Raw genomic sequence first — 144,179 nt, 5'->3', positions numbered from 1 at the left:
TTAGATATTGCCCTCTTTGACTTTTTTCCTGTAGCTCACCAGAGTATGAAAGGCATTCAAATGGATCATTGCAAAGATATTGCACCACACATAAACCTTGGAAAGCATTATTTTATTTCTGTTGAAAAATGAAGCTCTCGTAGCAGGCTCAGGCAGTGGTGGTGATTGCAAAGCAGGCAACAATGGAAGCTGAAAGGCAGGTAGGCATCGTCATTCCATAATGCAGGCAAAAAAATTGTCCAATTTTCACAGAACAGAACTTCTCAGAAGAAGATACAAGTGAAATCATCTGAGTGTCGGCCCTTTAAACCTTAAATTATTTATGGGTTATGTACCTGTATCCTGGGTAGGTTGGTGTCAAGAGGGATCTGTTTACAAAAGAATAAAGATTTTCTAATTTCAATGAGGGCAAGATGAACGAAGGGAGCAAGACAATTACAGAGAGAATTGCATACCCAAAAGCTGAGAGAAATGCAGGGCTGTTGGCTTTTCTCTATGTCAGGAATAACTGCATTGAGGTATTGGGAATGCATCCATGCAAAATTGCTTGAGTAAAAAATTACTTTTTCTTGCAAACTCACAAACAGGGGATCAATAAACTGCCAGGAGACAGAAAACACTGAGTAATCACTTGTATCAAACTGAAGCTGTGCATGCCTCACATTTCTGGGACCTGGCTTTATATCTAATTAAGCAACTGAAATGATTTATGGACTTTAACATTTACTTTAAAAGTGGAATTTGAAGGGCAAATTTGTCTTTCTAAACTCTACCTGTTCAAATACGAATCTTATCTCACGAGTGGTGTGACTCAAGCCGTCTCTAGTTAGTGACCTGCCTGGGTTCGGATCAGGTTAAATTGATCATAGAGTAGTTTCCTAAACCTGGCAGGCTTTTAAAGCTCTCTTAACCCTGCAGGGGTTTAGGAAGTCTCTTGCTTGTTCTATTTTTTTTTTTTTTTTGGTTTGGCATGCACTCAGAAAAGTTGACAGCAGCTAGGCACTGTTCTGCATGCCCATGATGTGGCAGTGAGTGAACCCAGCAAACAGTCCTGCCCTCAGGGAGTTTAGCTTCTAGTCGGGGGAGAGAAAGGTAAGCAAGACATAAAGAGAATAGTCGGATAAGTTGGTACATCAGAGGATGATAAATTCCATGGAAAAGAACAAAGTAGAAAAGATGATACAGGGAAAAGATGGTGAGAAGAAAGGCAATTTTAAATTGGTAATACAGGGAAGGCCTTCCTGAGAAGGCGACACTGGAGCCGAGACTTGAAAAGAGGCTTGGGATGAGAGAGGTGCACACTGGGAAAGAGCACTGCAGGTGGAGAACCTGGGAAGTGCAAACTCCCTGCGGCAGTCAGAGCGGAAGACCAAGGACATAAACAAATTGGACAGGTTGAGGAGAGCTGAAACAAGTGATCATTCACAAAGATGTGGGCAGGTTGCAGGGAAATGACAAGAGACAGTCTAGAGTTCAGGAGCTAGAGACAGTGGGGCACTACCGTCATCACTAGGCTTGAGTGGCTGATGGGTACGTGGTAGCTGGGACTTGGAGTAGGAGACACCCGTGTTGTGAGTGTGCCTGGCTGGAGCTGTGACCTTGGGATGGACCATGTGGCACCTGCACCCACACTGCAGGAAGGAAGCACCAGAAGGAGAGAAAAGGAAAGACTCTAACCTCACTTTCATTCCACCCTTTTTGGAGAGGCTCACTCCTTATTCCCAATACATAAAACATAAACAACAAAATAAAAAATGTAAAGAAATTCCCACTAGGTGGCCATCTGCCATCTCTCAGTTGGTTAATTGGATTTTATTTTTCTAGCTTTTATCATTTTCTTAGACATGTTCTTATCTACATTCCCCAAGTATTTGCTTCAGCTTTGAACTGTACTTTGTGAAAACTGGTCTTTAGGCAAACTCAGATATGTTGTTTTGGTGTTCTTTTAAACCACAATTTCTCTAAATTTGGTAGGGTAAGATCCAATCTGACTAGTATTTATTAAGTGTTTTTGGTGTGCACAGTACCTGCTTATGTCCTCTGGGAGCAAAAGAACTCTAAGATGCTTACTAGCTTAAATGAAGCTAGATGTTGCTTTGCTTTTCTCAGCACTTTTTTTTTCCTGCTGAACATTTCCAGATAATATCAAAAGTGCATCCTGGGCTCACACTTGTTTTATTATGGCTATTATTAAAATTAAAGTTTGTGATTTAAGAAAAGGCCTGTACATTTTGAACCTTCCACCTATGAACATTAAATTGGTCATAGGGCAGAAGCTCTTTCGGTAGTCTAGCTTCTGCCTTATAGTCTACCACTGTAGACTAGCTTCTGCCTTATAATCAATTTAAAGTCCAATTTAGATATGGATAACCAAGTGACTTTCAGAAATGCTAATGAGATCTTGTCCTTTCTTATCTCAGGACCCTCCAAAAGACGGAGCATCAGTGACTACCAAGTACAAACACCACTCCTTACATGTCCCTCATGCTTTCCATTTTCCTTGCAGTCGGTCCCACTTGTCTCCTAGCTGCTTTTTGAATATATGAGTTACGTTTGTACCTGATTTTTGCTCTTGCTGTTTCCTTTGGCTACAATGTTTTTCCCCAGGATACACACAGGCTTGCTCTATTATTTCATTCAGGTCTCTCTGCAAATATCATCTACTCAAAAAGGACTTCCTGATGACCTTATTTGAGTAGTAACTCCCCGCCCTGCCTACTACTGGATACCTTTCTACTAAATTTTCTCATTCTGTGAACTCTACTGCTTTACATTATATTATGTAGGTATTTGTTTATTTTTGGGGTTTTTTTTTTTGCAGTGAAATCTAAGGTTCCTGGGGTCAGGGATTTCATTTCTCTGCTGTGTCTGGGGCACCTATACACTTAGAACTGAGGAAAACATAAATCGCTACAGTGCAGTGAGCCACAGTTGTGCCTCTATCTGGGGGGGGGGGGGTGGGTTTGATAGCAGTAAACATTTGACAGATGGCCTGGAGTTATGTTCTTCTAACAGTGGTTATGGTCTAACTGAATATTTCTGATAAGAAAAGAGAAAGTAGATTTCATATTTTTATTTTTTAAACCCTATGGTGAAGAGCCAAGCCAAAAAGTGCTCAACAAATTTTTGTTTAGTAAATGAATTAATGAAAGCAATAATATATTGGATACAAGTGTATGTGCATTTATAAGAATGTTGCAAATTATTTGGTCTCAGATAATTTCTTATTTTGCAACAATTATGCCTCTGATATAAAAATATTATAAAAGGCAATTCGAATGCATTTCACTTGGCTTTATGTATTAGGGTAATTGTGATATTCTCTATGTTTTAAAGGCAAAAAAACTTTCTTTAATTGAAAGAAAAATGTAAGTGTATTTGAATTAACAGAAGACATGAACTCTTATTTATATATTTAAATTGTAGCTTGAGAACTATTTAAGACAAAAATTAACTAAGTTTTTCAAGTTTTATATAGTAACTTCATAACTTAAAAAACTACATATCTACAACAAAGACATGTCCCAAAGGAAGCTAAAAATTTATTCAATTTTTGAGCATTGTATCCTTCTATTCCTGCACTTTTATTACACACAAAAAATTAGAGTTTGACATTTTGGGGTATGAAATTATGTCTTCCCCTCTTTACGGTGATTGTGTTAACTCTTCTTTCTCTCCTTTGCATTTCATGACCAATTTAACACGAGTTGTGTGTGGATAAAGCAGGAGCTTGGAAAGGCATGGATGGTCAGAAAATGTGGGCTCCAGGCCCCATTTTACTTCCCATTAGCCATGGGACATTAGGCAGAGCCCCTGACCTCTCCATGTCTCTAAAGCGGGGTGTTCTTTTTGGCTCCTGAGATGGCATTTTGTTCTGCAAGTCTCCGGACTCAGAGAATTCTCAACAATTCATTTCAGGGTGAGAGTTCTCTCACCAAAGGGCACCTCTCTTCCACATTGTGCTCCACCGATGAAATAAAAGTCAAGTGTTTTATTATCATTTGGAATCCTAAAATTTGGCTACTCTTTTCATTGAGCCGACATTCGCTATATTCATACACTTGCATGTTAAAAAAATCAGTTCTTATTAGGAAATCACTGGCTTATGTAAGAGATAAGTAGCATTCAACAAGAGTTGAATAATTTCATGCATGAGGATGAATGAGACAAATGGCATCTTTTCGCTGAGTTTAAAAATGTTGGCTTTAATATAGTTGGGAAGAATGCAGGGTAAAGTCAAGGTTTGTCCTCAGAGCACACTTTGGATTCAGAGAAGAGCTTAGGTTCTATAGTATGTGTTTTACATGTCAAAACTTTCAGAGATGCCAAACTCTTCTAAAGTCAATTTGAAGTACAATTTATAAACAATAGAATGCACACACTTCAAGGGTACAGTCTTTGAGGATGCAGGATGTGGAAGTGTTAAGACACGGTCTCCTCCTGGGTGTGTGATCTGGAGTCTGCCCCTGGAGGTTTGAGGTCAGTCTATAAGTGAAAGGGAACCATGAGAGGTCTGTAAATAAAGAAGCCGGATGGCAGTTGGAGGCTGGACTGGAAGGCTAAAGGGTTGAAAGAAGGAACCAGTTTAAAGAGTTTTGTAAGAGATCTTATTATGAGGATGTGTAATAGGGAAATGGCAATAAAAGAGGGAGTCATCCTGCAAATCAAAAGGACCTAGTTCAGTTCCAGTCAGGACACATGCCTGGCTTGCAGGCCTGGTCCCATTGGGGTGCATGGGAAAGGCATCCAATCGCTATTTCTCTTTCACATGGATGCTTCTCTCCATCTCTTTCTGTCTCCATTCCCCTCCTCTAAAAATACATAAATAAAATATTTTATAAAAGAGGGAGGGGCCAGAATGGAAATATATTTAAAAGATAGGTTTAGTGACCAGCTGGATATGAAGGGTATAGGAGAAGGGACATTCCAGCACATCTATTTCTTTCAGGATGCAGCAACGAAACACCAGAGACTGGAGGGCGTAAATTTTATTTCTCGCAGTTCCAGAAGCCAAGAAATCAAGATCAAAGTTCAGCATGTTTAGGGTCTGGTGAGTGTTCGATTCCAGACTCACAGATAGCACCTTCTTGGGCTGTGCCTTCATCAGACGCAAGAGCATCTCTCCATGCCCTCTTTTAGCAGGGCACTAGTAGCACTCACTGCGTTTCTACCCTCATGACCAAATCACCTCCTGCAGGCTCCATCTCCAGATACAACAGCCCAGGGGTTAGGTTTTAACACATGAATTTGGGGTGGGGCACCAACGTTCAGTCTACAGCCCAGGACAGCATAGAATTTTAAATGACAATATGGCTAATTTTCCCAACTCTCTGATTCCTTTTTATTTCACTTTCCCCTGACCCCTTTCCTTCTACAGAGTGTAAAGAAAGCCATAAGGCCAGAACAGGGGCTTCAGAATTTGTCTCTGTTGGATGGAGGCTTTGACAAATACTAGACATTTTCATTGTCTCATATGGACATTTAAAAATAAAGCCTACTTTAATAAGATTTCTATGTACATTCGAGTGGCTTTAAATTCTGTACATAACTACAAGAAGACTGACTTAGCTGAAAATCAGGAAAATGTCACTGTTTGGATGGGAGAACAAGTGCAATGCACACTGTGGGAGGGATGGGAAGGAAAATGGGAAAAACCATTGGTGACGTCATAGTGCTACTGAGCTGATTCTGCCAATGATTAGTATGCAGACGTTACCTAATAAATTACTCCTAATAAATAGCATTTCTGGTGCATTTGATGTCCTAAATTCCTTTTGGCTCCTCTTACTTGATTATATTTTGTTAGGTTTGGAAAGCTTTTCAATCTGCAAGTAGCACATTCCCTATACGTTTAGGCAAAGAAATAAAAGGAGGAACAAGGAAGACATGAAATAGAAATAAAAGATGTCTCATGCTATCCTTATATAGTTATAATGGTAGTGTACATTTGTGGCACCTTCAGTCTTTGCATTTTTCTTTCTTGTCTTTTATTTATGACAAGGAGTAAGCAACAGCATCACCTTCATTCAACAGATAAAGGAATCAAGTCCCTGAACACGTAAGTAGTGTCTAAGATTTTACAGTTTGTAAGTGGCCTGTCCTCATCTTGACTTTTGCTTTCTTAACTCTTTATTCAGGGTTCTTTATTCCAATGCATGTATTTTTGGGGGGCTATATGTGGCAGATGTCATTAGAGGATTAGTAGAGAAAGACACTGTTCTTTTCCAAATCAATTGCCTTTCCTGTACTCCACCTTGCACTCCTGAAGGGCAATGGCAGTGGAGAATGCCAAGTGAATTTGACCAAACTCCATCACCCTCAAACTTTGTGTAAGTTTTCAGTAAGGACAGTCACTGTGACCACCACTTTCCTCCACTTAGGAGGAAGTTTGTGGATATATATTCGTTTACTACTTAAGTATCTGGTTGGTCACTAGATTGGTTTCGCACATCTGATTCTTCTGATACTGGGAGAGTGATGATGGCAGTGAAGAAAGGCTGAAACAAGAACTTAACAACGTGTGCCTTATGTCAACCGTTTTAAGAATGAAGTCATAATGGAAAAGCAGACTCACGAATTCCCCATCTCCATGGTTTCCCAACTATCAAATTACGGAGTCACCTCTGTGACACCTTTTTGTGTCCCGGCCTGGCTTTGTCAAGTGCAGACAGAACTCAGCTGTGCCTTGACTCAGATGCCTGCTGCTCTGGCTTGGTTGGTTCCCTTTGTCTCTCCCTTTTGCTCTGCTGCCCCTTCCCAGAGTCGCCGCCGACAAGGCCTCTTTAGCGGTTTCTGGCTCCAGCAGCTCCTGGCTTCCCACCGCCTGACCATTCATGTCTCCATTCCTGTCTTCTGTTCTCTCCCAGGTTTCCCAATCCATATGATATTCCCAATCTAGCAGATAGCACACCCAAGTCTTTCGCTCCATCCGAGTTAAGATCTGCCTCCTTTTTTTCAGGCACTTGAATCCCATGCTTTGAAATTGCTGTTGGGGAAAGGGTCACTGGACAATCTGGTGCTTTTTTGTCTCTTGCACGCATCTGCCTGTGGGAGGTCTGTATCTTAGCTTTGAACGAGGATATCACTTTTCTAAAGGTTGCAGCATGGGTACCATCTTAACCTTGTGGGTACAGGTGGTCTTAGCTCCTCTCAGGGCTTGTGCTTGTAATTCCTGGGTCTTGCCACTAAGGACTGAAGAGCTCCACCAGGAAGGGGGAATTAGATTCAAGTAATACTACTGGGTGGACTGCTGATGGACAAGTCACAGCAGATCGGATCCCAACCCACTATTTTCTGAAGTCATCACTTGAAGGAGAAGGTCCTGATGCCTCATCTAGAATACCTTTTCTACGTGAAAATAATGTTATCTGTATAATCCATTAAAACAGGGCATGAAATTCTAGGTGACCATCAAGTACTAGGAGAGACTCAGCTGGGTGAGCAGTCTCCTTCCCATTGACTTACTCCTTTTTGCAGCCATGCTCCAGCCACCTTGGGACAAAGCTGGTACCAACGTGGGAGGGGCAGAGCCTCCAGCAGCAGTACCACCTGTTCCACAACAGCTTTTATCAGTCCAGTAAACTAAAGCTGAAGGAGTCGAATATGAGAAATGCCGTGTTTATGATGACAGGGCCATATCCCAGTGTGGGTAAGCTTGGGCTGGAACCCCATACTTCATACTGCAACCTCCAGCAATGCGAGCTGGTGGGTGGATGGGCAAGCCAGGATTGAGAGGGACCAGGCGTGGTCACAAAGTGGCTGTTGGCACAAATTACACTGCTCCAAGGGCTCTGGCCTCAGCTTGATCTGCATCGGCCTAGATTCTGTTCCAGGGCTGGGTGGCAGGCTAGGAACAGTGAGAGGAGAGCCTGACCAGGGGGCAGCTGCACAGAAGCGGAAAGAGTAGTGACACTCACCCTCAGGAGGGGTGGTGAATACGAGTGGCAGGTGCAGCACCTGTGAGAGAAAGGGGGAAAGGTGTGGCCATTGTCAAGGCCATAAATAAGAGGTCAGGGCGTTATTTGTAACAGGATTTGAGACCCACCTCAGGAACACATTTTCAGCGCACAAACAGCGGGCCAAGGTTCTTCTCAGGCGCATTAGATGGACTCGGTGAAATAGAACCGAGACAATTCTAGATTATAATTTCTTATATAAGGTCTTTCTCAGTGTAGCTGGAGTCAGTCCCTGGGTGGAACTGATCATCTGATTGAAGAAGCTGATTTCTGTGGGGGAAGGAGCCGTGGAAGCCGTGGAAGGGCTCACAGGTGCAGTGTGGTGGTGAGACAAGGTGACTGGTCTTCCCGGTTTGCCCAGGACCTAGGGGACTCCTGGGACACAGACTCTGGGTTATAAACATGGGACCATGCTGTTTTAATTGCTGGTCGCCCTATGAGGAAATGTATTTGATAGTCTTGATCAAATACCTTCTCAAGTGTTGCTCCTGGTTAAATAAGGCAGTAAAAGCTTTTATACAAACTTTCAAATGAGGGATTGGTAGTATTTTGGTGACAGACTAATATTAACTTAATTTTTATTGACAGTTCATTAGGGAAATTTAGGATTTTGGAATTGAGAAGGAGATTAGATGTCATTTAATCTCTCATTGTCTGAGTGATAAAATTGAGACCCTGGGGGATTAGATAAATAACTGAAGTTTGGGCAGCTGCTTAAGGGCCTAATATTTTCAGTACAAATTCTTTGCATGACCTCATCAATTTCTTTGTTTTTGTATCACCAACTGATTCTTCCTTTTTCATGTGGCAAGAGGCTTTAAGAGAATAGTACCTGTGAGAACTCATTATAAGGGGAAAAACATGATTTTTTTGTATCTCTACAAGATGATGAATGTTAAATAAACTTATTGTGGTAATCATTTCACAATACGGTCAAGTCATTATTATGTACGCCTTAACCTCACACAATGCTGTGTGTCAATTATATCCCAATAAAACGGGGTGGGGGGGGAGTCTTTACCACACATAGGCTGGCTGCTCTTTTTTTCAGTTATATTCCATCAGCCTTCTTCAGAAGCTCATAGTAAAATCTACTATAGAACTCTAAGAATATCAGATTGTAACATTTCTATGCCAAGTGTTACTATTCCTAGTGATAGTATAACTCCCATTACCACCATTACTGTAGTATAAGGGGAATATAAGACCATGTTTGTTTCAACCCTGATTTTTAAGGTGGACTGTAATGAAAAACACCACAAGTTGGAGGAGTCTAGCAGTAATTTTTGGCTGCTAGAGAGCTCTGGCGGTCCCCACTGTAAATCTCTGCGATGGATACTCAGCTCTGGGGTCAGTCGATTTAGTCTAGCCTACATGTCGTCATCTTGGTTACTGCCTGGGCTGTAAGTCACACTCAAGTCTTGCAGAAGGAAAAGAAAGAAAGTACTGCACGGTGACCAGGGCTTTGACCCCGTAAACCGTTACCATACCAGGGAATTTCCATATCTGAGAGTGACTGAAAATGATGAGCAGATCAGTTTCAAGTGGAGGGTCAGCCTGTCCTCTTTCATTCCAAACAGTGTCGGGTTCATCATGTCTAACACGCCCAGAGGAGCTCCGGGGGACTGTCTGGCACCGTGGGTCACCAACAGAAGGAGGTTCTGAACAAGCACGTGGAGAAGGTGTGTTCGTACTTTGAAGGGGCTGCAGCTGGTTTCTAGAGGAAAAAAACAGAGCAGATGCTTCCCTCTTTAAAGTTTGCTTCAGAAGACTCTTTTTGGAAAAGCTCCTTGGTATTTCACTTGGTCCCCTTCACGATTGGATTGAGAGTAAATTTGATCTGGGTTAAGAGTGGAAAGCATGAATTCATATTCTGGCTTTTGACCCTATGAAATTACCAAATTACAGGTTTAAAAATTAAATATCAGCACTGATGATTTTGTTTTATTAACACGGTACCACACATTCAATTTGCTTGAGTTGGCTGACTCATTCACTCAAACGACCTTTTGGAATTGAGTAGACACTTTTTTTGTGAGAAAAACTCTCATTACTCTCAGAAAAACTGCGAATTTTTGGAATGGTAAAACAAGGATATCGTTACACCGGGGTGTCCACAAGCAACATATCTGGTACTAAAAGTGTATTTCCCATAACAGCATTGAATGACAAAATGAAATTGATGTTTTAAAACTGAATGGGCCATTCCTATAATTTCAGGGAACATTATTCTAAACCACCTCAGAAGCTCACCTCAGTGTAGTGAATTTTCAGGTAGGTCTAAACTGTCCCTTGATGCCCGGCAGATAATCTCTCATGGGGAATTTTCTCTTTTTAATTTGGTTAATGTCACCTCTATCATGCTCTTATGTAAGCACCAAGTTCAATGTTATATAAGTGGCAATAACCAAGAGTTTCAGGCTTCAGTAAACATACAGCCTACTAAATACAAACTAAGTGAAGTTCATTGCTTTTGCGACTTAATAAGTGTTTAGCTTAAAATAGTTACCTTTTTTTTTTTGGTATAAAAGACCTTGCATGTATTTTCTGAAAACAAAAATTAGCTTCATGAGAAGATCAAATTTAGATGGTTAATAAACCCATACTGGGAACTGGGAGATTGCTTTCTCAGACAGAGTAAGAATTTTTCTTTATAATATATTGTTTTTAATAAAGGAGCAGTCCCTCCATTAACTATTCCAATATTCATTATGAAAAAACATAATAAAACACATCCTATCAGATTAGGAAGTTCCTGGATCAACCTTTGCAAGACAAAGTAGAGCTTCTGAATAAACAAATTATATTATGTAGGGAAATGCCAGCAGGCAATTTTAATTATAGTTTCCGTCGGCCTGTGGTGGTATTTCCCATGAGTTATGGTGGGTAAACACTCGGGACAGAAAACAACAGTGCGATTTTTAGGGTGGTCGCATTGTGCGACGGTGCTTTCGCTGTTCTGCTGTACTTGGGAGTGCCTGGTTTGATCATTTTTCTTAATTTGATTCAGCTTACATTTGGCTTGGTAATTTTATCAAGAATAAATCTATATCTAATCAGGAAAACAGAGAGAAAGTGGAACAGATTGCGTGGTTTGGCCCTGAGTACGTGTGCAGCACTTCCCTTGCGCGGACACAGTGGAGGCTGGAAGCATCCCGTCGTGGGAGCTGGACACTCCAAACCCATCTGCTAGCCTTAGTTTACCCACGTGAAAAAATGGAAAAGTTGTAGCTAGTGATACATTTTGCAATATGCTACAAATAATGGCAAGAAAATTGCCTAACGTAGTATAAGATATTGTAGCCAAGTTTTATGCACCAAAAAGATTTGTAAGGCTTTCATTGTAAATTTAATTATAGAAATAGAAAATTAAATTCACTCGGCGAACTCGTTATTTAAAACAAAATTGATTAATGTTACTGTAAAACTGATTTTTTAAAAAGATTTTATTTATTTATTTTTAGAGATGGAAGGGAGGGAGATAGAGAGAGAGAGAGAGAAACATCAATGTGTGGTTGCTGGGGGTCATGGCCTGCAACCCAGGCATGTACCCTGACTGGGAATCGAACCTGCGACACTTTGGTTCGCAGCCCATGCTCAATCCACTGAGCTACGCCAGCCAGGGCCAGTAAAACTGATTTTTCATACCTCGTGTTTGCTTAAACCATACAGAGACCGCCAGTAAAAGAAGTCACTGTGTTTATAATGAAGTTGATGAGGGTGTACAAAGCTTCCATAATTTGTGATACGAAGGTCTGTTTTGTAGGTGAAGTTGGACGGGACAGTGGAAGCACTTGGGGCTATTGGGAGGAGTCCACCAAAATCCAGGAATTCTTCCTCTGAAATGATCCCTCAAAATTTGTCTGGATTCATCTAAATGTGCTTCTAGAGCAAAACTTCTGCATTAAATGTAACAGAAAAGTGAAATGCCTCCGTCAGTTAGTTTAGCAGTCCGACAGCATGATAACTTGCTCTGTAAAATCAACTGGAGGTCACCTGAAATAGCTTCTAGCCAACAGTGTCATCTGGACATTTCCAACATGTGCTGTCTGAAATGTAACCAAGTTGATGTGACGATTGCTTTCTGAATCACTAACACCGTTTCCTCTATAAAAAGTATCCTTTATGGGAAGATAATCTGTGACAAGCTTGACATTTTTAGGTAATTTCTCCAAGGGACAATCCTGCCACGTCTGTACTATTTCCTCCCCAAAGATTCAGGAATAGGCCTGCATGTGTAGGATATTTAGGTTTTCTCGCACTAGATAAGATGTTGCGACCTTAACGAAGGGTATTTTATTTACTTATATTTTAATTTTATTTAATTTTTAGGCACTACATTTACATGGTTCAAAATTCAAAAGGCGTAACAGAATATTCATTGAAGGTCCTCTCTCCACCCGTGTCTTTCAGCCCCTCCCCCCTCCCCACCCATTTCACTTCCTGGAAACGAGTAGCACTGACTCCTCGGGTCTTCCCCCAGAGAAATTCTACGCTGCATATACAACGTGTGCATCTGCAGATACAGATGCACGATGCTCTGGGGAGCCTACATAATGAACTACATATGTGGGATGTATTCCTTGTGCAGTGCTGGCCGCCTTGTACTTCCAGGCTGTGCACACATCAGAATGGCTGAGTGGTTTCTACAGGGGTGCCAGGCATGGCAGCAGAGTGGCCCTGGGACAGAGAGTGGTAGGTGGGTGGTGTGCTGAGAAGAGGAGCCGTGCAGCCACACACGTGCTGTGGTGGCTCCCGAGGGGCCACTTTGCAGTAAAAATGTTGAGCCACGAGGACATGAGACAAGGCACAAGAGATGCCCAGCACGTGGCATGACTGTGCACGATACCATCCAAGTTAAAGAGGGGGCAGCTGGCAGTTGCTGATGCAGAAATTCTAGCATGGACTCAGAGTTCAGTAACTTTTTATAATTTTAGAAAAGGGTTCATCTGAAGACTTTTCACACCATGGATTCGCTTTTTTTGAATAGGCTTTCCTAATAGGCTTTGTTTTTCTTTGTAAAATACACATAACCAAAGCTACTGTTTTAAGTGTGCAGTTCAGCGGTACTAAGTGTAGTTACATAGACATGTAGCCTAGCAGGCTTTTGTAGAAGAAGTACACGGTAGAAGTTTTCCACTTTTTGCTGATTGTTGAAAGATACTCTTTCATGCCTTATTTTTCACTTAGATCTCCAATATATTAAAAAATATATGACTTTAAAGTCTTTCTGTTCATTTGAATTCTGCAGATCCCATGCCATGAAAATTACTAAAAGACAGGGTTTTGTCTGGAAGTCTAGAACTCCAGAAATGGCCCAAAAATTCCAGGAATGAAAATATTTTTAAATAGCCATTATTTTACTCATTGTTTTGAAAAGTATCACTTTTAGAAGTATTTGGATGTGCGTTATTGGTATCATTGATAAGCCTGGGCAACATCAAATAATGCAAAGATCTTTCTCCTAAGCAAAAGGGATGATTCGCTCACCTGTGACAGGAGCTGGCCTTGGATAAACTCTTTATGCCATGGTATATCTACTTCCGATTGTGTCCATCACGTTTGGTAGAATTGGGATGTGTCTTCTGATTTTATAATCCTTAGACAAAATGTATTTCTACATTTTAGTGATTTTGTGCACTGGCTGGTACAGATATTATATTTCTCCTTTTAATATTCACAATTCTTAAAACATCCCCTGGGAAAATACCTAGTTTCCAAGCATTGGCTATTTCTAACGGCGGGAATGCTAAATACTAGAATACTACATTCCAAGAATGCGAAGCACTTTCCTCTCAAGAAGCGTTTGGCCTTCCTTTGTCCACGGCACATGAAGCTTCTCTGACGGTGCCGCACTGCACACTTGTAAACGCTTCTTTCAGCAGCACCACGTCTGCGGTTGTCGGAGACATCCGCCCATGACCACGCATTCACACATACAAACCTCTGGCCAAGAATCGTACAGAAAGGACTTGTCCAATGTCTATTCTAATTAGAAAAGACTCAAATGAAATTCACCTTCCAATTTGTACGCACAACAATTTATAAGATGTAGGGCAAACCCTGCAGGTTCCTGTCTTTGTTTAGGCTGCTGTAACATTATACCATAGACTGTGTGATGTATAAACAATAAAAATTTATATCTCACCCTTCTGGAGGCTGGAAGTCCAAGTTCAAGGCACTGGCAAATTCAGTGTCCGGTGAGAGCTGGCTTCCTGGTTTTTGGCTGGAGGATGGCTGTCGTTCCGCTGTGCCCTCACTGAGTGGAAGGAAAGGGAGCTTTCAGGGACCTCTATTATAAGGACACTAATCCCATTTATGAAGGATCCTCACTCATGACTTAACCTCCTCCCCAAATTCCCACCTTTTAATACCATCACACTGGGGAGTAGGTTTTAACACATGCATTTTGAGGGGACACATTTAGTCTTAAAGCCATTCCTAAAGCATGTGATCTTGGAAATGTTACATGTGACAACATTTTGCTCCTCTCACATGCTCATGTTGAGTCCATTTTATGAGGTGTTTGGGGAAATAACTTGTTACTATGTTTTCTGAATGTGTAGACCTTTTTTTAAAAAAAAAAAGAATCTGTGCTTAACATTTTTGACTTTGCCGTTGGAACATAATTGTTCAATGCCTTTGGCATGTCTGAACTAGTCTGAAGATATTACTGTGTCTGAGGTATCCTATGTTTTATCAAAGAGCAAGAGAAATACACTTTACATTGTGAGAGCCACGGATCAGTAGCTTCCAAGTTATTTCTGTGTTGTGTCCTATGCATCAGTCTTTAGTTTGGACACTGAAATATTGATTAATGCAGTCAAAGAATATTATTAGAGGGCTTTATTATAACATTCATATATAATGGTTAAGGTAGTGTTTCTCAACTTCAGCACTTACAGATATTTTGGGCCAGATAATTTTTTTTAAGATTTTATTTATTTATTTTTAGAGAGGGAAGGGAGGGAGAAAGAGAGAGAGAGAGAGAGAGAGAGAGAGAGAGAGAGAGAGAGAGAGAAACATCAATGTGTGTTTGCTGGGGGCCGTGGCCAGCAACCCAGGTATGTGGCCTGACTGGGAATCGAACCTGCGACACTTTGGTTCGCAGCCCGTGCTCAATCCACTGTGGGCCAGATAATTCTTTACTGTGAGAACTATAGGACGTTTAGCAGCATCCCTGGCCTCTACTTGCTGGATGCTGATAGCTCCTTACTGCAGTTGTAACAACCCCAAATGTCTCCAGATGTTGTTCAATGGCCTCCGGTGGACAAAAATCCCCACATTTTAGAACTGCATACATATAGGGAAACCCTGACTGAGGCATGGTTTCTAGAGCTGGTCTCAACGCCAGTTGCATAAATCAATGACACCAGGAGTTGTAGCATTGTCGAAATATAAGCATACTTTAATATCAGTTGCTAATAGGTACTGTTCTAAGTCCTCCAAATTCTTCTCCCATCCTGGCCTGTCTTCTCCGTATGACCCATTTCTCACCTCCCTTCTTTGCGATTAAAATGGGCATAGCCAGGGGACTCCAAGATCTGCCTTACTGATTGTTAAATTTTATTATCTATTATTTTATTAATTTTATTATTTATATTTATTTTGTTGTCACCCCTTCCTACAACTTAGAAACAACTAGATTCATCATGCCTCTCAATTCACAGGTCAGTCCCAGAACAGAGAGTCAGATTACTGCCTTTCATTTGTTGTCTTGATAGAAGAATACTGTCTACTTTTCTGTCCTATGTATGCATCATTCCTTTTCCAAAATGTCTTAGCTCTGTCTACTACTGATCTCATGTTAAACCACATTCTTGTTGGAGTTTAGTTTTAAGGCAGGCTTGTTTTCAGAGTCAGTGGAAAATTATCCAGAGAGAAATTGCTACTCGAACTTACAAGGTAAATATAGCTCCAGCTGCAACGACAACAAAAGCTTTGTCAACTTGCACATAATGGAGTCAATGATAGACAGTGCTTGGAACCCGTCACGTGACACTCAAGTCGTTCATTGATGAGCGGCTCATGCTCCTCCCCAGATCTACAGACACTGACAAACATGTTTATTCAGTAGTTACCACAGATCTCAGCCTACGGTCTTATTTGCAGGGTTATCAAGCATTTGAATATTTTCTTATAGTTTCCTTGGGTTTCAGAGAAATTTGTTTTGTTTGAATCTAAAAAAGATTCACTTCTGCTTATGCCTTATGTTGAGAATTATGACCAATTGAAACTTCAAAAATTAAAAATTTTCCTTAAGACATGTGAAAAATATTTTATGTTAATTCATGTATAGTTAGAATTTTTAATTACTATTGTTTCCTGGTTATAAAAATTGATGAACTATTTACCCTGAAAGAAATAAAATTTAAAAAGGAAATAAGAGTATTCTTTCATCAAACAACACAGAGACGACAATTTTTAATCTTTTATAATATATCTTCTAGATTTTATATACAAATAGTATTTTGATTAAGAAAATGAAATTCACTGTAAATCCTCCTTTTTCTGCTTAATATAACATGGACATAAAGCAGTTTGCATGGTTTACTTACGGTAGCTGTAGAATATTGCATTGTATGGATGATCATTATGCTTTTGGCCTTGCTGATGTGTAGTTATATTGATTTTATTTTATGTTATAGTCAACATTGTAGTTACGATTCTCATGCACACATCATTGCCTATTTGTCCTATTATTTCTCCTGGATCAATTCCTCAGAACAAAATCACAGAGTCAAAGATATACACATTTTGCATTTTGGTGTACGTGGCCCAGCTGCTCTCCAGGTGTACGTCCTGATAGGGCCCAAGTGCACCTGCGCCCTGCAGCTCTTGTAGACCTATACTCCTCCTTAGAAATAGGTTTTCAATACGTTAAGAAATCCACTCAAATTCTGAAATCTTGAATTATTTTGACTGTGGAATTTTGTGATCATGTTTTCTGAAGCGATGATCATAAACTTCAACATCTTCCCAGGTGAAATCAGTTTAGCCCATAATGGAAGGTTGTCATGGAGTCCAAAGTAACATGAGAGAGTGAATGATATGTCTGGTTATTGAGAAATATGACTATCAATTTACCTTATGAGAATAGCACCAACTATGTAGTGAAACCGACTTTGGGTTAAGATTCTCACTTAGAAATTTTGATGAAGAGTGGTGATGGTATTTAAAGTATTGCATTATTTTTCATCATATTCAGGACAAAGAATAACCTTAGCCCACTTTATAGTGCTTCTTCTGATAGAATTATTTTTGAATCATTTTTTTCTCCACTTGGTTTTTAGAGACCAGAGCCCAAGTGAAACACAGTTGGCTGTTGGGTGTGATGTGAGATGGTTTCCAGAAGCTGGGCGAGAGCTTTTATTTATAGGGTAGTGACTCCAGCCGGGCATAGAGCCCTCTGCTCTGGCAGAGTGAGGCCCAGCCTAGGGCTGGATGTGGGTGGAATGACTGCTAACAACACACTGGACTTTAATTCTTTTCGTTCTAGGCAGCTCCCGTGGAAGACTCCGTCCCTTGTGACTTCCTCTCACTTTATCTCCCTACCCTGAATCTCCTACAAAGTAGCACAGAAGATGATGCCAGTTTGCTTTCAGAACTAGCCTTATTCGTGGACTCCCTATAACTTTCATTTGGCGGGTAAGAGGGTAAGGAACCACAGGATATCAGACGCATGGTATTCTAATAACATGTGGAACTGATTTCATTCTCGTAACAACAACATGAGATAGTATGTTAGCCAGTGTCCTCTAAAGAACAGAACCATGGCGGGGTGGGGGGTGTACATATACACTAAAGTGCAAAATGTGCATAGCTTTCGACTCCATGATTTCACTCTGAGAAACTGATCTAAAAGAAATAATAGGACAAATATGCAGTGATGTATGCATGAGAATCACAACTGCAATGGTGAAAATATATATATGTTGTGAATATATATGTGAATATACGTGAACATATACATGATACAGACACACACACTCAGAGAAAGAGAGAGAGAGAGAAAGGGAGAGAGAGAGAGAGAGAGAGAGACTGAGACAGATTTCATTTTAGAGAGTTGGTTCATGCCATGTGGAGGCCGGCCAGTTCAAAATCTGCAATGCAGATCAGTAGGCTGAAAACTCAGGCGCAGTTTCTATATTGCAGCCTTGAGGCAAAATTGCCTCTTCCTCGGGAAGCCTCAGTCTTTGCCCTCAAGACCACCCTTACCATCGTGGGTAATCTGCCTAAATGAACCGATTGCAGCTGTTGATAACATCCACAAATACCTCCCCAGCAACATCTAAACTAGTGTCTGACCAAACAATTAGACACCACAGCCCAGCCAGGTTGACTCACAGAATCAACCACCATGAATGGTTCTGGGAACTTAGACAAAGCAATAGGCCATGCTAAATGGTTTACAGTTTACCGATGAGGAAGCTGAGGCTCAGAGAAACTGCATGACTTCAATAAGATCCTGAAACTTGGAAGCAGTGGTATCAAAGTTGAAATACTGCTCTGACTGACTCTGAAGTACTCAGTGTGTTCACTGCAGACACAGACACACCCACATGCCCACCATTCTTACCTTTTTAGCTCAATCCCTAGAAAATCCATGTTACAGAGGAGGAAAAGTCACCCAGGTCACCTTCCATAATCACTCACACCTGATGGAGGAGAATGCACCATAGGATGAGGATAAACTGAGTCAGAAGGTAAGGCAGCTGTCACAATAACACACCAAAACCCCATGATTTTGTTTTGTTAGGCTATATTTTTAAAAACATTACACCACTTTTAGACAAATAAAAATTGTTCAGGGATCTGTAGTTAAGCCTCAGTCTTCTGTGCACAGAACTTAAGAAGGAAGTTGCTTTCAACTATATTAAGTAGTTGGAATATTCAAAATATATATTTGGAAGCAGCAGTTTACATTTTTTGGAGCAAATCAAGCACTTTAGACTCCTTTCTCAGTTCTTTCCCTCTTTTCAGGGAAATTAGAATGTCTTATTTTTTATCTTCTACATCCTAGGAAATTGAATGGTTTGGTAATCTCAGTATTGGGCTCAGTTAATTTTCATTCTGTGTGTATTAAAAGCTTGGGTGACTCTTCACGACACTCAGAAATATAAAATGGGAGACTTCTGGACAAGATGGAGGCATAGGTAGATACAATGTGCCTCCTCGCACAACCAAAAGAAGGACAACGACAATTTAAAGACAAGAAACAACAAGAACTAACAGAAAACCAAACTGTATGGGAGTCCAACAACCAAGGAGTTAAAGAAGACATATCCATCCAGATGGGTAGGAGGGGCAGAGACAGGCAGCCCAGCAGAGAGGACTCATGGCAAGGCAGCAGTGGGTGGCCAGGCAAGGCAGCGGATTGTGGACTGGGGGGTCCCACACTCATGTGCAAATAAACCAGGAGAAACAACTGGGGAATGGAATGGGCCGCACCACCCAGGGCCCCAGAATGGGAAAATAAAGCCTCAAAACACTGAATGAAAACACCTGTGGGAGTTGAGGTGTTGGGAGAGACTCCCAGCCTCACAGAAGAGCTCATTGGAGAGACCCACAGGGTCCTAGAATGTACACAAGCCCACCCACATGGGAATCAGCACAAGAAGGGCCCAGTTTGCTTGGGGGAAGTGGGGAAAGTGACTGAGATCCAGCAGAGAGCTGAGCAAGTGCCATTCTTCCCACTTGGACCCCTCCCCCCACACAATGTCACAAAGCAGTGACGTGAGTTACCCTACCCTGGTGAACAACTAAGGCTCCACCCCTCACAATGTAACAGGCACATTAAGACAAAAAAAATGGCCCAAGTGAAAGAACAGATCAAAGCTCCAGAAAAAATACAACTAAGCAATGAAAAGATAGCCAACCTATCAGATACACAGTTCAAAACACTGGGAATCAGGGTGCTCACAGAATTGGTTGAATTTGGTTGCAAATTAGATGAAGAAAATGAAGGCTACACTAAGTGAAATAAAGGAAAATGTACAGGGAACCAATAGTGATGGGGAGGAAACTGGGACTCAAATCAATGGTGTGGACCAGAAGGAAGAAAGAAACATCCAACAAGAAAAGAATGAAGAAACAAGAATTCACAAAAATGAGGAGAGGCTTAAGAACCTCCAGGACGTCTTTAATAGATCTGAATCTATGATTCAGATCCAACATCTGAATCATAGGGGTACCAAAAGGAGAAGAGGAAGAACAACAAGTGGAAACGTTATTTGAACAAATAATGAAGGAGAACTTCCCTAATCTGGAAAAGGAAATAGACTTCCAGGAAGTCCAGGAAGCTCAGAGAATCCCAAATAAGTTGGAGCCAAGGAGGAACACACCAAGGCACATCATAATTACATTACCCAAGATTAAAAATAAGGAGAGAATCCTAGAAGCAGCAAGAGATAAGGGGACAGTTGCCTACACAGGAGTTCCCATCAGACTGTCAGCTGATTTCTCAAAAGAGGCCTTGCAGGCAAGAAGGGGCTGGAAAGAAATATTCCAAGTCATGAAATCAAGTCATGGAACTACATTCAAGATTGCTCTATTCAGCAAAGCATTCATTTAGAATGGTAGGACAGATAAAGTGCTTCTCAGATAAGGTCAAGTTAAAGGAGTTCATCATCATCAAGCCCTTATTATATGAACTGTTAAAGGGAGTTATCTAAGAAAAAGAAGATAAAAAATATGAACGGTAAAATGACAGCAAACTCACAATCATTAACAACCACACCTAAAACAAAAACAAAAGCAAACTAAGCAAACAACTAGGACAAGAACAGAAACACAGAAATGGAAATCACATGGAGGGTTATCAATAGGGGAGGGAGAGGGGGAGAGGGTGGAAAGGTCTGGAGAATAAGTAGCATAAATGATAAGTAGAAAATAGAAAGGGGGAAGGTAAGAATAGTATAGGAAATGGAGAAGCCAAAGAACTTATAAGTATGACCCATGGACATGAACTAAAGGGGGGGGGGAATGGGCAGGTGGGAGGGTAGTGAAGGGGGGAAAATGGAACAACTGTAAAAGCATAATCAATAAAATATATTAAAATAAAAAAGAAATATAAAATGGGAAATTTTAAAAGTTGAAAAATCAAATGGTCTTACTTCGTTAGAGTACAATCAATCATTCAACCCCTAAATCATCATGTCTTTGCTCTGAGTTAGGAGGCAGCATTGCTGTTGCAGGAAAAAAGAAGTTTGAGTGCAGATAGAGCAGTTTTCTTGAAAATGCCCACATTTATCTTCTTTCCTTGGATTCATAAGAACAGTGTTGAGAGAAAGCTGGAAAATGCCATGAACTATTGACTCAAGGAAAATGCTAAACTTATGATGAAAAATTCTTGCTATTTTCAAATTTGAGGCCCTCCTTTGAATGTTTTCTGTAGGTATGGAATTAAAATGTAATTGACATAGGAGACATTGGATTGTTTTGTAGACCTTATTTAGTAATTAACTAATATGGGGATGAACGGTGATTTATATTCATATATGCAAGATGGGTCCTCCAGATTGTGACATTACCTCCACATCCAACTGCTATTAGGAATGCTTAAATGGGCATCAGACCAAATTATCACTGGAAATGTAGATACTATTGAAAATTCATAGCAATGAAGTAGAGGTTTTTACTTTTGGAAGTGAACACACTCCTGAAATTAATTTTAAAGGGGAAGGATAGGAAAATGAAACTTCGCATTATTACTTGATGGCTGCCCAAAGGTGTGCACAAAGAATAGCAACTACATTGTTGCGTGGGTCCCTGGCCAGCAGTGACCACGGAACGCTGTGGATGGCTCGATGAAAAACACGCGAGAAAAAACACACATGCACAGAGACAAACTAGTTTCTGTGGGGAAGTAGGGACGAAATGGCCACCCCCCCACCCCAGTGGGGAGCGCGCTGATTTACCGTCCATACCTGCTTTTATTGGGCTCATTTTGCACAATAATTCACGTAAAGTACAGTACTCATTAGGGGGAAGTAAGGAACCATAGAAAACAAAGAACTCTGCCGGTCTATTGAGTCGGGGTCAAAGAGCTGTAAGACTGAGGAACAAACTAACTTCCTCCTAAGACCCTTCTCATTCAACTGAGAGCATTCTAAACAAAGAAGGTTTCACAGTAATTTACATGTTCTTTCTTAGGCCTGATCACCCCGGGGAATCCGCACTTCTCAGTACAGAGCTGCACCACCCTGTCATTGTTTCAGGCTTAGGTGGAGCAAGGGAACTAGGGCAACCGAGAGACAAGGAGGTTTTTCCCAGACGCTGAGAACTCAGGCTATGTCAGAGCCGAGGAGCGAGGGTCCATCACCCCCTTTTGCTGCAGCCCCCCAAGTCCTTCTTTTGGGGGGGCCTCCCAAAGTGATCGTGCCTGTCTTGGGTCATTCCCCCGTGGGGAATCTTACCCGTCTTTGGCTAACCGACCAAGCTTTTTGGGGTTCAGTCATGAATAAAGCAGCAGAAGCAGCATTCCTGCCAGGAAGATAAGCTTTTGCCTCCTTGCTGGCTTACAGTTCCAAGGGCATTCCCTTAGCCTTAGCCTAGGCGGGGGTTTCAGCTTCTGATACCAGTCAGGGCGGTTCCCAACACTACATCTCACAAATTGCAATACCTTTAGGAAGTGCATGAGCCCAGGTTGTATGCCAGTTCTGGCAGAAACAGCACGTTCCATTAGAACATTCACAGGAACCAAAGCCAGTCGTCATACATTGCAAGTTACCTGACATGACCTTGCTTGTCCCTACCGACCAGATACACACTGAATAAAATCAGCTGTGTATGCTTGTGTGACAGCATAGAGATCAAAAGCATTCAGAATCCTAGACAGAACCACACTCAGAACCTGATTCTCCAGTCTAGGAAACAATAAATTAAGTTGTGGAACATTTCAGAGAGCAGACCTAAGGTTTTTTTTTTTTTAATGAATATTTGAGACCTAGTCTTGTGCTGGGAAGTTTTATTCCTGGTTGTGCCTCTGGAGGACAGCCTAAGAAGGGCTGGATAGAGCTTGACCAGCATTCTCCAGGCACTGGGGGGCCATTTTGAAGTAAAAGAAAATCTTTAGGGAACCATAACTGTCCCCTTTGAAATATTCCTAATTTTATTCCTGTGTTCTCTCTCTGCAAACCAGCTCCAAGTGCTGCCCAACAACCCAACCTTGCCCCCAGCCTCCTCAAGATCTATAGCAGTGACCCACTTTCCAAACTTTTCTTTTTCTTCTACCGTCTTCGAATGTCCACTAGGGATGTGCTACATGAAGCACTGTGCCGGTGAGCTAATGCACGCTGCCTTGGGACAGATAACCATGGCCTAATTGAAACGGTCTCAGGCTACACATTTGCATGTTTGCCTTAACCTCTATATCTCTGTTGCACAGCTCTTGCTCACGCTCCACCACTACGGACACTTATAAGCATAAAAATGCAGTGGCATAGATGAAAGCCCTTTGAAATCTGAAGAACCATGTACAAGTGCTCAATATTACAGCAAAAGGATGTATGTTACACAAATTTGCCATTTGAATCAAACACTTACATTATAGTAAATATATAAATACATCTATATATGATATATATGATATATGTCGTATGTATGATATATATATATCATATATAAAAGACTCAAAATCTTCCAGTGACTTCCCATTTCACTCAGAATAAAATACAAGATTCTTACCACAACTTCCACGCTTGACCCCATCCATTCTGAGACTCACGTGACATAATCTCCCTTTTGCTCCCTCCGCTCCAGCCACAGTGACCTCCATGCTGTTGTTCAAATATGCTGAGTGCTTGCCCCTCTCAGGCTCTTAGCTTATGCTTGCCCCTCTTCCTGCTACGTCTTTGCCTTGGATTTTTGCAGGCCTCACTCCCTTGCCCCTTTACGTTTTCTGCTTAAACAGTTAGAGTCAAAAGTCCCCTGATCTTCTTACTAAAAACACAGCCTTTTACCCCTTAACTCTTTCATTCTCTCTCCTGTTATTGTGCTCGTTTTCTTCTGATCTTTCTCACAATCGACAGTCTACCCATTTATTTACTCTTATTTGAAGTTCCAGGTGTTTTTGTTCCCTGGGGAGTCCCCAGCACCTAGAATCAAGACTGACACAGGGGTGTGCAATCACTGTCTGTTGAACAAATGAAGGGATAGTAGTGACAGCTGATCCGGGTAGCGCCGCTCCTCTCCTCCTTGTTTACTGTACTAATGATTTCAGTCTTTATAATAATCTTTGGGGGAAAAAAACTTTATTTTTAGAGCAGTTTTAGATTTACAGCAAAATTGAGTACAGTAGAAGGTACAGATTTCCCACATTCCACTTGCCCCACAGATGCACAACTTCTCCTGCTATCAACATCCTCCATGATAGTGGTACATTCGTTGCAATTGATGAGCCTACATGGACACAGGCACCCCCCATTATAATGTCATGCAGAGTAATTTCACTGCCTTAAAAATCCTCTGTGCTCTGCCTGTTCATTTCTCCATCCTTCTCAACCCCTGGGCACCAATGATCCTTTTGCTATCTCCCTAGTTTTGCCTTTTTCAGAAGGTCATATAGTTGGAATCATGAAGTGTGTGTAGCCTTTTCAGTTTGGCTTCTATAAAGGGCTTTCTACAACTGTGAAGTAGTTGAGATCTGCTAAAACCAACCAATCAACTGAAGAGCAAGGAAATCACAGATATATAGCCAGTAGGCTTAATAATAAATAAAACCAAATGAAAACAGTCAGTGTTGGTAACATTAGAACAATAAAAAAGACAATTTCTTAGGTTTACAAGACAGTTGTTCTTCAGTAAGAATCTTTAGATGCTATAAGCCTGACGTTAGCCAAAGCACACACACAGACATATATTTTTTTTCTGTAGTGGGCCTGGCAGCCTTATGTGTGGATGAAAAACCCATCAACTTCATCTGTGATAACTGGTCTGAGCCCCAGACCTGCAGCTTCCTTCATCTACACTCAGCTGAGACCCTTCACCTCCCAGGATGCGGGCATTCCCACATTGGAGACAATGGGTTCAAGCTAATAATGTCTGAGGCTGCACCTCGGACTGATGTGTCTTCACGGCACTTCCCATAACTGAATCTGATGCATTTATTTTGTAGTGACTTTCTTTTTTTTTATGTACAGTATGTAGAGACAACCGCAATCTCTATGAGTCAAGGGACCATGACCATTTTCTTCATTGCTATCAATGCCAGCATTTAGTGTCTAATACAAAATAAGTTGTCAATAAAAGTCTGTTGATGGAATAAACGCCCTAATGCGTGAATGAATAAGTGAACGAAAGTGATTCTAAAGAGGGTGCCCACAAAGGCTCTGGGCTTACTTTCTGGTCACTTGCCAGGAAGAGGTTATCATCTTTTTACTGTGAAATCTATTAACCTCGTTTTATTTTTAAACTGAGGCCTGGTGATGCCATCATATCTATTGATTCATTTGAGCAATTTTCTTTTTTGTTTTTCTTACTATAAGTAGAAATGTAGCTCCTACTATTTTAATTTTAATGCTATCTCACAGTTATGGGGCCTGAATTACATACATTCTCAGGACGTGTAAAACGCCAATGTTTGTATTTCCAAAGACATATACTTCAAACCCGGTGACACAAAACCCGCGCTGCCTGATTGGATTTTCCCCTAACAAATGGAGACCATAAAAAGGACTCATGTCCAATATCAATTATTCATACTCCAGCAACGCATGCCTCCACGAGTGTGCCTCTTCGCCAACAATAAAACACAGCTTTGCTCTGAATAGAATGCAGGTTGCTGTGAGGTAAAAATATATCCTCATATTTGCATTAATCCCTGGAAGGCAGGCACCCGAGGCCATTACTTGGGTGACACATAGCTGTCAAAGCAAAACTGCAGTGAGAGGGGCCAGAACACCACTTGAGATGCTCTTGCTATTTAACCACCGGTGACTGAAGTTCGAAGAAGAGAAGGAAGGTAGAACATTTGCTAGTACTCCCTTATTCCTTAGACCAGCGCAGTAAGCGAAGCAATTCATGAGTTAGGGTCGTTAACTATCTAAAACATTTCAAAATTAATCACACTTCCTGTAATTACGAATTTTTATCTTTTGGGTGGAATCTGAGGTACCGCAGGAGGGAACATCTGAGGGAAAATTCTGGCCCCTGCGGCACTTGGGGCAGGACGAGTCTCTGTTAAACGGGATTGTCTCCGGTGGTGGTGGTGATACCAGCCCTCACTGGGAATCATGCCCACTAGGGGAAGTAGTATAGACATGAAATAGAAGAGAAAGGGGGTAGATTTTTGAGATGGTCACTTCCCATTTAAGAACTCTGGGTTTCAATCTAACCTTTTTCTTATTAAAGCATTTGGGCAACTACATTCTAAACCTTGGCTTGTGCTTCTGGAAAACATACTGAACAATGAACTCTACATATGCATTTACTGAGTGCCTGTGCTGCCCCAGGTGTTCCACTGGGTGCTGGGTGTGGAGTTATATGTTAAACAGGCAGGTCCCTGGTCTCAGGGAGCTTGCAGGCCAGTGGAGAAGGGGGACAGAATGGAAGCAAGGAAACAAACAATATTTAATTACATCATGGAATAGGGCAACACGGGAAATATTGATGCAGAGTACAGGTCATGGGTAGTTGGTGACTTACTCAAATCAGGTTGTGAGAAAAGCCTTATCTGATGATCTGGTGTTTAAACTAAAACTTGAACAGTGAAAAAGACAGGGATCAGCGCATGCAAAGGTCCTGAGGTTGAAAAGAGCATGACAGTAACAACCCTCACCGACAATTGTGCAGAGAAGAGGCACAATGTGGTGGATAAGAGTACGGGCATCAGGGTCTTGCTGCTGGCCCCCAAGGTGGCTCACCCCCAGTGACTGTGAACAAACCTCTTTTCAGTGTCTATTTTCTCACTTAAAAAATTAACAGTGTTACATAAGAATATTCTTACGGTGCCTTATAGCTCTGAGTCTATGTGAATCTTTTCATTGGCATGTTCATTTCGGAGAGCTGCCATGTGGTCATTTATTAGTCCCTCATAGTATCACAGAACTAAAAAATGCTCTCAGATCATTCAGTCTCACACCTTCATTTTGTTTTTAAGAGCATAGTGGCTCTGGAGAATCCTTCATTGTCCTGGAGCTGGTTAGTGATAGAGCCGAGATTAGAATTCAGGTTTCCAACTTACTCTGTCAAACAAATTTGTAATGAAATCCAGGGAAGTTGAGAAAAGACTCTGGTTTATTCTATTAAATGCCTCACATGAAGACTTTTTTTTAAGAATGAGTATTTTAATCAGGCCAAGAGAAGAACGGCACACACGAACCGAGTCATTTGAAGAAAGCGAACTGAGCAGTGTGGGCCGAGTTGAGGGAAACTACAAGGGGTATGGCAGATCCCCAGGCTAGTGTCAGTGGGGAAGCTTTACTGGCCTTTGGCCTGAGTGAGCCAGAGGAGAGAGTTAACAGAAATAGCTGTTTGGAGAAGGCATCCCATGGGCATTGAGATTTTTGTTTGAGAGGCGGAGCCCCCCCAATTTTCCCAGTGATAATTCTATCCTTAGTTTCCATCTTCCTTCTGATCTCCTGGGTTGGCTCCCTATTGACCAAACTCCACCAGAAGCCCAGTAAGCAAGGGAGTTCATCCATGCAGGTTACGTAGCGTGACTCCTGGGGCAGAGATGGGGAAGGGGAAGGGGTGGAAATTGGACCTGAAAGGGCAAGGGGGAAGGTATGCAAAAGAGAAAGATTTAATACACTTTGCTCACACCACACTTTTGTGTCTTATGTTACCATATATTCGCTTGAAATTGTTATTTACTGGAGAGACAAACGGCCCTTATTTTGGTTTCTACCGAAATATTTTTAAGAACTTGTCTATAGATAGTCAAAATGACCGTCAATTCACATAAAAAAAACTTGAAATAACATCCATCTAAGTAGTTTGCTAAAATTATTTGCTTAGTTCATTTGGATTTGGCTAAAAACACTGTAGCGCTACTTTATGGCTACTCACAATTTCCTGGGAGGAACGGGTTTGTGACTGAAGTCATTGTATCGCGTGTGGTGCAGAAAGCAGCTGCCCGTGGTAAGCGCGTCCTGCCCACTCCGGTGCGTCTGGAAGACTGAATGGTGGAGCAGGTCCCCCGAGGGTTTACTTGCATGAGATTCTAAGCCTCCTGGGCAGGGTTCACGTACAGGAGGAAAGAGCCAGAATTATGTTCCCATAACATGTTCCAATGTATAGAGATGAGTTAATTTTCTTATGAAAAGAGTACAATTTGTCTTCAAGCTCTTTCCTTACAGACCCATGTCTAAGTCTGAGGAACAGGACAGGATATTATGTCAAAGCTGAAAGCACTGTTTTCGGAAAATAGCCCCTGAGATATTAGAACATGAAGTATTGCTGCTAAGAGCCTAATGTCTTCAGTAACAGGAAAAGAGGTATTTTCCCATTTAGCTCGGAGTGCAACATTTTCTTGGGTTGCTGAGGAATGGAGAGAGCACTGGAAGCTCTGCCATATAGGAGACTCTACCTTTGCAGTGGCCCAGGCCTAGGGGCGTGTGTGTCCCAGTTCTACTGGCATCTGTGGCCGAAGGCTTTCGACCACAGCTGGAGGCAGACACAGCATCCTAGGCCTGCTCCACGATGGCTCTGCCCTGCGGTAGTGACACTGTAACATGAAAGCTCCTGCAGTGACAGGGATACTGGTGGCTGGGCACAGCAAACCAATTCACACATTTTAACGGTGGTTTGCAGCAGCACAGCTGTGGCAAGTGACCTTCATGCAGTCTAGTGGGAGGTGCATGCTTAGCCAATGACATCAGTAAAGGAGAGCTTGGAAAAAAACCCTGGAAGATGGAACCTGGTAACTGAAAGGCCTTAAAAAACACCTTCTGGAGACTCCCATCAGTTGCGCATTGTAGGAGCTTAGAAGTCCTGCTTCCAGAAGCAAACAAGACCCAAGATGGAGAAATATTATTATTTATTAGATTCCTGTGGCTGGAGAAATGCTGACTTCATAAATATTTTAATTTTGACATTCATGTATACATGGCTTTGTGCTGGACAAAAACTATTTTATTCTTCATTACTATAGAACTCTACTGTTTATGCAGAATTATCCAGAAGACTACTATTAACTTTTTTCTCATTTACAAATTTTTTCTTAAGTATCCTAACATATTATTATTGTCTAGTCTAACATTTTATTGCTTACAAACTTTTTCTTTAAAAATTCCACAGAAATCTTCAGTTTCTAAAACAATGTATAACAGAAAACCAACAACCAATTCTACAGAGATATGTACAAAGCAGACACCAATTTTTGAAATTTTCATTCATGTTTACCAACATTCAAGACTGTCCCTTTGAAATTAATTAAAACTTCACATCCTTTTGCAGGGCGCCCTTTCCTGATCCCTTTCCCATAACTACGGACTCACTCCTTTGCTCTGATCAAGCGGAAATCTAGAGCATCCACGGAAGTTTGCAGTGGTTTCTATGCTGGAAAAGGTCATGAGCTGGAAGGTAACTGGGTGCAGTTGTTTGCTGGGGCCGGGCGCTGTAGCAGAATGGAAAGCATCCCTCTACTCTCTGTTTCATCCGTGCTGTCCGCAGACACTGGCACTAATGGGGACTCGATGAATTGCAACAGTAGGACAAGGTGAAGAACTAGAATGTGAGTCATGAACCTGGTCCAAACGTGCAATCGTCCGCCTGGACATGAAGCCACGGAAAAGTGGTGTCACGATCAGCTCCAGGAGTACCACGGGGAGCTCTTCCAGGCCACGAGGAGATATGGAGATATTTCTTTGCAGCATTAAAAGTTTATTCTCACTGAAAGGTTTTTTTAGGATCAAGAAATGATGCATGTACAATTTCTAAACCAACAGAATGGGGAGATAATAATACATCATGAAACTGGAAGATGGAATGTAATTAAATGGGCAGTGTTTAGAACCGCTCAGGGCACCAACCTTTTCCTCCCTCTGCCACCCCCTCCCAAAACACAGTTGTGATTATTATGATTTAAGGAAACATATTTGTAGGGATGATTTCATTAAGAACCAGTCTTTTTGCAATGATATTACTGCTTTTCATAACTTCAATAAATGCACTTTTGCCCTTTGTACATATTAAACAATAATAGCACAAAAGCTGGTAGCCATTTCCAACAGTGTTAGTCTTTTTTGTTTCATTTCAGAGTGTTCACTGGTGTGTTCTGGACATTCCCCGAAGAAACTGCAATGTGAAAACTGTGGCACCTTATTTAAACGTCTTCAGTGAATTCTTTGGACACTGCTTCCTAAATCTAAATTACATTAGAATCCTCGTTATGGAAATGTGATTTAGGAGGCAATTCTTCTCTGATATTTGGTTGGTAATCTTTTTATGTAAAAAATAAACTGATTTTTGATCTGAAGAATTATAAAAGGGCCTCTCCCAAACTGGCACTTTGTCTTGTTGTCAGTCTGCGAATCCGTCAAGATGAGCACACTCACTTACTTGAGTGGATGTGTGTTAACACTGTGTTTAGTGACACAGCCCAACTGTGTCTGGATGGATGCGTATCATCCGTTATAAACCAATAAGTCATCCCCCTTTTGTTCAGTTCTCTAGCCCACCTCTTGGAGTATGGACCACACTTAGAATATGCTGCTCACTATGAACTATCTTTCTCTAATTCTTCAAGTTATTTTAACATTCTTTAGTATCAACTATGATTTGCTGACTTAATATATTCAATCATTTACTTCCTATTCCACATATCATTTAACTCCCCACTGGGGATTACAAATGTCCAGGAGATAATCCTAGCTCTCAAAAAACTTGCGGTCTCATGGGGGAGACAGACACGGAGCACATCTGTGACAAGGCATGTAAGAGCAGAGCAAAATAAGTGCAAAAAGGACAGAGGTGGAATCCATTAAATGTTTTTAAAATGTAATTTTTAATGTATTTTTTCCATTACTATTTAGTCCTCTTATACCTACCCCCCCATTCTGACTGGAAAAAATGATCAGACCCCTCCTCAGAGTACAAGCCCTTAAGCTACAGAAGAAGCAAGAGGCCTATTCCCAGGCAAGTAGATGAAGAAGTTTGTCTTGTGTGTGCAGGTGGCGGTGAGACACCTAGGAGCGGGCCTCCAGATGCGTGTTCACAGGCAAAGCAGAAGGAATCCAACTACTGAACTGCTTCCAAGTTGTTCCCAGACCAAGAAGAAGATAATATACAAGATGTGCAATAATGAAGACACTAACTTACAATAAGAAACAAAAATGGGAAAATCAGATCACTTGGTTTTCTTTGGATTTTCGTAAGAAAAAATGTAAATGATCCATCTTTCAGGCGATGGAAACATCATGAGAGCCCTTAGTCACTTACTGCCCACGACCAAATGTGATCTGGAAAACGATTCCCCTGCCTCCTCTTCACGCCACGCAGTGGCAGGAGGCACTCACTCAGACGCTGCTCCTGACTGGGTTAGAGAAGGGGAACGGAGCAGAAATAGGAATCAAAGAGTCTGACTCGGAACAATGTTTTAAAAACCAATTATGTTTAATGTACCCAGAAAAGGCAAACATTCCCAGCATGTTTCTGCAGTTCCAAACATGGCCTTGGGTTCGTTTCCCATCTTTAGTGAAGGAATTCTGGGTGAGGTAGCAACTTGATCCACTGAACACTCCTCTGGAAACTTGTTTTTGGAAATTCTTTTCTTGAAGATTAAATATTTTGGGACGAACCAGGACTACGTTAAGACTTGTTTATAAGGCGTGTGGTATACTTCGTTCCTGGCCAAAATGCAGTGTGCTTTAGGGCGGCTCAGAAATGAAGTTCATGAGAAACACAAGGCTCTGTGTCATCTTCAGTGTTTCCTAGGAACGAGGCACCAACTCAGCCAGCACGGCGCGTGAAAGCATCTGGCTCCATGCTACCCATTGGCACACTAGAAGCAATTTGATCACAGCCACGCCTGGTCCTTGGACTCTCTCAGCTGTTGAGCTGGTACACCCTTACTAGAGGGGAGATTGCCTAAACTCCACATGATGGACTTTGGGAGAATGAGAGGAAATTTCCCTGTGATGGTAGGCCGACTGCTGAGATGGCTCCTAATGCTCTCACTTTCTGGTACTTGTGCGCTGGGGTAGCCCCCTGCCCTTTTGTGAAAACTGGACCTAGTAACCTGATTGGAAGGAGTAGAACACAGCCAAAGTGCCTCCCCTCTTGCTAGCCCTAGGTTTTGCTGGCGCACTCTCTCACTCCATGCTCTGTTTGCTTGCTTGCTCTGCGGAAGCGAGCTGACATATTTGGAGTTGCCCTACGGGGAGGCCCATATGGTGAGAAACTGAGGGTGGTCTTTGGTCAGGAGCCAGGGAATAAATGAGGCCCACAGTCTGAAGCCTGCAAAGAACAGAACACCGTCAATGACCATGCGTGTGAGCGAGCTCGAGAGCGGATCCTGTCTCAGCTGCACACTGAGATGGCCACAGCCTGTGCAGTCCCGGAGCCAGAGGACTCAGCTAAGCCACATGTAGATGCTGGTTTCTGTAAAAATATGAGACAATAACTGTCTTGTCCCTAGCCACTAAGTTTGCAGGTAATTTGTTACACAGCAATGGATATCTATTACACCTGCTTAAATAAAGCAGTGGTAGGGCTTGGGGACAGACAGGGCACAAAGTTTGGAAAGGAAATAGTATATATGTATTTGTGTCTGTAGGAGTCACTGACCCAGAGAGAATTTTTATGAGGAGGGTTCTTACACATACTGTTTCTAATCATTGCGACGACCTGGCCAAGTTCATGTATTTTGCGTAGACTGAGATTACAGAAGTGCAGTTAGTTGGCTCAGAACGCATAGCGGGAAGGCAACAGAGATACGAGAGAAACCCAAGTCTCTCTTATTCAGAAGTCTTCCTTCTTTCCTCTGCATTAATGAGTCATAAGAGGCAAGGGCAGGGTTGGGACTAGGGTGGCAATGAGGGCCGCCTGTAAGATCTTTCCAATGCTAGTTCTGTCACTTTTCCTTTCTGGAGGCCCCGCCACAGTTCACACTGAATGATACTGCACAGCGGGGCTGGGCCAGCAGAGCACCGAGCAGTTCAGTTACAGGGCTTGTGGCTTGGGCCTGTGATGCAAAAGTTAAAAGGGCGCATTTCCACCAAGTTCTGCTTAAGATTCTGGTAGTCCTTAGCAGCCTCTCTGCTGATTAGCAAGATGATCACATGCCTCTGCCATTCTGGCGTTAGGTTGTTTTAATTAGGTTAAAAATAAAACAGAACCCAGAGCTCCAGCATTTGCTGGACTCACGACAGCGTGGTGTGCGCTGGATTACCTCAGCTACAGCCCCAGTAGGCCAACTGGGTCTGGCTAAACAAGTCGGGAGTAGGGTGGATGAGCGGAGAGTGGAGCTTTCCTCTGATGGTGGCAACAGGATTATGAAATAATAGAAGAGTGCTCCTCTGCCCCACACCTTAGGGAGACGTGGGTGGCCCCAGACACTCCTGTCATGGCTTCCAGAGCTGAGCAGGGCAGCTGCAGGACTGATTAGACGCTGAGAACAGGCTGTGGTTCTGTCTCACCAGCTCCTGGGCCAGGTGCGGGGTGTCTCCTCTAGATTCGGCCCTTTAACTCATTAGCTGTTGTTAATAGCTTCCCCGCCCCTAGCCCAGAGTGGGTTTCTCACTGCTCATGGGAGCACAGGCTTGCTTCCAGAGCAGTGACCTCTTCACAGGTATTTGTGACAGACATCACCATTAACTGACGAAGTCCACCCCTGGACAAGATGCCGGGGGAGGCTTGCTCTTCAACTCCTCCCTGCTGCCTCCTTGGGTTTCGCCCAAGGGGGTTTCTAGAGCAGCACTGCCCAGGGAGGTTGCCACCAGCGACATGAGGCTGTGTAGCATTTGAAATGCGGCTAGCGAGACTGAGGAACTGGATGTGTCATTTAGTTTAATTTTAATTCGTTTACATTTCAATAACCATATGTAGCTGGTGGCTCATGTGTTGGCTAGCGCAGATCCAGAGGCTGTCATCCTTATGTTATTCTTTTGTTAATTTATTTGCTGGCTAATATTTATAGAACATGTCGTATGTGCCAGGACCATACTTTGCGTTTTGCATTCTCCACCCGATCTTCAGCAAACCCGATGAATGAGGCCCATTTTGTGATTTACGTTCTCCAGAGAAGAAAGTTGCATTTCAGAGAGACGAAGGGGCCTGTCTCACATCATGCAGGCAGGAGACAGGATTCAAACCAAAGGTGATCTGGCTCCAGTCCTGCTTTCCTGCGCGGGAGAATGAGGCTGCGTCAGCAGGAAGAGAGGGCGAAATGAAACGGACACAAGACGATTAAAATAACAGCCCTCGCTAAAATGGGTTCTTTCCTTTTATTGCTTATTGTAAACATGTTGGCCTCAGCAAATACATTGGTTTTTAAATAACCATCGTTCAAAGGTTTCACATCATATACTATCTCCCCGCCGCCAAGATGTAGCATCGATGAAAATAATCAGTGAACTCCGGAAATGTATACTGACAATGTGCACATTTATGCTATTGTGACACTAAGTACAAATAATAAAAATGGTCACCTACTGTAGGTCTACGGGTTTGTGATATATCTTCCAGGAGGCCTTAAAACAAGCCAGAGAAGAGAGATGGTGTGAACTGAAATGGCTCCTACGTGGGTAATGTTTGCAGAACGTAAGAGGTATGTAATACATGTTTATCGATGGTGAAGATGATGAGAATTCAATTTCCACTGGTCTTTTCCTCTCTGTTTTTCTTAAGAAATAGATGGTGCACTGTAGCCAAAATTCTGAGAGTCATAGGGACCCTGGCACTTGGAGCTGCACAGTTGCAGTGTGGACGGGGCCGATCACACTTGCAGAAGATAAATTAAAGCATATGTACTGTTACATTTGTGCTAAAATCACAGTCACTAGAATAGGCTGGAGCTCTTGAATGCACTGCATCTTCATAAGTAAGAAAATGATCAGTATCTAAAAACCAAGCAAGTCACTCAAAACAAATCTAGCGTTTAGATCTCACTGGCAGTCAAACTGTATTTCCGTCAGATCAGTGTATTTGTAAGTAAAATATGCTACTTGTATTAGCTACTAAATTTCCTAGCTATAAGGAGAGAACTATAGTTTATACCTTAGGGTATTTCTTTTGTTTTATCCAGCAAAATTCATAGTATTGTTTGGGGATTTCACTGAATTATGATGATGGTGTTGGTGTAAACATTTTAGATTTACTTGCAAAGTGATACAAAAAATGACTCTTCTCTTCCCAATATTTTCTCAGTGTAAATTTTAAGTACATGAAAGATCCAACATAAATGTTAAGGTCACTTGCAGAAAAACATGGCAAGTTAGATTTATTTATTAACAACTTTTACACACAAAGATAGGCACTTTATAACATTTGGATTTTGGCAAAAGGCACGATTTAATGTTGATATCTTAACCTTTCCATAAATGTGTAACTTTTCCAAGGGACTAAATTATCAAAATATATGAAAGAGAAACAGAAATTTTTCTAAGCTACCGATGAATGGAATTCCACAGAACAGAATCCAAACTTCATTTTTCCTCTTCATTTTGTAAACTTGTATATTATCATGATCGAGTTCTGAGATTTTACTTCCTGTAGAAAAAAATGGAATTATTTGGCCTCTAATATTTTAGTTTGAAGTGAAGAATTTGTTGCTTGTGGAACTTGATACTTGTTTTTACCATTGGCATAATCTTTGTCATAATACACGAAGTAAAGTCAGATGACTTTTAGGTGGCAGTCACTATCCTTGAAGATTTCTTGGTTTTGAGCAACTTTGAATCCCTTTGTCTCTGTTTTAACTTTCAAAGTAAATAGATGCGATTGAACTATTGTAGAAGTTTCCATCTTTGGAGGCATAGAAATTTACTCCGTATCTACAGAAAACATGAGCGGAACTTCTGAGGTCCACTGGGCCCTTCGACCATTTGATTTGGCAGTCCCTCCCGGAGCGTGTCTCTGACAGACAGTCAGCCAGGTCCTGCCTGAAGTCTCGGTAACGGGGAGCTTTTCGAGAGCTCCAATTGCCCTTTCTCACACTGAAACTAAAGTCCCCATAACTTCCATCCAGTGCTTCCAGTGGTATAAGGCACAGAGTAGGTTCTCACGCACTTGATCAGCATTTATTGATGAAAGAAAGAATACACAATTCTAGTTCTGACTCTTAAAGCTACATGGAATACAGAATACATGGTTTATTCGGGTAGTCCAGGCTATTTCCCTGTATCACAGAAATCTTCTCTTTTCCAGAATCAGTACTGCAACAACCCTTTCAGATATTTTATCTGTCTTCATTATTCTCCTCTGCATGTGCTTACATCAATTAGTAGGTCTCTTTAAATGTGGTTCCAGTGAACCAAACATAATACTCCAGGCGGGGTCAGCTCTGAGAAGGGTTAAAAACTCTGCCATCTCTTAGCCTGGACATTCCACTTGACACATTGTTGGACCCAACAGACGATTCCTTCCAGCAATGCTTTCCTGTCTGTTTCTGCACAGAGGCATTTGATTCTGGGCAAGATCTGTGGCTGGCACATGTTCTGTTCTGGGAGGAGAAGGATTATTTCCTTGCGTGTCCAGGATAAGGAGGGGGTGGCGACCTCTGTGCGGAAGCCGGTGGGGTCGGGGAGTAGGGGGGAGGCAGTTCTGCACGGTATTCCATCTCATGGTCGTAACTGTAGGGGGGCGGCGCCACTGAAAAAGAAAAGGAGAAGGGCATCAGGCAGGCAGCCAATATTTGAGTGCCCTCCATGTTGATGCTACCGCACTGGGTGCTTTGGGCAGGGACATAATTTTTGCCTGCAAAACTCTGAGTTTTATCAGGCTGAGGGGCACACCTACCCAGCAGGGAGAGTACTATAAAAAGTGGTGCGATTGGCCAAAGTATTTAGGGTTGGTGGCTGAGGGTGTTTCTTGGCAATCTGGTGTTGATGGGCAGAGAGAGAAGAATCTAGGGGGTAAATCAAGTTTGAGCAAAATACCAGACAGAGGAGAGCATTTTACCCAAAGAAAAAACTCTATGGAGGGGAGAAGCGGGAAAGACATTGAGGGATCTGATGGTACTATCGTCATGGTGGGCTTTGAAAATCACATAAGCAGTGAGTGATGTACAACTATCAGAAAATTTTTTGAATATGCTAGTGAATATGGGGTGAATTTGGGGTGATTGAGGTGGACCATGGAAAAGGTGAGAGAATGTAAGAGTTACGTGAGGAATTATAAAGGACTCATAGCAGTGGGGCGATCAGGTGAGAATCGTAAGAGCCCTCAGGCAGCAGAGTGCTTAGGTCCTGACTGGGTGGAGGAAGGTGTGGAGGGTGGAAGGAGGTGTTGAAGTATTGGGCACCGAGTACTGGGCTCCCATAACCAGCACGGCCATGGAGCCACTACGAGAATAAGAATTAGAAATAAAAGCGGGGGAGGGACAAGCAGGTTTGTGAATAAGGTGGACACATTTCGTTTTGTAAATCTTATTTGAAAATTTGTCTTAATTGTTATTGTAATATATGCAGTGTGTTTTGAAATGATGTTTAATGCGCTTTATTACCACTACGTATGGATGTCTTTTATGTAGTGATCTCAACCTAATCTCTAGGGTTCGAAGACAGGTACCCCTTGACTGCACCCTGTCCTTAAGAACCCAGTCATTCTGCAACATCTGAGCAGAGCCTCAGAAGCCCCCTGATGACTTGCCAGTACTTGAATCAACATCAAGATCACGATTCTACTTGGAATTTACGTGTTTAGTTGCCACTGTGAATGGAGATTAAATCACAAGTCTGGTGTCATAACAATGCTAAAACCAAAACCCCAAAACAAACAAAAAAACCCCAAAAGGCCAGGCTCTTAACATTAGAATGGGAAGATAGAACATGTGACATTTCAGCATACTTATTTCTAAGATGTCTTCTAAAACGTGCTTTTACCAGTAAGATTATGATAGTGTTCTGATGGACAGGCATGCGAAAACACTGGGCTTCATCCAATTTGCAAACACAAACCATGCTTCTGCTGGGTCCCCTTAAGTTGGCTAACTTTACCAGGAGTTTAATGGATTGAACCATTTGCTGATCCGCCTAGGCTGAGGGATGTGAGGGGGCAGAACTGAGTCACTGAAGGAAAGAGGAAGACAGAGACACAGAACAAGGTGGGATGTCCTCCATAGGCAGCAGAGGCTTTGCAGGTGTGTGGAGCTCTGAGCAGGCTGCAGGCTCCTGACTGAGGACAGAGCTCTGTAGAGAAAGCAGCAATGATGTGTACAGCTTCTCCGTGGCTGCTGTGGACCTGTGCGGGCTGGGCTACTCTGAGCTTTGTTTTCTACAACAAAATGGAATTACTCCTGTGGAATCTAAACACACATTCCCTCTGTGGTACACCCACTCCTTTGCTTCATTATGTCTAGGAGGGCTGAGACAAACAGATTTATAATAAACTTCCTCCAAGCCCAGAAATGCAGCCTCCATGAAAAGTAGGAAGTTACAGCTGGATACTCATTGAACTGTTTCTTTTAAGCATGTGGTTTTAGGTTGTTTTTATATGGAAGCCTTTCCCTGCCTCCCACGTGAGAGGCACACACCACAGGATTCTACAGACTGCCTGCATCATTCTCTGTCACGAGGCCGCAGTGCGTGGTTATGCCTGGGTAACAAAGCGTTTGTGTTTTGCCATCTGCATAAAAACTGCTGGAGGACATTTCAGTGAGGTTCCCCACGGTTTATACAGCTGCATGTTGAACATGAAAATCTAGTGTATGTAACGGTGTTGTTTCTGTCATACAACCTTTGGATTTTGACAAAGTGATAATATAATGCTGAAGGGCGATATTTTGAAGACTATCCATCGTGAAATAAACATGGTGCATCTTTCACGGTAGCAGCTCCTAGAAGACATTTTGAAATAATACTTGTGTAACTGTGGACTGTGCTATCTTTCTTTCTTGCAAATAATCAGGTTTCTCTAGGAAGTAAACTTTTCATGGTATCAATTTTTAGCATTCCGGATTAACTCTAAGAAGATTTGTTCTTCCTTAAAGGTCAAGTCATCTTTAAAAGACATATGGATACAGATGGAGATATGGTGTCTTAGAAATTCTTTCATTCCCAGTATTACAATTTTCTCATTTCAGTAGAGGAAATGTGCTGTTTATCCTTAATATCATTATAGTTGTCCACAATATTGGCAAATTTAAGGGTACTATGACACTCATGGAAGAAATTTAATGTTTTCCACCCACTCAGGCCAACAGCTCTAAAACAAATGTAAAGGGAAGACGCATGGTGTTATCAAAACTATACAACATTATTTTAGAAAAATTTGAAACAGAAAAATGATCCATAATGTTTTCACCACAATTTAGCAGGTATTAACTTTATACATTCTCTTCTGGTCATTTGTGTTTTTTATATCCTTGTAGTCCTATAAAAAGGTATATGCTTTTAACTTTGAATTATAACATAGCCTTTTTTCATTGTCCTATATATTCTTCATAAACATTATTATCAATAGCTGCATGTTATTCAAATGACCATTTACTTGTTTTTAGGTTAACACCTTTTTATTATTATAAAAAAATGGAGTGACAGATATCTTTCTACACAAAGACTTCTTTTGAATTAGTTCTTTAGAACAAAATTCCAGGAATCAACTAACTGGCCATCACCTCCTATTTTAGTCTTCCTTGTGTTTATTTTTTATCTTATAAAAGCTTCCTGCCTTCTGCCCATTTTGTAGTTCACCACATGAAGACTGTCTACTTCATGGTATTGGTTTGTAACACCCAAATTGTAATTGTCTTCTTTAATTATTTTTGAAACACATGTAATCCTACCTCTCAGTCCCTTTGACTTTTTAAAATATATTGTCTCATATATTTTTAAAAGATTTATTTACTTATTTATTTTTAGAGAGAGGGGGAGGGAGGGAGAAAGAGATGGAGAGAAAGATCAGTGTGTGGTTCCTCTTGTGTACCCTCGAGTGGGGACCTGGCCTGCAACCCAGGCATGTGCCCTGACTGGGAATTGAACCTGCAACCCTTCGGTTCACAGGCCAGCACTCAATCCATTGAGCTACACCAGCCAGGGCCCCTTTGACTTTTTCTGTATTCAAAAACCATTTTCTGACCTTGGTGTAACCAATAATGCCACCATTCGGTAAATCTGACTACCGCTCTTTATCTTTCTAGAAAACACATTCTAAAATATCTTGAACCTCACCTGGATTTTCAATTTATTGATGGCACTTAAAAATAATAATAATTTAAGCTGATGTCACCTTTACTTTTGTATTCATATCTTTATTCAGCTTAGATTTATGGTCCAGCAGATAAATTATTTCTGTGCATCTATTGTTAACTTTCTTATTTCTTTGCGCATTGCCTGATGAGACTCCAGTCCTAATTAAATGCACCATTTTAACTACCCCAGCTCTGTATCTAGGAACTTAATGTAAGAGGATAAAAATGCACAATTGTGCTAATTGATTTCACTTTAAATGAATGACCATATTCATAAGTGTGGAGGCCATCATCTCTGCTTGCGAGTTGAGCATTTCTTTAGGCATTCCAGAACCCTTTCATTCTCTGAGATTACTGTTTCATTCTTTCTGCTTAACTACAAACACCTCCTTAACCTACTTTTAGCATAAGACTTGCTTCTTTTTTCACTAAGAAAATAGGCACAATTACAAGGCCTCTTATCACCAAATCCTCCTTGGATGAGTACATGAAAGTCCTCCCATGTTCAGTACATATCCACATAAGGTTGCCCTCATTTGTCAATAACTTCCATTCAATAATGGAAGTTAAGTGTTGATTTCTTAATGAAATATTTTCAAGAGATTTTAAATACTGCACACCAGTTATTTTATAGAATGTTCCTCAACTTGGGTTTGTCAGATAACTTTTCATGCTAAGATTCAGGCTCTGAACTTTTAGCCAGAATACGGCACAGGTGAAGCTGTGTCACCTTCAGAGTTACACCCGAAGATGTAAGATATGTCTTTTTTCCTTGGTGATATTAAGTTTTATTTCCTGGTCCAGATGGTGTCTGCTTTCTCCACTTTTATAATTAACAAGATTCTGGGAATAGGTGCTTTAAGGGCATGTACATATTCTGCTCCTCAGCAACCTTTCCCCCAGATTTACCATTAGCTGATGATTCTTTTCCTAAACCTTTCTTACAATAGTTTAAAAATAATGAATTTTCCGACTCCACAACTCCTTTTTACATGTATCCTTTGGCATTTTTCTGTTAGCAAGAGCCTTTCCCTTCTTCTCCATTGTTTGCATCTGTCTATCTATCTATCTATCTATCTGTCTATCTATCTGTCTATCTATCTACCTAATCTATCTATCTATCATCATCAATCATCAGGGAACTAAATAATGCAATTCAAATCTCAATTTTCTTGATAGCATTAAAATCTCTTGTTTTCATTTTGTTGGCATTGATTTTCATATCTTTGCAAAGCCTTTTGTTATGGTCTTCCTGTATTATCTTCTTTCAGGTGTGTGTAATACAAACTCACTTTTTAGAAAGGCATGACTATGACCACTCTCCTTCATTTACACTGAAATTCTGGAAAGTGGTGGAAATGTGAGATTTGACAAATAATTCTTAATTTCACACGGATGGTTTTAAAAATAATTGTAATTGAACAGGACACCATTTATTCTACCCAATATGGCAGGAATAAAAAACTGTCTTCGAAGGTCACTGTCCAACAGAGGCTGGGGTGGGGGGCAGATGACCTTTTCTTGGTCATCGCCCCCCAGTGCAGAGTGACCACGTTCCCTGCAGGGCTCCCACCTCGCACTGGCACAACGGGCTAGTACAACAATGGCTGGATTGTCTTCTACCCACTTCTGTGGCCTCCAGGCTGTGGGACTATGCCACTTGGACCATACAACAATACAGATAACTTGGGTTGTTATCTCTATTACCACAGGGTTAATAATAAAATGTGAGTACAAACATTTTATATTTCCTCACATGAGAGATTTTGAAAAACATTCAATTCTACTCTGTTTCCTCATCCTTTAAGCAAAAGCTTCATTAGCGTCTTTGAGAAGGAAATGAGAAGTAATCAAGTACATTATGTTTCGAAGACCTTGTGCTTTTGTAGTGAAAATGTTTCTACTCTAAGGTTCATTGTGTTTCTTGCATTATTCAGTTACAGAGCCCTGCGTTTACTAATCATGCAGCCTGCCTCTGTGATCTGCCAGTAGTGAGGCACCACCATAGTAAAGTTTTGGAAACATGTTTCCATGCGTGAAATAGACACATCAATCCCCCCCAAAAAACACAGGACTTCACATGAAAATATTTGATATTTTCTATTCTAATTTTATAAGTAATATTTGAAAATGTTTAAAAAATTGAATTTTAACTAAACTTTTCTTGGTCAAGCAGAAGTGTATCTGAAATGTTATCTACAGAGCACTTCTCTTTGCCTCCTCTCCAATTCATGTTTGTCTGTCTTCTGTTCTTCTTTTGGGTTAAGGGTTGCCCAGGTAAAAATGAGGAGATGTGAAGAATAAAGAATAATTCCCCCATTTTTTCCCTTATACCCTTATTGCACTAAGCTCAACAACATTCTCAGTCAGTTGGGGAGATTCAAAACTGTGCATTGCTTTCTCACTGAGTAAAAGCTGCACACACTCCAGAGTGGACATTAGGGTAAACTCCCTAGGTACTGATATCTAAATCAGGTGTCATCATGAGTTGTGTTCATTCTTTCAGCTCTGTCTGCTGAGTGCCTGTTAGGTGCCGGCCCCAATAACGTGTGTTTGAGATTTAGTGGCAAACAAAAGAAAGAAAAAGATCCCTGACTCATGGAGCTAATATTCTAGAAGAAGGAAAAAAACAATAAACAATAAATGTAACAATTAGGTAAACTATGTGGTATATTAGAAGATTAAAAACACTGGGGAAATCCCTGGCTGGCGTAGCTCAGTGGATTGAGCTCAGGCTGCGAACCAAAGTGTCGCAGGTTCGATTCCCAGTCAGGGCACATGCCTGGGTTGCAGGCCACGGCCCCCAGCAACCACACATGGATGTTTCTCTCTCTCTCTCTCTCTCTCTCTCTCCCCCCCCCCTTCCCTCTCTAAAAATAAATTAATAAAATCTTTAAAAAAAACACTGGGGAAAAACGTATAGCAGAGTAAGGAGGATTGGGTGCTGTGGGGTGGGATACATTATAATCTTAAATAGGGTGATCAGGGCAGGCCTCATTCAGGAGAAGATCTTTGGACAAAGACTTGAATTGAGTGAGGGACTCAGTATTTCAGACAAAGCCCTGAGGTGGGTGTGTGCCCTGTTTGTTCACGGAACAGCCAGGAAAGCGTGAGTGCAGCCAGAGCGATAAGAGGGAGAGTAGGAGGAAATGAAGTCAGAGAACTAAAAAGAGGAACCAAATCATACATTGCTTTGAAGGTTCTGGCCAACAATCTGTCTTTTACTTTAGATACAATGAAGAGCCACTGGCGTTGGCTCTTCCTCTGTGAGAGAGAGGAAGCCACTAAACAGTTTGAGCAGAGTAGTGATATGATGTGACCGCTATCCTGAAAGTGTCACTCTGGCTGTTGTGTTGAGAATAGGCCCTGGAGGCACAAGGAGGGCTCTGGGGGAGTACCTAGGACGTTATCACAGGGATGGCAGTGAGAGCTGGTGGCAGCTCCCATCACGGAAGGAGCAGTAGGTACGGTGAGGAGTAGTAAGATACTGTATATGCACGTATTTTGAAGATGGAGCTGAGAAGTTTTCCAGATAGACTGCACGTAGGTTTGAAGGAAAGAGAGGAGTCAAGGAGGAGTCCAAGATTTTTAGCCTGAGCAGCTAGAAGTCTAAAGATGCCACCGATTGAGATGGCAAAGGCTGGAAGTAGAAGAGGACTTAGGAAGATGGTCATGTTCAGACATATTGAATCTGAGGTATCTCTCAAAATCGATTTTGCTTACCAGGATAGGACGTGATGGCATTGATGTGTGCGGTGCTGATGACTCCCACCCGGGGCCCACGGTTGTTTTTCATACACATGCAGATACATATGGCGATTCCAGCAATGACCCCCATGATAAATACGATTCCAAACACGATGCCAGCAATCGCTGTGCCCCTACAAAAGAAAAGGAAAACAGTATATTTATTGAAAAGTCTCAGGACTCTCCAGACTTCCATATACAATTCCATAACTGTATGACAAGTGTTTCTTTACGAATGTTCTTAAGGATAATTTTTGAAGAGATAATTCCCTGATTCAGTTAGGTAGTCTTGTGTATTGTAATGAATAAATAAGTTATAAACCTTTAGGGAATCACCTTCCAGAACAGTAGACCTATCATTCACATTCTGGCTTTTAAAATTCATGTATTTATACAAAACATAATTCTCCAGATATGCTATCTAAAATAATAATTAAAAAACTATTCTGCTGTGTGAATAGCAAAGAATTTATCTACTTTCTATGAAGTATATGTGTTTAATGAAGACAACTTGATTCACATCCAAATGTTACATTAATAGTGACATTTATTCTCATTAGAACTCTTCATAAAGAAAAATGAAAAACAGTGTCACAGGTTCGATTCCCAGTCAGGGCACATGCCTGGGTTGCAGGCCATGACCCCCAGCAACCGCACATTGATGTTTCTCTCTCTTTCTCCCTCCCTTCCCTCTCTAAAAAATAAATAAATAAAATAATAAAAAAAAAGAAAAATAAAAAACAACATCACACAAGAGAAAGTTATTAGAATGCTATGGGTTTTCTCTACAGGAGTCCCAAATTCTAGAACACAATTAGCAATGCCTTCATATTTCTGAGAAATAACATTTTTCCTGTTAGAATTCCAGACCCAGACAAATGATCAACAAGTGAGTGTAGCGTTAAGTCATTTTCAGGCATGCAAGGACTCTGAAACATTTCTCTCCCTCATACTTTTCTTTAAGCAGCCATTCAGGAATATGCTTTGGCCGACAGGGCAGTTCACCAAGAAAGAGCAAGAATGTGCTTGCATCTATATCTAGCTGCATGTACTTCTGTATATATTAAATAAGAATTATAATTTCAAACAGTTAAATTGCTACTAAATATTGTTACAGTTTCATGTGTAAATGCTAGTAGGAGGTAGAAACACCAATCCATATCATTTCCCCAGTAAGCCTAAATTACTTGTGAAAAACATGCTATAAAATTCAGGTATGCTGAAGATGTTTACTTTGCCTTTTTTCATGCTGGTCCTTCTCGCTAATAACTTCCCCCACCATACCCACTTTCTTGAGGCTTTGTAATCAATTTCTCTGTTATACTCAGGATAATAAATTTCCCTGACTCACTGGTTCTGCCCTCGTGACAGAGATGAGTGTACCTCAAGACCTGTCCTCTACATTTTCCTTTCATAAAAAAACCTCTTCAAGGTTAATTTAGGTACCTGACTACCTGAAATAAATGCTGTATCTCCTAGATACTCTTAAAACTAGTCTTTTTGGTGATATGTTTATAGGAAATAGTTGTAAGTAAAATGTTTTGTGACATGACTCAAAGAAACTTCTTAAAAGATGGGAAGAGTGAGCTTTCCCCCCATCCCCTGTCCAGCTTCCTCACCTCATCTTGCTTTCTGAAATATGGACGTAATGGCTGAGCTCCAGTCTCATTGCCAGACCATGCGGACAACCTGCCTAGGGATGAGGGAGGTATGAGTTTCATGGAGTGTGCATCCTTAACAGATACATAGATGCTACATCAGCCCTGAGTCACCTATCTCTGGATTCCCTTGATATGACAGAGAAATATAAACTATTTAATTTTTTTTTCATTAAAAGCTCTGGTACTTTAATGTGTGTGTGTGATATGTTGCTTAACCTAGTCTCACCTAATACAACTCCTTTGCCAAGATTAACACGGTAAAACAAAAGGAAGTCTTTAATGTGGAAATAGCAGTTCTAAGGAACATATATATATACTCTGAGGTCCCTATGAAAAGGTTCCAAAAAAAAATACAGCAGAACCAAAAAAGTACAAGACTGCATTCAACTTCTGTTACATTGGGGTCATTCTTCTTCCATCTCATGTGGCTACATTTTGATGATTCAGTGAGAGTCCTTCAAGAAATCTTTATATTGTCTAGACATCAAGGAGGTATACACAATGAGAATTAAAAAGCAGTCTTAAGGATGTTGGAAATGATAGACTGACTTGCACAATAACACTTTTTTTTTCCACCGGAGTTCAGTAGTAAATGATTTGATTGATCAAAGATAAATTCAAGCCAAAAAGTACCCTTTGGTTTGTTTGTACTTATTTTTACTGATCAATTTTTTTGAATAAGGGCACAATTCTTATATTAGATTCATCAAGCAAGTTCAGTGAAATTCAAATGCATACAATAAAATAAGAGTGAAAAACAGAAATCTGAGTAAAGTTTCCCTGAATTTTATTACTTGATATGTTCTGTATACCAGATGGATTCTATGTCGTATGTCCTACCAATGTAGCCTCAGCACACCATAACATACTGTCAAAGTCGAAATGCAGTCATTCATAGCTAATTATACATGCATGTCATTGATTTCATAGCAATATTTGGAAGAGCAGTTTTGACCCACGCATAAATCAGCTTAATTTTCCAGGCATGCCCTAGAGGTGTTTGATTTACTCTTGTCATAAAGCCTGCAATTCTAAATGGCTGCCACTAGATAGCACCATTCATGACATACAGTATATATTGTATATCTATCACGTGATATGCCCTATTCTGGGTGATGGGATCTACAGTTGAATGATGGAATGGCACCTTCAAGGATTTGAGAACCATGTATGCAATAGTAAGCAAAGAGAGATTTGAAGGTCAATTTTTTCTAGGCATCGAAGACCAAGACAAGAAAAACAATTAATTTGATCATACTCAGCAGAAGAGAACAATAAAATGCATTACAATCATATTGTTGTTCCTTAAAAAAAAAACCAGCGGTATGAATGTAATTAACTAAAGAGAGTAATAATGATTCCTCAATACTTCATTGCATATATAGTTTTTTGACCCAGAGGATGCTTTTGTGCAATAGAACCTGACCGACTTTTTTTGCAGGCAAGGAAACCAAACCTGTGAGAGGCTAAAATAAAGGTCCTCTACCCAGTGTTTTGGTAAAGAGATTGCAGAGGTCCCGATCCCCACCCCACAGCTGTTTGTATGGCCGTGGCCTGCCCTGCGCACAGTCTCCCATCTGCTCGGTAAATGTCATGGCGTCTCTTCCCTGTGCCAGATTAATGGACAACATCTTATTGGGAAGCAGAGAAGAGGAGAGAAAGGATTCCTGGACTGTTTGGGAAATCGAAGCTCTGAAACCCGGTGACCAGATTGAAGTGGGGAATACGTGAGAGGTGAGAGTGTGGAGTGTGTTCCTCGTGGGCGGCTGCCCCTCACTGCACAATGGGGGCAGTTCATAGCAGTGTGCTAAAACGAAGTGTGCTATGACGCATGTGATCATAAGTTAGATTCAAATAGGAACAGTCACTGAGCAGAGACTTCCTTGCCTCTTCCTTTTAAACGAAAAAATTCCCCAATTACTGCTAGATATAATTCTCTTGTTTCTAATGCTTTGGCACAGTTCGCCTTTTGGAAGTAACCTTTGCTGAAACTTCACGCTGAGCTAATTACCTTCACTTACCATGATTACTTTGGACAAGACTTTCTTCTCTTCTTTTCTATACCTTTTTATCATATTTTGAGTGGAAAAAAATCACAAAGCAGTTTTTGAACAGTGATGATAAGGCTTTCTATTGAAAGTCGATTTGTTGAGATTTAAGTCCTAAGAGCATATAAGACTTAAAGGCTTGAATCTGATTATGAAAATGCAGAGCCCACAGAGTAACCTGCTTTTTTCCCCATTGACTCCTGCATGGAGTGTTTCAAATAAATCTGGAGGCTCACATCGTCATTGACCTGGCTACAGAAGAACAGCTACAATACCTTTCAGACTTAGACATTTAAAAATTTAGTAAGATTCCTATAGGACTGAGGTGGATGTTGGAAGTTGTAAACCTTTCCATATTAACTGCTGAAACCACTAACAGACCACAGTGGCATAATGGACCGCTGGCAGTGAGCCCACATGCTGTTCTCTCAGTGTTCTCTCCTGCCAACTGCTCGACTGTACATTACAAATGAGTCCGCCCACCCAAGCAACTGTGATTCTCTTCCTGGACCTTCACAGGTCCCCATCATCTGCTGACACAGGCTTGTGATTGATTGTTGCCTGCTGCAGAGATCTCTTGTGTAGACCTGCCAGTGATGTGCTCGGGTCTGACATTTATTATCTGCGCTTGACTCTCATGAGCTTGTGGTTTGCAAGACCCAAATGCTGCTGCCTGATCACACCTCTCTGAAGGCCTTGTGCACAGCCTCAGCTCTGCCCACCTGATATTGTTGATGGAGATGTCACAGTTTGGCTTTCTTGTCGAATGTAGCCTCATGCTCATTTTAGTGATTCTTAAAGCCATTCACAAGCAATACGTCCTCATCATAGCCTCACTATCATCCCCTTCCACTGCAGATGGCTGTCTCTACATAGCTGCAAACAGTTCCTGGGTTTTGTGCCTTACAACTACCCATGAGAGAAAAACTGATTTCACCCATGTATTATTGTCTCATTCTAGTAGAGACATTCCCAGAGAAGGAATAGGGTTGGCTCAGCTGGAATTGAGGACCAACCTGTAGATCAATCCATTGGCCAAGGCCAGGAATACAGTGATTGGCCCAGCTTGGGTCACATGTCTCTTTCCAGACTTGCAATAGGCAACCAAAGGGGAAAGACATGGGAGAAAGAGAGGTTGTCTATTCAGGGGCACAGGCAAGGAGTTTGTCAAACATGACTCACACTGCATCTTTGTAGAGTTGGCATTTTGGGGATTCCAGGTCCGAGTTCGAGTTTATAGATGTGAGCTAGAGTTTTTAAGAATGAAGGACAAACAAAGACAAATGATCCCAAGTCTCAGATCTGTCCATTCTTCTCCTAAATATATAAATGGTGCTACAAAACCAAAACAAGGTAACTTCAGACAAGTTCGCAGGCATGGAGCTCTGAGGATTCCCAGTGGCCATCTGTTCTAGCAGAGCTTATTTCAAGAAAAATCGGTTAATCTCCAGATTGGAGAGAATCATAAATTATGTAACACTGTACATTTTTTAGTGTCTTCTCTTGCCTACATATTATGTTGGAAATTCAAGAAAGACAAAGACTGTGGAAGACACACACGCACATACATGTAACTATAATGCATGGCATTGAGGCGAAGGGGAAAACACAGACTAGGTTCTATAAGGACGAAGGACAGTGCCTAATCTGAGCATGCTAGCACATGCACAGGCATGTGTGAGCAGAGATTGGGCATTTGTGATGAGAAAGAAGACATATGTGAGAGTGTATGTGAGCAAAAGAAGGTGTGGGTGTATAAGTGTATTTGGAGGTGCTGGAAGCTGGCTTCCTGAGGTGGTAACCCCTTCTGAATCTTAAAGGAAGGCTAGAAGTGAATCAAAGACATTTGAGGGGATTAGAGCAGAACCACATTTCAGATCAAAAGAACAACATATAAATGCCATAGGAACATAATACATGTATCACACTGTGTTTAAGGGTCTGTGGAAAGTTGAGAGTTGCTGAAATAGAGAAGAAGGAGATGAGGCTGGAGGATAAGAAGGGGTTTGGGGGGGCTGGTCAAGAAGGTCTTCAATGACACTGTGAAGAAGTTGGCCTTTTTATTGGAGTATACAGAAAACAAGCGATAATCTGTAAGTACAGATCAGTCTAAGAGTAATGTGGAAAGTGGATTTGATGGGGATCAGACTGTCCCCAGGCAGCCCTATTGAAAGACCATTGTAATTATCTGTGCAAAACGTGGTGAAAGACTGAACCTGACAATGGCAGAAGGGCAGGGGAAGAGGGAAGAGGTGGGGAGGAGGGAGTTCAGGAACATCAAACAGGGAAGGTAAAGTTAGTGGGGCCTTCAGGCCATTGAGTTTAAACCTCTAAAGGACTATCATAACTCTATGCTATCCCCAGTCGCCCAGAGCTATTTTCAGTCCCAGTACTTAAAAGTCATTGAATCTGGAGGCGGCTTATTCCATTACAGAGCAGTATCCTGCAAGCATGTGGCACTGTAGTATATACTTCAGTTCACCTGGTCTCCTTTCCCTCCCGAAGAAGGGGCTTCTGCAGAGGGAAAGCCCTGACTTTCTACAGGAAACAAGGGAAGTGTCAGGCCCAGAAGGTGTCACAGAGAAGGTAGAAGATACACTTTGTTAACGCTTGTTGTTTACTGGCCTGATTTTTAACCAAGTATGTTTTCCAAAATGAATGTTTATCAAAGATATATGCACTCTTTAATATTGTATTGCATAAACTTTGAGCATAATGTGCATCTATAAATAGGAAGTTTGCTTTATTTGTATAATCAATGAACTCTTAATTGTCCTTCTCAGAAACTCATGTTCCTAAACTCCTGGAAAATATAAATGAAAAACAATCTTCTTTGAGTTATTCTTAGATTGCTCCATGCAGTCTGATTTTCCAATCCAGGTCTTCGTGCAGTTACAATCTAATTGGATCAGAGAATGCCTGAGGTGCCCTCCTGCTTCTCATACCACAACTAATTAGCAGAAAGCCCACTTTAATAATACAGCTATTCCAGGTCAAGAAAAGAAAGTGAGGCAAAGGTGGGAATCTCAGCCTAATGAAGATACCAAAAAAGATTAGAAGAGTTTGAAATTTCTGTGTGATAATTAATTACAGTCCAACAAGAACAAAGTTCTATGAATAATGGCTAATTGTAATTTAAACTATAGTTATTCACACAAATCTCTCCCCCAACATCACCCCCAATTCTGAGGTAGGAAGAGATAATGCTTTTCAGTAATCTTTATCTCACTTATTGTCAATTTAAAGCAACAATCACAAGCCTGTAGAGATGTAATAATCCTTGAGGTAACATTAAATATTTTATCTAAGTAATTATAATTGTATGTACTTATTAATATCATCTAGCCAGCTCTTAATTAATTATTTCTACTTTCAAAGAAATAGTTTTGTCTTGAAGATCTTGGCAAAAATTGTTATACAGTGGCACAGTAGTTGGTTTAGAAGATATTAAATATAATTTTTTAAAAGCATAAATGATTCAAAAATTGGATTGATTTTGGGCATTTTTAGGAGCAGTGCTGGAAGGTTTCACTGTGTTCTTTGAAATTCTGATAGGCCAGGGAAGGTGCTCCTCACTCTTACTGCCCTGATACCTGGGGCAGGGGTAGAATTTAGCCCAGGTTTGAACCAGCAGAGCGGGGTGGTTCAGAGTGGGCCATCCACCACACTAGGGCAGTCTCTTGTGTATCTCAAAAGACAGGCAAACTTCATTATGTTCCATCTATTAGGACAGATGAAATGAAGAAGAACTGGACTGGGAAATGAGAGTTTTCCTACTGGGGAGGAAAAAAAAAAGCTAAAATAAGCTCTTTAGCATGGCAGAATAAGGCAAACTGTAGTTATTCAAGTAATTATCTTGCTAGTGTAGATATACAAAACAGCAAACTACATTGTGGGTGAACACTACAAAGATTTTTCTCATCGAGTTAATGCGTATTGGGCAGAGAGGCAAATTCAACAAGGAGAACACAGCAGCAGGGAGCTAGGGAGTGGTCATCTCTAATGCACAGACTCTCCCGAGGCAGGGGAGTGCTGGCACAGGGGTGTGGCAGAGATGGGAAGAGCCAGGTGCTCTTTGGCATTTCCCAGCTTCTCATGCATCTTGGTGTGAGTTAGCTGTGTGAGGAGTTCTCCCCAACAGAATATTAAAGGAAGGGATGCATCACTTCCTCTCAAGGTCAGTAAGGACTTGGTGTTTCTTCCTCACCTCCTTGTACAATCCCAGCCTGTGTGTGGTACTGGAACCAAAAGACTCTGGGATGGTGAGCCTACAGTATGGAAGGAGACAGAGTCACAGAGTCACAGCTGGAGAGAGAGACACTCAGCTAAGGTGATCAAGAAATAATATGGTGTTTGGCTTAGCCACTGAGATTTCAGGGTTTATCTGTTTTTCCAAGATAGCCTAAGTATCCTAAGGTATGGGTGTTGTGATTCAGAGGACAGGCTGTGGGTTTAACATGACAAAATTTAAATGGAGTTTTCACCACCGGTGAGCTTTGTGACATGACTTCTCTGAACTCCAGTTTGGTGGGGGGCAAGAATCTTACGTCCAGAATGAGACTTCATAAAAAGAGTTTCAACTCAGGAAACAAAATGGAAGTCCAGGGGTGGGCCTTGGAAATGTTACCTTCCAAGACAGGTGTAATTCTAAGGAATTGAGTGTGACTGTCAAGCTTCCTGAGTTACACACATGACTAGGGACCCATAGTGCACCTGGTTTGGTCAAGAATATAAGAGCCAGTCCCATTATGCCTCATAGTAAAGGTGATGGTCTTCAACTCTGGTTTCACATTAGAATTTACATTAAATCACACATACACACAAATACTAATGCCTAGACCCTAATCAACATTCATTAAATCAAAATCTCAGGGGATGAGATCCAGCTGTTATGTTTTTAAAGTTACCTTGGCAATGCTAATCTAGAGGCAGAGTTGAGAATCAATGAGTTGCAGGATCAAAAAGGTCTAGAGCTGCTTAGGAGCTTCTGTTTGGGCTGAAATTTTTTTTTTCAGGAGGTGAAGCACAGAGCCCAGGGGAAAGAAACATCAGGTGGAATCTTATATGTGGAATTGGACAAAGAGGTGATTTTGTGAGTAATTTCTCAACAAAATGGAGGTAGTAATTTAAGCCACAACATTTCTGTTTAGAGAGAGAAGACAGAATATTGTTATGAGTATTACTATTATTATCTTTTCATTCTTCATTTTATTTCATGTTTTCAGTTTATTACATGCATTTAAAACATGGGAAGAAATGATGGGTGTACAAAATGAATTTCCAACGTAGACAAATACTTCTGATTGGTAATATACAAAACTAGGAAAACACTAACAAAATGTTACAGAAACATGGTAACTGAACAACTGCTTGCGATGCCTTCTGCTCATAGATCGTCATTAAAAGATACGTTTGGCTCTATGAAAATAGGCAGATCAGACCAGTGCTTCCCAAATGGGGAGAAAACTTAATCCAGGAACCTAGAATTTCCAGGTTGGTTCAGACCCATTATTTATCCAATGCACTGTTCTGTTGCTGACCTAACCCACATCCAGTGATGAAGGTCTATTTTCTAGCAGATGTAAGTAAATTTTAGGGGAAAGGCATACCTTAATTTCCTTTAGTCATTTATAACTATTACTCAAATTTCTCCTAACCAGTTTTTGAATGGCTAAGCTCCAGTGAGATGACAAACTTGAAAACATCTGCCAGTAATGAGAGGTACTTATTAGATAGTAACGTATTAACCTCTTGGCTTTGATAATGGGGAAAGGTCCCTAAAGAACACTCAATCCATTTATACGAAGTTGCATTGGTGTCAAGGAATTTTATTTTTCTCCTTTACTTAAAATCAAAGTCAACAGTCTTAATAATTTGTTTAAATTAAAAAATATGTTTATTGATTTCAGAGAGGGGGAAAGAGAGACAGACAGACAGACAGACATCAATATGAGAGAGAAACAGCAACTGGTTTCCTCCCAAACATGCCCCAGCCAGAAATCAAACCAGCCACCTAGGTGTGTGCCCTGACTGGAACTGAACCTCCAGCATTCTGCTGCACAGGATGATGCTCTAATCAACTGAGCCACACTGGCCAGGGCCACTGTATTAATATATTGATATTTTTTGCCAGTCCTTAAAATATTAAGACATTTGCTCAGATTTAATTTGCAAACGAGCCCTTTTCTACCTCTGTACCTTCATCAGGAAATCCAAATGATAAAAATCCCAGGGAACAGCACCAATAACTTATTTTATGCAAACAGTTTGGGATTATGTCCACCAAATTCACTAGTTTGTGACCTCGAAGACTGTTTCATCAATCTTCTATCACTCAAATTATAGAGCATAAAATAAACCATTTAATAAAAATTTAGATCTTCTTTAATTTCTTTTTTAAAAGGTCATTTTTTAAAAGCAAATCAGCTAGCGTGCCCAGAAAGAAAAATGGCCGTAGAGCCTCTTGGCTCTATGCTATCAGTCATGACCTTTTTTCCCCCATCTGCTTGTAGGGGGATAGTTTCTCATTATGTTAGTCCCTAAGGGAAGTTCTAGTACCACATGGGACTAAGACTTGTAATTTGGTCTTTTACTATTCTAAGTTCAAGTTATTAAAATGCCATGGACTCCGTGTAGTGTGGCTCATGTCACATGATCAACCTGAGAAGGAGTCAAATATACTGCTTCTGACAAAAAAAAATTGTGATAGTATAAAACTAAAAATTGCTTTCGGTGGGTAAATGTTCTGTTTGAAAATGCCCAGGAAGCACACATTGTTTTCCATAGTGAAAGATAAACGAAACGTGGCTCTTTCAGGAGGCCCACGTGTAAATACCAATGTTTATGCTCTCCCCTGAATAAAAAGGTCAAGTAAATCTCAAAGTGAATTCCCATATGTCATTTGTGCTATATATTTTATTTAATTTGAAATTCTAAGCAGCTAAACTTGACATCACTTTTACAAGATTTCCATCTTTTACATTTAATAAATTCTCAAAAGAAAATGAGGAATAGATCTCTTCATATATTTGTCAACTGTGGATGATGTACTGACTCAGATGTTCGTCTAGAAGCTGTAGGTAGGACAGTGATCCGGGAGGTGTCTCCTTTGAATGATACCAGGGAAGGAAGACAGACAACAAGATATTAAGGAAAGTTACAGTGGCAATTAAAATGAGCTTTGAAAGGCTACTCAAGGAAGAAAAAAAGTATTCAGGAAGAAAAAAACAAGCCATGAGAAAGTGAAAGAGAGAGAGTAGGGCAAATATTAAGAGAAAAAAGTTCAGTACAGTAAGTACTGTAAGTAGTTTTGATGGCAGGAAGATGTTTGACTAATGATTCCAGATGAGTTTGCCAAGCTAAACTGGGGTGAGCTCACGAAGGGCCTTGAAAACCAGGGTCCAGTCAAGGAACATGCATAAAAGACAACAGGGGGAGGACTGAATGTGGGAGGGGGTGGGCAGGGCAGGGGACAGCAATGGGGAAAAATGGGTATACATGTAACTGAACAACAATAAAAATGTTAAAAAAGAAAACCATGGTAAAGGGGTGACTGTACAGAGGAGAGGTGGGTGGCAGGAATAGAGCTGCGTTCCAGGAGGATACCCGTAGAGTAACAAAGTTTGCAAAAGGCAAGAATGAAGACACAGGGCCACCAACTGGGAGTTTGCAAAAGAGGTGAGGAAAGGCATTGGCAAGTCTAATGGGTAAAATGGTGGTCTTCAAAATGACGTGTCCATGTTTAATTCCCAGAACCTGTGAGCATTGCCTTATTTGGAAAGAATCTTTGCAGATGTCATTACTTTTAGAATCTTGAGAACAAGAGATCAGAGGGACACCTGGCTGGTTCTCAATCCAGTGACAAGTATTCATAAGAGACACACAAGAAAGATTTGACAGACAGAAGAAACTGACCACAGAGACAGAGGGTTGAGCCAGCTAAGCAATATCAATAGTTACCAGGAACCGGAAGAGGCAAGAAAAGATTCTGCCCTGGATGTTCCAGAGGGAGCTTGGCCCTGTTGACACCTTAACATCCTGATTTCAGACTTCTGGCCCCCAGGAGTGCGAGAACAAATTTCTGTTGTTTTAAGCTACAGTTTTTGGTAGTTTGTTGTGGCTTCCAAAGGAAACTAATATGGCAAGGCAGTAGAAAGACACCAGGGGAGGGAGAGCACAGTGGATTTGGGACACTGCAAAGTTCAACAGAGCAGAATTGAAGGACGCTTATGAGTGAAGCTGGGAATAAGGGGGACAGACAAGCAGGGGGTTTTATTAGAGTAAAGCTGATGTGTTTGAAAGCACAAAATATCAGCAAGCGGATCAAAATGGAAGGAGGAAGACTCTATGGCAGGGCAGATAGGGAGGGGGCAAGAGCTGGGTCTAGGGAATTTATGATCCCAGCCAAATAAAGGGTGGTATTCTAGTCAGCTTGGTCTACCATAACTAATACCACAGACTGGGTAACTGAAACAAGAGATGTTTATTTTCTCACATTTCTGGAGGCTGGGAAGTTGGAGATCCAGGTGCCAGCGGATACAGCTCTTGGTGAGAACCCCCTTTCTGTGTAGCAGAGGACTCTCTCTTCACTGTACCCTTTCATGGCAGAAAGAGAAAGCTCTGGTGCTAAACATAATATGAACAAGTCATGGTATGATTATTAAACAATACAGAACTTTCTAAAGCACCACATACAGGCCAAGACAGCCTGCAACACAGTAAGTTACAAAAGACCTAGGATTGAGAGTTACGATTGAAACGGCATTGCCACTCTGTCCACACAGGCTCTCTCATTCCCCTTGGTTCACCATTTTATCTTTTGTTCTCATTGTTTTTATCAGTACAGTGGAGAAAATGGGTCCCAATTTCATTTTTTCTTCTTGATAGAAGGATTTCCCACAGTTAGACTGAGTGGAAATCTGATCAGCAATGCCCACTCATCGACTTTGCAGAAGGGTTGTAAGGATTCATGATGGTTTGCAAATGCAGTAAAGATGAAGAGCACACCATGAGAGATGATGAGAAATACTGAGGGTGCCAACAAAGAAGGATATTTTAATGAATGTGGAAAAAACATACAGCAAAGAGTCTTGGCTTACTTGCCCAAGTACCTCAATGCCTTCAGGTAGAAAAGAATATGCATAATATCTGAGTTGAAAAATAAAAGTAATAACACAGCCAGGCAACTCAAGACCATAAACACATTAATAATGAAATATTCTTTGTACCCTGAAAAATCCAGCTTTATTTTAAAAATTAAGCACTGATTTATGCACCCAGGATGTAATGAAATCAAACCATCTGCCTTGGAAATTTAGAATAAATTTCTTCTATAGAGGAAGGCAAAGAACTCAAGAGAGACAGAGAGAGATGTTTAGAAGGCAAATAGGTCAAGGATACTTTCCTTCCCCAATCAAAATGCAACATGGACAGCATTCATTGGCTATGTAAAAATTTGATAACTGTTTATTTGTCTTTCACAAAGAGATTAAATGGAGCTATGAATGTTGTTTGCTTTCAGAGGTAGTTAGAGAGCAGCTGAGAATGCATAGCAAGTTTGACAAAAAGTAAGTTACATTTATACAGCAATAAGAGAAGAATAAGTTATTTATGAATTTATGCATTTTAAAATAAAGTTAAAGACACGGTGTGCTTCCTATACACTGATTATTTCAGGCTGTAAACCCTCAAGCAAATAGAAAATAGTTAAATTATTTTGGCCCTTACAATTTCTCTTGATCTTTGCACCTTATGAGGAGTAGGTATTACAGTGTCTGTCTTTTCTTTTAAAGGCCACCTATTCCTTGTCATCTTGAGACAGGTGTCATATGTCTATTTATAATATATTTACCTCCAAATGTATTTTCTTTTTCATCCTATTTGTCTCTATGTTGTAATATACCAGTTAGCTATAGCTAATATTAATGCTGAGATAAGACATTTTATTTAAATTTTCTTATCTTTAATACCACAATTGGAACAATTGGTGTTCTGCTTCTGCAGATGCATATTTTTGAGGATGAGTTTTTTGTTTTTATTCCTTATTCACAAGTGTTAGTTTCTTTAGTTAGTTTCTAAGTGTTAGTGTTTATATTCTGCTCTATAGATATAGTCAAAAGTGTTTATTTTATACTTGATTCTGGAGGTATGTGGGACAAGAAAAATAAAAGTGGGTGGAAAGTTCATTACAAATTTGACATTCTCTTTTCCCCACAGGATACAATTTTAGAGTTACACCGGAATCAAAATAAAAAAAAGTCAGTTTCTATGACGTTAAGTCTAATCTCAGTAGGGTAATTTAGAATCTATTATAGTGGCAAGAATATCTAGGGACCTCATTTATTTAGGATACTAGTGAGATAATTTGCAGTCTGTTCTTGAGTGGCTTTGCTGTCCTTAACCACTTATTTCATCCTTTAAAAAACAAAAGAGTAATTTGAGGTATATGATCAAAATTGAATCAAAATTACATTTTAAGACTACATTATTGAGCACTACAATTTATTGATTAAAAATTCAAATGTTATTTTAAAAGTCCTGAATGCATAGTTAAAAATAGCATGGTCTAATTTGAGAAATGAATTATAGATTAAATGGTTTCTTAAATTCCTCTCTCCAAGACACTAGAATGTGCTCGTACATATATCAAACATGTCAACATTTCTTCTAAATTCTTCCTTTTTTTCAGACTCAGTATCTCGTCTCATGTCCGCTCACTTTTGTGTCCTTCACAGTGTCTGTCTGCCTGGAATCTCGTTGCTTGGAGACCACTCTTGAGCAACATCCACTGGCACAGCCTCTCGGAGATTTAAGACATCTAATGAGGAGCTGACAGGAAATCATCAGCTTGTCTCAAGTAGGTAACATTTTCTAAAGTTCACAATAAAACACTTGTCTGGATATTACCTGTTCAGCTAATCATTGCAACTGCAGTACAACATTCAGAGGAGAAAAAAAATGTGTTTGGAAAAATCTGAATTTTACAACTCCATGCAAATAGGAGGTAAGACAAAAATGAACATCTGCAACTTTTTTTAAAAAATAAGAGAATCATTTAGGTCTCTCCACATTGCTTATGTATCATACTTTGTAAAATATTCTAAAGGCTCTATTATCTGTGTTTTAGCTCTGTTGTGTGTTGGCATTCTCTTTACCCTAAAAGAGTTTTGAAGTGACAAATTTAATGAAATGGCATAAGGACAGCTGTGAAAAAAGTCAACAATAAAGGGGAGAAAACACAGTTATAAGAACTTTGTATCACAAAAGAAACAATCAACAACAAACAATCAACTATTAATATGAAAAGGCAACTGATGGAGTGAGAGGAAATATTTGCAACTTATATATCTATCTCATAAGGGGTTAACATCCAAAATATATAGAGAACCCATGTAACTCATTAGCAAAAACTCAAATAATCTAATTAAAATGGGCAAAAAGCCTTAATGAACATTTTTTTCCAAAGAGAATAATCAAATGGTTAATGGGTGCATGAATGGTGCCCATCACTGATCATTAGAAAAATGCGAGTCAAAACCACAATGAGATATCACCTCACACCTGTTGGAATGGCCTGTATCAAAATAACAAGGTAACAAATGCTGGCAAGGACGGGTAGAGAAGGGGTCCCTTATACAATGTTGATGGGATTGTAAATTAGAGCAGCCACTGTGAAAAACAATATGAAGCGTCCTCAAAAATCAAATAAAAGTATAACCAGTATTCCAGTAATTCCACTTTTGGGTATTTATCTAAGGATATGATATCTGCACCCCTTTGTTTACTATAGTGTTATTCAGAACAGCCCAGACATGGAAACGACCTAAGATGAATGCTGTGTAAAGAAAGATGTAGTGCACACACACACACAGGAATACTCTTCAGCCCTGAAAAGAAGGAAATCCTGTCATTTATAAGAACATGGATGCAACTTGAGAGCTAAGGGAAATAAGTCAGACAGAGAAAGACAAATTGTGTAGAAATGTCAATTATATGTGAAATTTAAAATATCACATAAAATGATAGAAAAAAAGGTCAGCTTGGTGTTAGTTACCAGGGCCGGGGATGGGTGTGCCGTGAGGGAATTGGGTGAAGGTGGGCAGAAGGTACAAAGTTCCAGTTACATGATGACTAGGGATGAGGAATGTAATGCACAACATGATGACTAGAGTTGACACTGTTGTTTATTTGAATTTGAAAGTTGCTAAGGGATGAGTTCTTAAAGTTCTCATCACAAAGAACAAAAGTTTTGTAATGATATGAGGTAATGGATGTTAACTAGATTTATTGCAACAATCCTTTGCAACATTTATGGGTATCGAATCATCATGTTATACAACTTAAAAATGTCAAGATTTGGGATGCTTTCTAAGGCATGACAATATAATAGTAATTTTGGAAAACAATAAAGTAATGTAGATTAAAAAAAACAAACGCCGTTATCAACTTGGGACATTCTGATTAGGTTCGAGAGTCTAGCACATCTTAATGATATCCAAAGATCAAAAACAGATTAATATATGGTAGAAGGGGTGCTCTGTTTAAGAAATTAAGTATGTATTCAGGCTATATTCTTCATTTTCGAAAGATAGTTAAAATATTTTTAAATGTTTATGCTTAAAAGAAAAAATTCTATAAGGTGGAAAATGTAAATGAATGAAAACACACTTCAGAGATGAAAATACGTAGGAAATGTTGCCCCTCTGTATTAAACTGGGTTTTGATCCCATTAATTACACCTTGGATTTCATAAGGTACCTCATGGTCACCAAGGTATGGTATGAGGTATATTGTTTAGAATTAATGTTATTTTCCAAATATTTTATCCCCAAGCACATAAGAACAATGAAAAGCTTGCCTTGCAAATGCAGATGTGCTTCTGCATGAGAATTCGGAGACTGCTGGGAGGTGGTACAGTTCAGAGAGCTTAAGATTGTGATTTGATAACAGACAGATCTAAATTTCTGCCACATTTCACCATGTGACCATACCTTGGCTATTAAACCTCACTAAAACTCATTTTTTGGGGGTAAAAAGGTGCACACTTATTGTACTTAATTCGTGAGGTTGTCGTGAGAAACAAATGAGTATGTCTTTAGCCAGAGCACTAGAACACTATAAATGCTTAATGAACACGAGCTATTACCATTCTCACTAAGTAGCCCAATAGGATCATAAGTTGTGAGACTGAGTTTGAGGGTATTTACAGAGCGACATAGCTAATCATAAGGAACTGTTTAAAAAATGAAAGAAAATTATTGTTTGCATAATACCACACAAAGAGCACATTCAGAAAAAACTAGGTTAATATAAAAAACAACAAAAAATGGTTTTTAATGCTTTTCATGGATGGGAGAGAAGAAAAAAAGTTAAGGTTATTGCTATATTAAGGGACTATTCATTCTTGGGAGAAGTATAACATCAAGGTTCTGGCCAGTTGTACCCCCTCTCTGCTTTGTTTATTCTTTATTGAGGTATAAAGTAATCGTGAATTTTATGATTTTATTTAGATGTCGTGTAACTACCACCCCGCCAATATATACAACTTACACATCATCTCAGTGAGCCTTCGTGTACCCGTTCACAGTCAATACGCTACCTGCCCCTCAGAGAACAGCTAATCAAAAAGCTAGTCGCTTTTCTGTTGATGGTATGGGGCTTCAGATTTCCTTCCTAATAAGACCTACATGACCTTTGAAGACCTTCTTCTCCTCCTTAGCTAGGCCTGACTCCTAACCCACTGATTTTACTCTACTTGCAGTCTAAGTCACCTTGCCTCTGACCACAGTCATCCTGTCGTCCATGGGCCCCTAATGTGAATTATTTATCTGTGCTATGCTGAGTATTCTCCAGATGTAAGGGTTTATGCACTATGACCTTTTGACATTTAGGGGGGCTTTCCTTCTGGTATTATATTAATGATGTTTCACTACATTCTTTTGATTCATGAACTACATAACAAAATATTTGCACCACCTGGCTTACCAGGCAGTGAAAGACAAATACCATAGGATCTCACCTATAAGTGGAACCTAATCAACAAAACAAACAAGCAAGCAACATATAACCAGAGACACTGAAATTAAGAACAAATTGACAGTAACCATAGGGGAGGTGGGAGGGGGCATTTGGGGAAAAGGGGTGAAGGGTTTTCAGGAACATCTATAAAGGACACATGGACAAAACCAAAGGGGGGTAGGATCAAGGGTGGGAGGTGGGGATGGCTGGGGTTGTCGAGGAGTGATGGGGGGAAAATGGAGACAAATGTACTTGAACAAAAATAAAAAAGTTAAAAAAATTTAAAAAAATATTTTCACAACCATTATTGTATTGTGTTTTCCAAAACATCCTGGGCCAGAGCTAAGTAAGGAGACAGAGAAAATGACCTTTAAAAAGGCCTGAAGCTGGACTACCTGAAGAGCACCTCCATTCTCAAACTCAACTTTCCAGACATAATTTTAATGGTTTCAATTGTTTTTAAGTTTTCTCCTCCACTTCAAATTAAATTTATATATTTTATTTTATTTGATGCTCAATACTATTGATGTTCAATACTATTTTCTATTAGTTTCAGGTGTACAGCATAGTGGTTAGACAATTGTATACTTTACAAAGTGTTCCCCCAATATTTTTCGAAATAATAGTTTGAAAAGATATCTGCACCTCTATGTTTATTGCAGTGTTATTTACAATAGCCAAGATATGGAAGCAGCCCAAGTGCCCATCAATAGAAAAGTGGATGATAGAGCTGTGGTACATATATTTGAGGTCTGTCCAGAGGTATCCAGTCATGAATATGAAAAATAGAGACATTTATTGACGAAGATACAAGATATAAGAAACATTGTACATAGGACAATGATGCCTTAGTCCCCTATAAAAGAGGCACCTTGGGACCTCACACAATTCTCCCAGTCACCATTTGCTGCCTTGTCATATTCTCCTGAATCACATCAATAGTCTGAAATCTCTTCCCTTTCAAAGGTGATTTTAGTTTTGGGAAAAGCCGGAAGTTGTGGGGTGCCAAACCTGGGCTGTTGGAGGGTTCAGTTACTTGGGTGATTTGTGATGCATAAGCAGGCACATTGTCTTGATGAAGCTGCCAATCACCAGTTGCCCATAGCTGTGGCCTTCTGAATCATCCAAATAGTTTCTACAGAGGAATGTCTAAGCTTAATGCAAAATTTGATGCAGACACATTGCTCTACTCATTCAGTCATTTTCGCTGTGATGACCACACAGTACACATGCTCACTCAAAAGCATCTACCGCCCCCACCGACTAGTACAGTGAAGTCATCACTGCTCATGCATTTGCATTCCAGTCCACTCTCTTTGACTACCAGGTTCCATCAATGTCACACAAACTATTCTCATTAGATTAACGATGGCTGGACTTTTTCTCAACAGACCTCATACAATAGAATACTACTCAGCCATAAAAAAGAATGAAATCTTACCATTTGCCATAGCATAGATGGACCTAGAGAGTATAATGCTAAGTTAAATAAGTCAATCAGAGAGAGACAAATGCCATATGATTTCACTTATATGTAGACTCAAAAGAACAGTTTGAACAAACAAACAAAACAGAAACAGACTTACAGATCCCTAAAGATTTTTTTTTGGTTCCTCGTTCAGAGTTAAATCATGATGCAACAGATGAATGAGCTAGGTATTTTTGGTCTGGAGCAGCTTTCCACGTGTCTCAAAATCAGCGTCACCTGTGCCCCATGTCTTACACCTGGAACACCTTACCCAGGTGTCCATGCTGTGAAACCTTTCATTCTAGGGAAGAAAAACAGGCTCCAAAAGTGTGTGGTCTCTGTAGGCTCCTTACCCAGTCTAGCAGAGTGCCCACTTGTTGAAACAACCCTGACCCTTCATTTGGGCACTTGACCACTGCAAACTTTACAAGCAAACAAAGCCCACAAGAAACAGAGGATCTCAAGGTTTATAGCTGATTGCAGAGAAACTAGAATCATTCCCATTATCATCCTTTTCATAACAGCACAAGTGAGCTCTGAGCTTGCATTTTTCCACTGGCTGCACAAAAATGCAAAGAGTACAATAATATAACTTGGGGGAAAAATCAAATAGTACCTACGAAAACCCTTAACCAACAGGTTGCTGTGATTTTTCACTTGACTATTCTGAAGGGTTCACTTTACTTTTGACATTAAAATTCTCAATTTTGACATGAGACATATGACTCAGTTCTTGCAGTACCAATCCTGTAAAAACAGATGAGTCAGCCACCAGTTATAACAGCATATCATTGCAGCTTTCAGCCAAACATGCCTTATTCTGTCTGGAGAGGGGTTGCAAGTTGATGAGGCAAAACCAGCAATGTCCCAACTCAGAACATATGCCATCTTGTAGTAGAAAGAAAGCCAGATGTAAATACTAAACAATGCCGCATTCCTGAAATGTAATCCCCTACAAAAAAATCAGGCATCTATCTTTACTTTCCCGTTGTTTGATTGTTAACTTTAGAAGAGCTGCTCCCTTAAATGAAATCTATTTCTACATGATAATCAGAATTCAGATCCCTGTAGGAACCAAGAAATCAGAAGCTGATTTTTCTCAACGGGTTTCCCTTTCAAAACCAAAGCATACACTGCACAAGAAAATGAGGTCAGCCCTAAGAAGAATGGTAATCATCTAATAACAATGGCTGCAAGCCAAAAAAGAGTTGTGGAGATAAATCAATCTGGAGCCATAAAATGCTCCTCTCAAAACCTGAGTAAGAACAAGTTCAACACTAACGTACTGTTTATTTTCAAGTTCCCCAACCAACCATGAAAGAAACGAGTACCTTTTTGCCTTACAAAGGATATGACTACACAATGAGCATCACAGGATGGCTGTTGAGACATGGACATGACATCTTTTTATTTTTCACAGTTTTTTATTGTTGTTCAAGTATAGTTGTCTCCATTTCCCACCTATCGCCACTTCCGCCCCCATCCTACCCTCTTTTGTTTTTTTCATGTGTTTTTTATAGATGTTCCTGAAAACCCTTTGCTCTCACCGGCCCCCCATTATCCCCTCCCACCTCCCCTTAGGTTACTGCCAGTTTGTTCTTTATTTTAATGTTTCTGGTTATATTTTGCTTGCTTATTTGTTTTATTGACTAGGTTCCACTTATAGGTGAGATCATATGGTATTTGTCTTTCATTGCCTGGCTTATTTCACTTAGCATAATGCTTTCCAGTTCCATCCATGCTGTCACAAAGGGTAGGAGCTCCTTCGTTGTTTCTGCTGTGTAGTAATCCATCATAGAAATGTGCCATAGTTTTTTGATCCACTCATTTACTGATGGGCACTTAGGTTGCTTCCAGCACTTGGCTATTGTAAATTGTGCTGGTATGAACATTGGGGTACATAGGTTCTTTTGGATTGGTATTTCAGGGTTCTTAGGGTATAATCCCAGCAATGGAATTGCAGGGTCAAAAAGGCAATTCCATTTTTAATTTTCTGAGGCAGTTTCACACTGGTTTCCACAGTGGCTGCACCAGTCTGCATTCCCACCAACAGTGCACTAGGGTTTCCTTTCATCCACATCCTCTCCAACACTTGTTGTTTGTTGATTTGGTTATGATGGCCATTCTGACTGGTGTGAAGTGGTATCTCACTGTGGCTTTAATTTGCACATCTCTGATGGCTAGTGATCCTGAGCATCTTTTCATACATCTCTGTGCCCTTTGTATGTCCTCCTTGGAGAAGTGTCTGTTCAAGTCTTTTGCCCATTTTTAAATGGGTTGTTTGTCTTCCTGGAGTAGAGTCATGTGAGTTCTTTATATGTGTTGGAGATCAAACCCTTTGGACATGACATCTTTTTAATTACATTAATGTCAGATAATAGAGCTAGAATGAGATTTAGAGTCATTAATTCATTCAATATGAACTGAACATCTCCTTTGTTTCTACTATGTATGACTCAGCCTTAGGGGCTTGGCACACAAAGAGTTGTCTCATGGGGGGAAGTGACAGATGCAAGCTCAAAGTCACCATTGAAATAAAATTGTATATGAGGGGCCCTGGAGGGCAGATCACGGAAGGCTTTACCAATGACATGGCATGTAAGCGGAAGCTGAAAGCAGTTGGAATTTGCCAGTTAAACAAGGTGAAAAAACATTCCAGCAGAAGGCAGGTGCAAAGTCATCGATGTGTGAAGTAGCTTATGAGGTTTGTAAAACAACAAGCAACTTTGAGTGGCTGTAGCAAAAGCTGTCATCCAGAAGTGGCAAGACATGTGGCTAAACATGCAGGCCTGAGCAGGAGCGTGAGGGATCTTTAAGCCCAAAGAGTGTAGCTTGTTCCTTGCAGAGAGTGGAGTGAAACAGTCAGAGTTGTGGTTTAGAAAGATGCTTCCTGAAACAGTGGGCAGTGAGAGAACGGGACTGGCACTCATTAGGGGTTGTTCCAGCAATTCACATGAGAGGGAATGAGGGCTAGATTTGAAATTGTGTTGGAGGAAAAAGGGAAAAGCAGCTTTGGAAAGTGTGTAGGGTAAAGAGCTTTCAGAAGTGGGCTCTGACTTGAGCTACTGTGGTAAAGGCAGTTTTCTGAACTGAGAAAAGGATGGCAATTGGCATAAGTTCTGGAGTGAATAAATGAGCATGGGGAATGATTCATTTTTGGAGATACTGAACCAGAGAAGTGTTTTGGGTAGTAATCAGGTGGAAATGACAAAGTGAACAGTTCGTGAAGTCAGTGCATTCACTCTGTCATCACCTAGGAGACTCCAAGTGCTGTTTCATGTGCTGTGAAATTACAATGCAATGATTTTTTGATAATTTACAGTGGAGGTTCAGGAGAATAAAGACTTTTGCAAATATTTCTTTGATAGCTATATGGCAAGCATTTCAAGTCAGGGCACTGCAGCGTAGGGTATGGTTGGGAATCTTAGATAGAAGTCTAATTGTCATCAGTACAATTTGCACTGTGAGTTGCCACCATGTAGCATTGGTTTGGTGAAAACTACTCATGGATCAAAAGGGCACATGAGGGGAGCCAAGGTTATATTGCAATGTCATCTACTGTTAATAACTGTAGGAGACTGTTCTGCGTAGCGTGGGCCCAGCTCCTACTCAGAGATGCATAGGACCCTATGGGGATAGGTTCTCCCGTGGGGAATCAGGCCAGCAATGTGCCTAGGATGCTTTAAGTCTTGTTCTTGCTAAAAAACTCCCTCACCCTGAATTGAGGACATTTACTGCAAAGTAACTTCCTAAAATCCCTACTAAACCTTCCAAGGATGTGTGTAACTGGTTCAACCACTTTTGCCTTTTCATTTGCAAATATCCTTCTTCTGTGATGTGATTAGCAGTTTAATCTCCTTTGTTGTCTGTAAAAGGTAACCACCTAAATCGAACTTGTGCATAGTAAATGAGGACCATCCTGTAACGTTCCAAGAAACCCAATAAAGGCTGGTCACGGCAAGGGCCAAGGCTTTGGCTCTCCTTGAGAGAAAAGCCATGCTGTCCCTTTTCCTCCACCGGACTCAGTAGTCCTTGTGAATGTCTCATTTCATCGATAATGATGCAGACACTGCAGGCCGGTGTCTGCATCAAATAACTGGTCTTTTGTTTTAGGTATGCTTTTAGAAGACAATCTGTTAACAATATAAATCAAACCATGTCGATACACTGCACCACACTTCCCAGTGGCTTCTAATTTCACTCAGAGTAAGAACCAAGGTCCTTACAATAGCCCACAAGGCCCTGTATGATGTGCCTTTTTCTCCTTATGGTTTAGACTTCAATTCTTAGTATTCCCTGCCTCCTCTAATCACTGTATTCCAGGTACACTGGCCTCTTGACTACTCTTCAAACATAACATGTTGATGATTCTCTTTTGTCTAGAATACATTTCCTACAGCTATATGCATGGCTTTGAGTTTGTTGGTCAAATATTATTTTTTTGAGTGAGTCTTTCCTTGACCACTTGATTTAGAATGTGGCACCTAAACCTTCACCAATCCCTTCACCTTCTCCTTCTTTATTTTCTCATAGCATCACAGAACAGTTTTTGTAATTCTTTTAAACAGCTTATTGGGAGATAATGGTGTACTGGGAAATAACGGTAAAGTGCTGTTAGAAGCTGGAGAAGGTAAGTAGATAAGTTGTATTAGAATAGGCTGAGCTTATGCTGCTGTGACAAACAAGCCCCAAATCTCATTGGCTAAACTAAAAAAGCGTTTTTTCTTCCTCAAACAAGTTCTAAATCAGATGACTCACCAGGAGAGCTCTCCTCCATTCGGTGTGACTCAGTGATCCAGGGTACCTGCCTCTCATAACTCCACTCTCTCCACATGTGGCCTCTGTTCTTGCTACCAAAGGGAATAGATTTTCAGCTATTTGAAAATCTCATTAGGATGTATTTAAGGATATCTCAAACTCTTTTAATAACATTCATTTTTATAGTTTGGGGTAATTAATGAGTACATTTGTTGTCAGACTTCAAAAACATACTGAATTTATACACAATTGTTTTCTTAGTCACCTAAAGATTGCTGCTGATGATAAAAAGTTCATGTTAATGGTGTAATGATCTTATTTATCACTTTTCTGTATTCAAGGAAGTCTTGTAAATAGAAAATCTAATCTTTTAAATGCATTGAATGCAAAATACTTAAAAATGGGGGTTCTACTATGACAGATATGCGTTGGGTTCTCTGGAAAGTCAGTGGAATCCTACAACAGTGGGGTAGAAGGAGTCCAGGTCACCTGTTCTAAGTCCCTGTGGAATTAACAAATTGTTGCTGTGGGGAATTTCCTGTTAACTTGGCATGCTTTAAAAAAACAGCTTTATTGAGGTATAACGACATATAATAAACTCCATTGAATTTCTTTTTGCTCATTTTTTCAGAAATTAGTTTGATCCATTGGTCTATGTGCCAGTCCCTTCACCAATGCCACATTATTTTGGTTACTGCAACTTTGCAAATAGTCTTAAAGCTGGGTAGTGTGCTTCCTTTAATTTTATTCTTCTTTTCCAAAATTGCCTTGGCTATAAATTTCATATAAATTTTAAAATAAGCTTATTTATATCTACCATAAAAACCCGCTGGGATGCCTTTTATTATCTATGAGAAAACTCATTCCTCATAGTATTTCCTACATTAAGCAGATACTCACTTCTGTAGAACCTCCACCCATTATTTTAGTTCAGATGTTTTTGTTTTTTTGCTTCAAGTAATATTATTTTTCATACATACTAAACAGAAGCACTGTTACAGTTATTTAAAGGTCATAAACTGATAATATTACAGACCACAAACCATTCAGGAGTGGGATAATGAGCACACAAAAGTCCATATGAGAATATTTTAATTTAACCTTGTCATGGAATTTCCTGCCTAGCCATTGGCCCCCATAACTCTCACTGAGATGAACAAAAGAAGATGGATCCAATAAGGCCAGCCACAAACAGATACCACAGCCACGTGCTGGGATGCAGATAGCATATCAACGATCAGATAAAGCTTTCTGAATCCAAAGGTCACTGAACCAAGATTTCTGATGCAGGTTATTAAAATACCAAGGAACAGAAAGCACAGTGAATTTTATAAGATGTTCTATGTGATATTATGAGAAAACAGGACCAGATTATTTCAAAGTGAATGCTCTTTCATTTCCTTATGCTGACAACCTCTACTACTGCACTGACTTAAGGTTTGGGTTAAGTCCCCCAACCCCAAAGTTGTAAGAATTATTGTTTTTCCTTTTTTATTCTTTTTAGATGCATCTGCCATTCTTTTTTTCCAACATGCAGGGAGCTGATTGCATTGCTAAGTTGATGACCATATATTGTACAGACATTTTGGAATACAAAGTATAGAATAAGTGCTATAGAAAAATAGAAAGTGCAGGTCAAATGCCACTTTCTGCATGACAGTTCAAATGTGTGCCAAAAATAGTGCAAACGCATGCACAAGCCAAATGCACACACACACAGCTGGAATGGTGGCAGTAGCCCCAGACCTGGCCCCTCACCTCACACTTCTCTTCCCACTAACCCATTTCTTGTTCATATCTGACATTATCAGGTTTGTCTGGAATAAATTCAATCAATCACTTCCCATGATGGCCCCTGTGTTACAATTCTAACAGTGTCATTCACAATGAGTCTACATAGGGGTTGGCAAACCACAGCCTGAGGGCCAGATCTGGCCTACTGCCCATTTTCGTATAGTTTATTAGCTAGGAATACATTTTTTTTTACAATCTGAAAGAGCTGGAAAAAACAGAAGAGTAATATTTTGTGAAATTCAAATTTCAGTGTCCATAAAGTTTTATTGGAACGTATCCACGCTAACTTGTTCACATCTCGCCTGTGCCTTCTTTTGAGCTACAAAGGTAGAGTCTAGCAGTTGCAACATAGACACATGGCCTGCAAAACCTGAAATATCTACAATCTGGTCAGATACAACAGAGAAAGTTTACCAAACTCCATGTATAAACTAACAGGACCTCTTGGGGTTGGGCCATGCATAGCTTGTGTGCTTGTATACTACAGCTCTGATCTCCAATCCTCATCATATTTAAGTACTTTTTTCCTAGCCAGGCATTTAAGATTTTTCATAACCTAGATCTAGACCAGATTCTCTCTAGCCTTCCCACCTGCTACTTACTCTTTCCTTGGTACCCTTTTACCACCTGTTGCTTCTCTCTTCTGGCTGTGGGTTCCCCTTTATTTATCTGTTAGCCCAGCTCCAAGGTCACCTTCAACATAGCAGTTCAGAAATGTGTGTCAACCTAATGTGATTTCTTGCTCTGATGAATTTGCGCAGTGTTTTAACCTCTGACTCATTTTACCATATCTTGGCTGGTGGTGTACTTAGTCATGCACTTGTCTCATTCCTACTACTCTATTATAAGATCCTTATGTATAAGGACTTGTCTTAGTTGTCATTGTACCTTTAAGAATGGTGCAGACATGGGCAGGCTGGTGCAGACTCCTGCTGACGGAGGGAGTAGTGACAAGAACGCCATCAGGCCTCAGCACACACACTCTGTCATATACTTCCTTAGTTGCAGGGTCCAGGGGACATTCCAGGGGCATGGCAAAGACCCAAGTCAGTGCTCTAATGAAACTGAAGGGAGGGAGGCTCTGTTCAACAAAAAATAAACAAGCTTTGGAGAGCACAAGCCCAGGACCCAATCTGGAAGTAGGAGATATAGTCAGGCTCTAAACATCAATGACACTCATTATCAAGTAGCAAGATTCTCTGGATCAGACAAAGGTCCAGGGCAACAGAACCAAAAAATAAGGGGAAAAAGTGGAGGCTGTCGAGTTTGGCAGGAAGATAGAGACCAGTCTTAGGAAGACTGTGGCTTTAAGGAGGGGACTGGACGAAAGTCCAGAGACAAAGTCAGCACTCAAGATCAGAGTGAAGCTACTGCCGAGAGGGTGGCCTGAGCCGAGTCCCAACCACTGGGGAGGGGCTCCTTAAATTACTTTGCTTAGGTTTTTAATCTGATTCTAGATTCACAGAGCAGAGAAGCCCGTCAAGAAGAATTAAGTGGCCGTGTTGCGGAGGAAGACACAGGACACAAAGGAAAGAACAGTGTAGAGTCTGGAAAGGGCCAGGTGAGGGAGAACTAACTCTCTTGACAACTAACCACACACAGGCCCTGGGATAACACTTTCACTTACAGCATATCATTTAACATGCATGGGAACTCTGCCAGGGAGCAGTGTTATTTCCATTTTACAGATGAGGGGATTGAGTCTTAGAGAGATTATAAGTAATCAGTAGAGATGAGATTTGAAGGCAGGTCTAAATGAATCCACACCAATCCCTCCCGCTCTCCATCACCATATCACAGCTCTTCAATAAATATTTATTAAATGAATAATGAAAATAGAACAATTATAAACACAAACTCACTTTACAATTCAATATGGTATGATAGTACTGATCTTTTTTTTCCTGTTTTTATAGTTTTTTCCTTATAAGTTAGATAGCTTTTGTCTCTTCTATTGCTCACAACTCAGGGATAGTCTGTGGTCCCACGCGCAAATAGGCACAAAAAAATAATCTAAGAACATAATGGTTGCTCCAGGCAACTGTTTTTGAATTTCTGGACTTCCAGGCCTTTCATAAACTAGTCCAAATTTCTTTCCCAGGCTTATTTTAATTTGTTCAGTTCTCTTGGGCTACCCAGTGTCTTCCAATCACCCCTTGTACACCTTATCTCTTTAGATTAAATGTTACCTCCTGTCTGGTCTCTTTGTTCAAAAGTGATGTCTCTTTCTTTCCCCTACTCTTACAGCATTTCTTTCTAAATGGCTGTGTATGTGATTTGGAATAACGCTCATGCACATACTATAAACTCCAAAAACTTTAGAGTTTGTACACATCTTTTCATCCCCCAGAGTACCTTACATTATCATTCATACAGAAGAGGTGTTTTAAAATATAGGTACTAAAAATAATATATAAATACAATTCCACTTTCTCAGACTCTTCTATGTTGGCAATTTTTCCTTCGGAAGTGCATTCCCATGCTCCATTTTTTTTCTGACTTGGGCCTTTTTAGTTATTGCAGTTCTTTCTGGTCACTGGAATTCTTTACAAAGAAGCAGCTGGATGGAAGGAAAGAAGAGGTTGGCATATGGAAGGTGGACCGTGGCTCTGTGTTTCACACCACTTGCAAAGCCAAAACAGGGATCTGAGCCTGAAAATCCTTTCCACTACCAATAGTATGTACAGGCTTATTGACATGCAATCTGTTTTTCAAAGCCTTTAACAAATAAAATATAGTGATTTGCATCCTATGATCACTTATTCTTCCAGGGAGTTCTATTTAAATAACTGCATAATTGCTTTTGCTACTTACTTAATTTACATCATTGTGACAGTTTGACAGTTCACAAGCATTCTCTGCAAGCCAATTTGGATTAGAGAGCAAAACATATTTAGGTTATTTAAAAATCATATTAAAAGAGACTTTTCTTCTCATTTCATAAATATTAATGCATTTATTAATGGATGACCAAAGGGTACTAAATTATGAAAAAATCATTTTGAGTTTGTAGTGACTAAGAAAAGATACCATTATGAGAACTAAAACTAAGAAATGCATTCTTTTGAAAATTGCACCTCAAAATTATTGATGGCAGAATATCAAGCTGATATATTTTGCTCGATGATAAGTTCCCTAGTTCTGGTAAGTTTACAAAAGCTTCCCAAAATATAATTAATTTTTAATTATCTATGTAAACAGACAATAGCAGCTGTGCGTATTATGTACCATAATGGTCAAATTTAAAGCCACTTATACTGGCTCTTAAAATATATTACATATTTTAAGGGCTTTGCTTCAACATTTTTTGCTTAACTTAATGTTAAAATGATTCTGCAGGCTAACAAGTAATAGAGAGATTCTAGGGAATAATAAAAAGAAATGTTTAGCCAGGATTTAAGAATTCAGTAAGATAATCTATCCAATTATAATTTTGACTACCATCAAGGCTAAAAATAATATACCTTTCAATGAAGTGAATTACAAGAAAGAAACAGAACACCCTACACTAGGCTTATCTGGGCCTATTTCTTCTAGAATCCATTTTTTTTGCTTTTCATGTTATTATATGCAATTATAATATGGTATTACTTATAATCTTTCAAGTACTGCTGCCAGATAAACCTAATTATTTCTCAGAAATGGCTTGCGACTAAAAAAAATGCAGCTGAAAGCTTATTCATTCATTGAGACATATTTAGTTTATATAAAAATATTTTCCTTTTTATTCTTTTGTGCAGAAGAAGAAGATTCAGATGGATGGGGAATTAGATATACTGGTACAGGGAGGAGTGGGGGTGTCAGTGGGGAAGGGTGGAGGGAATCCCAAATTTGAGATAGCCCAGACTACTCCTCATTAAACCTCTAAGAGATTCCAGAAGATTTCCGCACAGACATATACAGGCATTTCTTAGGGACTGCTATGGACTAAATATGTGTCCCTGCAAGATTCCTATGTTGAAGCTCTCATTCCAACAGGATGACATTTGGAGGCGGGGCCCTACATGAGGCCATGAGGGTGGAGCGTCCATGATGGGACTAGTGCCCTTATGAAAAGACCAGAGAACTGGCTGTCTCGCTGTTCTGCACCCCACCTCTCCAGCAAGGAGACAGCGGTCTATATATAAACCAGGAAGAGGGCCCTGATCAAGAACCCAACCATGCTGACTGATCTTGGCCTTCCCACTGCCCAGAACTGTGAGAAATCCTTGTCAGTTGTCTGAGCACCCAGTGTCAGATATTCTGTTATCACAGTCTGAAGGGACGACGGCCTGAAGGTTCACATCAGTGTTCCTCTCACGTGGCCCTAGGATCCAGGCCCATATCATACAGTCTTCGTGTCACTGCCTGTGCACAGCTATGATGAAGGCATTGGATTTTTAACAGAAAAGAGTTGATTTTAAATGTGACATACGTACGAAGACAGAAATCAACTCCTATGTGTTTGCAACTGTCTGAGATCCCAACTTAGACCCCTGATACTTCTTAACCCATTCCTTTTATCTCTTCATTTGTGGAAAGCAGAACTTATGCTGCTTTTTTTGTAGCTTCACACTTTATATTGCTCCCAGACTGCTATCCTCCTAAAGCTCAGCCTGCCAGCACACCAAACAATGAATGATTCAGTTTAGCTTCTCACCAATGGACTACTTGAGAAACGACTGGAGAGTGTCACTCGAGTTCAGAAATTAAGCAGTAATTTGCATTTTTTGGAGTATTACTGAAGTCCTGGCAACAGATGTCTTTTCTCCTGAAGTTGAATAGATTTGGTAGAACTATCCCTGCTCCTTCATTTAGGCCTGAGATGAGTGGCAAACGTTTTCATGTAGTTCCTAAGATTAGAGGTAAACTCCATTTTGGACAGGATCATGACTTCTTATTCATCTTTGTATTCTCAAAGTGAATTAATATGCAAATCTTAGGTTGTCCAACCAATCCATTCATTTGATTCAACAAATATATTGATAGCCTACTATGTGACAGAAACTATTTTAGATGTTTGGAATATATTATTCAGATACTTATCCTTTTTTTGTCTTTACCAGATTAATTACGTTATATTTTATTCATTATGCTATTACAGCTCTCCCATTTTCTCCCCCTTTGCCACCCCCAACACCCTCTGCTCCCTCAGTCCCTCCCCTCACCACTGTTCATGTCCATAGGTCATGCTATAAGTTCTTTGGCCACTCCACTTGCTATACTCTACCTTATACTTCCCCCTGGCTATTCTGTAACTATCTACATCTGTACTTTTTAATCCCCTCACCTCTTCACCCTGTACCCCAAACCTCCCTCCCATCTGACACCATCAAAACACTCTCTGTATCCATGATTCTGTCTCTGGTCTTCTTGCTTGCTTGACTATAAACAATAAAATGGCAATAAATACATATCTATCAACAATTGAATCTAAAAAACAAACTAAGCAAACAAGATTCCTACTCTTTTTTTTAAAGGTAACTAGATTTCGTTTTTGTGAGTTTTTTTTTAAAGATTTTATTTATTTATTTTTAGAGAGGGAAGGGAGGGAGAAAGAGAGAGAGAGAGAAACATCAATGTGCGGTCGCTGGGGGCCGTGGCCTGCAACCCAGGCATGTGCCCTGACTGGGAATCGAACCTGCAACACTACAAGATTCCTACTCTTGAAGAGACTACATTCTGGAAGGAGTTGGGGAACAAGTAATAAACAACAAATAGATATTTATACCTAAATAAAATATAAATATTATCCAAAGGTATTACATTCCACAAAGAATAAAAGAGTAAGTCAGCAGCATAAGAAGGATCAGGGAAGAGATGCAGGTTCGTTGAGAGACAAAGAAAGACTTGAAGGTGGTGAAGGAGTTGCCCAAGCAGACACAGGGATAGGACTTTCAGGAAGCTGGAACAGACAGAGCCGTAGGCATGCGTCATATATTAAAGCAATGAAGTCAACATCCTTGGGGAGAGTGCCTAAGGGGAAAATAGTAGAGGGTAGTCACAGGTTAAGAGGCCTAAGGGAATTGTAGGCCATTTGAGGGCCCTGGTTCTTGCTCTGCATGTAAATGGGAGGTGCTGGTAGGTTTTGACCAGAGAGGAGTGACAGAATCCAATGTTTTTTTTTTTTTTAAGTTGCTCTCTCTCTCTATATATATAGCATATGTATATATTTGGTCATATATATATTGCAAATAACCTATAACATATATATATATATAGGTTATATATATATATATATATAGGTTATATATATATAGGTTATATATATATCTCCTATATATATATAAACAGGTGGTATACTGAATAGACACTGAATTCAAAGTCAAATTCCAGTTAAAAACCACCAAGACCAATTTATCTGAAAGGAACATTTAAATTAATAATAACAAATAATAGTATCCTTCAATGTTTTCATATTTTGACCATGTAATAGTATTACTATCTATTTAAAAAAAAACAACTCCTAATGTACTGCTACTCTGTTGAGTGCTTGAGTGTGTCTTACTTCAAAGAGAATGAACAACAAATGTCGTTTCACTGGGTCCTGGATATGTGCTCTACATTTGAATATACCTACTTACAGCTCATCTGTGACATAGCCTCGGAGTCACAAGACCATCGCATTTCAAAGGAAAAAAATAGAAAGAAACAGAATCAAATATTTGCTCACATTCAGGGAGAAATTCAATCTATTTCTTTAGCAGGTTAAGGTAGCATTTTGTAACATTTTCTTTCTCTCTTTTTCTGAGTTCCTTGTTAGCTGTTTTGTCCTTCAGGACAGTGGAGGTACAGATTGAAAAGGTTACACTGTCATCATTGTACAAACAAATTGTATGTGAAGTGAAATTCGCCACGTTTTGCACTGATGTTGTATTGTTCTGTGTGGTATTCTGTCGAAACTATATGCTCAACAGTGATTTTAAACTGGTATGCCCTAAGAATTTTTAAAATATGCAATACCTGATATTTAGTCAGGGGCACTGATCTCTTTTCCCTTAGATTGCCAAATAAAAAATAACAATAGCCAATACAACAATAGCTGTCCAGTGTGAATGAATCAAAATTATGCCTATTTTTTTATCAAATTGGCAAAAAATATAGAGATTTTGATGCGCTTCAGAATTTTAGTAATTAGTTTATGTATGCCATGAGATAACAAATGTTGAAAATCATGGTGTAGAATAAAGAACTCACCTTTATTTATTAGCACATTTAAATCAGCCACAGTATGAGACACCTACACTATGAGACTAGTAACAATTGACAATGTGGGCAATATTCGAATCAGAGAGAAAATGTACTGTATATTACTTTTAAAAAGCTCAAAAAGGATGTTGCACCCTAGTCTTCACCTATTCCATGAGTGAGTTTTAGTGGGCCTGGTAGCCTTTAGTTGTGTATTGTGCAAAGTTGTGCAAAGTTGTGTATTGATATGAATCTGTTCAATGATCTGCTTTGTTTTTGAATCTGAATCTTTGATATGAATCTGTTCAATGTCTGCTTTGGCCTGTTTTTATTACAATTTCAATGGCATCTGTGATAGTACTCCCCCTCAAAAAACAAAACTTAAAAGAAAATATTTCATTTTACCTGTTACGGATTTTTATGGTGGAACAGACCTTCATTTATTTCAACCACTGTTGGGAACCGCCCTGACTGGTATCAGGAGCTGAAACCCCTGCCTAGGCTAAAGCTAAGGGAAGGCCCTTGGAACTGTAAGCCAGCAAGGAGACAAAAGCTTATCTTCCTGGCAGGAATGCTGCTTCTGCTGCTTCATTCATAACTGAACCCCAAAAAAAGCTTGGTCGGTTAGCCAAAGACGGGTAAGATTCCCCATGGGGGGAACGACCTAAGACAGGCACGATCACTTTGGGAGGCTCCCCAAAAGAGGACTTGGGGGGCTGCAGCAAAAGGGGGTGATGGACCCTCACTCCTCGGCTTTGACATAGCCTGAGTTCTCAGTGTCTGGGAAAAAACCTCCTTGTCTCCCAGTTGCCTTAGTTCCCTTGCTCCACCTAAGCCTGAAACAATGACAGGGTGGTGCAGCTCGGTACTGAGAGGTGCGGATTCCCTCGGGGTGATCAGGCCTAAGAAAGAACATGTAAATTACTGTGAAACCTTCTTTGTTTAGAATGCTCTCAGTTGAATGAGAAGGGTCTTAGGAGGAAGTTATTTTGTTCCTCAGTCTTACAGCTCTTTGACCCCCGACTCAATAGACTGGCACAGTTCTTTGTTTTCTATGGTTCCTTACTTCCCCCTAATGAGTACTGTACTTTACCTGAATTATTATGCAAAATGAGCCCAATAAAAGCAGGTATGGACGGTAAATCAGCAAGCTCCCCACTGGGGGGGGTGGCCATTTCGTCCCTACTTCCCCACAGAAACTAGTTTGTCTCTGTGCATGTGTTTTTTCTTGCGTGTTTTCATCGAGCCATCCACAGCGTTCTGTGGTCACTGCTGGCCGGTGACCCACGCGCAACAAACCACCTTTTACGAGCACCCACTACACACTGGGGATGCAAGGATGAAAAACAAAGTCCAGGTCCCTGCCCCTGAGAATCCCACACGGTATCAGGAGAGACAGAAACACAACTCATGATCATATAACCGTGAAAACATTATTAGAGAAATGAATTCAAGGGCAGTTTTATCCCCAGGATAACTGAATTCTGCCAAGGGTTATTGGGCCTGGAAAGATAAACAAGATTTTCCAGGCCCAGCAAGCGAACTGGAGTGTTGTTCTGGGCACAAAGGACCACAGACATGAAAGTGAGCACACTGCATTGTATCCCATTGCCCGGATATCCCGCGATTTACATGTTTCTCCTCCATGAACATTTTGGGGTTTAGGTTTATTTTTCTCTTTCTCAGGACGAATAAAACCCCAAAGAACATCTTTGAACATTCCCCCTTTCCCATGTGCCAAAGGTTCTGATTTACACTCCAATTAGTGGTGCAAAAATGTTTTTATCACTTCCTTCTTTCTACTTTCCTTGAAGCTCTGTTGCTGCCTTCAGACTTCTTGAGCTGAATGCTTAACCAATTATTTTTAATCTTTTTAAAGATTATGCATTTTCCCCTAAGTAGGTTAGTTTCCACATCTGAAAATGTCGTATAGTTCTTTTGACGCTATGGACTTAAAACCACTTTGTAATTTCCATTAAGATTCTCTCTTTAATCCGCGATTATGTATGAGTGATTTTTTCCCCACTTTCTAAACTTAGGTTATTGTATTTGAACTGTCTTTAGATGCTTGATATTTAACTTGACTTGCACTTGAGTGGTCTGTAGGGCATTATTTTTTGGTATCAGTTTAAATTTTTTGGTAGGCATAATTTGTAAATTATCACATATATATATATATTCTTGGGGGAAAAAGTGAATTCTCTGCTTTTTGGTGCACAGTCTTTGACCAACATGTCTACCTGTGTTCTAATCATCAAGATTCTGAAAATTATATGGCTCAAAAATCTATTAGTTTCTGAGTTTTTTAAAATCTCTCATTCTCATTATTGGGCATTGTCTACATTCCTTTGTGGTTCTGTCAAACCTTGCTTTATATAATTTACAGTTATGTTGATAGATACATAGGATTAAAATTATACATCTTTCTCATGATAACTGAACCGGTGGGTTTTGTCCCTTCTCTATAAGTAATAGACATCCTTACACAATAGTGCGTTTGTTTTCAAGTTTGCTTAAAACTTGTGCCTTTTGCTTTAAAATTTTTTTGGCTAATTAAATTTACAATGCCAAGCTTTCTTCTGATTAATATTTATATGGTGTACTTTTTCTTCCTTTATTTTCAAACTATTTTGTGGGTCATTTTGTCTCTTGCAAATATCCAAAAGTTGGATTAAATTAAAAATATCCAACATGAAAATTTTCTGCCCTTCATATGTGACTTAGTTGGTTTTATCTTTATTATGATTGTAATTACTTTGGACTTTTCTACTGTATTACTGTTTGTGTGTGTTTTAAACCGTGGTTTCCCTTTGTTTGCTTTTCCTCTCCTTTTCATCTTCTTCTGGGTTGATGAAATTGATTCACTTTATTCCTGTTTCTTGGTACTAATTCAGAAATAATACATGCCATTTTTTATTCTTTCAGGGCATTTAGCATGTAGAGTTGACATAAACAAACCTAAAGTTAACTTGCATCTCCATCTAATTTCCAAACAATGCACAGCTTATATCAGGAGATAGAAACCACACACTCATTTAAACAGGGGGAAATGATATATAAAGAATTACTAAATTTGGCAAAATAACTATAAGATATGTGGAAACTATATGAGATGCTAGTGCTGAAATAGAGTTCCCAAGGAGGCACAGACTGGGAAGGTTTCACTTGTGGGAGGTATAGTTCAGCCACTGGGTAGCAGAGAAGTTTGCTGTTTGGCCAGATGTGTTCTGTAGTCATTGGGCAAGTAGGACACCCACCCCCTCGGTACCACCCACCCCAGAGAGCAGGTTGAGAAACCAGTGGTTTGGGCCTGCAGAGTGAGTGGCAGCTCAGCTGGAACTCTTTGGGGTGCTGGTAGGCCTCCTGGGCATCTGCAGAGGGAGTAGAGGTGGTGGGGGGATGCTCTGCTGAGCAGGGGCTTTACAGAGGAAATCCTGAGTGCTTGTGAGGGCAGGAGGCCTTTGGTGCTGGCAGGAAGCCTTCAGGGCTCTGGTTTCCTTTGTTAAAGGGCCTGGAGAAGGTTACTATCGGGCCAAAGCTGCAAAGTTGCTGACAGATTTTACACTCTTGGTGGGTGGTCGCATCCACACTGCTGACCTTCTCCAACCCCTCGTGCCTCCAGAGCCCTCTGCAGAGAAAGCTCAACACCATGCTCACTGTGTGAGGGCAATGCTTGAACAAGTTCCATCTGTTCTCAAAGAGAATGTATCGAAGGGTAAATTTGAAGCTAAGAGGCAATAAATTGATAACTGATACGGAGATTTTAGAACATTCTCTCTGTCATCCCCTTTCTGACGCACGTGTGAATTCCTCAGTACCATTTTCCAATTCACTAAATTTCTCTTCAACCACAACAGATCTCAGTCAATAAGATTTTTCTTTTATCTTAATGAATTTTTTTTTTCACTTTCAGGATTTCTAACTATGTCTCTTCCTTCTCCTCCTCCTTCACCTACTTCTTTTTCATTTTTCCTGTTTCATTTTTGTTGCTTTTTCATAATTTTTATGACTTTTTCCTCTACCTCTTTAAGAATCTTTAAAATATTTATTCTGAACCAATTGTCAATGCCTCATCCTATTATTTCCTTGCAGCTATTTCAGCTTCTCTGACAGGTAGGTGAGTTGACCTCAGTCCCATAATAGTCACAGGTTCAAGCAGTGAGTCTGTTTCCAGCCCCCAGCCCATGGGGCCCCACCACAGTGCATGCAGTACGTTGGACTCTAACTCCTAACCATCCCTGCCTGCTTCCCTTCCCAGAGACTTTCATGGAGATATTTATCTTATTTTTAAGCTCCACTACAACTTTTTAAGTAAAATAGCTATTCTTATGTGTATATGGGATATTTAAATGGAAGCTTACCATTTCTCTGACAGGACCCACTTATTAATTAAAGCTATTCTATAATCATTGACTACATTTAAAAACATTTTACTCTGCTAATTTGGTGGGTGGTTCCCATTGGTCAAAGAGTTTTACTGTAGCTTGCTGCAGTAACTAGAGGCAATCTCTAATTTACTAATAAATTGTGCTATAAAAGTTACATTGTAAATCTCTTATGGTAATACAGAAATCATTTGCGTGTTAATATCATTTAAAATAAAATTTATTTGATGACTAGGATCATTCCAGCTGTACTAAAAATAATGTATACGTGTTCCAAATGAAACAGATGAGTCTAATTTCAACTATAGGATTCCAGGAACACATATTTCCACCTTGGTACCTAGTATAAGATTTAAAATAAATAAGTTTCAGTCTCAGATCAATGATCTAGCCTTCTCTGCCTGCTTCCCTCTACAGAGGCTTCCGCCCTACCATCTGTGTATTTCTCTTTCTTTTTTATCCATGGAGATATTTACCTTATATTTGAGCCCCCCTTTTTATTAGCTAAGGAACGGTGTGAACCCTGTGCGAGGCTCTTCACATCTTTGTCTCTTTGGTTTTAATCTCGAAAGCGGTAAAATAATTCCCGTCCTGACTTTGGGGTTCTAGGTACAAAAGCAGTAGGGAAGGTGAAAGCATTTGAAAACTCAGCCGCCTCCCTTCGGAACATTGCACTGTCCTCCAAACACGATGGCCTGTTCATTCTTGCTCTCTGCCTGAGCTGTCCTCCCCCTGCATAAAGAAGTCAAGAGTTCAGGCCAATCACTCCTAATGAATAAGACAAGGAAATTAAGTTGACCCTAAATATAAAGAGGCTCTGGACCTTTCTGGGTTTTTTTTGTTGTTGTTGTTGTTGCAAATATACTGGTGTGTTTATAACACGAGTGATCAGAAGTCAGGGAACGGCTGCTCCCGTGTAACTCTGTTCTGCCCTGGTAATATAGTAAAGGACATGGGGAGCAAATCAGAGCCAGAGCAAAGGTGGGAAATGCTGCCAGATTCCCTCATTTCTTTCTCCACTGGTCACAATATTACCAAAATAAGTAGCCCTGTTTGTTCACTGGGGCTTTGAATTTGGAGGGAATCAAGCATAATTTGTAAAATATTATGGCTTTTTAGTTTGTTTTGTTTTTGCAAGCATGAAGTTGTGTAAACTCAGTGTATTTGAACTATGTAAAATAATCCAATTTACATAATCAGTAAAGTCAAATCACTTTTATTTTTCTCAGTGAATGCTGTGTAAACCTCAAAGGTAGAAAGCCAACCAAAAAAGGAATATTAAGTAGCTTTTTACATTCTCCCTGAATTTAGAAAGCTTTCATTACGGACAATTCTTGGTTGTTGAGTAGATAGATCTGTTTTCATCATCAAGTAAAAACGGCCAATGTTGGGATGAATATATTCTACTTCACTGCTACTCTGTACATTTCTTTTGCATGAATATGGCCTTTTGAGTCATTTGTAAAAAAAGCTAAGCTCCTCCAGAACACTACAATTTTACAAAGACTTCTGCTGCCACATTCAAAGCTAAATTCAGGTTTGAGGTATCAGAATCTTTCATGGGTCCTAGGAGAACATTTTGTTCAGATAACATAACAGCTCAGTGATCAGAGGTTCTCTTCATACGTTGGGTCCCTAGAAATATGATAGTCTACAAAGTCAGAGGTAATAAAGGTTAAGGCATTATTTTTACTTTCCTTTTAATAAAAGGCTCTGACAGAGGAGTGAGCTATTTAACAAAAACATCGTATAGAAATTTCAAGAAATAAAGAAAGGTGATTCTATAAAAAAAGATAAAGGAAAAAATATAGCAACACTTAAGATGAGTACAAATCTAGAAATGTTCTGTTAAAATCTGGGCAACTGTCTATTAAAAAGAGGCAAGTATCACTACAGAAAAGTTATTTTTTTTCAGAATAAAAATAAAAATATTTATTTTCGCCCAAATATTATAATTTTGGTTAATAACTAAATCACTGTTTTTAGCTTAAAAAAGTTTGCATTTAAAAGTTTTCTGTTTCAGCCCTGGCTGGCGTAGCTCAGTGGATTGCGCGCGGGCTGTGAACCAAAGTGTCACAGGTTCGATTCCCAGTCAGGTCACATGCCTGGGTTGCAGGCCATGACCCCTAGCAACCACACATTGATGTTTCTCTCTCTCTTTCTCCCTTCTTTCCCTCTCTAAAAATAAATAAATAAAATCTTTTAAAAAAGTTTTCTGTTTCTTTTTTAGAAATTCCTGTTAAATTAACATTTCCAAAAATTTGTTGATACAACTTTGGAAAGACCTTCAAATGGGGAAAAATGTGAAAGTTTAATGTAATATGTAGTTCAATCTCTTGGGATGTTACCATTATTTATATACTTGGAGAGAAGCAATTTCCTGATCAGAAATCAATTTGACTTACTGTTATTGAGAACCTTGGTTACTGATTATATGTGGCCATCAGAGGAGAAAATACACAAGAGAAGGAAGAACATTCAGATAAATCTGTTCTACGCCTTTTCAATAAAGGTTTTTCAGAGGCAGTCAGGCTAACACCATAAAGTTTTACTGGTTTATTATCTATTTCACAGCTCTGTACTCCATTATTAATACCAAACAAAGTTGCACAGATGAAATTAAAGTAATTATAGAGTCCTTCCTTTCTACACTTCACAAGGGTACCATGTATGCATTACTTATTTTTCACAACAATCCAATAGGTGTGTATTATCATTGCTATTGAACATATAAATGAAGTAAGGCTGGGAAGGGATTAGTAGTGCCTGAGGTCACCTAGTTAGCAAAGTGGCAGAGGTGTGGTGATTCGAATAGAAGTGTGCTTAGTGCAAAGCTTATCTGTGTTTATCCCATTAGATTTTCCCAACTATGTTTCCCTTGCTTTTTTTGTTTTTAGAAAAGTATAGAGTTTTATGAAAAAATGAGTTTCTGATAAACTAGATGCAAAGTATCTTTTATAGGCTGAGTGACATACTAACATATATAAGACACACTCATTAATTCTATGAGAGCCATGCATTACATTAAAAATGTATATAGTTCATGAAGAAAACAGGCAACCATAATTTTTCTTTAAATTTTAAGTACAAATGAGCACTCCTGGTCTTGCCTAAAGCGGACGAAATCTGTACCGAACGTGGTTTTGTTGGAGGCGGCAGCAGCTGCGAGCACGGTTTGGGATTAAGCGCATGCTGTTGTAGACTTGGAGTCTGGCTGGACCAATAGCAGGGTGACACATACAGTTTGCAGATCCAGAAGACACGCGGAACAGGGTTTGCACTGTCAGGGTTATCATCCGTCTATTTCATTTAATTAAAAATTATCAGCTGTAGGTAATGTTTGTGACAGAGGTCACTTTGGTTTAATGCTGTTGGATTTTATCTTAAATCACGTAAGTTGTTTGCTAGAACGCTTGAGGGGCAGCGGTATATTGCAAGGGATTCAGTTATTAGCCCTTACACCTTTGGTAACTACGGACTTCAAAATGAAGAAACCCAAGGATTCCGAAAGCTCTTTCCTTGACAATTTTGTTATTGCCCCCAACCCAGCTTTTCTAGTGCCAGTAATGAAATGAGTAGAATACGAGTATATATCAACAGGAATAGTGACATGTTAGTGTTGGTAAGCAACCCCCCAACGATGCTGAGTACTTCTTCCACTGGACACTAGAGCGAACCCCAAAAGCTATCTTATCTGAGGTGCAGTGTGAGGCTTAGATGTGTCAGCCAGTCTGCTTGCATTTGTGTGTTATGATAGTCATCGAAGTTGAGACACTGCTTATAGAAGTCAAGCTGTTCACAGGCAGCCTGCGTGATCGTTTTGGCCAAAATAAAACTGTGGGTTTTAATGGAGAAATTTTACCGGTATTCAGAAGTCGAGTGTTTTGTTATGTTGGCCACACTATGGGGGGCACAGTCAAGAACTGTTCATGACATCATATCAACTTGACTTGCTGTCGCTGGTGTCGGTGGTGTCGCTGGTGTCGGTGGCGGCGGTGGCAGTGTGTGTGTGTGTGTGTGTGTGTGCATGTTTTGTGTTCAGTGTTTGGCATTAGTTGTGAGGGTGAAAAGACTATAACAGTGACTGTTAACAAACACTAGTTTGCATATCACAGCCAACCAAAGGCACTTATTCTTTCATGGCAAAAGGCCTAGAAGCTTCTGTTAAGACTTTAGGACTGAGTGTATTTGCTGTAAGATTGATTCAAATGATACAAAATTCAGTACGAAATCATAAATGCATGGAGCTTCAAGCATGCGTGGCATGCCACTCACTAGCATTTCTGTCACCATTTCAGCGTTTCAAATCAGTTCAAGGAATTTGCCAGCCACAATCTCGCAACAATGACCTTGTAAAAGAATATTTTGTCAATATTTCACTAATATCACTGCGACATACTGTCATTTGCCTGTTTATTTGTCTGATTTCTCCATTACAGCTCTTTGCAGGCAGACATGATGTCTTATTTCTTAGTATCCTAGGAAACTGATGGAGTTCCTTTACATAATAAGGGTTTGATACAGGGTTAATGTTAAGTGAGTGAGTCAATGAATGCAAGTTGCTGATTTCTCGCCTCATCACTCAGCTACAGAGTTGGTGGCTACACGTTGCATCTCTACATCGTGTTAATGTGCTGGGTATTTTCTTCTGGCCCCTCCTGACCCACCTTCCACCCTTCTCCATCTTGCTCAGTAATTAGGAAGGCTGACCCATAACAATTCCATCAACAGACCAGCTTGCCTTCTGACTTCTGTTTGAGTTCGGCCAATGAATGCCTGATGCAGGAAACTGGAGGTTGAAAGTGAGAATGAAACCTATGATGCTTTGGCTCCCAATTCTGTCCACTGCTGCCAGTTGGCTGCTTTCCCTAGACAGGCCCTAGCTATCATGAAAGGTTCTTTCCATTCAGCTACTCTCTCTGAATTTTGATAACTACTCCCTCCTCTTGTCTCTCTCAGGCTTAGGGAATGCAAAGGGTCTCTGCTGTCAAAAGCCCAGCATAAGACTGTTCCCATCTTATGTTTTAGCTGTGATAGAAATCTGTCTTACCTGTAACTTTTATTATATTCATTCATTTATTCATTCATTATTTCTTTCCCATAGTCATTGCAAATTTGTCTGTTGACATTGCAACTGCTAGGTATAATTCAATAGAGCAAAGTGTCACAGACATATTCAGGCCCAAAGTAAGTATCTCTGTTCGATACACAGATAAACCAGTTTAAGAGGGCCTTTGCTGTGAGGGCTAAGCGGGGAGGGGGAAGTTATAAAAGGAGGAAAGGATAAGGCTCAGCTCAGAATATGTTTACTACGGTAGAGAGCAATCCTATTGAAGTTTTGCTGATCCTATTCATTTGGGTGGAGGGAGGCGGGCTTGTGAGAACTTTACTAGTACCAAGCCCATGGCTATGGCCTGCAGTCACCACATGTTAAGCCAGATTTCAATACAGCACCCTTTAAATTTTAGGGGACTCTCTAATCTCATTTGTTTTATATACAGTGTCTGCAGTCTGAGGGTTCTTTCCCTTGCATGTGCTGCCACAGTGAGTCCATGGCCACTCTCAGATCCCGCCCTCCAAGGATTTCCTCAGTTTCTCTATCAGGCTCAAGAGTCAAGGGAACTCTGAGGCACCTCCACCAGAGACTATTTGCAACTTGCTTATCCAATAGACCACCAGTGAGTTTGAACATCTTCTTTGCCAATTAAACTTAAGGAGCATGGAAAAGAAGGTAGATGTAACATATTGTTGAAAACCACATATGCATTGAGGCCTACTTTTCTATGAGATGCTTTATTATGCTTTTAACAAAGAGGTATATAATCAGTCTATGTGAATTAAGACTTTGATGTGTACATTATCAAAGGAGAGCATGCCTAATTACAGTATTTCAAGATCAGGTATCGCAAGAACTTAAGACTTTTTGGAAAGTGTAAACACCTCAGTACATTTTAAATATAATTTTTCTCCATACTTTAGAGGTTTTCCTTTTAGAAAAAAAATGGGAGTCGTCACTCTAATGAGACTATAAGGGCTTTTTGCTTTTACAATCCAATACTTGTGTAGAAAGACAATGGTGACTTTTCCCTTTGATTTTTTGGTCACTATTTTTATAATACTAACAACCCTGAGACACTGGAAGGTCATGTATCTTCTTCCTGGTGTTACCTGGGCAATTCTAAATCAAGTCCTTTAACTGTCTCTGTTTCCATCTGTGTTTTGATCTTTACTTCTATATTCCACACATACCACAACATTTCTATGTTCTACAGACTTATTCTCAGCTTTCATGATACTACATTCACTCGTTCATTTACTCATTAAATACTTTTTTCAGCACCTACTATGTTCCAGGCCTAAATGGAAACACTGTACTCAAGGAGTCAAGAAAAAGAAACAAATACAGTGGTACCTCAGTACTCATCGTTGATTCATTCTGGAACACGTGATGAAAAGTGAAACTGAGGAATACTGAACGATGAATCATTTTCTCTTGTGGGGTGGTATCATGACTTATACAAATTCTAACAAGTGCTACGAGTCCTGAGCAAGCGCCAAGTGCTGAAACTCTTTTTCTCATCAAAATGCGACGAGTACAGAGTTTGATGAGTTCTGAAGCTGACGAGTACCGAGTTATGACTGCATTTGTGAACACTGATAATTGTAAACACTGTGAGGGAATCATGCAAGTGTAGGAGTATAAAGCCAGGGGACCTTACCTGGCATGTGGGTTTAGAGATTTTTTTAGGGAAATGTTGAAGGGATTATGATGGATGGGCAGTTGGTCAATTAATTGAAGAGTACAGGAGGTCTAAAAAGTGTTCATTGGTTAGAAAGAATGGCACATGCAGAGGACCAGAGACTGTGTGGTGCTGAAATAAGGGATAGATACATGCAGTGTTTGATTTAAAACCACCAGACTCCAGGTAACTTATGCATAAGTTCAAGGTTCACATATTAAAGGGTAGAAGTTAGTGTCCCCTATCCTATTCTTCTGTATGGCATTCCCTTTGATTCACAAGTCAGAACACATATAAATATAAAGCACATGCAGGGAGGTAGACGGTAGAAACTCCAGTTGACATTGCAATACAACCAACCTCAAGCTCTTAGTGATTGGTCCAGGCAAGGTGTATCTAGTGCTCAAGCTTTGTATCCAAGGCAGGTTGCCAGGAAGTGTTTTTTGTCCTTTATCGGCACTCAGCAGCCCAAGCTTGCAGAGGCTTCTTTTGTGTGTGAGAGAGAGAAGAGCACCTGCCAAAGAGTGAATCAGCTCTGAAAGCTTCTTTCCAGAAGAGCTGCACACTTCACTGGCCAAAACCAGTCACGGGACAATGCTTATCCTCACACTGCAGGAGAGAGGGAGCAGCCTATTACCAAGAGGCTGCAAAAGTAGAAAGCCAGGAATATTTGGTGCCAAACAGTAGTGATTACCATGGAGATGAACTTTCGTAGATCAGATATTTCTGTCTATGGAAAGAGCAAATTGCTGGTGGCCTGCCTGCAGCCAACCCATTTTTTAACCTTCTCTCATTTCCAGCCATTGGCTCCTGCAAAGGTGAATGGGCATGGCGGGGCGCTGCGGTGGAAGGGCAGAAGGCATTTACCAGGCAGTGCAGTGATTCGTACATGGAGAATAGGTAGAGAAGATAAAATACCATCTCCATCTCTTCAACTTTTCCTCTCCTTCCTGGAAGAAGGAAATGAGTCATGTTGTCCTTAATATTCTGCACGTCTGTTCAACTTTTTATTGAAGCTATCTTAATTGAATTTCCAAGAGCTCCTCTGTATTCTTTGTTCCTTGGTATGTGGTGGCCTGGTCTTCTTTTATGGATGAAATATAGTCTCTTACTCTTAGGATATGAATGATGTTTCTTTCACATGTTTATTTTCTCCCCACTTTGGTTTTCTCCCCTTTTCTTCTTATTTGATTCCATTTTGTTTTGTTCTGTTTCTACCTGTCACGGTAGACGCTGTCCTCAAATGTCTGGTCTTCCTTAGATGTCAAATCGTATTTAAAAGTGAGGCCTGAAAGTACCTTATTTAGGAGCATGAGTGTGGCTTATCAATTTGTGAGTCTCACTGTAGCATTGCTACTATGGGATCATTTGTTAGATTGAGGAAATCTCCAAATGTCTGTGTCCCTAATGCAAAGGTTCTTAATCTGTGTGTGTGTGTGTGTGTGTGTGTGTGTGTGTGTTTCGTGGCCAGGTGGTATGAAGCCTGTGAACCCTGCTTTAGAATATTTTTAAATGCATGAAACCAATTTAATCAAAATATTAAAAGTGAAATTTGTGGTGCAGTAATATGTGCTTCATTGCTAATGTATTATACAGTAAGCTTTAGAGCTGTGTCTCATAACTTTCGAAACAATGATGAGTGTAAATACTCCTTCAATGTAATCTGATAAGAAAATAATTGTGACAATGGTCACAGGTAATGCTGTTACTATGATGGTTTGCTGTCTACATAAAACAAAATGACAGAAATGCTAACTTTTAGAGGACAGTAAAAACAAAGAAAATGAATGACTATTCTCATTTAAGTTCATAGATCCTCTGGTTAAACCCCGCTACTGGAGGTTTATATTTTTGGGTGGACTGATTTTTTTCCCACAAGGCAGTACCGGTCTCCCACCTCAAGTCATCTTCAGGGGGAAGATTTTCCCATAATCCCACTGACTGCAGCACAGTAAATTGCCCTCTGTCCTTAACGCTTCTCACTGTCTCCAAATCCAGAGACTGTCAGATAAAACCTCTCCCTAAGTAGGCCCCAGGGTTTCTCTTGATGGAGCAGGGTTAGAGAGGGAATGTGGAAGGGCTAACTTCCCTTTGAAAGATCCTCGATCCATGCTTCTGTTTACAGTCCCTTTTTTAGTATCTGGCTTTCAAGCATCCGTTATCACCTATCTCTGAGGTTTGCTACAGTTTTGTGTGGAAATGGCTAGCTTTTTGGCTTTCTGTCTCAGCAGATTCAGATCATTGCATTTTTTAGTCTACAGCAGTTACCGGCGATTAAAGTATTCTAGATTTCACAATGCCGCTTATGTTGGCGGTTGTCTTTTTGTCCTTGTGAGCGTTTTTTTCTTAATTCTTTTAATGTCATTGCTCTGTAAGGCTTCAGGAGGAAGTACAGATAGACATTTGTATTCAATCTTTGCTATTTAACAGAAGCTTAGATGCATTCATAAATTCATAAGTAGCATTTTATTATGTCCGAACTCACATCTTTTCTTCCTCTCATAATAGCATATCTCCTTCTCTCTGATTTGATATGAAAGTGAGTGGGAAACAAGGTTGATATGCAATGCCACTTTTAAGAAAGACATCTATTTTATATTTTAAGGAAATCATTTCTTAAAAGAGCTTATCTGAGGCACTCCCTAGGTGCTTTTAGCGTCTCTGCTTAAGACATCAGACTAGGAGTTCCTCCAAGGCCACGGCCAGGGGCCTGGGCTGTTTTTTCTCCTGGCAGAATGGTCAAAGTGGGGTGGGTCCTGTCGTACCATGCTACCATAGAAAACAGCTCCAGATTCTTGACAATATGCACAATACCACCCTGAAGTCACTGGAGAGAAAGTAAAAGCAGGCATACACTGGAGGAGAATGGAAACGCAGAGACAGGAAATGGGGTAGGGTGGATTTCCTGTAGATAAGACTCTTTGCTCAAGGGCAGGCCCCAGTCAGATCAAGTGATTTGGCTAAACTTTGGGTCCCGGGTACAACTTGGAAATCAGTGTGAACTCTGGCAGCATACTGGTTTCAAGAACTAGAGGACAGGATCTAGGACTATCAAAGCAGATGGAAAGTAAGGGGTGACTCAGGGAAAGGAGGAACTACAAGGAGAAGGGGATACACTAATTTTGCACACAAATTCTGGGAAAAGTCACAGAATCACCTCTGGATTATTCATGCCTGGGGCAAACGGGCAGCCACTCAGCTAAGGCTTACAGAACCAAACGGACATTTTTAGTAGCGATTCACTGCAGGAGTGACAAAGACTGGGATGTGAGTTCTTCCACATTACCTTCCTGATAAAATGAACAAAACCCCAACTCTCGAGAAAATAACAGAATCCAGACTTTACTGTGTATTTTTCACACTGTCCGGGATGCATCTCAAATTACTAGGTGTATAGTTAAGAAGAAAGGAAGCTAAAGCCTTGCAGAACATTTGTTTCTGTCCAAAACATCCACAGAGACACCTCATCCATGCCACAGGCCCTTGAAATTTGGTCCTCTCCAAAATGTCTGCGAGCTAGTGCACTTGGTCCTCGCCCAATGGGCCTTAATATTCTGTCCTGTGCAATATGACCACACTTAAGAAACATCCCTGGGGTCAAATAGCCCATAACAGTTGTTTATACTCTGGGTTTACGGAATTAATACTGAAAAACAGTATCATGTATTACTGGTCCATTATGTTGTGGGTGTATTGTCAATAGTAACCTTTATTGTCTCAGAAGTCTACTTTGTCATGACACTGGGGGTTAGGTAGGCAGGTTGGCATGGACTAAATGTCTCCATGAATATTTTGGACAGGACCAAATGTCTATTAATCAATTCATTAGCCAGCTATTTATCATAAGAATGCGATGTTTATAAACTGCTTGCTGACATACAAAACTAAGTTTTATAAACTCTTTGGAGTCAGGGTTCATCTCCAGTGACACTTTGATAGGTGGACATCGTGAGGTGCCCTGGGCGCTCTTAGGACATACCGGTTCATGAGAATGGCAGAAGGGAAGGTAATTTTTTAAAACTTGCATAACATTATTTGACTAATTTTTAAAGTATAATTTTATAATTAAAATGGCTATCTATATATTTTTATATTATGAAGATAAGAGTATAGATAGAGAATAAGATAAATTATAATTTGTATATAGAATGGCACAAACAGAATAATTTACTGCCTAGCCAAAACCACTTCAGAATAGGTTAACTGTTTCAGAACACATGCAATCACAAAATTTCTCCACTATTAATCCTGGTCTATGTTTAATTCCTAATTTGGCAATTAATTTTATATTAAAATTATATATTTTATTATAATCATAAGATCTTTGTGCTATTTTAAAATATTTTATTTTTAGCCCTGGCTGGTATGGCTCAGTGAATTGAGTGCTGGCCTGTGAACCAAATGGTCGCTGGTTCAATTCCCCGTCAGAGCACGTGCCTGGGTTGTGGGCCAGGTCCCCAGTAGGGGGCATGTGTACAAAAGGCAAGCACACATTGATGTTTCTCTTTTTCTCTTTCTCCCTCCCTTCCCCTATCTCTAAAAATAAATAAATAAACCTTTTAAAACAATTTTGTATTTAACTTTCCATTTTTTCATTTATCACATCCTGTTAAGGTCTCTGGGTTTGCTTCCTACATGGCGAAGTGGTATTCTTCAAAATATTCACACAGTTGGCTGTTCTCTGCTCAAACGCCACCTCCTCAGGGCCCCTTACCTGCTCGTCCCTGACCATTCAGTTTGAAGTACCACCCCCGTCGTTCTCTACCCTGGCTGCTTTGTTTATTTATTTTTCATAGAAAGAGACTAATAAATAATTGGAAATTTAATTCCAGGGTGGCCAACTTAATGAGTGATCACACGAGCGAACAGTTGCATTGTATTGTGGTCAGCAGAAGCTTCAACCTTCTGATGAACAGAATACTCCAAATAAAATTAAAGAGGGCTTACCTTATTCACGTCTCCATCATGAGAGATGAAATGGATAATTTAAAGTAATTTAACTATGTGCATAAATTAGGTGCTTTCGTAGGTGGGAGTAGACCTTGCTAAAGATAGCAAGATAGCAAGGTCTTGCTAAAGATAGCAAGGTCTACTTGCTATCTTTAAAGATGCTATCTTAAAGATGCTATCTTTAGCAAGGTCTACTAAATCATATGGGAGATTTCTAAAACAAAGTAAAGTGAACAAATGAAGTGCACAGATCAAGAAAACTATGGTCTGCTTAGTTTTCAATTTCAGAAAAAGTCAGGGTAGTATTTTTGTGAGCTTTAATTCTCTTGATATCTTCTTAAAATGCAGTTTTTTGAATACAGAATAGAAAGCTTTAAAAACACAAAATGAAACATAAAATGCAAAATCATACTTTAAAAATTATTTTTTGTCGCAGAACAGATTTGGTTAAATGCATCCCTCCCTCCTTATCCCAAGGTCCAATACTTTCGGTGACAACAACAAAAATGGTAACAGCAACAACAACAGATGTTTCTGCTGTAACATGATATATGCATTTCTGTGAAAAAACTTAAGTTCTACAAAATCATAAATTAAAAATAATATGATTTATGGGAAAAACATATCAGAGAGAGATCAGTTAACATTTACGCAACCTGCTAATCAGAACCAGTGGTGACCAGTATTTCCTAAGGTCTGAAGCATGTAAAATTTTGAGGACCCTTTTTGAAGGACAAGGTATTAGTCTAACTGCCTGACACAACTCAGCAGTGTGAATTCGCATAGGTTTTATTACATTTTTGGCTTCAAATCCTGTGATCCTTGCTTCAAATGGCAATAACTTTGCGGTATCTTTTTCCAAACAGAGAAGAGAGAGATAATGTAGTGTTTCCTTTAACACGGTGGTTTTCAACCTTTTTCACCTCATGGTACACATGAACTAATCACTAAAGTTCTGTGGCACACAAAAAATTATATTTTTGTTGATCTGATTAAAAATGGGTGTAATTTTGATTCATTCACACAAGATAGCTATTGTTTTGTTGGCTGCTGTCATTTTTTTTTTGACAGTCTAAGGGAAAAGAGGTCAGTGCTCCCGACTAAATAGTATTGCATGTTTTAAAAATTCTTGTGGCCCACCAGTGTGCCGCAGCACACCAGTTGAAAATTGGTGTTCTAACATGATGTCTGGAAATTTGCTTTGGGTTGTTTGCTCATGTTGGGGAACCATTCCTACATCAGAATGGCTAGCAAAAACTTAACTATACTTTGAAGTGACTGTGAACCACATAAATGTATACTAAACTTAGACTGAATGTATCCACAATTCCACGTCCCCCAGCCAGATCCCTAAAATGGGGCAGCCATTCCAAAGCCCCTCAGGGAGAAAAGACTGAAATGAAAAGAGACTATAGCCTTAAAAGAGACACTGAAAATATCTTTCTTTGCAAGTGTTACAAAAACGCAGAGCCAGGCGAATGTGCCACCTTAGATGCAATGAAAGGGCCCATGTAAGTTAGAAGCCCTGACAAGAAAGCTTCATTAATTGCTACAATGGATTCTGCTGGGCTTGGAGTACTCAGCAACTAAATGGATACTCAAGAAAGAATACGTCCGGCTCGGGAAGGAAGTTCACTGTGGCTGGAGGCTGCTTCAGAGGATATTAAAAAGGCACGAAGAGATGCAGGCCGGGAATGACCTGGATACACAAAGTTGGGGAGAGCCAGGCTACACGCGCGCAGTGAGCAGCACACCCATAGCGGTGGCTGCATGTGTCAACCTGGAGAGCGCCACGGGGGCGGGGGGTGGGGGATTCTTATCTGCACGTGGTGCGGTGGGGACACGATGCGGGCAGCCCTGACTGTGAGAGAGACTTTTGGCTTTTTGGCGAGGTGGCGTGTGAGGACATCTGGACAGTGACTCAGTGGTGCAGTGGGAATGACCGGAGAGACTTTTTTAAAGGGCGACTGAGGCATGCTGGACAGAGACCCCATGCGCAGCTGCCCCGATGGCGAGGGGAAAGGACAAGTTGGCTCCCACTCAGTGCAGCTGACAGAGAAATCAGAAAGGTGCGCGGCAAGGGGATTTCTCAGCGCCAGCCCGGAACAGCTAGCAGGCTGGAGGCTGCACGGAGTGGAGAGTTCTGGACTGTGTCTGCTACTGTGGTGGTGGGCTGGGAACAGGACGGGCAGGAGGGAGCAACTGAGATTATTTACAGCCAGACAGATCCACCTTCCCTAGGGGAGACTGAATCTCCAGGAAGGGCTTAACACACCCAGCCGCCCCCGCCCCCCCCCCCCCCACCGCAGGATGCACATCTGCAAGAGAAAGAGAAGGAAAAATGCCTAAAGGGCCCATTTTGAACTTTTCTCTGGGAGACAAAATACGCTGGTTCCTAGGGGCCTATTCCACTGAGGCCAGCAAAGCTGGGAGATCAGAAATCAGCGCAGTAAGGGGGATTCAGAGCCCCACCCAGCCTCAGGTTTCACACAGAACTGCCCTCAGCACCGATCAAGAAAGAGCTGACCCTTTTACAGATTGGCCTCTCCCTTGAAAGGGCCAGCTAATTCGGCAGAAATGGTATGCTATTGAAAATGAGCAGGGACAGACTAAGACGGGTGGTGCAGGGGCAGGGGAAACACACCCACAAACTCCCCAGAAGACTGAACAGTGTCTCCCAGGGGAGTTCCAGAGGTCCCACCCTCTCCATCACAATAGAAGCTCCCTCTAGAGGCAGGTGGAGGTGATACATGTGGTGCTGCCAGACGTTGGACAGCCCAGCCCAGGACCCTAAGCTGATAAAAAACCACAGGCGGACGGACCCAGAAAGAAGACGGAAGGCAAACACCAAACTCTGCCGAGACAAATTCCACCTCATTCCTCTTCAGAATTTGCATTTTTTTTTCACATAGCCTTTTAAGACTTCTTCTTTGGTGTCAACTATATTCCAACTAATTCACTATTCTTTGTCTTTTATTTCTTATTTTTTTATTTAGATTTTTATATTATTTTTATTTCAAATCTCACATTGTACCCTTCCCTTGTCTTACTCCATTTTGCTTTCCTCCTGCCTATACTTATTTGAATTTGGAACTTTATTTTTTTCCCTTTCTTACCCTGGGTTCTGTTCCTCACTCTCATTATTTCTCCTTCTTCTGTCCTCTCAAAACCATTTTTCCTTACTGTAAACATCTCATATTCTCTTTTCTCTTGCATATGATATTCTTATTCTCTTTCCACCTTTATTATCTTTGTTCATCAGTCATTGTTATTGACCCTGTTCTGGTTTTTCTGAAATTGTGTTCCCTTTGGTTCACTACTTTTTAAATTTAATATCAAGTCTCATATTATACCCTTCCCTTTTCCTACTCTATTTTACCATTCCCTTCCTTGTTTTACTTACATTTAAAATTTTTATTTTCTCCCTTTCTTTGTCTTGTTCCTATTCCTTACTCTTATTATTTCTCCTCCCTCTTCCCACTCAAAATCGTTTTTATGTCCTTTAGTCATCTCATATTCCCTTTTTCCAATTTTATAATATTCTTAGTCTCTCTCCACCTTTATTAATCTTTGCTCAATTGCTGCTGATATTGCTGATGTGGTAGGGGTATTTTAGCTGGCATGAGTTTGGTTTTCTGGGTAGTATTGCTTTGCTAATTAGCACCTGCATGACAGCACACAAACATGGTGGAGGATGTGACTCCCAGTCAGCCAGCTGCAGGGGAGAACCCAACAATGAATGAGCCATCAGTAATCGAAGCCCAAGTACAACAAGACAGCCCACATAAACTGAATAAAGGACAGTCCCAGAGCATCCAGCTCAGAAGATCAAAGAGACTTCACCACTGAGTCCCACAGAACTCCTGCCACAGAAGTTCAGCCCATGAAGACAGGCAGACAAAGCAGAGCAAACTGAGATACAGAAACAACAAAAAGAGTCACATAAAATGGGGAGACAAAGAAATAACCCCTAACTGAAAGGAAAGGAGGAATCCCCTGAAAAAGAGCTAAATGAAATTGAGGCAAGCAATCTATCAGACATAGAGTTCAAAATAATGGTTATACGGATGCTCAAGGAACTCAGTGAGAACTACAAGAAACTTTATGGAAGGTATAAGGAACTTAGCGGGAACTCCAGCTTCCACATGTGTAACGTAAAAAATCATGTTTAAATCAACCCAACTTCCCTATTATACTAATACCATTCCCTGAGTTACCCATCACAAACGAGATAATTGATGTGATGAAAGCATACACGGGCAAAGAATAGATGGTAGGTAATAATTACTGAGCACCAGCTGCTGTTTTAAATAGTTTCATAGGCATTAACACAGTTATTCATGGTATCCACTATGGAACATATCCTGGCATTATTAGCATATTACAACCATTTGTGTAGAGGTAAGAGCTTTGTGTATTTGACTGTCCGTGGGCTTAACTGAGAACCCACTGGTTCTCAACCAATGCCAAGAACTCCATTCAATTACTTTGATCGAATGTGAATAAACCTTCATGGCATTTTATTTTCACTACTCCAGAGTATATTTACCATAGTAATTTGAAATAGGCTTTATGTAAGTCTGTGTAAATGCAAAGACGTTGTACTTCATGAAAGGACAGTGTAATCGTATCTCTTGATTTGATAACTAAACAGGACAGTAAGAGTCCAAAATGAAATGTTTTTGATATGGTTTACTTAGATCAGTGTGGTCAAGGGCCATGTGTTCCAGAATCTCCTACTGGTAGATGGTTAATAAAATGTAGCTTTCCTGACCCTATTTTAGATCTACTGAACTTGAATTTCTAGATTAGGTCCTGGGAAAATATGTTTTTTGAGCAAGCACTCCCAGATGTTCTCATGCATACTAAAGTTTAGAAACCTCTAATTTAAACTCATATAAATGCTGTGTGATCTCTACTTTCAGCTGAACACACATAATTAATGTCTAGTATTTACAATCACAAGACATTTAAAAGCTTGAATGCTATTTTAAAAATGAATAAATGTATTTTTTGTTTCCACCATGCTAGTAAAGGGTTACACGTGTTATTTGAAACAAATGATGCAGTACAAGAAAAAAAACCCTTGTGATATTTTGCAGCTATTTAAATCAGATTATCGATTAATTGAAACACCTGGAGGTTAGTCTTCCTGGGGGTTAGTCTTCCTAATAATATAATCTGAAAAAATAGAATAAATTGTACTTACTTTGAATGAATCATTTCAGTGTATGCTCTTTTCCCTTATGAACTTTCTTCCTTATAAATGAATTTTATTCCAGGAAGCAATGAATTTTGGGACTTGCAGTTTGTCTGAGCTCTCCCTTCTCATCAATATTTAAATGAGAAGAAAACATCCAGGCTCATTCTTTTAAAAAGTTTAATGAATTTTTTAAAATGTATGAATATAGCTGGGAAAGTCTGCTAGTGATGAAGAGTCTTGTTTTTAATATTACAGTACGTTCGTTTCCCTTCCAAAATTCTCTTCCACATTTCATGAGAAAATAATTTCTCTCAATAAATCTGAAATGGAGTTAATTATTTTAGTCATTTTCATTACAACATTTAATTATTGTCACTCAATTTTCTGGGGCTTGTGTGTGTTTGTTTTTATTCCACGTCACCTACAGAGCACAGCCTCCATCCAGTATGTTAAATCAATATTTCTGTCATCACTGAAATGGGTTTTTGGTGCACTACAAAAAATGCATACTTGTGGGTCATCTCGTAAAGTTCTCATTTCCTAGTTGAGTGTTTACACATCAAAAAGCCAGAGACTGTCAAGTTTTAGATTGGTTCAGAATTGGAATAAGGTAAATCTAAGCTTCCTTTGCATTATCTGCATTAACTACCATGCTCAAATTAAAAATAGAGAAGAAAAAAGGGAACGTACGAATACTTTTTAACCCTTACATAAGTTAACATACATGTAATGTTCTTTTTCTTTTGTAAAGTGAGTTTCAACAAACCAAATTAGTTTCTTTGGTTGCTGTTTATAAAAACCAAATGTCGAGAATTTGAATTTCTCATTTTTATTGTTATGTTTTCCTGGTTGATTGACCCTCTTTTCATCGTCCAATATCACTTTTTATTTCTGGTGATATTTTCTGCTCTGAACCTGTCTTTGTGTTATATTAAGGTAGCCACACTCCAGTTTTTCTTTGCTGAGTGTTTGCATGGCATGTCTTTTTCCATCCTTTCAAAATTTTTTTCTTGCTGTGGCTTCATAGCTCATTGCTTTCCCCCAGGTTTAGTAAGCTATAATTGACGATGCAAATCATATATCTTTAAGGTATACAACCTGATGATTTGATATACATTAATAAATAATCATCACACCCAAGGTAATATATCTATCACCTCACATACCGTATTTTTCAGACTATAAGATGCACTTTTTACCACATTTTTTGATTCAAAAATTTTCTCCCTATTTTCCTCCTCTAAAACCTAGGTGCATCTAGATGGAAAATTTTTTAAATTTTACCCTTTTTAGAATTTATTAAGATTCTTGAGTCTTTAGTTTCTGTCTTTCACTGAACTTGGGAAGGCTTCAGCACCACACTCTTTCTCCTCTCCTCTAGGACTTGGATGGCATGAATGCCAGGCCTTTAGTTATCGTCCCAGAGGTCCCTGACACTCTGTACTTTTTTTTCCCTCCGTATATTTTCTTTCTGTTTCCAGGTTGTATAATTTCTATTGCTTTGTCTCCAAGTTCACTCACTCTTTACTCTTACTCTTTACTTTGAATATTATATTGTAAGACTTTGGGTTTTGTTTAAGACTATGGGGAACTTTGATATTTCGGTTTTAGCAAGCAATGAACCAAGTTCCATTTAGATCACATATTCCAGTCAGACTTCGCGGGTTTGTTGCTTTAATGTAAGTTCCATTTTCAAAGCCTTTGCAGTCATGTTTGGGTCTGTCCTATGTGCACAGTACCCAATTGCCAATGTAGGATCTGGGTAGTTGTCTATCCCATATTTGTTATCAAGCTCTGGGATGCACTGCTTAGAGTCAGATCCGTGCACGTGTGAGCCCAGGAGTTCACAAACAATATCTGCGGTCTCTTTCTTGAGTTCCTCTATCTTGGTCATCTCCCTAGTACTGGGTTGGCCAAAAAGTCTGTATGGTTTTTCCTTCAAAATAAAAGATGTATTTTTCATTTTCACCAATAGCTTTATTGATTTACATATTGTGAGTATGCCAGTTATCTCCTGCAGGGTATAACGTTGATTGTTCTCAATTAATGTCTCAGTTGGATCACTATCAACTTCAAATGGTCGTCCTAGATGTGGAGCATCATCCAATGAGAAATCTCCAGCGTGAAACTTCGCAAACCACTTTTGACATGTTTGATCAGTCACAGCACCATCTTCATATACTGCACAATTTTTTTTTTGCATTTCAGTTGTGTTTTTACCTTTCTTGAAGTAATAAAGCATAGTAGGTTGAAAATGTTGCATATTTTCCTCCATCTTCGATATAAGGTGGCTACATAATAATTTACCAATTTTGATAATTTTTTTAATGTATGCTGATATCATAACTCTAACAATACAATCAAATAAAATAGTTTCAAATGAAGTTAAAGACAACTAAGTGCTACTAGAGCCATCTTATGGAAAAAAACCTAACCAACTGTTTGGCCAACCCAATATTTTCTGGTTCCCTGGGGCAACCCATTTAAGTTCTCTGGTCAGAAAGATGAGCTTTATTTACTCTGCTCTTTGCATACTTCCACAAATGGGCTCATATTCAGGGTTGGACAGTGGGAGGACGAAGAAGGAAAAAAGCAATGTAGGTTCACCCTGTCTTCCTGGTACTACATCATGCTAATCAGAAAGGAAGTTTCCTTGTACTCAGAGTTTTAGGTCCCTTTAAGGTCTGGTTGCCATCATTGTCACTGACACTGTTGCAGCAACCAAAGGATCACTTGGGAGCTACAAAAAAGAACAAAAATATCTGGGTACTCCCTCCACTGTCTTTGAGCATGAAGAGACCTTGGTCATTTGGCCAGAACTGGAGACATTCTCTCTGTCCATGTCCCAAAGCCTATTTATGTGTTTTGGCTATGTTTAATCCAGAGTGGAGCAGAGGAAAATAACCAGCAAGATCATAGCTAGTTTAGGTAGTACTTGAAATTTTGGTCTTGTTCACCAATCTGCTTGCTATTATCTGTTTTCCATATACCTGAAATAGCTGCTCCGTGCATTCCATCCAAATTCTATAGTTGCATTCAGTGGGGGCAGGGAGTGGAGTGTGCTTTCTGCCTTACCCCAAATGGGGGCCCACCTGTCCAGTGAAAAGTAATGAGACAAAAATTACTGCAAACACTATGCAGAATCTAAAGCAAAAGAAGCTGGCTCTTTAAAGCCAACACTCCATGTAAAAAGAACTTTACTTTAGAATTGATAGACCTCAGCTGATCCTTTTTATGGTCATGAGGTTTTATTCAGCATGCAGCTGGCATTTATTTGCCATCACTGAAAATGCTTTCAGTCTGGCAACTGTTGCCAATGTAGAGTGTATACAACATCATCAGAGGCCAGTCATTGCCCTTTTCATGGTTGTAAGTCTTCTAAGCACTTGATATATTGAGAGAACTGCTAACACATTTTTTTTAAAAAGTATAATTCAGGCAATTCTTGACTTTTACATGCAAAGTCATGCTCACATCTAGAGAGTGCTGGGATCCCTCTGCTGAAATGGTGAGCAGTGAGCCCACTGTGCTGTGCATCGATTACTGTGAGTCATCAACAGAACAAACCAGCCATACGCACAGTGTACACTTCAAAAGTTGTGAGTAAAATAAATTTGGAATAGTGAATTAACTGGGACTCTGTATAAGGAATCTTTTTACAAAGCAAATCATTGCCCCCTGATATTTCATATTACGTGTGTGATTGTTTCCTAAATCAGGCACATATATTTTTATTTAGACTTGTTTCCTCCATTTTTTGGTCAGTGTCTCTAATGCACAGCTCAGCCTAGGGCAACACGGCAGATTTGTAATACTTAATCCACGTGACTTTGGGGGCTATGTTGTGCTTTTAACAACTGCTGGGCAGCATGACACGGTGCTCCAGTAGCTGCCTTTGCAGCTGTCAAACTGCGATCACATTTGATTAAGTAGATTATGCACAGGGTCTGGCAGAAGTAATGCCTGCTTGAGCATAGTTAGTAGGGTAATAATACGAGTATAATAATTTGTAGCTTTAATTTGACCATTTCAGCTAAACTGTCATATGGTGTGCTTGAGTGTGATATTGTTATGTTACAGGATTACATGCTTATGAGCTTGTAATGAAAGATTTTGTCCTAAAAGGGGGGCATGATTGGTGCTGGGCCCTGTATTTCACTGAACACTGAGAGTGCTCTCCTGAGGAGAGATGCCCGTTATTCTGGCCAGGAGGACCAGGGAGGGAGCCGTACACCCAAAGCACTGTCCTGCTGGTCAGTCATGGGCTCCCCAAAAGACCTCTGAGGAGTCACTTTGCTCCCCCGTGTTTCATTTGTTTCCAAGTCCAGATGTTTTCATCATACAATGTTTTCATTAATGTCAGGAAAAATTTCCAAAGCCATTCTAAGTGCATTTTCATGTACAAATATATCCTTCATCCTGATTCTGAGACGTAGGTAACCTGTTACTGCTCTTCCCTCATTATAAATTAGTAAACTGAGGCACAGTGATATTAGGAGAATAAAATTCACACAGCACAAAAGAGGAACTCACCATTTTTATGAATTCTTCTACAACCTACTATCACTGAAACTACTATGAATCAAGAACAGACTCACGAAGAGTTGTTTCCTGTTTAAGTCCAGGAAAGGGGCAAGGTCTATTTACTTAATACAAGTATAGGTATTACTCGAGACTGCAACTGCAAGGTCAAGTTTTCACCATTTATTTGATAAATTTAAACTTAAATATTTCCCTCTGTGTAAGACTTTGGAGACTGATTTAGTTTAATTTCTGATATTTGTAAAGGAACAAAATGGTGTATCAACATTGTACAGTTGGTTATTTGTCACCACAGGTAGCACTCTTTTTGCAAAATGTAGCACGGTATAGAGATATAGGAATTCTGCAGTGTGAATTCATACAGGGTATGTTTGAAGCAATTTGTCATGTTTTTCTCATTTTTGTCAGATTTGTGCAAAGGCGCAAAAAAGGTATTCTTTTTGTCACCTGTAAGATTTTTCTTCTCTTTCTTCTTGTAAGCAAGAATATCAACACTAGAAAGTCTGTTTGTCTCTGGGTTATTATGAGTTAAGTAGGCATCAGCCGTGGCAGTTTCAGATGGAATCCTATTTCACTGCGTGAGGTTATCATCACCCTCTGAAACTGTCATTTGTCGTGGGCCTGTTCATCCTACCATTTTATAGCTGGAAGGCAGCTGCACATTGTGTACAGGCCAGCAGCTGCTCACCAGAGTTCTCCCAATATGATGGGATAAACACTATTGTGTGCATTGCATAATTCTCCCATTCTCCACATTATCAACAAAACATTTTATCTTCAAAAGTTGTGCAAATGAATAGTTGTACAGAAACCTGTTGCCTTAATAGCCACAGTCAGGCACACTATACTTCCTCATTGATGGATCACATTCAAATATGTGCTTTGTCAATGAGATATGACAAAAGGTTAGACTGTTTTAATCAAATTGGCATTTGAGTTCTAATCTTATTATCTGATTAGGAAGTCATCATCCTATAAAGGGAGACTAGAAAGTGATAACTGAATAACTCCATAGGAATCACGCATTTTACTCTGTAATGATACCTGATTTGAATTCCATGAAAATCAACAACATAGGCAAATTATAATTTGACTTTTCTAAGCAAGTACTCATCCACACGACACTAAATAAATAAATAAATATTTATTTAGAATACACAACGTTAGGTTTTCCATAAATATAGGATTGACCTGCATTGAAACAATGCATTGTGGATCATTCAGTAGGTTGGGCCCTTGACCTTCAAGTCTAATTGGCTTCCTGTCCCCTCAGGGTCTAGAGAATGGAAGGGCAGACAGGTAATGTAGGGACTTGAATGAAGTGATAAATAACCACATGGCAGAAAAAGGATAATGTTATGGCAACTTATAGGAGAAAATTTAATCCAGATATTGAGAAAAGGCTCACCCCAAAATATGGTGTTTCAGACTTCCAAAGGTCTTAAAGCAATAAATAATTTCCATTCTTTCACCCTGAAATCTTGAGATTTTCAGGAACCCATTGGAGTACCAGAAAGAGGTCCAGCACATGAAGTTTTAAATGCCAGCTCATTACCTAGTAGCTCTGTGAATTTCAAGATAAAATTACTACCTAGGCCATGTGGGCTATTCTGAAGATTAATAAGCTAATATAATTTCAAGTATCTTGGACAGAAAAAAATTAAATAAATGGTAGTTCCCATGACTCTAATAATCCCTAGCACCACCAAACACACTTTCTCTTATAATACCCAACTCTGATTTCTGTCTAGTTAAGGTAGCCCCAAACACCTGAAATATATGACCAGATATGAGTTGATCTGGTTTGGGCATCAGGATGAATGAAGCTGGATCCTCACATGAACTTCTTTGTTATGGCAACATATGCAATTCAGAATGAATGAAAAGACCGGGACTCCTATCTTCTATATAACAAAAACCACAAGTACACAGAAGAAAATAAAGGCCTTTACTATTCCTACCATCATAGGAGATGGCTTCAGGCTGATTAGCGAAGGACAGATTAATTTTCATGCGGCTGAAGGAATTTTGAAAGGATGGGGGCACTTTAAGGGAAATAGATGTAGAACAGTTTTCAGGAAGCTGATCAGGTGTAGAGAAGGGAGAAATCACAGTGTATTCCTGAATGTCCTTTGGATTCCATCATTAGCTTGTTGTTCTCTTTCCTACACCCTCTTTAGCACAGCTCATTCCCTCCCACACACCTTTCTAAAACAGCATGTCTAGGCTGTGTGCGATGCTCCAGATTCTTCACTGAGTTCAGCTTGGTACAGTCCACCAATTGAAGGCCCACTGAATTTGGCCTATAGGCTATAAAGCCTATTTCTCACCTCCCCTGTCACTCAATATATTAAAAACAAAATCCATTCCCTTCTCTGAACTTTCTTACACATTCCCCTTTAGTTCCCAGAACACAATCTACCTGCTCATCTAAAGAAAGTCCCAATTATTTTGGACTGCCTCCTCTTTTTAGCCCCACATCCCATCGGTCCCCAGTCTTAATCTGTTCTTCCTCTTCACCCTCTAGTACAGGACGGAGGATGGGTGGTGTCAGCATGGCCTGGGAGTTTGTTAAAAATGCAGAATCTGAGGTCCCACCCCAAGCTACCTAATCAGAATCTGTATGTTAAGAAGGTGTTGTGATATTTATAGTACAACATACATGTTTAACCTTTGTCCCTGAGTCTGACACAGAGCTCCTCAACCCCCTGGAATTTCCTAAGTGATAAGAGCAATACAGGTGTCTTAATATTCATAACAAACATCTTTCAACCACATGTAAGTTTATGTTAATGAGGTGACTTTGGAAAGTATCTAAGAATGAAGGCTGGTTGCCAGGGAAACCAACCACAGGATTTAGAGAGCTGGAACTTTCTGCCTTACTCCCCTATCCCTGACCTCTGGGGAGGGAAGAAGGACTAGAGATCGAATTCAATCATCAGTGGCCAATGATTTAATCAATCGTGTCTATGTAGTGACGCCTTCATAAAAACCCAAAGGATGGGAGAGCTTCCAGTTTGGTGAACACGTGGAGATTTGGGAAGAAGGGAGCACATGGGGAGGGCAGAGAAGCTTTGCATCCTTTCCCCATATCTTACCCTCTGCATCTGTTCCATCCGGTTGTTCCTGAGCTTTAATCTTCTATAATAAACTGGTATCTAGTAACTAAAATGTCTCTCTGAGTTCTATGAGCTGCTTTAGCAAATTAATCAAACCCAAGGAAGGGGCCTTGGGAATATCCAATCTGTGGCCAGTCGGTCAGAAGCTCAGGTGATAGCGTGGATTTGCAGCTGGTGGCTGATGCAGAGAGGGGGTGGGGCAGTCTGCTAGGACTAAGCTCTTAGCCTGAGGGATTTGATGCTATCTCCATGCAGAGAGTGTCAGAACTGAGCTCACTGCTTGGGAGTGTTGGCAAACCCAAACAGTGGAATTGGTCTCAGGATAGGTGAATCCATGACAGCCATCATGAAACATATTGATTGCTTTCTTTTTTTTTTTAATTTCAGATTTTCAAACATAAGAATTACAGATAATAATACTAAAACACCCACATACTCACCACCCAGACTTATCATGTTAATAGTTTATAATTGCTTCTGATGTTTGATATTTTTAAATAATAAAATATTAGAGTTGGTGATCTTCCTGCTCTTCTCTCTGGGGAGACCGACTTGTTTCCATTAGCCCAGGACTGTTCCCAGGGGAGACGAAGTCCTATACCCCAGGAAACCCTTCAGTCCTGGGCATCCTGAAATTCACATGTACCTGTGTCTCACACATGTGCATGTTTCCATAACTAACACATGGTATTACTGTACCCGCTTAACTTCATACCAATATGATCATCTTTGGCACATTTTTTTTTCTGCTCATTCTTTTTCACACAGGATTGCTAGTTTTGAGATTTACTATACAGATACATTACCATGCATTGGTTTGTTTTAAACTCAGATTGTCAAACTCAACAAAAAAATAACAGTTCTGTGAGTTTCAATTAGAGTTACATTGAATTTATATATAGTTCAGGAGGAATTGACATATCCCAATATTGACATCCTTATAATATGCCAATCTACAATTTGGTATATCTCTTAATTGCTTTAGCTCTGTCTTTCATCCCTTGGAATTTTTACAGAGTTATAATACTCCATAAATGCTGTACATATATTATTATTAGATTTCTTACTGGGTATCTTATATTTTTTGATGTAAATGAGATTTATGTACACACCTAAACTGATACACTAATTTTTAATACTGACCTTACATGCTGAAGTCTTGGTGAATTCTTTTTTTTTTAATATTCTGAGCAATATAGGCAGTCATATCATTTATAAATAATAACAATTTAGTTTCTTTCTTTCCAGTTCCTATTGCTTCTTTTTAATTTGGCTTGTTGGTTATGCTGACCCAGAGAGTAGGATGCTGAATAGAAGCAGTGCTAGACAACTGCTTGTCTTACAGTTGCCTTTAAAGGGAAGTGTTATAATAGTGGACCATTAAATATAATGTTTGAGGTAGGGTACAGTAGTTGTTGGGGTTTTTTTTTTTGAGGTATTTATGAGGTTAGGGCATTTTCTTTTCTATTCTTCATTTGTTAAATGTTTTTCTTTTAATGTTGAGTGATGAATTTTGTCAATTGCTTTTTCTTTTGGGATTGATCTTAGAATTATGTAGTCTTCTTCAAGAAGCCTTCTTAGAACCCTAAAGTTGGACTAAAGTCTGCTTGTCCCTGATTTCACTGCATTTTGGTCTTTGTCCAGTATATTAAACTATTTATTTATAGTAATCTGCTTGCAGCAGCTTATACACCATGCATGGGCAAGAACATGCTGGCCGTATCTATGTAACAGGCGTAGAACATAGAATATCTCTGTAAATATTTATAGAAATAAGTTACTAAGACTGTGTCCTAAAAACTCATCTATTCTTTCCTAAAAACAAATTATGATTCTGACACTAGTCTTAATTTACAAAGACAGTTCTGACAGAATAGAATATAGATTTGACTGAGAAAAGTTTTAGATATTCATGTTTGCTTTTAATAAAATAATCCATAAAATGTAAATGTGTGTCTTCTGAGAAACACAAACTTTCTTCTTATGTTAAAAATAAGTTGTTAAATTTTAAATAAAGTTCATATTTATTTTAACATTGTATTAGTTATTTATCTTTGCATCATTACTAAAACAAAAATAAAGACTCCCACAAACTTTCATTTACTTAATATGCACTGTTCCAGAAGTGTTTATCCATATTTAAGTACTGAGAAAATTTAAATTTAATTAATTTAAATGTTTTTACCAATGCCAAAGACCTTTCAGAATGCATTATGGTTTTGTCAGTATTTGAATAGCCTCATGTGTTTTATTCAGAATGCTCAGCTACTTAATGAGCATAGGACTGCAAATGCCATTTGAAAATATGAAACCTTTATCTTTTAACTCAGTTTTCCTTTCATGCATAACATGACTCTAACATCACAATTGTGATATTTAGTAGCTGTCTTTGCAAAACTGCAGGCAATACATCTTTCACATTTCATCGAGAAGAAAAGAAACTTAATCCCACCAGAATCTCCATTATTAGTTTTTCTTCTTGATTTTCCCCTCGGGGATTTTGTGTTGGCCAGATGGCTCTCTGATGCATCTCAAGACAGATCTGCATTTCACAAATGCAAATTTAAAGAGCAAAAATCTATTTTTTAATAAGGGAATTAAATCTTACCTCTTGTCATCTGGCTTACTATGTCCAACCAAGTCGTTGCTGGTTTTTATTCAGTATTGTACAATTATTCTCTTACTTACATAGCAGCTTACCTTCGCTTCCAGGAAAGTCTATAAGTAACTAGCCACTCAACTTCACTCTCTATTTCCTTGAATTCTATCATTTCTAAAGACTATTGTACAAGCCACATCTTTACACTAGATCCTCTCTCTAATGAATGTCAGTTCAATTTCATCAGCAGCAAAAATTGAAATAGCTTTTTCAATATTCATCACAGATGTGTATCTTCCATGGGGGGGAGAGTGGTTGAGTAAAATGAGAATCAATTTGATGAGAAATTATTTATTTCTTGAATTGGCCCTATTATCATTTTCAAGCATAGTGAGGCTTTTAACCTTCAGGTTATTACTTTGTAATTAAAAAAATGTCAAAAATCAAAAAATAATTCCAAAGTCACACATTCTATCATAAGTACCTCTAAATAGTCTAATATCTCAAAGTGTTTATTTCAAACCTCTTCTCTATGGAATAAATAAAAATAATCATCATTCGGTGCCTTCTCACCTTTGCCCCTTGTCCCAGTGTGCTAACAAAGTGTTCTCTCTACATAAAACCAGCTCTCTGATTTCTAGAAAAATAATGACTTATTTTGTTTCAGTTGTGTGAGACATGACCAATAAAGGTATAAAATCTACCAATAACAATATGCAAAAATGAGGACTTATGTTTTGCCTTACCTAACCTATTCTAATGTGCTATTCAACATTTACCCTTACCTCTCTAGCAACACTGGACAACACAGGTTTTCACAAACTGGCCCTTTCCTTTCTTATTACTTTGCCTTTGAAATCAAGAGTCTGTCTGTCTGGAAAAAACTTTCCTCACTGTCCATTTATGTAAATACTGTTCCTTCAAAGCTGTTTAAATTTCGTGTTTATGACGCTTACTCTCTAAACATTCCTTTTTAAACAAACACACAGAGACTGTACTGTTTTCCCTTTTCCTAGCCCTCCAATAACATTTCATAGATTAGTTCATTGAATTAGAATTATTTGTCTACACACTCTTATTAGGTTATGAGATCCTTGAGGTCACTGTATGTCACTTATTCATCTTTGGATCCCAGGACCAACTTGAGTCTTGACATGGTTATGGGCATTCACTATGGATTTGTAAATAATTGATTACATAGTATATGCTGACTTCTGTAAAGTTATTCCTTTTTTAATAGTATTTTTTATTATTATTAATTTTAAAAATTCTTTTATTGTTACTCAATTACAGTTGTCTGCATTTACCCCCACTAATTCCCCCACCCCCCGGCCAAACCTACCTCCTTCCCCTGCTTCCACCCCACTTGGTTTTGTCCATGTGTCCTTTTATAGTAGTTCCTGAAAACCCTTCCCCCCATTATCCTCTCCCACCTCCCCTCTGGTTACTGTCAGATTGTTCTTAATTTCAATGTCCCTGGTTATATTTTGCTTGCTTTTTTCTGTTGACTAGATTCCAATTAAAGGTGAGATCATATGGTATTTGTTCCTCACCACCTGGCTGATTTCACTTAGCATAATGCTCTCCAGTTCTATCCATGCTGTCGTAAAGGGTAGGAGCTCCTTCTTTCTCTCTGCTGTGTAGTATTCCATTGTGTAAATGTACCACAGTTTTTTGATACACTCATTTACTGATGGGTACTTGGGTTGCTGCCAGCATTTGGCTGTTATAAATTGTGCTGCTATGAGCATTGGGGTCCATAGGTTCTTTTGGATTAGCGTTTCAGGGTTCTTAGGATATAATCCCAGAAGTGCAATTGCTGGGTCAAAATACAGTTCCATCTTTAGTTTTCTGAGAAAATTCCATACTGTTTTCCATAGCAGCTACACCAGTCTGCATCCCCACCAATAGTGCACTACGGCTCCCTTTTCTACATACCCTCTCCAACACTTGTTTATTGATTTGTTTATGATGGCCATTCTCACTTGTGTGAAGTGGTATCTCATTGTGGTTTTAATTTGCATCCCTCTGATGGCTAGTGATCCTGAGCGTCTTTTCACATGTCTCTGGGCCGTCCTGAGGGAAGGCCTCCTTGGGGAAGTGTCTGTTTAAGTCTTTTGCCCACTTTTTAATTAGGTTGTCTTGCTGGTATGGAGTTGTGTGAGTTGTATTATTTTGGAGATCAAACCTTTGTCTGAGGTATCATTGGCAAATATGTTTTCCCATATAGTTGGTTCTCTTTTCATTTTAATGCTGTTTTCTTTAGCCATTCAGAAGCTTTTTAATTTGATGAGGTCCCATTTGTTTATTCTTTCCTTTGTGTTCCTTGCTTTAGGTGACATATCAGTGAAGATATGGCTGCATGGAATGTCTGGGATTTTCCTGCCTGTGTTTTCCTCCAGTACTTTTATGGTGTCATGACTTATATTTGTCTTTTCTCCACCTTGAATTTATTTTTGTGCATGGTGTAAGTTGGTGATCAAGTTTCTTTTTTTTTTTTTTTTTGCATGTAGTTGTTCAGCTTCTCAGCACCATTTGTTGAAGAGGCTATTTTTACTCCATTTTATGCTTCTTCCCCCTTTGTCAAATATTAATTGACCATATAGACTTGGGTTTATTTCTGGGCTCTCTGTTCTGTTCCATTGGTCTATGTGTCTCTTCTTATGCCAGTACCAGGCTGTTTTGATTACAGTGGCCTTGTAATACAGTTTAGTATCAGGTATTGTGATACCTCTCTTCCCTTACTCTTCTTTCTCAAAATTGTAGCAGCTATTCGGGGTCATCTATGGTTCCATATAAATTTCTGAAATGTTTGTTCTATATCTGTGAAATATGTCATTGGTATTTTAATAGGGATTGCATTGAATCTATAAATTGCTTTGGGTAGTATGGACATTTTGATGATATTCATTCTTCCAATCCATGAGCATGGTACATGCTTCCATTTGTTTTTGTCTTCTTTAATTTCTTTCTTCAATGTTGTGTAGTTTTCTGAGTACAGGTTTTTTACATCCTTGGTTAGGTTTATTCCTAGGTACTTTATTTTTCTTCTTTCTATATTAAATGAGATTTTTTTTCCTGATTTCTGTTTCTGATATTTCATTGTTGGTGTACAAAAATGCCTTTGATTTCTAAATATTGACTTTGCATCTTGCTGTTTTGCCAAATTCACTTGTTAAGTTGAGGAGTTTTTTGGTGGAGTCTATAGGATTTTCTATGTACACTATCATCTCATCTGCAAAGAATGACAGTTTTGCTTCTTCTTTTCCAATTTGGATGCCTTTTATTTCTTTTTCTTACCTGATTGCTGTGCCTAGGACTTCCAGTACTATGTTGAATAGGAGTGGTGAAAGTGGGCATCCTCGTCTTGTTCCTGATCTTAGTGGGAAAGCTCTAAGTTTTTGTCCATTGAGTATGATGTTGGCTGTAGGTCTCTCATATGTGACCTTTATTATGTTGAGGAATGCTCCCTCTGTTCCCACTTCACTGAGTGTTTTTATCATAAATGGGTGCTGTATCTTATCAAATGCTTTTTCTGCATCTATTGATATAATCATGTGATTTTTGCCTTTTGCTTATGTGATGTATTACATTTATTGATTTGTGAATATTATACCATCCTTGCATCCCTGGGATGAATCCCACTTGATCATGGTGTATGATCTTTTTAATGTATTGGTGGAGGTGGTTTGCCAATATTTTGTTGAGGATTTTGGCATCTTTGCTCATCAGCAATATTGGCCTGAGGTTTTCTCTCTTTGTTATGTCTTTATCTGGTTTTGGGATTAGGATGATGCTGGCTTCATAAAAAAAGTTTGGGAATCTTCCATCTTCTTGGGTGTTTTGGAATAGTCTGTGAAGTACAGGGGTTAGCTCATCCTTAAATGCTTTGCAAAATTCTCCTGTGAAACTTCCCGGTCCAGGGTTTTTGTGTGTCAGGAGTTTTTTGATCACTGCTTCAATGTCATCAACTGTTATTGGTTTGTTCAGGCTTTCTGCTTCTTCTTCATTGAGTTTTGCAAGATTTACTTTTCTAGAAATTTGTCATTTCACCTAGGTTTTCAAATTTCTTGGCATATAGTTCTTCATAGTAATTTCTTACAATCCTTTGTATTTCTGTGGTATCAGAAATACCAAGAGAGCTGTAATCTCTCCTCTTTCATTTCTGATTGTGTTTATTTGGGTCCTCTCTTTTCCTTGATGAGTCTGCATAAAGGCTCATCGTTTTGTTTATCTTTTCAAAGAATGAGCTCCTGGATTCATTGGTCCTTAGAGTTGTGCTTTTAGTTTCTATGTCATTTAATTCTGTTCTGATCTTGGTTATTTCCTTCCTTCTATTTGCTCTGGACTATCTTTTTTTGTTGTTCCTTGAGTTCTTGTAGATGTAGTGTTAGGTTGTTTATTTGAAATATTTCTATCTTTTTTTATGTAGGCCTGTATTGCTATGAACTTCCCTCTCAGGATTGCCTTTGCTGTGTTCCATAAGTTTTGGATTGTTGTGAGTTCATTTGTTTCCAGAAACTTTTTTGATTATATAAAATTATTCTTAAGTTCTTGAAAATGATGCTACTGTGTTTCTATATTGAAAACTTAATCTGTGATCATAATAATTAAAAGTGGAATGTGCTATTTTAAATTGATTATGTTAAGTAAACTTACTGTGCTGATCATTTTGCAACATATACAAATATCAAGTCATTATTTTGTACACCTGAATCTAATATAATGTTATATGTCAATTATAGCTCAAAAGAAATGAAGGTAGATATCCTATTTTAAATTTTTATTTTTAAAATTTTCCTGAGACACAATCAATTTTAAAATTCCTATTTAGAAAAGGAAGGAAAAGGAGCAATGACCTCAATTTATTTATCAAAATTAACTCACGTTCAGGTAAAATATCAGCAAGGGAAGGACCTGAGTAAAATACAACTTCCAACTAAAAGGTAAATTGAAACTCAGGTCTTATGATTTCTTAAAAAATGAGTCTTGCTGGTTACTTTGCAAAAAGGAGAGGAGACTTGACATAAATAGAGTTAAAGGTGAAACATGTCTACTCTGATTATTTTAGAGGGTCACTAGGGAGAGGACTCCGCGACCAGGACCAAGAGTTCCTTGCTTCACCATTTATGAAATCTAGAATGACCCAACTTGTATTTTGTACACTTTTCAGCTCGTTTGAAACTGAGCCAAGATGTTTTCTATTTTTAGACAGACAAAAATAGAAACCAAAATATAACCAATTTATAAAGTTGTTCATTTAGGCGACAAAATATCCCATTGTATTTATTGTTTTCTTCCTTATTACTTTTCTGATAACTACTAAGATTTAATTTTCCGTTAAGGTGATTAAAATGATTTTACTAAGGAGGTGCCTGGGTGCTTGGAAGAGAGGAAGCATAATTTGTGAGTTCCAAAATAGCGATATTTGAAAACATGTGCATGAAAGAACCTTTGTAAGCATTCTTGGAGTGATTTTTTTTTTCTCTCAAACTTTCTGCCCACACCCAACTTTAAAAAAAAAAGGTTTGGGTGGAGTTAAGAACTCTTTTCAAATCTTAAACAATAACTGGAAATCCTGAAATGTGTTCTCCTTTATCCAGTGGGGAAAACACTTGAAAGCGCCCCCCTCCTTTTTTCCCCTGAGAATTGTTTAGCAAGGGATTTACTTGATCTCCTTTCTGAACAGAAAATTCAGTTTTAACTGCCTGAAACATGCCATCTGTGTTTATTTTATCCAAAAACAAAATCCTTTTTCCCCCTAGTATTACATGGACATGTCCCTAATAACCCAGATAAATACATCAACTCAACTACTTAAGTAGTGAAATTAGTGAAAGGCTTAGAATAGATACCATGAAAATATGAAACTGGTTGCAAATGTAACACATATAAAGCACATCTGTCAACTTAATTTTTACGTGTTCTGGTTAATAAGTAGCTATGTCTCACATACATATTTACCAGGGTGGTGGGAGCTATCAGGTGAGAACTAAGGGCACCTAGCACACCATGATGTGGTGAGTGGACCAGAAAGTGGGCCAGAAGCCAGAGGCCCAAAGAATGAGGAATCGCTCTGGTGCCCGTTCCTCAAATCCATACCACCTGCGGGGCCCACTCACACCTCTGCCTGGAAGAGCAATATCTGGCAGGTGGAGACCACTCAAAAATAAAATTAGAACTTAGTCATAATGTATTTTAAATTACTTTTAATTTTAATTTTATTTTACTTTTAATTTACTGTATATTTTCCATTACCATTTATTCTTCTTATTCCCTGCAATCACCACACTGTTGTCCATGTCCACGAATCCTTTTTCCTTTTTACTTAATCCCTCAACCTTCTAAGCTCCCTGCCATAGCTGTCAGCCTGCTCACTATCTATGAGTGTTTCTATTTGGCTTGTTTGTTCAGTTTGTGCATTAGATTTCACATATGAACGAAATCATATGGCATTTGTCTTTTCTCTGATTGGCTTATTCCACTTGGCATAATGTTCTCCAGGTCCATCCATGCCAGTATGAAGTGGCATACAAATGTAAAACATCATTATATACTCATACGCAGGGTATTCTTAGCAGATTAATTCCTGCCAATATTATTCTGACTATCCTCTAAAGTAAGGAGACTTCATCTCTTTTCCACCAAGTCTTCCATGAGAAAAAATTTAACTTTATTTAGAGTTGATAAGCATTTCAAAGATTGCTCAAGTTCCATTCATGCATCTTTATCACAGCCTGAGCTTTCTTACATAATCGTGGCAGTATTCCAGAGGACCCAGAAGTTTGATTCTTTTTGGTCTTATTGAGACAGACATTATCTCTAATATCAGCCCCAGCTCTGAATCTAGACAATTTACGTTGTAGCAGATTTTCTATTCTCAGGAAATGGAGGATGATTTATAAGCCATCTCCAAGAACATCCTTCAGTACCTGGTCTTTCCTGGGCCACCTAAGCCTTCTTGGGCATGGGTAAGGCCGCAACAGGACAGCTCCAAAAGCATCCTGATGTTTGAAAAGCAAAAAACAAGAACAAGAGCAGAAGCCAGACTATTGTGGCTATCTGAAAGCCACGGGTAATTCTGATTCAGAAAGTTCTTGTGTTCCTAATTCTCTACCTTTACTTTCTCACCTTGAAGGCCTGCATAGCAGAACTGAGAGTTGTAAACTTCTCCGACAGACTTGTACAACCCTGAAGGCAGCTCCTGCTTCTCCATTTCCCTTTGACCAAAGCACCTCTAAAATAAATTCTTAGATTTTTATGGAGAATGCTTAACACAGTTGCAGTGTGTGTGTCTCATTGCTTTGTGTGGTTGGTTATTACTTTACATTGCTGATGCTTAGCCTATCTTGGGCTCTAAACTTGTTTCTTGAAGTTGCTTTATATGCATTGCATAGAAAATTGACATTTCATACCTCCACTGTTTTTTATTCATAATGTCTCTTTGCTCTGATATCTACTGGGTGAGTTAGACAAATACATGGATGACAAAATAAACTGGCCATAATTAAATGACAAATTTGAACTTATAAATCTTTCAGCAAAGCAGACAACATAATTTACCGTGTTAAAAAAGATCAATAACATGAATGAGGTCTACTTAAAACATTGTTATTATTACAAAACAAGTTAAGCAATAAAAGTATATTTCTTTTAACTTCTAATCAAGGCAACGTATTTTGTATATTCATTTGCACATTTTGCCAAGCAACATACTGGATAATGATGAGGATTTAGTATTTCCAGTAGAGATTTCCAGCAGAGATCTTAAAATTTCTTGCCCATACCTATAACTTAATACTTTTTGAAAATATAACTGGGCATGGGAAAGAGCATCAATATTGCCAAATTTGAACCAGTACTCACGAGAGGATATTCCCGATATAGGCATAGTAGGAGCAACAGTAGGGCGTGGTCCCATCGCAACAGTAAGACCTGCAGTCTTTGCCACACTGAGCAAGACAGTCGTCTGCAAAATAAAAACAACACGCATCCAGTTACAGTTCTGAAATCACAGCTTCACGCAAAGTTATTCTATTTCATACCTTAACCACTCTTGAGTGCATTTAGATTTTTTATTTAAATAGGCAGAATTCTAAAACATATACAAGCATCTGAACTTGTCTTCCTTTCCTATTAAACATAAAGCTAGAAAAGACAAAGACCATTCTTCTTTGAACCTCCTGAATCTAGCACCTTAACTGGCGGTCAGAATTGAATGAGACAATGACGGGAGGATTGAATGAGCCAGCTAATTAGTCATTCACTTTGTCAACTGAGTTCTTTTAATGATTTTTAAAAGATAAAGTCTTTTGATTTTGGGTATTATTCTCAATTAATTTCATTTAATCGAAAGTGTTATTAACATGAATAATGGCAACTGGAGAGAATTTTAAAATAAGGTATATTTTGTCATGACAAGGCATTACATGCTTTTCTTTCTCGACCATTTTTACCTTCATAATCACAGGGTACCTACACATGGTAACTCATATGAGTCTGCATATCCTGGTAATACATTTGGTTTGGAAAATAAGAAGTTTCCCTAGATAATTAACTTGTGAATAATTAAGAGTTTAATGTCAGATTTAAGAATCGATAAGCTATGAAAGAGTGCTGTGGGGGGGGGGGGGGGAAGGTATTTTCTGATTAAAAAGGATATGACCGAGCTAATGAAACCAAATTACTCTCTTTTTTTCCTATATGTTTTTGGTTAAAGAAAATTATCCCAAAAATGTTGAATGAAAATTACCCTGGCTTTTAAATATTTCCTTATTCCACTTAAATAATATTTAACACATGAAGGTTATCATTTAGTTATAGTCGGTGTTATAAATTATAATGGGTATGTGAATTTCATGTATATGACAAGGAAAACATTAAATATAGTGGGATAATTTAAGTTGCATGTTTGAAAATCACAAAATGAGTCATTTTCAACTCAACCTCTGAAGGTAACATCAACTATTTTCTAAATTATGTAAGACTCTTGCTTTTGAGCTCAAGTCACACTGTAAAAGTACATGTTATATTTATATCTGCATGTCCATGTAATTGATTTATCTAGAAAGGAAAATTTCAATTTTGCTTTTAAATCACCTCCCTGCCAAGATGACTTTTTTTACAAAAGGATGGGATCAAAAAGTAGTCAAGTTCATTCACCTTTATCCACAATGCACGCCCTTTGTCAAACAAGTGAAAAAAGTTCACATTTTCTTTCCCTCAATTTTATTTCTACCTTGTAAATTAACAAACTTTAATGACTTTCTCTGGAACATGGTAAGAAGAAATGAGAGAAGAAAACAATTACCTTTGTAGAGATGCAGTAACTCTGCTTAAATTTACTTGAACTTTGGAGGACAGAAACACAGTCTAATGATTTATTGACGGAGTATGCTTTTTGCAGAGTGCATCGAACTTTTAAAGACTGATTATTTTATCATTTTCCCAATGAATGTGTATTGCTCTCATTTTTCGTGCTGTGTAATTAATTCAAATATTTAGTTAGACTGCTGAGTTGTCTCAAGCTCTTAGCAGGAATGTTTTGCTTCATGTTCTTAAAAGTCACTACAAGCCATTAAGGTAGTAGGGGAGCTGACACCCCCACTTATTCTGTGGGAGCAGGACAACCAATGAGGGGCCTTTTAACATCATGGCCAAGACACTGATATCTCACTAAGTTCTCCATGAATGTCAAAGATTCAGTTACTCCTCTTGTTCTCCAATTACTATTACTATAAAGACATGTTGTTACCAAAATATTTTGAGCCAGTGTTACAGGAAACCAAGCCTAAAGTCTTGTAGCCAAGAAGCTGGATTTTACCTGCCGCAGACACAGACGTCATGCCATACACTGTTTGTATTTTTATGGCATTTTCTAGCGCTCTTGTCTGCTTTCAGAATTAAAGGACCGAAAGGGCAGATTTCATAGCACAGCAGGTACATTCACAATCCTGGCGTTTCCAAACAGAGGCTCCAAACACACACCTCAGAGCTTGTTTGGATATGTTAGCTGCTCTCTCCACTGTATTTGAGACTAATTCTATGAAGACCAGAGTTTGAATGATACAGGAGCATTTTCTCACTTGTAAAAAGACGAAACATTCCAAATGTCTTTAGAAAATAAACAATATTGTTTCTAATATTCAAGTTAGTATCTTTGCAAATCATCCAGTTCAAACTCTTTTCAGTGACCTTAAAGGCATGATCTGGAAGAAGGTTCCCCACCCCCACTCCACCTTAAGGAATGTGTTCTACAGGAAAAGCTGCATCTGGCTACAAATACTTGTTCAGAAACTTGAAGCTACAGTACAGCTAAGGCTAAGAGAGGAAGGAAAGGGAGGGGACAGAAGGCACTGGCTGAGGACACGAAGGCACAACCTTGGCCAAGTTCTGTCTTTGGGAGTTGGACAATAATGTAAACACTTCATTGGCTCTCTTTCCAAAAGTAACTCCACAGTACAACATCAGGCTCCAGGTATAGACACCTCGTTCCTACTTCCTCAACAAATGGAACGTGAATTGAGTGCATTTGTTTTGGGAGAAATAATTCAGGTTACAGGCAGCACATCTACTTGTGTTTTTGTCCCATTAAGGCTGACAAGTCACCTAACAGGGTGTCTAAACTATTCTTACTTCTCCTGTGTTCCCCCCATCTCACCTCAATCCTTACTTCCAGCCATAGATCTTAGTTCCAAGCAACATCTAGTGGATTTTGCCTTTGACACTATATCCTGCTACTCCATCTCCTATGTCCCATGCTTCCTCCCTGTCTTTCAAAGGCCTTGTTCCTAAAAGTCCTCCCTAGTTCAGTTTTTCTGAGCAAATATTGATTGAGCTTCACTTATGGACAAGGCATTTTAGCTAGTCCCTCAAACTACTATGCTGAGCAAAACAGACACCATCTTCATGGAACGTAACTACACGCCTTGGCCAGCAATAAGACCCTCTCTCTTGGGCACCGATAGCACATGATTGTACCTCTCCTATGACCCATTAGTGTAATGGGCACACCCGGTCTCCTAGTCCAGACTCAGCGTGGCCTCTGTCCTATACATCACTCACCCCATTTCACACAGTAAACAGTAGTTGAATGAATATGACAGGCATGAAAAAGCCTCTGAAATAAGGAGTTCAGGAGTTACCACCAAAGAACACATTAGCTAAACATTTCTTACCAAAGGTACTAAGTCAACCTAGTAGTATCAGCACACTTTGTAGCTCAGCAGGGAGAGATGTGGAAGGATAGAAGAAATGAACGGAGAGGAAACTTTCTAAAGCACCCCACCTTGCTGCTAGGCAGCTCTGTGGGTTCTCTGAAGCTGGGGAGTTGTGCACCCAGCCCTGGAGGAAGAGGACGGAGGGAAGGAAAAGTATGCAAATCAGAAGCTTTGTGTTTACCACGGGGAATAGAATAGACAGTTGATTATGAAAAAGTTGATTTCAATGGTGGCTGAATAAGGGCAAGTGAGGGTATTACAGTTTTATCTGCTGAGTTCCATTTTCTTATTTTTGTATTCTTTTGATAAACAGAGGAGTTGAAAAGAATTAACATTGATTCGGATAAACTAATGCAGAGATAAAACTAAGATGAATGCAATTGATTCTGTTCCTAGAATTCTGAAAACCTTGTGTGACTGAAGTAAAATAAGTAAGTGTAAACAGATTAGAATGTGGAGGTTCCTCATTAAATAAGTGCTCTTCCTACTTTTATAAATTTCTGCACTTGAAAGTCTACATTTTCCCTACAAGAAAATATCTTTAAACTAACTTATAGAAACCACTAATTTGCATTTTAATAAACAGACTCAAAATTTCCACAGGAGTCATTGTGTCTCACTTCTGGCAACCTTGAAAGATAAATTCAAATCTTTTGATGATCCGATCATGTTGAAGAACGTCTTTGTTTCAGTGTGGTATCTTTATATGTATTGAAGGTACTATACACAAATTTAGTATAATAAGGCCATGGGTACCAGCCTATGGTTTTTGCTATAGGAAATTAGAGAAATGAAAATATTTTGCAAAACCTTTTGCTTTGAGCTTGTTTTGTGACTAGAAAGCAGATGGGAAACTCATGTGTAATTAACTTTATACATGAATAAGCAATGAAAGGCCATAGCATTGGGCTCTATGTCAATCACGAAACAAGAAAACCACTTTACTTCATCAATTATTAGCAATTATCACTAAGAGTAATTAGGAGGAGGGAGATGAGATGCCCGTCATCTGCCAACAAGTGCTGAACAAAATCCATGGAACACAGATTAGACCCGGAGTGAAATGACGCCTCTCAAAAACCTTACGTTTGACTTCAAAGCACCCACTTGTACCACACGTGAGGATCATCTTCTAAAGCAAAGGTCTATGGGTTTTTATTTCCAAAGGGAAAAGAAGAATATTCAGGAATGCGCGAGTGGAGAGGGCAGCGCATACCGAAATGGAAAAGTCACTACATTAATTTGTCTGAAAACTTCAGCAATAGCTCTAGACTTCAAGGGATTTCAAAAAAATGTTTTCCTTCCAACCCTTTACCTCCAGTCACCCTCTTAGATTCTTGAGTCGTGGATACTGGATAAATGTTACTCTATTCAGAGAGTAAAATCTCCTAAAGGTGGAGTTAGGGCTTGCTTCCACGTTGTTTTGTGGAGAGGAAAAGAAAACAAAATTAAAGAACAGAAAATTAAAGGAAAGAAAATTTAAAAAAGGAAGGAAACGTCAGTGGAAAGGACACGTTAAAGGAAAAAGAAAACACAACAAAACAAACCCGCATGGAAGTGGAGCCCAGGGGTCCAGCGACGCCAGGACCACACAATCTTTGCGCTCCTGCGAAAGTCCCAGTGCGTCCGGCTCAAACCACGTCGCCCAGAGTGTGACCCAAGCGCAGCCCCAGATCCCCTTCCCCTCTCCCGAAGCCCAAAGTCACTGACCTGCATAGATAAAGAGCAGAACCAACTTTGGAAGCAAGACCCCTGGACCCCTGAGCAGCCTCCACGCGTCCATCCAAGCCGGTGGCCGGAGGTTGCGCGCCAGGCCAGACAGACAGACAGACTGGAGCTAGGGTTGGCTGGGAGCAAAAGGAGAGCCCGGAACGGGAAGGGGACGGAGGGGACAGAGGGCGGTCAGATGGAGACAGCAGTACTCCTGAGAGGGGAAGCGCGAGGAGAGCTGGCCATTGCCTGGCAGCCAGAGAAATAAGCCCCGGAGGCCCGCGCCCGGCACCGCTGGGGCGGAGGTCTCTTTGTCTCTCCCGGTGGTGTTCTGGCGGCGGTGGTCCGGTGGCTGCTACTAAGTCACCGGCCACCCGGGCTCACATTTCAACTCTGCGGTTGGCACCTTAGGCGGGCCGGGGGCGGGGGGCGGGGGGGCGTGGGGGGGGGGTGGCCGCGACTCCTCCCCACGCTCCAGTTCTTCCTTCTGTTGTGCCCCGGGGGCATGATCCTCTGCTGGAGGAACTCCTGACTCTTTGCTTTGGCTGTTGCTATGAGTTTAGCAAGCTTTCTTTTCACCCTGTCCTCCACTCCAGTTTTTTTCTGTTTGAAGCAGTGCGTGAAGAGATGAAGACCTTACTTTTTGCCTTTAAACAAATGAGCGGCATTTTCAAGGTGGAAGGTATTGGACAAGGAAAACCAGTGACGAAAATACAGGAGAATTGGACAGTGCACCGAATATATGTAGTATTTCTTTTGAAAGCTGATACAATGTTTATTTGTTAAAAGCGTTTCCAATAAAGTCAGGAAAAACAAAACATAAATGTACACCATGGTTACTACTATTTGACAGTGCCATGGAGTTGCTGGCCTATGTGATTAGACAAGAGGAAGGAAACAGATTTATGAAAATTGGAAGCAAAATGATCACTTGCAAATGATATGCTTGTATACGTAGAAAATCAAAGAGAAGCAACTCTAAAGTTCTTTACTAGAGTTGAATGACTAAAAATTCAATAGCTCATTTTTATGAAATTAAAAATCAGAAAGTTCTCAGTTACATGTATGAAGGAATAAAAGACAGAAATAAGTAAATAGAGATACTCCTCTTGGCTGAAAAAATTCAACAGTATGAAAATACCAATTTTCCATAAATTAACCTATAAATCTGGGTATTAAACTGAATTCAATAAAAATACCAATATAAATTTTTTCAAACTACTCTGATCTTAAAGTTTACATGCAAAATAGACATGTAAAAATATCTATGAAAAATGAGTGAGTAGGATAAGTCTTAACAAGTAATAATATAACACCACAATCATTAAAACAGTTTTTTAAAATTATACATAGGCTCAATGGGACAGAATAGAGAATAAAAAAATAGACATGTACAGAAATTTAATTTATGGTTTAAAAAGTATCATTCTAAAGTAGTGGGTTACATAATAAGTATGTTTGGGCCATGAGTAGGATTCTATGAAGTCTTATCTCCTTTCATCAATATCAATTTCATATGAATTAAACATTCAAGTATAACTATGCAATTATTAGATAAAAAATGAGATGATGACATTTAAATAATGATGGAATAGAGAATGTTTTCCTATGCATTATTTAAATATCTCAGAAACCATAAAAGAAAAAAATAAGCAATTCAAGTCTGTAAGAATGAAAATTTCCTATGTATGATAAATCAAACATTTGACTGGCAATAATATTTTTGATGCATAAGATAGAGGCCTGGTCTCCTTAATATATAAAGAGCTTATAAACTGAACAAAGTAAAAAAAAACAACCAATATAAACTGAGCAGGAATATCAACAGGTATATATTTGTCTTCTATTTCTTCTACTATTCTAAATATTTAGAAGGTGCTCATCCTTAGTCCCCCCAAAAGAAAAAAAGTAAAAATCAAGTTGATAGTGAGACATCATTTTTTGTGTAACAGATAAACCCTCCCCATTCCCAAATATCAACTATTAAGGAGAGCAACATAGTAATATGCATCAAAATTCAAATGCACATAAAGTTTAATTTAGTCATATCTTTTATAAGAATTTGTCCCTATAAATATGAATGTAATGAATGTAAGAGGAAAGAAGAAGCTTCACGAATGTAAGAGGATGAGAACTTGTATCACCTCCCAAATAAATGTTGTGATTCATGCCTCAGTGTGGGCCCAACCATCAATCTAATCCAACGCAAAACTTGATCAACTCCTCCTTTCTCAGCCTTAACAGCTGATCTGTCACTAAATTCCACTACTTGTACTCCCAACCACCACACAGACACATTTGTATTTTATTCTCTATTTCTGCCCTAGTCTCAGCTCTTTGAGTCTCCATTATAAGCAGTCTCTTTGCCTCTAGGGATATTCTCTAGACTGAAGCTAGAACGTTTCTTGTGAAACTATAGATTTAATTACACTCACTCACCTGTTTAAAACTCAGTGGCTTCCTGTTGCCCTTAGATTAAAATCCAAATATTTAATCCATGGTGTTTGAGAAGCTTCATCACTTGATTCTGTCACTCTCAACCCAGTCTCAACACTCTTCTGGGCAGCATAATTTCTAAATAACTGGAAGGATGACTGGAGTCTGGAGGAAGTCCCAGATATATAGAACTTTAAGTCCTAAAAGAAGAAGCTACAGTTGTAAGTCAGTGTTTGCAGAGTAGGAGAATGGTGTTGAGGATTCTTGCAATGGTAAGACGCTGGCTTCCATGAAGAAGAGCCCCTTCTCAACCCTGGGTGAGAAGGGGTGGAGCAGGGACAGGCATCTGGTGATGGAGAGAGACTACTCCTGCCCAGCTGTTGCACACAGTATTGGGAGAGGCTGGCTATAACCATGGGTCTCAGTAGCAAGCTATAGTGTTAGGCAGAGTAGTCTCTTCCAGCTTACTGTTGAGAAAAGAGAGCCTTCTCCTCATACCGTCAGTAGAATGGCTAAGCAAGCTTGCCTCCTGGTTCTCCATTTTGAAAAAATTTCACCTTAAAATACTCAGGTGCTTAAAAAACCCAACCCTACTGACTTCCAAAGGCAAAGAAAGATATCAAGCCCTTTAAGAAAATGTGGTACTTTATAAAGGAAGAATTTGAAGGAAAAATAAAAGATATCTTATTATATCTTATTATATTATTAATATAACCACAATAATACAGTATTATTATAACATATAATCAACATAAATAATTATTGAGATATTTTGCATTATTTTTTCTATTGTCTTCAAAATCCTGTGTGTATTTTACATGTAATGGTCCATCTCAATGTGGCTACTAAACTCTATTAAAAACCTGATCTGGATTTTGATTTCATAAAATTTACAGTTGAAAAGGGAGATAAACATACCAATGTTGTTCCAAATATATTTAAAAATTTTCTAATAACTGAATGAAGCAGCTGTTTTGAAATTTTAATGTAAATGAATTAAAAAATTTAGTTCTTCAGTTGTACTAGCCACATCCTGAGGTCTAAGACATGTACAAAGCTATTAGCTGCCATACTGGATAGCACAAATCTAGTAAATGCCCAAATTGTACCACGAGGCCATTTAACTGAGGACTCCACATTGTGTGAGGGCAACAAATACTACTACAAGCATCCCTATTACCGATCCTGTTCTGGCCTATGTGACTTTCTGTAACACCACAGCACTCATACACACACACACACAAATCTGTTTATGTTTCCATCTTTATGGTACTTTCTTCTGTATTTAACCTCTTATCAATGCTTGTGACTAGAAGGGCCATTGTCATGTCTCTGTGACCTACTGACAAGAGAGCCTGGGAATGTAGAGTCGGCATCCTCCTTGGAGAGGCAGGCCTATGTAGGAGGAAATTTGCAAACACTGTGAAGAGTGCCCGACAGTCACACAGGCCTGGTAAATAGCCACTGCTTGCTCCCAATACTGTGCAAGCTCCCAAATCAGGATTTTCACCATTATGTTCATGAACGATTTATCCAGATCTTCAAACATAGTTTGGCTCAAATGGCTGTGCAATAATTTTTGGTTCAATAAATAAGTGTATGGTTCACACTAGAGAATATGAACAAAAATATGTCCATCCCACTGTCTGGGGAAAATCACTTTCAATCTGACACTAATGTGAGGAAGGCATATGCTTATCTGTTTGCTGTTAACCTCTGTTACTGCCGGGATGATTTTTTCTGATATCTTCCAGGGATTTCTCTGGATAATAAATTAAAAATGGAACATGAATGATAGCAGAGCTGAAGGGTAGAATGACCTTGAGTACATGGCAAAGAGTGAGCCGCTGGTGATTTCAGGAGCTGTGTTAGTCAGGAAGCTTGCGTACTCAGACTGTTTAGAGAGAAGCTGATCTGACTGCAGTCCTGCTCAAGGCCAATAGCGGCAGGTATTGTACCGACTGGCCTTTCCCTGCCATAGGCTCTTTGATTAGATTAGGAAAGAGCATGGGATCCAAGAGTTGTCCGTCCGCAGACTGGCCAGAGGTTTATGCATTACTTGGAGCAAAAGGTAAGTTCAGCCCATCAGATGAATTCCAATACGGAAATACCAAAATAATGAGGCAGGCAACAGTGGGAACTGCAAATGCAGGAGGGTGGTGCTGGGAGAGAACAGGCAACTCTAATGGGTCAGTTGCTGGCCTACACTAATGAGGAAGCAGTTCTATGAATAAACAGAAACAAGGATGTAGAAAAAAAGTTAATTAAGTATATATATATATATACGCACACACATACACACATATAATACTGTTTTAAGTCTATTCAGGCTACTATAACAAAAATACTATGGACTGGGTGACTTAGAAACCACAGAAATTTATTCCTCACAGTTCTGAAGGCTGAGAAGTCCAAGATCAAGGTAGCAGTTGATTCCATCTCTGGTGCAAGCTCATGTCCTACTCAGTTGCCTTTTTGCTGCAACTTCACATGGTGGAAACAGGTAGGGGGCTCTGTGGGGTCTCTTTTCGGAGGGCTTAATACCATTCATGAGTGCTCCCCCTCATAACCTGAGCACCCCCAAAGGCCTCACCTTTCAATACCATCATTCTCTGCAGTCAGGATTTTAACATATGAAGTTGATGGGAACACAACAATTTAGATCATAGCACATATGTATACACATATACACAAACATATATACACAGATATACACATATGCACACATATTCTTAGATATACACACATGCATATACACACACACACACATGATCAAACTTCAATTATATCCTCTAATTGTGCTCTAAGTCAGATGTCACCTATTTAGTGGGCCTTCCTTGACCTCCCAGTCTAATTTTTCCTTCCTTGTTTCTTCCCCTACCACCATTCATTTCTCACACATTATGCTCTTTTATTTTCCATATAGCACTGATCACTACCTCGGTTAACTTATTTATTGATAGATTTACTAGTTACTAGCAATAGTCTTCTTGACTATAATCACCATGAAGCTTGAAGCCTTAAATATCATAAACACTACTGCACGTTCATGCAGTCTTCTCAATGGTCCTCGGCGTGTTGTGGGTGGGAAATAAGTGTTTGTTAGAAGAACATGTCATGAGTTTATATATGACATACATAATGTCAGGTTGGTAGACAGAAAGGAGATACTAAGACACTCAACTCTGCAAGTAGTGATACACTTGTACAGAAATCAAAGGGTCCTTCTGCTGAGTTCCTCAGATCCACCTTGGCTCTTGCCATTTCCTGCTTGTCCTGAGATCATACAGTAACTCAGGGTCAAAAGTACTGGCAGGTCTTGCTGCAAGGCTTTCCAAGTCATGTTTTAGTGGTGAAATTCAGGAGTACAGGATCTTTATTATGTATGTCACTTTTTCTTTTCTACTCTCTAAATTACTGATTCCCCACCAGGGGAAATGTCCCCCACCCTGATGGGAGACATCTGATGATATCTGGAGACAGAACTGGATGCTCTTATGCACACTACAAGACTCAGGACAGCCCTGCCCAGCAGAGTTATCCAGTGCCAATGTCAATAGTACCGAGGTTGAAAAATGCTTCTGTAAACTACCACCCACCCATTGTTCTGGTACAAGTAATGTGTGTTTATTTTAACCCAAATCTAAGAGTTTTCTGCCAGTTATTATAATAGAAGAAATGGAATAGAGAAAGGAACTTAATGTTAGTGATGCTTCTCCTGAATCAGGGAGAGATTCATTACCTACATCTACTCTCTCTCCTGAACTCTGCTATAGAAAAATGAAGGTTCAATGTGTATCAATTCATAAGGTCAAAGAGAATAAGTGAAGAGATATCTGTAGATAAAGATGGTTAGGAGTTTTGGAAGCTAGGCAGTCAGTTGAGGAGAAGTGCCCGAACCGGAAGAGGGCAAAGTCACCTTAACTGAGTGATCTGCAAAAGGCACTCGGATTGCGGTGTTTCGCACTTGGAGGCATAGATAGCCTGAAAGGTAGTACAGAGAGCAGGAGTGAAATAAGAAGGACTGGTTTCAAGTGGGTATATACCGGGGAGTGGACCCCAGGCCTCCCCTGCAACCACGAAATGCTAGATGCTGTGCTTTCCTTCCCCTCTCCCACCTCTTGCACGCAGCCTCATATTTGGATTCTAGAAAATTCAAATGACAGAATTTCTAAAGTGAGTGATAACAAGCGATGAGGCTAATATGCACAGAGGGTCAGTGGTGTGACATGGCAGTGTTAGACTTCCAGCCTCATTATTCTTTTTAGGCCATAGAATGACTTTTTGAGAGTTTCAAAGGAGTGCCATGATTTGATGTATCTTTAAAAGTTTTTTTCCCCTCTGCCTTCTTGTATGAAAAAATGGACTAGAAAGTGAGCAGGGAGATACTTTTGGAAGCTATTTTTGTAATCTATTGTGATTTGGATCAGAGTGGTGGCAGAATAGAGGAGAGAAATGAGTGATTCAGCTCCCATCATGAAGGCAGAAGAACAAGAAAAAGCTGTTGATGGCCTATATGCGGGACATGAGGGTGAGGGCGGAGCAATGGATGAATTTTAGATTTTTTCATTGAATAATGAGGCAGATGTTAGCCCCATTCACTGAGATGGAGAAGGCTGAGAATGAGAAGGTGGGAAGTGGGGGGTTGGGACAGCTGTTTTGTACTTGTTGAGATGCCTGTTTAGATGCCCAAATGGATCTGCCAAGTGGGCAACTGTTAGATGGCTCAGGATCAATACTAAAGATGTAAAATTGGGACTCATCAGTGTATGAGTCCCAATTAATGGTACTTTGGTTGGAACTGTGGTACTTTGGTTGGAACTGTGGCCCCCTGGAGAAAAAAAATATGTTGCAGTCCTAGCGCCCAGTACCTTAGAATGTAGCTTTTTTGGAACTATGGTCATTGCAGATGTTAAGAGTCAAGTTAAGAGGAGAACAGGCTGGTGTGGTGCAGGCCCTCCACCTGAATCAACTTGGTGTCCTTATAGGAAGAGAAGAGACACAGAGACACAGGCACACAAGGAGAGAATGCCAGGTGATGATGGAGAAAGAGATTGGTACGATGCAGCTGCATCACCAAAACCAGAAAAAGCCAATGGCCGTCAGCAAACTCCCAAAACCCAGAATGAGGCAAGGAGGGACTTCACCCTATGGGCTCAAAGGGAACATAGCCCTGCTGTCACCTTGATTTTGGACTTCTGGCCTCCAGAATTGTAAAACTAACACTTTCTGCATTTTAACTCACCTAGTTTGCAGTACTAGGCTATGACTGCGGCCAGAAACTAGTAAGATGGTATTTGAGGGCAAGGACCCGGATGAAACCATGAATGTGATAATGTACAAGTGTACAGAAAAGAGAGGCAGGGGCTGAGCCACGAGGCACCCCAACCAGAAGGATTTATGGCGTTGTCCCAGTTTCTGCCTGGTTTCTGACTCCGGTGGTGTCTCTGTGCTCCCTCCCACATAGACAAACTTCATTTACCCTAGCCATTTGCTCCGGGCATTTGTCATGGTTTCCCTGGCATTATCTTTGCACTTCTGTCTTTTACAATGACGCATACCAGTGCTGCCTCACTAAAGCTAGAGAGAGAAAGGCTGGCAACCTTGTGAAGTGTAACTTTTATTACCTTGTGTTAAAGGAGTTTACAGAGGTGTCTGATTCACCACTAATAAACAATGGGGTCAAAGCATCAGATCAGAGTATTTCAAAACTCATTCTCTTTAGTTATATTCCCACTATAGCTTATTTTGTCAATAAAGAGGCAGCCTTCACACCATTGTGATCACAGTGGGGTTCTGCTTTAGTGGACTCAGAAACTCTCTTGCGTCATATCTGATGCAATCCATGCTCTGCATCATAGACCTAATGATGAGCCTACCTTCACTATGGGACATTCAAGCAAAATGAGAAGGAAATCTTGCCTTCTGCCTACTGTGCTCTATAATTATTCAGCAAGCGTGCAAGGCTTCTCATACATATTCCCTTTTGACTATGAGCAAGATATTATATAATTTAAAGTGAGTATGCCATCTTTCATTTCTCTATGACCATGCATTTTTTATTTCTGCTTCTTAATGTGAGAAGCAAAGGTTCCATAATATTTCTCTTTCATTTAGGCTTACAAAGGTGAAGAAGCTTGTTTATTAATATCTGGAAGTTAATTGTGGAATCAAAAGATTCCTATCTGTTCCTCAACTCATAGCACAGGTTTCGGTTTTAATTTAGAACCTTTTCCCAGATGGGAGTCCCCAGTGCAACCAGCGTTGCTGACTGTACAAGGGCATTCGATCCACTTGTGTTCTGACTCCATTTCTTTCTGTCCCCTAATTCTAGTCCTTCTAAGGGAGTATTTTTCTGCATGTATCTCTTATTCTGTATTTTAGCATCCCTTCCTTCTTTCTCTGGCTCTTTCCTGAGGATGTAAACATGACTGCAGATGGTATAACCTGAGAAACAATGGAGTCTCTTTGGTAATTTTAACTGTTGTACACAAGTTTTTGGCAAAGCTATGTCTCTAAAGATTTTGTTGCTTGTCGGAGAGATGTGTTTTTGCTTGGGAAGTATACAAGGATGGGCAAACATGGGCTTACAGTTGTGAGTATGCCAAACAGAACTTATTCTTGTGTTATTACTTGTCAATGATTGCATTATTTCCCACACAAAGGATGGTAAACCTATTTTCTGCCCACGCCTTCTACGTACTGTAGCCTGTTTGTACACTGCCATCTACTCTTCGAGGTTGCCTGTACTCTTGCTGGAACAGCTGTTTTCTGGAATGAGGACCTGGGATGAAGAAGACTTCAGGAAAGAGACGTAGACATCATTTTTAACTTACACTGGAAATAAACCAGAAAAGGAAGGACATTTGTGTTTGTGTGCGAACATTGCTGTGGACCTTTTGTTTCTCAGCAGGGGTGTTTTTGAGGACTGAATGATCTGGAAGCCGAGGAATGGCTTTGTGCTGGGCCACCGTGCTCAGTTGTCATTGTTCTGTTGGGCGGTGCCAGAGGGAAAGACCATATCTCACTGACGGTGGGAGGTCTCTTCTTGAGGGAGACGATATTCCTTCATTAGTCAACGGAGACAAGCGGGTTTATTGTCAACAATATATATAGCAGGGCTGTGTTTTCTGGTCCACTCTGATAACCTGTGTCTTTTAACTAGTGCCTTCACACCAGCGACATTCAAAATGATTATTGATAATAACTGCATTAATATTTATCTTATGTATTACTGTGTCCTATTTGTTTCCCTTGCTCTTGGTTCCTATTTTTGTCCTCTTACCTATGTCTTTTCATTTCTATTTTAAATAATCCTTTGCATCTGCAAGCTCCCAAATATATGCAGAAAAATGTGTATTACATGTTTATAGTGATAATAAGACAACAGGGACTCTAAAAAGGAAAAAATTAAAACTAATATTTTATGTGACTACATCACAAAAAATAATCTCTAAATCACTGGCATATTAAACATTAAACTGATGTCAAGGAAAGTATTAACTTTATTTTATGTGAAAAATTTTATAACATCTTTTCTCATAAAATACTTTATCCTCCCTTTAATTACCTATAACTTTAAAAATAACCTTTGAAAAGTACTTGAGAAAGGGCAATACAGAAACAGAAAGCTTGATCTATTCACATGATAATCTATTTCCATTATAGTATGAACACGTCACCAACTGACATGAAGGAAAAAAGATAAAAAGAAAAAGAGAGAATATGAGAGGGGAGAGATGATTTCTGGTTTGAGATTTTTTTGTTTTTTTCACTAATTAGTACAAAATTGCGAGTAATATAGCAAATATTTATGTCCTCCATGACCTTATTTTTATTTACTTATTTTTTATTCTTTTAAAAATTAAACGCATTGGGGTAACATTGGTTAATAACATTATATAAGTTTCAGGTATACAATGTAATAATGCATCACCTGTACGCTGCAAACACATAGGCACAGTCAACAGGGTGGGGGTTGCCATAAGGAAGGGGGATTTCAGGAGGATGAAGAGGGTAAAAGGTCTCAAATATATGGTGAGAGAAACAGACTAGACTTTGCATGTTAAGCTCCTTAAAGTATGTTTGAAATCCTACATTTTAGAAATGTTTGTGAGAAGTTAGGTTATGGAACCATGCAGATGTCCAACCACTTCTAGCAGATCACAAAAACTGATGAAAATCCACTTGGGGCAAATAACCGTGACTGCCAATGCTGTAACGTTTGGTGCCCTGCATTTTTCAACAGTAGAGATTCACCCCAAACCTCTGGTGCAGTATCACAGTGTGGGGATGTGCTTCTTTAATCTGCCAAGTGAATGCAAAGCCTGGGGCTCAAGCATTTTGTATACTTGTTTTAAGTTTTGTCCCTGTTCCAGGAGATGAAGCTGATGAAGATGACATCATTCCTTGTATGCAAGTTTTTGCATGAGTATTTCGCTGTGGATTCAAGTCACGTACCTTTTATTTTCTTGGAATAAATATACCCTGACTGATTGTCTTGATTTGTAGAAACATTACTGGTTGTTATTGATTTTTTAAAATAGCTACCATCTCATTAGCTAGTCTTAGAGACCCAGTATGAATTTCAGTGAACTGGTATTGTATGATGGCATGTGTTTGCTAGATGTCCATTTTTGTGGTTACTACATTTTTAAGCATCCACGCCACTTTCAGGTTATATCTCCCCATTGTTGGTCAGCAAGTAAGTAGGGAATTCAAACTAATATTACAAACACACAAGGGAAAACATAATTAAGAAAATGTGTAAAAAATTAAAAAGCTAAAAATTTCATAATGCAATTCAAAGCTAAATAAAAATGATTTTTTAATAATACGCTCACATGAGCGGTGTGTTGGAGCTCCCCAAGAGAGGTGTCCGCTCTAACCCAAGTACTGGCCTCAGTACTTCATGATGACATCACATGGTGCTGTGAAAGGAAATGAAATTGGCACTCCCCCTCTCCCCTTTTCTTTCTTGTCCAGGCCTGCGGGTAGAGGATGATTAAACATAGGGCCCCTGCTATTCTCAATCAAACATTCATTCCTTGTCTCGAGAGTGTGCTCAATCCTGGGAGATTGGTAAGGGAAGAACCTGTTATTGAACTGTTTCTAATGGGGAATCTCAATCATCCCTCCTTGGTTGAGCCCCACCTGCTTTCACCTTCAGTTCTTTAGCTTTTTGTGTAGTTCCGGAGGCCAGCACGTGTGTTTTTAGGAAGGCAGGTAGCTGTCAGCTTCCTCTGTTCAGCTAAATCCTTTATCACTCATCTACCTTTTTTTCCTGTTTCTAAAACTGTTTTGACCTTTCTGCTCTTGTCTCTTCTACGACTCTCTCTATCCCTGTGAGATTATGATTTTCACCTTTTGTATCTCTTTACTGTCACCTTGGTTGGATTCCTGAAGACAGCATGAGGAAATGCACGTGTGCAATCTGCCACTCTAAACAGGCGGCCCTGAGACTGTTTTGAATGAGGAGGAAATAAGTCTCCATTCTTTACCTTTTCCTCTACAATCTTCCCCTTCATTTCTGTCTCACTTAGGCCTAGAAAGGTACCTACAAAATTCTCAATCAGCCGCCTGTTCACTTCCACCAAGGCGTTTCTTGATATCAGCTTCAAGAATTAGCCTATGGAAGAACATTGCATATTCACTTTTTATACTCCAAAAGAAATACATTCCTGTTTTCATCAAGAAAAACAATACAGAAGGATACAAAGAAGTCACAGGATTTCTTTTAATGGGAGTCTGAAAGACCAAAAAACTTTGACTGCCAAAGAATAAATAAGCCTTGATTGGAAGTTCAGACTGAGTCCATTGCTCAGGGGTAGAAGATTGTCTGCAATCTAATCTCATTAACCTGGGCCAACTCAGAGAAACCGCTCCTCTCTGAGGTTCAAGCAGCTGGTATTATATGAATCAAAATTTTCTTATTGTAGATAAACAACTAAATGAATCAAAAAAGGGAGAACATATTTTTTTTCCAAAAAAAATTGCGTTTTTACACCAAGACTACATTTTCATTGGTTAGCCTAGATGACATTGCTATGTACTGTCTGTACTTTAAAAGAGTAGTAGGAAAAAAAATCCATTTTTTCCAAAAATGTCTAAGTATCAGTTTCAATTTATGAAAAAAATACATTTTTAAAAGTATTCCAGTTGAAGGCATAGAGATGGGTTAAGAAAATAACCTGATAGTCAATTGTGTGAGATCTGTGAAGAAAATCATCACACAACTTGAATTACTATCTGTCCATAAGTCTTAAAGCCTTGAAAGGTGGGGAGACCCCAGAATAACATAGGAAACAAATTCTGGAATGTTTATAAACTGTTGAAAAAAATAAATTCTTGAGCATATTATTTCTTCATAAAGTAGACCAAAAAAATAAAACAAAACTTTCAAATCCCAAGGAAAAAATAAACAGTAATTAAAAATCTATTATTAAACAGTGAGAGCAGCAAAATTTATTTTTTTATGGCTCTTTGGAAACAAAGGGGGTATTCTTAAAGCTATATACTTAGCAATATTTACTATAAACCAGCTCCATGTACTGAACATTCCCAAAATGAAAATTTTAGAAATTTTATTTGATGTTAAATCTTTCATCGAGAAACTGACACAGTAATATTCTTAAGTCTCACTAGGAAAATCACGTTGCTGAGGCTGCCATGTTGTTTTACCTTAAAGAAAGAAACTGTCTAGGTTAGATTATTTTTCTAGTGTCCTGTAGAGTTAAATAAACAGTTTGCATATTAAATACTATCATTTAATGACTGTAGGTTTCTGAGGTGCTGAGCTGAAGGTAATGAGGCACAGAACAAAAATTCTGATTTAACTGAAGAATTTCCCACATTATTTGAGAGTTTAATCCTATCACAAGTATTTCTTGATCTGCCTCCGGGAATAGACCACAATCAGGCCTGAAGTCTGCGCGAGCTTTGAGAAGAGCTGGGACATTTGGCCTATGCCTCTCGGGAAACCTTTATGAGCGCGTGTGGGGTTCACGGTCCTGCTGAGGAGGCAGAAGCAGAGTCTCTGTCTTTCCCACTATTCAGTGGTGAGAGGGAGGGACAAGTGGGCCTAAAACCCCTAAATGAATGTTCGTGAAACTTCTCTCACCTGGTTGTACTCTCTCTTCACGTATGGCATCACGCACAGCTGTGCACCCCTAGCTGTTTTTCATTACAGTTCTTCGAAAAGAGAAGGGTACCTAGGTGTACTCTTCTCCATATATAACCGAGTCCATACAGTTCTGGATCTTTTACTCTCAGCTCAGCACTCTTAACTGTATTTGTTGGCTTCTTCAGGTAAAGAATATCACCATTTCACTCTGATAATAATGCACTAACACTGATTTAGACTATTCAAGACAGCGGCACATTTTATTGGTAATAATTGATCTGCTTTCCAGTGGGATAGGACTTAGCTTTTGAAATGCAGGGCAGTTTGCAGACTTGAACTCTTAGTTCAACATGGAAGATACTGTTAACTCTTTCTGTCAAGATCCTGCTCTTCTACCCTTTCTTTAGTGGATTTTTTTTGAATAACTCGGCATTTGTTTGACCATTGTGAAAATCTCAGTATCAACTCGGACAGTGGGTGACTTCACTGTGCCAGACCTCTCTCGTTTCTAGGGGACAAGTTCTGTGACACCCGTCTCCCACAGGGAAGTGTCAGATCTCATTATGCCAGCCAGCTGTGTGCATCTCTACCCAACTTCGCATGCATCATAGGCAAGCCAAGGGCATGAATCAGCCATTGGAATTGACCATAGCTACACATGAGGGCTTCCATTGCTCTCCTGTCCCTGAGCAAGTTGTTAGACCTGTGCCAGCATTCCAGTGTCCCCAAGTTATCTATATGTTCATATACATTTGGATCTACTTTAACATTATGTTTTAGCACAACTAGGGAAAAGGAAAATTTGAAAATGTCAGAGCAGCTCCTGTAGTCCTGAGAAAAGATCAGATTCTCTTCCATAGTACCCACTCCCTCACTCACCATGTTTAATGGCAATGCTGATTCACAGAATCAAGAATCTGGAAGTTAAGCTGTTTCGTGTCTCCCAAACATTCTAGCTTAAACTCTTTTTATTCCAATACATTTTCTGAAAGATCTCCTTAGACATTTGTTGTGTCATGTGTTCACTTCTGAGTGGTTTGTTGCCATCATAGAAAATTTATAATTATTAAATATTCAGACATAATATAAGACACAAGAGATATTATTACATATCTCCATAAAACACAACATAACATGTATCCACAGCCCAACTTAAAGAAGATTAGTTAAAGCTTCCTGTCTTTTATGTCTCTTCATTTTCTGCAGAGGTAATTATTATTCTCTATGTAATATTTATAATTTCTATATATTTCTTGATACATTTCTACATAATATATGCCATTCTATTATTGCTTTAAGTAAAGAAATAAAAAGTATCACGACATTCTTTTAAACTTATTTTCTTTCTCAATATTATATTTGTAAGAATTATCTAAGTGGATACAAGTAGCTCATATTTAGCTATTTTTATTGCTATATAATGTTCAATTTAAGGATATACAATATGTCACAATTTATTCATTCTTTTGTTGCCAACACATTTTTGCTGTTTTGACTTTTTCTTTGTTTTTATAAAAACCGCTGCTCTAAACATTTTTGTAGATGTCTCCTTATGTACACATCTGAGAGTTCCTCTAAAATATGTAACTAGGAGTGGAATTACTGGAGAGTAAAAACTGTGCCTCTACAATTTTCTAAATGTTGCCAAATTGCTCTCCAAACTGATTATAATATTTTACATTCCATCCAGCAGAGTACAAGCATTCTGGTTTCTGCATAATCTTTCCTAAATGTGCCACTGTTATATTTAAATGTTGGCTGGTATCATGGATGTGAAATTAACAAAGCAGTTTTAAGTAAAAACATAGATCAATATATTAGTAAGCACAAAGTAGCAGGAGAGGCCCGAATTGGAAAAACTCAATGTACCTCGACAAGGGAATGGATGAATAGACAATGGTATTACTCATGCAACAGAATACCTTCTGGTATTCTGGAAAGGAGCAAAATACTCTTCTTTGAAAAATATAAATAAATCACAAAAATGGTGATAGCAATCATCATGCTGGTCAGCTCTATTAATGTAGGGAACTGTCTGAGATGGGTGTAAGGAAACTTTCTGGATGAGTGGAAATTATCTACATAGCTTGAATTTTGAGTGTTGGTCGCACAGGTGTATATACTTGTCAAAATAGATCGAACTGTACCCTTAAAATAGAATATAAATTACACATAATTTTTTTAAAAAAGAATATTAGAAGAAAATAAAAGTGTAGATATCAAAAAATATTGAGTATGAATTTCATAGCCTTTTTCCCACATCTACATTATGAAAAAGAGCATTTAATTGCTTGCACAGCTTCTAAGATTACCTTTTTATTTTATTATTGACTTAAAAATATAGCCCTGGCAGGTGTGGCTCAGTGGATTGCTTGCCGGCCACCTAACCACAGGGTCACTGGTTTGATTCTCAGACAGGATACATGCCTGCGTTGGGAGACAGGTCCCCCAAGGGGGGTGTGCAAGAGGCAACCACATATTGATGTTTCTCTCCCTCTCTTTCTCTTTCATTTCCCTGTCTCTAAAAAAGTAAGTAAAACAAATGTAAAATATATATACATTGATCAGAACAATGGAAGCAACTACAAAAATTTAGGGAGAAAGAATTAAGGGCAGCCAGGTGTAGAGAGAGGGTAATTGGGAACAACCAGCTTGCAATGTGTGAGATATTGAGAGTCTCTGATAAAGAGATTTTAACACATTTTGTTCAGAGTGAAAAATATAGTCCCTTTTAATGCTTTTCAAAGGCAGCAGTAAAAATTTAAATTGTCTTCCAATCACTTGTGGATGTCACATTGGTGTTTTACCTAAACGTATTCTCTCTGCTGAGAACAACCAGGGAACAGTGTCTCCTGAGGCACATGGATGTAACATGTTAAATTATGGTACATTTTTATGACTGTTTTTAAGACACATTAAACAAGGTTTAGCTTTTTTTTCAGATAATAAGGCACATCCACTAGTTAATTCATTTTAAATTAATTATACAGGAAAAATGTGACTTAAAAGTCTATGATAAAAATTTACATTTTATTTTGGAAGTTAAATGTATGTGCATTTTTAAGTACCATGGTATGGAAAATATATAAAAGTAGCTTTCAATATTTGCTGTTAGAGAATCTTGCTATTTGTAACATTTTTTGGTAACTTTGTGTTTTGTTTTTAGATAAACAAATAAGAGAGGCCATTTAAAATTGTTTCAATCATACTTTGTAACTATACTGTAAGTTTAGGTAATCATTACTTGCAAAAAGGCAAAAGTCAAATTAGAGGTGTTCCAACCCTGTGTTTTATTTTTTAACATTGATTTTTAAACTGAAAGAATCATTTTTGAATGATGGTGAAAAATAGGGGTCTAGTAAAGATTATCCTAAAACAGATTTTGAATTTTCATTCTTTGTATGCCTCTGATTACCTTTAATTCAAAATCAATGTTCCTTATGCTTCCCGCTTAATGAATGGTCTAAAATGAGGACATATTACACAGGATATGACCAAAATAAAAAGTAGTAAAAAATTAAACACCTCTCAAAACCGCCATGGTGTTCAGTCAGGTACAAGTGCATCATGAATCTGTGAGAGACACTCAGACCACTCACCTGATCTCCTCCAGCTCACTCCATATTCTGTTGTCCAAAGAAACTAAATTTTGTTTTATGAGTTGATTAACAACACAGAAATGGGAACAGTTGTCACGGATTTTCTGGAATGCTTTGACACACGGCTGGTTGTTTACAAACCACAGGGTGAGAAAAGTTGATCCATTCGTGTTCTTGATCTTGAGCAAGATAAAACCAGCCCTGTGAAATAACATATCCCCTACCCTAATTTCCTAAGATATGTAACAGCATAACGTGCCAAGATGCTGACGTGGTAGATGTAATCTAAATGGTTACATTTATGTATTTTTCAATTGATCGGTATGAAATTAAGGTCTGTCTATAAGGTTACTCTATGTGCACGACAATCATAAAATGCACTTCTAGGTATTTGCCCAAAATCATTGCAAACAGGATCTTGAAGAGACATTCACACTTCCATGTTTATTGCAGTACTATTCAAAATAGCCAGGAAGAGGAAACCACCTAAATGTCTACAGCTGGATGATGAATAAAGAAAATGTGGTCTACAGGTACAATGGAATGTAATTCAGCCTTGAAAAAGGAGGAAACCCTTGTCACATGTGGCAATAAGGATGACTCTGGAGGACTTTATGTGAAGTGAAATAAGGCAATCACAGACAGACAAATATCGTGTGGCTTCACTTATATGATAGATCTGAAATAGTAAAATTCATAGAAGTAGAAATTAGAATGGTGGTTGCCAGGGGCTGGTGGGAGGGGAAATGGCATTTTGCTGTGCAATGGGTCATGCAGGGTTTAAAAAGTTGCAGATGTCTGCTGTACAACAATGCTATGTAGTTAATGCTATATCGTACTGCTTATTTAAAGCTTTGTTAATGTGGTAGATTTCATGTTATGTGTTTTTTTACCATATGTAATAAATATAATTCTGTTTATTATTTGTAGGCAATTGTTTATATGAGTCTTAGTAGCTGTGAGGAAGCAAAACAGCCCCTTGGGAAGGGTAGCATCATGGAGAGTTTGGGGTTTCTGGGGCCGGAGTGGGTGTTATGGACAGGTTTACCAGGAGTCTGACTCTGAGGCTGTCTTTAGCATTCAGGAAGCTGCTGTGGGGAGTGCTCTTGGGATCAACACTGAGAGAGAGTAGAGGAAGTAGAACTAGACAGAGAAAGAAGCTGAGTTGTATTGCAACCACAACCAGGCCTCCGCCATCTTAACAAGTAGGTGGAGTTGGGTGTCTTTTCAGAGTTGGTATGAATAGCACCAAGGGGTCTAGGTTTCCACACTCTTCTATCCAACAGTCCTTGAATGCCTACAGCCCCTGGGAAGGGGTTGTGACTTTGATCTTCTGTGGAGGGTAGCCACATGGAAGAGGAGTGGGGAGGAGACTCTCAGTATTGGGGAAGGAGCACATCTGTGCAGAAGGGAGATCCATGAGTCAAACCAGCACCTATTTGAGGGGGTGGAGAGAAGTGGAGACACACTGTTCAGAGTTTAAGGGGACGCAGAAAATGAAATAGGGAATGAACCAGCTGGGTAGGAGGTTGCCCTTTTGAAGAACAAAAGTTGTGGGTTGGGATCCAGAACTGTATTTCTTTTTTCTTTTTTTTAAAAGATTTTATATATTTTATTTTATTAGAGAGGGAAGGGAGGAAGAAAGAGAGAGAGAGAGAGAAACATCAATGTGCGGTTGCTGGGGGTCATGGCCTGCAACCCAGGCATGTACCCTGACTGGGAATCAAACCTGCGACACTTTGGTTCGCAGCCCGCGCTCAAACCACTGAGCTACACCAGCCAGGCAGGACTGTGTTTCTGAGTCTGAAAAGAAGTGAAGAAGCTTGACCAAATGGGAGTTTATACACATGTCTGTTAAAGTTGTGGTGTTAGTCGAGGAGCTTTGGTATGACTCATTATGGTTCAATATATGTTGCAAACATGACTTATTATTTATGAAACAATTGCTATTTTATACAAAATCTATTACCTTAGTATAACTTTCTGCCTTTAGGCCTGTCGCTAAATGTTTGCATTGTCAAGATAATTATGTACCTCCCTGAAACATGTTTTAGTTGTGTATCACAAGCTCTTAATGAAAAATTTTCTTTTACCCTCTAATCCCTTCTCGGAGGTTATAATGGCAATTATATATCCTTCTTCCTCATACATAATACATGAACACTGCAGAAGCAGGTTATTGAAGTATTTCTCTTATCCTGCATCACCTTTTGAGCTGATATATGGTGAGTAGAAATTTAATAAACAGCTGTTTTCTTCCACTTTTATGCCCCAATTGAAAATCTAGGTTGCATGCACATTAAAGAGAGTTTAAGGCAGTTAGTTAATTTTTGGAATAAACAGTGTCCTAAATTGGATTCTAGTCCTTGCTCTGCTATTAACTTCGTGGGGGATGTTGATCAAGAAGCTTTATTTCTCTTGGCCTCATTTATTATTTGTAAAGTGCAGCATTGGATTTCATGATTTATAATGACATTGCCCAGACTGCATTTCATTGTCTGTTGAATGAGTAGATAGAAGTTTTCTATCTTTTCACAATACTCATTGTGTTTTAAAGAAAATGAATCTTTCCTTATTCATCGCAGCTCATCCTACACAGGTCCTTTAGGGGCGTGCAACTGAATTGCAAACACTACGCTTTCACTTGGTTTTATTAATTTAAATCCAGTTTAAAGCTATAGCAGAATCAATTATGTATGCCTATAAACTCATGTGTTATCAAATACAGTAATTGCATTATTTTCCATCATTGATCAAAAATTCCTAATAACCTTCGATTGCTTCTGACGGCAAGAGACATTCAAACTCCCTTTCAGGCATGTTTCTCTGATCCCCATCCTATGTCCCAAGTGAGAAGATAGTTCCTGTGTTCCCACGAGGACAAGGGGAGGACCCAGGTTTATGTGTGAATTAGGGTGTCCTCAGGACACTCATGGGTCTCTTGTCTAGCTGGGCACTCTCTCTGGGGTCTGCTGTGGTACAGCTGGCTGCTCTGCTGATGTTGTGGCCTGTGTGTCCTCCCTTGCTGATGTCTGGGGATCGTGGAACCTCTCCGAGGGCTTTATTTTCCCATTTCTGGAGCTCTGACTTGTAACTGCTGGTCGTTTGTGAAGCATCATTGGCAGTCTTCAGGCACTAGCTGGATACAGCGCCCTGGAGCTTGGGGTTCAGTGTGGAGTCCTGATCACTAAACTACCTTTACTTCTCAATCACTTGCAAGTGATCCAAAGTGCACCCCTGGGTGAGCTTCTTCTGCCTCCCTGAAGGATATTTTTTTTGAAACTCCGGAGGGTCAACCCACGTGTGAACAATCATCTGCTTCTTTCTTTAGGCCCACGTGAAACTAGGAATTTCTATCACAATGACCTCAAACAAAAGAGAAATCAGTTTGATAATCTTCATCTTCTTCCAACTCAAGATGCCAATCAGCCATTTCAAGTGCCATAAAATAGCCCTAGGACCTACTGGGGACAAAATCTTGCAGCTCTGGAGTTCCTCCACTTATCTGGCTGTTTTTAGCAAATCCGTTCATTGTTTAAGTCTGACATTCTGTACGTTCTTTCCCCTCAGACCCCACCTGGGACCCAGACTTCTCACCCACTTTGCTTTTTTGTCTGGCAGAGATTTCTCCTGTGTAGACGCTGTCCTTCAACTTCTCAGAGTGGGATTCATCTTTCACCTTATTGATAAGGATTGATTATACTTTGGGTGGTATTCGAACCTTATCATTCCCACTACTAAAGCTTGTAGTTAAATCCCCTCAAAACTGAGACAGGTTGCTGCACTTTGTGTCACAGGGAAGGAAAATGCTTCGTAAGCCCCTTTAATTCTGATGGCAATGCGTATCGCATTGGGGGTGCTGCTCTGACCCACTTTCTGGGTGAGCCTGTGGGCTTAAGCCTCCTCAGCAGGTCCTGCAGGGCAAGCGGCTCTGCCATTTGGACCTTTCGAACCAGGCGAATCAATTTTGCTTGAACTTTTTATAGCTGATTGGATTGTTCTGTGGTTCCTGCAGCGAATCCCAGTAGGAGAATTATTGTGAAGCCTCGAGGGCAGTGTGTTTCAGATTGTGCGTTGTGACCTGTTAGTGAATTGTGAGTCCATTTAAAAGGTCTTGAGCAGCATTAAAAAATACAAAAGAGAACCCAATAGAAAGGAAAATATCAGTGCGTATAACTTATAGTAACACATCATTTATTAAAATCTGTTTATTTTGTTCAAGATCTTAGTGTGTTGTACTGGACTAGATTACTACTTAAAATGCATTTCTTACAAAGTGCTGAGGTCACAGTTTCTAAAAGCCATTTCTTTAGGATATTTGGGCACAGCCATACCTGCTTAGTCAAATAGCTGTTTTTGTTTATTTGTTGGTTTTGTTTTGTTTTTCAAGAAACTTCTCCTGGCTTGGTACCAGGAACTGGAAGGTGAGACTGCATCCCTGGGGGTAACAAGAGAGGACCACGTTTTTCCTCAGGAGCTGGGTGTGGTCTGTTCTACCATCCCATGGAACAGGGCCTTCCCAGCACCACCCTGTCATCACCTGGAGGTAACAGATGTGGGACTGGCACTGACTGACCCGGGGCGCACTGCGGAATAAGCGGAACAAGGTGTTCTCACTCCCCGAGTACATCCCGCTGCACAGCTGCCATCTGCCCCGCCACCCACAGCCAGAGTCTCCTGGGCAGTTTCATGTGACCTGTTCACTGGGAAAAAGAAAACAGAAAAAAAAACACCCTAGTTTATAAATGGTTCTTCTCAAAGTCTAAAATTTGCTTTAAGTAGATGTGCAATGTTGGAAGTCCCCTAGGTGTGACTCGGAAGACAGTGGAAAATGGGATTCTTTCTAGAGAAGGAAAAGTAGGCAGAGACACTGAATTACTGTTTTGTCTAGAAGAAGAAACTGAAGTAAAGGTTAACATTATTTCCTTGGTGTTACTGGTTGGTCTGGGATATGGCCATTGGGTACAAAGAATGCTGGAGTAGGTGGAAAGCTCAGAACATGAGGTTACTTGTGCTGCATGTGACTTCTCACCGCTCTGGTTATCAACGTTTTATGTCTCCCCCAAAGTTCGTATCTGGAAGTCCTAATGGGATGGTATTTGGAGGTGAGCCTTTGGAAGGTAATTAGGTCAGGAGGGTGGAGCCCTCATGATGGAATTGGTGTTCTTGTAAAGAGAGGAAGAAAGCTAGTTTTCTCTCTGCTCTCTGCCATGTAAGGACACAGCAAGAAGACAGCCATCTGCTGATTAGGAAGAGTGCCCTCAGGAGATACGGGATCTGCTGGCTCCTTGATCGTGGTCTTCCAGCTTCCAGACTGTGAGAAATAATTGTTTGTTGTTTCAGCTTTGTGGTCTGTGGTCATTTGTTCTAACAGTCCAACCTGATGAAGATATTCTCCTAGGGTCCTTTGTGGAAGAGATAGCTCTTACTAATCAGGTGGACAAGATGACCTGCTCTGTCAGTACTGGGAAGCCTCATTCCTGAATGACCCCAATACTTGCTCAATGACGTTCAAGAGGCCAAAGCAGCAGGAATGCCTGTTTTTGTAACATGTAATTCCCTTCCCTAAGGCTTATCTGATCATTGCAGGCTCAATTTGCTATCATCAGAAACACAATCCAAGCCCATGTGGCAGCTCTTGTTGGGTGCCC

At 39.6% G+C, this 144,179-nt stretch overlaps 1 protein-coding gene across 1 annotated transcript; it reads right to left on the bottom strand.

Moving 5' to 3' along the window:
* Nucleotides 1-34,016: 34,016 nt before the first annotated feature.
* Nucleotides 34,017-121,712, bottom strand: CYYR1 (cysteine and tyrosine rich 1). The gene is made up of 4 exons (XM_045852086.1): nucleotides 121,372-121,712; nucleotides 116,309-116,411; nucleotides 43,969-44,126; nucleotides 34,017-36,707 (listed from the first exon to the last, which is right to left on the bottom strand). The coding sequence occupies exons 1-4, from the start codon at nucleotides 121,442-121,444 to the stop codon at nucleotides 36,574-36,576; spliced, it is 468 nt and encodes a 155-aa protein (XP_045708042.1). The 5' UTR covers nucleotides 121,445-121,712; the 3' UTR covers nucleotides 34,017-36,573.
* Between the last annotated feature and the right edge of the window lie 22,467 nt (nucleotides 121,713-144,179).

The sequence above is a fragment of the Phyllostomus hastatus genome, unplaced genomic scaffold (genome assembly GCF_019186645.2).
Source record: "Phyllostomus hastatus isolate PE091 unplaced genomic scaffold, TTU_PhHast_1.1 phas_contig_86, whole genome shotgun sequence".
Lineage (NCBI taxonomy): Eukaryota > Metazoa > Chordata > Mammalia > Chiroptera > Phyllostomidae > Phyllostomus > Phyllostomus hastatus.
The sequence above is the reverse complement of the archived record's forward strand: the minus strand, read 5'-3'. Positions and strand labels throughout refer to the sequence as shown.

Coding starts and splice junctions, on each gene's coding strand:
- CYYR1 (XM_045852086.1), bottom strand. CDS start 121,444: ATGGACGCGTGGAGGCTGCTCAGGGGTCCAGGGGTCTTGCTTCCAAAG. Junction 44,127..116,308: donor TATATCGGGAATATCCTCTC/GTGAGTACTGGT, acceptor TTTCTTTTGTAG/GGGCACAGCGATTGCTGGCA. Junction 36,708..43,968: donor TGCCATCACGTCCTATCCTG/GTAAGCAAAATC, acceptor TTTCTTTTTCAG/TGGCGCCGCCCCCCTACAGT.